Source organism: Mustela putorius, unplaced genomic scaffold (genome assembly GCF_011764305.1).
Source record: "Mustela putorius furo isolate JIRA1106 unplaced genomic scaffold, ASM1176430v1.1 tig00000596_pilon_pilon_pilon, whole genome shotgun sequence".
Lineage (NCBI taxonomy): Eukaryota > Metazoa > Chordata > Mammalia > Carnivora > Mustelidae > Mustela > Mustela putorius.
Genome location: NW_025421428.1, coordinates 15,340,237 through 15,462,132, shown reverse-complemented (window position 1 = coordinate 15,462,132; position 121,896 = coordinate 15,340,237). Strand labels below are relative to the sequence as shown.

The 121,896-nt window shown below is 63.6% G+C and overlaps 3 protein-coding genes across 11 annotated transcripts; all 3 read left to right on the top strand.

Annotated features, from left to right (window-relative positions):
- The first annotated feature begins 677 nt into the window (after nt 1-677).
- On the top strand, nt 678-42,376 carry CCDC187 (coiled-coil domain containing 187). 8 transcript variants are annotated; one of them, XM_045082712.1, is made up of 24 exons: nt 4,333-5,381; nt 6,744-7,273; nt 7,373-7,471; nt 9,393-9,485; nt 13,414-13,602; nt 14,267-15,540; nt 15,785-15,879; nt 17,848-18,407; nt 18,794-18,905; nt 21,712-21,824; nt 25,912-25,976; nt 26,220-26,333; nt 27,299-27,432; nt 27,543-27,634; nt 30,246-30,331; nt 31,123-31,313; nt 32,205-32,292; nt 33,436-33,582; nt 34,472-34,608; nt 36,917-37,080; nt 37,487-37,620; nt 37,878-38,074; nt 38,613-38,689; nt 39,165-42,376. In XM_045082712.1, the coding sequence occupies exons 2-24, from the start codon at nt 6,784-6,786 to the stop codon at nt 40,934-40,936; spliced, it is 6,423 nt and encodes a 2,140-aa protein (XP_044938647.1). In that variant the 5' UTR covers nt 4,333-5,381; nt 6,744-6,783; the 3' UTR covers nt 40,937-42,376. The 8 variants fall into 8 exon arrangements, with proteins under 8 accessions (XP_044938649.1, XP_044938647.1, XP_044938644.1 ...); XM_045082709.1 differs by lacking the exon at nt 4,333-5,381 and adding an exon at nt 5,921-6,365; XM_045082710.1 differs by lacking the exon at nt 4,333-5,381 and adding an exon at nt 6,372-6,614 and having other exon boundaries at nt 13,414-13,548.
- Nucleotides 42,377-46,221: 3,845 nt separating this feature from the next.
- QSOX2 (quiescin sulfhydryl oxidase 2) lies at nt 46,222-81,604 on the top strand. The gene is made up of 14 exons (XM_045082920.1): nt 46,222-46,377; nt 50,718-50,992; nt 51,111-51,391; nt 64,176-64,276; nt 66,385-66,433; nt 67,050-67,155; nt 67,300-67,390; nt 68,680-68,825; nt 70,041-70,175; nt 70,402-70,531; nt 72,316-72,438; nt 73,508-73,658; nt 76,567-76,755; nt 78,829-81,604. Exons 1-14 carry the CDS (start codon nt 46,222-46,224, stop codon nt 79,374-79,376), a joined length of 2,481 nt encoding a protein of 826 aa, XP_044938855.1. The 3' UTR covers nt 79,377-81,604.
- Nucleotides 81,605-83,115: 1,511 nt separating this feature from the next.
- On the top strand, nt 83,116-91,852 carry LHX3 (LIM homeobox 3). 2 transcript variants are annotated; one of them, XM_045082706.1, is made up of 6 exons: nt 83,116-83,398; nt 87,618-87,789; nt 88,354-88,556; nt 89,032-89,183; nt 89,353-89,524; nt 90,351-91,852. In XM_045082706.1, exons 1-6 carry the CDS (start codon nt 83,311-83,313, stop codon nt 90,767-90,769), a joined length of 1,206 nt encoding a protein of 401 aa, XP_044938641.1. In that variant the 5' UTR covers nt 83,116-83,310; the 3' UTR covers nt 90,770-91,852. The 2 variants fall into 2 exon arrangements, with proteins under 2 accessions (XP_044938641.1, XP_044938640.1); XM_045082705.1 differs by lacking the exon at nt 83,116-83,398 and having other exon boundaries at nt 86,392-87,789.
- Nucleotides 91,853-121,896: the final 30,044 nt, after the last annotated feature.

The window sequence follows — 121,896 nt, the reverse complement described above, 5'->3', positions numbered from 1 at the left end:
TGTGGGCAGCACGGTTCCCCCGCGCACCGACCCGCACCCACTGCTGAACACCTCCCATACGGGCCGCACGTACGGGCACAGATCTTAGCCAGATGACCAAACCCCAGGACCCACATGCAGGTCCAGGCACAGAATGCACTGCTGGGGTCCCCCAAGACCCTCCTGTCCCTCCACTGCCAAGGTGAATGCCCTGGGGAGCCCTCCCTGAGCCACAAGACTCCAAGGAGGCAGGCGACACTCAGGTTTTGAGTTTGGTCACTGGGCTTCCCAGCGGCTCTGCCTCCTCCCATTTCCCCGCACTGGGCCCTTCCCTGCTGTCAGGAGTCCCCCCAGCCCCACACGGTGCCTCCAGGACAGGGCTCTTAGATGCTGAGCAGCACTTCCAGAAGTCGGGGTGGGGGCCTGGGGGGAGCTGCTGGAGGTCCCTCGGGGGCAGGGGCGGAGGGCAGAGAGGGAGCAGTCTGGACCGCACTAGAGATGGCCCCCTACCTGCCTCCTGCCCTGCCCCCACAGCCACAGGGCCCCAGGTGTGTGTCCCCTGCCCAGGTGGACTGAATCAGCAGGTGAGGCTGTGCCCCACCCCCCACCCCCAGATTCCGGAAGCCAGCCTGGAGGAGGAGCCTGCATGGATGGACTCCCAGGTTTCTCGGGCAACATCAGGGCGGGTCTTCCAGACTCCTCCCCCACCTCCCGCGCACCTGCAGGTCCAGGTGCCCTGCGTCCTGGTGTCTGTGCTCCACCCGCAGGCGGTGGATGGGCCTTCGAGCCAGGGCCGGCCGCTGCCCTGCGCCCTCCCCGCAGACAGCTGGTGAGTACCCTGGCGGGGGGCCCTGCCTGAGCCATACCTGGCCTGCCCCAGTGTCTTGGGAGACGGTGTGGGGGCCACGGGCAGGTTGGGAAGGGGGTTGTCAGCCTTTCCTTCTTACACGGAGGTGGCTGAGAGCAGTGTAGACCTCCTTCTCTGTCCTGCTTTCCTGAGGAGGGGTCTCCCGGTCTGGGGCTCCGAGGCAAAGCCAGGCTGCCCCTGGGAGTGCGATGCCCGTGAGCCCTACCCAGGGGGCTGCCCGCCTCTGGGCTCAGGTGCTGCTGTAAGGCCAGTACTAGATTCCCCTGATAACCTGTGCCTCAGTTTCCCCATGTGTACAAGGGGGTGAATACACTCCCAGACCCTGGTTGGGGCTGGTGGGTGGTTCTGCATTGGGTCCCCCAGCAAGGCCATCATCTGACGAGGAGGCCAGCCCAGCCTGGGTCCTGTCTAGCTACCTCCCTGGGTACAGGGCCCATCAGGCCATCCTCTCCTGCTGGAAGGTTCCCGTCCAGTAGCATGAGTTGCCGGTTGAGGCAGAGGCAGGAGGAGACCCATGGACCCCGGCTGACTGCTCTGAACCGTCTGAAGATGGTTTGGGCCCCGGGGTGTGTCTGTGTCCACAGGCTCCTTCTCAGAGTCCCCAGGTGCCCGGTCTGCTCCGGTCTGGAGGACGCAGGACCCAGGGCAGGTCTCTGCTCTGTGTTGTGACTGTGGGCAAGGTGACAATGCCTTCCTCGCCAGCTCAGGGAGGAGCCCCGGGTCGCCTGGGGAACGCCCCAGGCGCGGGGCGGTGCCCCAAGCCGTCTCCACAAGTGACCCAGCAGCCTGAGGGGGGCATGTGGGGCATGGGGACGAGGGCAGGGGCAGGGCCTGGGGGCGGGCGGAGTTCCCTGCTGACTCTCGGTGGGGTCCCTCGTGGCAGGAGTGGATGGTGGCCCCAGGGTCCCCCGGGCCGCAGGTTCCATGGGCGGTGGCGTCATGGGTTCTGGTTGTGTGGCCGCGGACGTTTGCTGGAGCCGAGAGGCCGTGGGGGTGCGGGCAGCCTCCGCTCCACCGCACTCACGCGCGTGGCCCCCTCTGCCTGCCGACCCGGCCACTCGAGGCTGGCCAGGGTGTTTATCTGCCCCACCTCGCCCACCAGGGCTTCCATCTGTCGCCCGGGATGGTGCCCTCCTCCCGACGGCCAACCGTCTTCCCCACATCGCTGGCTGTGTCTCCGCCTCCCCGCCCTCGCATCTGCCGCCCTGGGGGCCCAACCAGCTGCGAGGAGTCCCTCGGCCTCTGTGAGCAGCTGGCGGAGACGCTGTGGCCGTTGTGGCAGAGTGAGTGGCAGAGGCGGGGGACACCGCCCTGGCCAGACTCCCGCACGAGGCCTGTGGCAGCCAGGCCAGCCCGCCCTGCCTGCCCCGCCCTGCAGACCCGGGCAGTGGGCATGTGTGTGCATCTGTGTCCGGTGTGCCCGGCAGGGGAATGTGTGCTTTTGTGCAAGAAGGCCTAGTAGGACAGACGATTTGTTGCTGCGTGTCTCCCCAGACACCACCGGAGCTTGGGTCAGCCTCCCACTGCTTCCTTTTGGCCCTCGAAGCCCCCCTGCCCCCCCCACCCACCCACCTGGCTGCTGCTGCTGGCGGGGGACTTGCCGGTGGGGCGTGTGGCCGCTGGAGACTCCAGTCTGGGTACAGGGCCGGCCTGGGCGTGTTCGTTGCAGGGACCGCTGAGTACCGGGGCTGGGTCTGAGCAGGTAGCTGTAGGGGTCACAGCCACGTCCACGCCCGTATCAGCTCCGGTGGCCGGCAAGCTCTCTGTGCTCTCAAACCCTGGGGCCCAGGGGCCGTGGCACGGTGGGCCCTTCTCCTTCACGTCCACTGACCCCGTCCCCAAGCCTGCTTGGTCAGCCTGGGGCTCGCTGCCCTGGGAACCGGCAGGTGAGAAGCCACATCCAGCTCCTGGAGGACGGCCCCCACCCCGCCCCACCCCTCCAGCTTGCCTGGGAGCAGCCCAGCAGGGGCCTGGGCCAGAAGAGCAGCGTGGTCTGAACGGTGAGGGGCTGTGGGTGCCGTGGGTGGCCCCCTGGCCCCGGGACAAAGGGCAGGAACCCTGGTGAGTTGCCCCTTGCAGAGACCCCACGGGACAGGCCACTGGTGGGGATCTGGGCTGGCCATCCAGGTGCCAGCGTGGGCTGGGGAGGGCAGAGGTGTGCGGGCTTTCTTTCCTCAGTCTGCACCCCCAGGCCGCCGCCCCCCAGGTGAGCACTGTGTCTCTGACCCTCCCTCTACTGACAAAGGAACCACCGGTCTGAGGTCAGGGCCCCCAGGACATTGAGGTGCTGGGCAGGGCGTGCGCATGCTCACCTTGCTCTCCACAGTAAGCCTCAGGCCAAGCAGCCCACCGTTGTGGCCCTCCCCACCCCACTACTTCTGACCCTGCCGCGACCCTGGGCTGTGGGACCTCTCAGGGAGATAAAGTCACACGGGACCCTGACATGCCATGGCTCTTACCGGGAGCCGCCCCTGTCCCCCAGTGTCCCCAGTCCCCACGGGGGCCAGAGGAGTGGGCGCCAGGACGCAGTGGGGCTGGCATTGGTGGGTCCTGAACCAGAAAGGAGGTGGGGGGTGAGGATGGGGGTGCCTGCCACAGCCGGGGGACCCCCCAGCCGGGCCTACCTCTCTGCTCAGGGCTGGTGGAGACATGGGGGCCCCACCTGTGTAACGGGTGTCCCTATCCCAGGCTGTGGCTGTTGGTCCCCACACCACGACTGGTGGTCCTGGCCGTGGCCCGGCTCACAGAGCTCCTGTCACCCCAGCAGGAGCCAGAGCACTGGGGCCGGTTGTGCCACCGCAGGCCAGCGGTGCTCGGAGGGTCCTGGGCAGGCAGAGGCCTCGGGGGAACCAACGGGGGACCAGCCCAGAAGGGGGTAGCTGGTGGAGCAGGGGGCAGGGCAGGCGCTCTGGGCTGGTCCCAGCTCACGGGGTCGCTGCGATGCTGGGGTCATGTGCACCGTCACACACTCGTTCCTGGATTCTCCTTTTACTGACTCTGGAGCATGGCCACCGGCGGCCGAGTTCACAACCCCACCGCTTCCCACAGAGGCCACTGCTCTGGACCCATGGTTCTCCTGCTCGTGGGAAGCTGGGACCACCAGCTGATCTCCAGAAACACGTGGACATTGGCTCCGGTCGCCACAGCTCAGGATGACCCTTTCCCACTGCCCTTGAGGGAGCAGGGCTAGGAAATCAGGTGGACACTGGGGAGGATGCCTCCCAGGACATCAGCTGATGTAGGCACCCCAGGGCCAGGCAGGGGCGTGGCCCTCCAGTACAGGCCTCAGGGGCCGCAGTGACCGTGGGGTTCGTTAGTAGAGGCCGCGGGGGCCACAGTGACCACGGGGTCCGTCAGTTGAGGCCGGAGGAGGCCGCAGTGACCGCGGGGTCCATCGGTAGAGGCCGGAGGGGTCTGCGGTTTCTGTCCAGCACGGGGAGACTCTCTGTTAATCAGCAGAGGCTGAGCTGTCTCTGGGACTCCTCGGTTGTCCGGCCTCTACGAGTAGTATAGGGGACACCGTGGTCACCCCCTGGTGATGTCCCCTGAGCTTGCCAGCTCCCATGTAGCAGGAGCTGTCTGCAGGCCCCGTGTAACCCCTGCAGTTCTCAGGAAACTGCGTGGGCCACGTGGCTCTCCTGGATGGGCCTGCTTTCCCAAAGCCCCGGGGCAGCCCTCTGTGACACCAGCCCCTCGCAAACATCGTGAAGAAACATGGGGGTGGGACCCATGGCATTTTGGCCTCACCGGGCGATGTCCCCAGTGGAACAGGCCAGCCAGGGCAGGGTAGACTCTTGGCTAGGCGGACGGGGCAGAGGGGATGGTGGTCTCGGGGCCATCGGCAGGGGGACCATGTCGTTAGTCTAGGCCACCAGGTGTGGTCAAGGGCCTTGGGGCAAAGGCTGGCTCTGCGGTCTGAGGTGCACGCTTTCCGCCCCTTGTCCCGACTGCAGGAGAAGCTGGTTTTGGAGTAGAAGGGCAGAACCTCACATTCTGAGCAGGGCCTGTGCCTGGGGCGTTCCCTTTCTTCTGCTGGTGGCTGAACATGGGACCATGTCCTCTGCGACCAGGGGCCCGCTGGGCTCAGAGCCCTGCCCTTTGTCCTGTCCTGGGGGCAACCATCTCCAGGCATCCCTGCCTCCCGAGGACAGGCTCTTAGGATAAGCGTCAAGGAGGCTCTCCCTTCTGCTGGAATGAGGAGCTCTTCTGCGGCAGACCCCCTTCCTCTGGGCATCCTGGAAGTGGAGCGTTCGTGGCCAGCTCAGCCAGCCCGCTGCTCATGGACGTGGGCCGCCCTGCTTCGTGCTCTCCTGCTGGCGTGAACTCACCAGAAGCTCACAATACCCAGAGGCAGGGCAGGGTGGGGTGTCTGGTCACCCGAGGTTACTCAGCCGGCTGGGGGCAGAGCGGGGATTGGAAGCAGCTCTCCTCCTCGGGGCCATGCCGAGCTCAGAGCCAGCTGACAGCGTCCACGTCTTCCCCAGCACACTGCCCTGCCAGGGTCGGCGAGGAGGTGACTGGACGCCCGCTTCAGGTGGACCCGCCTGGGGTGCTCCCCTAGGAGGGCAGGGCCAAGGATGCAGGCCAGGGGGTCCTGGGGCTCAGACTTCTTCAGCTAGCGTGTCCGTGGGCCAAAGGATGCCCTGCGCGTGTGCCAGGGAGAACTGAGAAGCCAGGGCCTGCTTGCCCTGAGCTGCCCCAAGGAGCCAAAGGCAGTGGCCTGGGCAGTGGTTCCCAGCAGGCTTCGGGCTGGAGGACTGAGACTCTCGTCCAGCCGCTGGGGCCGTGTCCTGGGCTGGCTCCCCGGGGCTCCCAGGTTGACATTGCCCAGAACTGGGCTTGAGCCTGGGGTCAAGCCCCACCTCTGCCCCCAGCCCTGCACTATGGCTGCCCCCCGCCCCCCTCTAGCTGAGCCCGCCCCCCAGTCCTGGCCAGTCCACTTGCCACACACACAGCTATAGACTCCTGTGCCCTGGAGGATAGGGGCGGGCCTGCTCACCGTCCCGGCAGGAGTCAAAGGCCTTGCTGTCGCTGAGTGACATGGGGTAATTGTGCTGTCACAGGCCACCCAGAATTCTCTCCCACCCTGCTGAGGGACAGCTGGTTAGGAAGGCTCCCCCAGGCCATCACCAGCCTGGGGCCCGGCAGATCGCCATGCCCACCCAGTTTCCACGACTATCTGAGGGTTTCCATCGTGGGCCAGGGGACCAGGGCAGGCCAGCCCTCTAGCCCGCAGTGGCCATCCCGTCCTGAGCAGGGATGGACACCAGGCTGCAGGCCAGCGGGCGGCCCTGGGAAAGCACCAGCCGACCCCAGGCAGGCGGCGACTGGAAGCTCACTGGGCTCTGCCCTTGACCTGGCCCGGTGGCCATGTCGACCTTGGTCATGGGGGCGCTGCCTGCTGGCCTAGGAGAAGTGATCCAGCCCCACCCCAAAGATAACCAGAGATGCTGCCCCTGTCCCTCTGGCTCCTCAGGACCCTGGGCCGCCCCCAACTGAAGGGCCGGAGCCAAGCCAGGTAGTGTTTGTGCTGCTGAGGCGAGGGACGGCCTCCTTACCCAGGAGGGTGGCCGGGTCAGCGTGAGGCTGGAGGACTTGGGGGGCCAGCGTGCCCCTGCTGGACGCCTTTACTGGACCCTCAGTCTCCCCTTCTGTGAATTGGGTTGATGTTCGTGCCTGCCTCCAAGGCTCGAGGTGGCAATCGGAGAGAAGGTCATGGCACTGCCCTGCCTGGGGGCGTTTTATCAGCCCCCCAACTTTCTCGGCTGTGAGCACCCTGAGACAGGAGGGCGAGGGAGCAGGGCGGGGGCTGGAGGGCCGCACGCTCTGAGATGCCCCTCTGCTCAGCACGGCCGGGTCTTCACGCCTGACTCGTGGTCTGCTTCTCTGTCCCCAGGGAATCCGGGCTCTGTCCCCCTGAGGCTGAGGATGAGACCATGGCTGCCCTGAGGTGGCCCGGGCCCTCCCAGCAGCCAGGTGACCTGCGGGGAGCTCCCCACACGGCCTGGTCTGACAACATCGAGCAGCCAGGCCCCCGGGGGAAGGCCCGCAACCACCCGGTGTGGTCAGAAGGCGAGGAGGCCAAGGATGGGGACAGCTCGGTGTCATCAGGCCGCCTCTCCGGCTCCTCTGGGGGCCACGAGCCCTGCACATCTCCCCCCGGGCCCTGGAAGGAGAGGCCCCCCCAGGTGCTGGGGCCCCGGCGGCAGCCCAGAGAGAGCAGCCCACGGCTGGAGCTGCTGAGGGACAGGATCCGGGCCCAGGCCCAGTGGCAGGCCAGCTGCGCCTCCCTGGGCACCTCTGCCCCGTCTAGTGCCTCCCACCTCTACAGAGCCTCCAAGCCGGACGCCCGGAAGAAGGCGGGGAGGCCGAAGAAGGCCCCTCCGGCCCCGTGGGAGGCCCTCGGGCCCCGGGCTTCCGCCGCAGGTGCTGCTTGGAGGCGGATGAGTGGCTGCTACGAGGGGCCTTGCCCCGCAGGGTCTGCACGGAACCCGCCCTCACGGTGCTCCTCTCGCTCCTCTCCAGGCTTGGGCACCCTGAGGGCGGCTCCGTGCGGAGTGGAAGACAAGACGATCCGCGGCCCGGGGAGCAGGCCCTCCGGGGTCCCTCAGCGCCAGGCCTCAGGTGAGGGGCTGCACGCCTGGCCGTCCTGGCAGCCCCCCTCCCGGGCCCTCTGGCGGCGGTCAGGGCGGACGCATCCGGACCCTGCAGCTTCCCTCTGTCTACGCCACCGGCTCTAGTGTGACTCCGCTCAGACCACGCTAAAGAGGCCCCCGCCAGAGAAGGGCCAGGCCCAGATTTGGACCGAGCCTGCTGTTTTCTGGAACGTGGCTTCCAACCTCTGCCTCCCCCTCAGGGCAGGAAGGCGGGCAGGCCCTGCGAGGCAGCGCAGGTGCAAAGGGCCAGGGGTTCCCTGTACAGAATGGATGACTTCTTTCCCTCGTAGTCCCACACCAGCCACAGGGCTGGGCTGAGCCCTCCCCTGGGCCTGGGAGGCGCTGAGTGCTTGGTCGTGCGTAGGCAGGCTTCGTGCAGGTGGGAAGGGGCCGGGGCCAAGGGAAGGTTTGGGCTCACTCCTTCACTCAACAGATAGAAGGGGTGAGGTTGGAGACGCAGACAGGAGCCACGCTTGGAGGCCAGAGGGAGGTCCACTTAAAGAGTCTGGAATGCACTTAGATGTCCCAGCTGGACATCTAAGCTGTCAGATGCTCATTGAGCCCAAGGGTCCTGCCGGTCTGAGCCAAGGGGACAGCGTCCAGCTCTGGCCCAGCCATGGGCTGCAGCCACTCCCCATGCCAGGTGCCCAGGCCGGCTGGGGCTCACAGCCCTCACCCCACCTTCTCCTCCCCTGCTCATGGGGACCCCAATAGCCTCAGCTCCCCAAACACCCCCCACCCCCCAGAGGCCACTGGGACTGCTCAGCCCAGGTCAGGACTGGCCACAGGCCACTTGGGGCCTCAGCATCTAGTGTCATTGGTCACCACTCTTGACCGTCACGTCTCTTCCTCTGCGTGTTAGAACCCTCTGGAAGCAGGCAGAGGGCAGAGCCTAGGTCTTTTCTGTTTGAATTATGCTAAGATACACATATCAAGATTTACCCCTTCACCACTTTTCAGTGCGCAGCCCGGGGACAACAGCACGTTCACACTGTTGTGCACCGTCCCCTTGTCCGTCCCCAGGACGTGGTCCTCTGCCCAGACCGAGCTCTGTCCCGTCACACGCAGACCTGTCCCCTGCCCCCGCCACAGCCCCGTCTGTGGGTCTGACTCTAGGGCCCTGTGTCGCTGGACCTACAGAATCAGGGCTTTTCGTGTGGGCTGGGCTGGCTGGAGGCGCCTCCTGCCGGCAGGTTCTGAGCAGTGAGGACGGAGGAGCCGGCCCAGGCCTGGGGAGGCCTTCGGGCAGGCTCTTCCCAAGCCCCGCTGGCCCCACTCGCACAGCACTGGCCAGTTGGCTTCCTCATGCCCCCGCAGAGGCAGCCGTACCCCAGCCACGGACAAAGACGCTGAGGCCGAACGGCACGGGGAAAGGTGGCCACACTAGCCCTCGGGCAGCTGGCGCCCTCCTGCCAGCCTCTGTTTGTCACAGGACTTGGACTGCCTCTACCCCCTTGGGGTCTCCATGTCCCCTCCTATCCAGCCAGGTGGACCCCACCATGCAAAGCCCCTGTGGCCCTCATTCTCACCCCCTGCCCCTGCCGAGCCCCTGTCCGGCCTGGCTGGTCGCCGCTCCGGGACAGCCCACGAGTCAGCATAAGGGCTGTAGGTCAGCCTGAGGTGGGCAGGGGAGACCCAGCTGGGAGGCCACTCTGCCCTCCTCTTGGCCCAGGCATGCTGGAATCTGTGACCAATCTGGTTGGGGGTCTCTCCCAGGGTGACCCCATGCAGACCACGGAGAGGGGCGGGCCGTCAAGCGTATCCCTCTGGTCCTGCTCTCGGCCGCCGGCTCTGGCACAGGTCCAGGGAGCCGGCCGGACAGGCGCAGAAGCAGGGCGGCCTCTGGGAAGGTCCCTGCTCACCTTCCCTCCCTCTCTCCTCCCCCGAAGTTCCCCGGGAGAAAGCCAAAAGGCAAAGTAGTTCTTGCAAGAGGGAGAAGACCCCCAGAGCGCCCGTCCCCCGGGGAGCCACCAGAAACCAAGGTAAGGTTTGCCCGTCGGGGCTGCAGCAGGGCCTGGGGGTGGAAGTCCGTGCCCCCGCTCACCGGGTGGGCACAAGGTTCTGGTACAAGGTTTCTGGCGCTGAGACAACTGGCCGCCAGCAGAGGCCCGGGCTGCTGTGGGATCGGCAGGGGCTGGGCTTGGGGGGGGGGGCGGGGGGTCTTCAGGGCATGGGGGAAGGGCAGTCCTGGTGTCCACATCTCGGGGAACCGCCGACCCTGGCCGTCACCGCAGTGCCAGGGGCCCCCCCACACAAGGGCCACTCCTGGCGATGGCGTGAAAGCGAGCAGCGGGCTGTCCTTGTGACGGCCCCAGACCGAGGAGGTGTCCAGGCACGCAGAGCCGCTCACCCCCCCATGCTTCACACACACGGATAGCCCGCACGCGCCTGTGTGAGTGGGCGGCTGCGAGGTGTCCGGGGGACGAGGTGTCGGCTCTGCCTCCGCAGCATCCCCGGAGCCGCCGTGCCGCGGCCTTCAGCAGCGGGAGCCCTGGTGGAGGGAGTGCGTTCCCTCCCCGCCGGGTCTGGGTTTGACTCCGGGCAGCAAGCCCAGAACACCTGCTTACACCTGAGCCCTTGGTGGCAGGAAAGGCCTGGCATCATGTCCATGGTCTCCGGGCCCTCTGGGGGACTTGAAGCAGGGGTGGCGTTGGCTGACCACGTCCCAGGAGAGTCACAGAAGAGCGGGGACGGTGACGGGCTTGAGGTCGCAAAGGAATTTCTCCTTCAGGCGTCTCTCCCCTGGGGCCGGGCTGGGGTGGTGGGGCGGCGGCATCTGGCAGGGACCCTGCAGTCCAGCCTGGGTAGGCTTGGGGCCGTGCCCTCGGACCGGACCAGGCAGTCCCCAGGAGGGCCCTGTGTGGCGTGTGGGGAACGAGAAAGGCAGTGCCCCTCTGGGCGGTCAGTGCAGAGTGGCCGCCCTCCCCGGACATCAGCTTGGTGACCCTCACAGCCCTCCTCCAAGGCAGGTGGGCTCCCATTCTGTCGACGGGGACACTGAGGCTCCCAGAGGCCCACACGGGTGAGCCAGTTCCAGGCCTGTGCCCCTCACCTGAGAGAGCCGGGCGGTGAGCGCTCTGCCCGTGCCCTGCGCCCGTGTCTCTGCTGCGCGCCCTCAGACCCACACCTCTGCTGGGGGCGGTGCTGGCTCCGGCGGGACGCGTGATCTCCTTCCTCCTCCACGCGGGCTTCTGGGGCCCTCGAGGGAGGCAGGCGGCCGCCTTCCGCTGGAACAAACACATTTATTGAGCAGGGCAGGAGGCGACAGGAGAGGAGGGCAAACCCCATCTCGAACCTGACAGGGAGGGACGTTGGGAGCCATGCAGAAGGTTCTAGAAGGTTCTAGAAGGCCCACTGAAAAGGCACAAGATATCACAGTTTTCTGCATCGTTGTCTCCTCCTGCCCCTCAGCTTTGTGGTTTGCTCTATTTTAACGGTCTGCTTGACAAATGACCTGCTTTCTGCCTGACACGGGGTCAGAGGGCGTGCCACGGCTGCATCTATCATCGTAACCACGTGTCACCCTGACGGACTGGACCATTAGTTGCTGTCAGTGACCAAGTCACAGCTGGGCTAAGGAGAGATGAGCTTGGGGTCAGAGGTCGGAGCCAGAGGACTCGGGAATTGGATGAATTAGGAATTTGCTGTAGTTAACAAAAAATTAAATCGCAATACTTATAAAATATTCATCCATCCGGGCCGAAGGAAAATGAAGCCCAATATTTAATTTCAGATTATAGCCCCTCACTTTGCATTTTTTATCATAGATTAGGTCGGCCCTGGAACTCTGACAGGGCACCTGGGGACTTCATCCATTTCCACAGATTAAAAATCCTCTTGTAAAAAAAATTAATTGCCATTAAACTGCTCGGCAGAAGAAAAAATGTGCCCATCAGGACCCATTTATCGACCTAGACCCTTCTGGCGGGCTAATGGGGGGTGAGCGGCCAGAGATGGAGGGGCCTGGGAGGGGTCTGGCCAGCAGGCAGCCCCCTTGCCAGGGGCGGGGGTCCCTGCGTGGTGTCCCCACAGAGGGAGCCGTGGTGGTGATTTCGCACAGTTCAGCAGTGCCCGGGGCCAGGGCGCAGGAGTCTTGCTGGGGAGCCCCACCCCACTGGTCCCTTCCAAAACCCCGACTCGCCCTCCCCAGCCAGCACCTGCGGTGAGAGTAACCACTTTCCTGCTTGTGGTCCTGCAGACGGGGAAACCAAGTGAAGTCACTCACCCCAAGGCCCATAGCCTATCCCGGGCAGAGCTGGAGTCGGACCTGGCTCTTACCTGTGGGTGTCCCAGGGGTCTGTGTGAGAGTGTGTGGCCTCAAGGGCCCTCCCTGGAGGAATGTGGCCTTGGGGGCAGGTCCTGGAGGGATGTGGCTCTACAAAGGGCAAGACTGCAAGGTGGTGTAGCCTTGGGTCTTGCCCTGGAGGCCTGGGCTTCAGAGTGTGACCGAGGTTGTCCTTCCAGGTGTGGCCTATGAAGGGCATGGCTTGATGTGGCCCCTGCCCCTTTTTGGGGCCTGCTACTCTAGGCCTGTGATTATCTCTGGGTCTAGGAGGTGGGGGAGGGATCCTGTTGGTTGCCTGGCTCCGGGGGTCAGTCTCTGCATGGTCTGGGCTATAAGGCACCCTTCCTTGGCAAAAATACCCCGCTTCGTGGGAGGCAGGACAGCTTCCTGCCTGGGAAGTCCAGCTTCCTGCCCAGGGCTGGCTCAGGGGGAGATGCAGTGTGCGTGTGTGTATGCCTGTGTGTGTGTGCATGTATGTGAGCATGTGTCTATGTGTGTGAACACACGTGTTCCCATCTGTGTGTCTGTGAGTCTGTATGTATATGCGTGCATGTCTGTGTATGTGTGCGTATCTGTGTGACTGTGTGCACGTGTGTGTATGTGGGCGTATGCGTGTGTGTCTGTGTCTATGTGTATCTGTGCCTATGTGTGTGTGAGTGTGTGCTTTCTGTGCGCACACATGTGCAAGTCTGTGTGTGAGTGTGAACACACATGTGCTTGTCTGTGTACGTGTGTGCATGTCTGTGCACGTGCACATGTGCATGTCTCTGTGTGTGAACATGTGCGCACGTCTGCGTGTGTGTGCAAGTCTGTGCACACGCATATGTGCGTGTCTCTGCGTTTGTCTCCGTGAGTGTGAACACACGTGTGCATGCCTGTGTGTGAGTGTAAACACGTGTGTGCACATCTGTGTGTGTGTGCCTATCTGTGCATGTACGCATGCGCATGTCCGTGTGTGAGTGTGAACACGTGTGTGCGTATCAGGGGATAGCTAAGGCTTGGCCACTGCTCTGGCCTCTGCCAGCAGCCTGGTCTGTAATGGGGGTGCTGATGCCGGCAGTGGTGTGTGCTGTGGGATTATGAAGTAGGGCTTTCATAAGTGACGTTTCTTATGTGGCAGCATCTGCTGTGGAAAGCTCATTCATGCTTCAGAGGCAGTGGGCATCTGTGTCCCTGCTCCCTGGGACCCCTCGTCCCATGGCCGGGACATGCTCATAGGTGGAGCCCCACAGCAAAGACCGTGCGTAGTCCGATCAGGGGCGAGGTCCGCCATCGTACAGACTCGCCCTCGCGCCGCCTCCCGACTCTGGCCCTTGCTGGGATGGGCCGGCGTTGACCCAGGATGTGCAGGGCACGTGGGCCCATGGCCTTGGTTTTACTTGGCTTTACAGGCAAAGCCGTGGGGAACGGGTTTTATTATCCCACTGATCGAGTGTCAAAGAAGTCAGGTCACCATCCAGAGTCATCCTGGGACTCGGCCAGGCCGAGTGGCTGAGGCTCCCCCCAGCTCCTCTGAGAGTGTGTGACCTGTCTCCGGGGGCTTCTGGGGGCCGAAGACCTCCTCGTGTCGGCCGCCTTCGGAAGGTCCCAGCCACTCCGCTGTGTGTACGTTTTCTCTGTTTAAGATTCTGAGTTGGTTGGTGTGTACGCCTGGAGGAAAGGACCAGCCCTGGCGAGGGCCCTCCTCGGGCCCGCTCCTGCCCTCCCCAGGCTTCGGAGCAAGGCTCCCTCCAGAGACCAGTCCCCCACCGTGGACTTAGGTAGCTGGTACCTCTCCGCCTGGGCCCTCCCTGCTCTGCTAGGACGTCTGGAGGGTGAGCTCGGAGCAGGGAGGAGGTGGCCTTGGGTGTTGCAGCAGCTTTTCCCCGGCGGCCTGTCGAGCGCCCTGCCAACCCACCATCAGGACTTGGAGAAATCCTTATCTTTAAAAGCCAAGGAGGGGGCGCCTGGGGGGCTCAGTGGGTTAAAGCCTCTGCCTTCGGCTCAGGTCATGATCCTAGGATCCTTGGATCGAGTCCCGCATCGGGCTCTCAGCTCAGCAGGGAGCCTGCTTCCTCCTCTCTCTCTGCCTGACTCTGCCTACTTGTGATCTCTGTCAAATAAATAAATAAAATCTTTAAAAAAATAAAAAAATAAAAAAAAAAATAAAAGCCAAGGAAAGGCTCCCAGGAGGCAGGCCCCAGCCGTCTAGTGTTTCCACCACCATAGGGAGTGCAGGATAAGAGCGTCAGTGGTTCCTCTAGCAAACATACCAACCCCCACTCATGCTGTTTCCGCCAAGTCTAGAGTGGGTGTCTCTGTGCCGGGTGCTGGGCAGAGTCTTGAGTCACCCCCATGCAGCACCTGAGCCCACGATGTGTGTGAGGGCCTAGGGGCGAGCTCCCTGGGAGCAGGGTGGAGAGTGCCTGGGCGGGGAGCTCGCTCTGCTCCTTCTGGAGCCCCACAGCTCCGGACACCTGTGACCACCTGTCTTTGCAGGAGATAGCAGGAAAGTCGGAGCGGCCGAGAGCTCCCCCGTCTGCCCCCGGATGCCCAGCCCAGCCTCTGTCTGCCATGACCCGCCACTGTCCACCAACACACCGCATCTGGCTTCTTGTGATCAGCCTATGACCATCCAAAATGCTTTGACTATCCTTAGAGACCTCCGCCAGCAGATCCAGGCCGGGCTGGAGCTGGCCCGGCATCGCCACCCCACCGGAGGGCTAGAGCTAGGACAGTCAAACCTGTGGCTGCAGGACACAGCAGGGAGGAGGCAGTGGGGCCCCTGGGGCACCCCAGATGTACGGGGCTCCTTCTCGAAGAGTCCTCAAGCAGGGTTGAAAGGGAGGCGCTCCTCCCAAGACCGTGCCAGCAGCTTCCCCACTGGGAATTGCTGGAGCACCCTAGCTGGGCCGGAGTCCTATCCCCAGCGGACTGGAGCGGCCCAAGGGCGGAACCCCTCTTTCCAGAGGCCCGGGGATCCCCCCGAGAAGCTGACCTCTTTGCCTCAACGGCCCTGGAGCGCCTTGGCCGGGCAGGCCTCCAGGACACAGCGGACTGGAGCGGCCCAAGGACGGAACCCCTCCTTCCAGAGGCCCGGGGGTCCCCCCGAGAAGCTGACCTCTTTGCCTCAACGGCCCTGGAGCGCCTTGGCCGGGCAGGCCTCCAGGACACAGCGGACTGGAGCGGCCCAAGGACGGAACCCCTCCTTCCAGAGGCCCGGGGGTCCCCCCGAGAAGCTGACCTCTTTGCCCCAACAGCCCGGGAGCGCCTCACTCGGGCGGGCTTCCAGGTCCCAGCGGACCTGGGCCACTTATGCAGACTGGAAGACCCCTGCCCGAACAGCCTGGAGCCCTTGTGGCCCACGGTCCTGGAGCGCCTCCTTCCCACAGGGCACCAGCACCCTGGGCAAGGCCAGAGGCTCGCACCCGCCGCCCTCGGAGATGGAGCACAGCTGGCTGAGGCCCACCGGAGGTGCACCTGGGAGAGAGGAGGGGCGGGTGCCGCCGCCCTGCCCGAAGCCCCGGGGGGCCCTGGGCCACCCCTATAGTGCCGAGGCGCTGCGGGAGTTCATGCGCCAGAAAACTCAGGCCCGGCGGCGGCAGGCCTTGGAGGAGAAGGCCTCGGCCGTGCGCGCCCTGGAGCTGAGGAACCAGCGGCTGCAGGACGTGTACAGGAAGCAGAGGGAGGCCGTCCTCGGCAAGGCTGTCCCTATGGTCTCCCAGACGACCCCTGGCATAGTGACCTTCTTCCCACACTGTGCACAGTCCACGGTAGGTGCTGGGGGCGGTGGGGGTGTGGGGCTGGCCAGCTCAGCCTCCGGGTTCCCAGCAGACCCAGAGACTGCCTCCCCAGGCCATGGAGGGGAGGGACCCACTGCCTCTGCCCTGGAGGGGGAGCCCCCACGGGGTCCAGCCTGAGTGCCTCCAGAGGTCAGGGCTCGTGTGGGGCTGAGACACAGGGTCTTGGGGTCTTCCGGCCTGGCCAGGGCTCTGACTGTGCTCCCTTCTGCTCTAGGGCCTGGAAGCTCCCGGGAGCCTGGGGTCGCCTGTGCTGGAATGGAGCAAGGTGACCTCCGGCATGGTGCTGGGGGACCAGGAGGCCCCGGGCAGGTGGGTAGATGGGCTGCCATGGCTGGGTGGGGCTCCCTCTGCCCAGAGCCGATGATCATGGGGGATACTGGATCTCATGGCCCATTCACGGTGCACGAGGCAGGGGCATCGAGCCACCCCCCGTGTTGGGGGACCACGCCCTCTCCCTGCTCACAGAACATCTCAGCACCCCACCTGAAAGCAAACCGCATGCCCAGCAGCTGCTGCCCCCACCGCCTGGCTGCATTCTGCCTCTGTGGACGCATCTGTAGGGGGCGCTCCCAGGAACGGGGTCCCGCAGCACCTGGTCGTTGGGGTCTGGCTTCTTCCTTGGAGCATGTCTTCTGGGTTCACCTGCTGTAGTGCGCCGTGGGCCTTCGTTCCTTCTCTACGGCCAAATAAGATTCCGGGCGCGACCTGCTGCACAGGCGTGGCCGTGGGCCAGCTGGTGGGCGTTTGGGCCGCCTCCCCCTTTCGGCGGCAGCGAATGAGTTGTTGGGCTGCCCGTCTTGTGTCAGGCTGCAGACCTGGGAATGACCTCGCCGGGCCTCTCCGGGGGGGGGTCTGCGTTCCATTCCTGGGGGGCCGGCCGGCGGCTTTCCTCACGGGCCGTGCCATTCCGCACCCGCACCCCCAGCAGGGTCCCCGCTTCCTCTGTGCTCCGCGGCCTCCATCTCCGTGTTTTCCCTTCCGTGTGCGTACTTTGTTTTTTAAGACTGTATTTATTCGAGAGAGAGAGAGAGCAAGAGCAGGGGAGGGGCGGGGGGGTGGAGCGCGCTGAGCAGGGAAACCGAGACAAGACTCGATCCCAGAACCTCGGGATCATGATCTGAGCGGACGGCAGACGCCCAAACGAAGGAGCCCCAGGCGCCCCGACTATTGTGTTTGCTAACGGAGCCCGGGCAGCTGTTCCGAAGGCCCCTCCCTGGGCAGCCTCTGGAGGGGTCAGGAGTCCGTCCCCCATGTTGCTCAGGGCACCCCTGCAGGGCCCCGGTCCACAGAGCAGCCCAGGAGGCTGCGTGGTTTTTACCTGTTTAAACTTGATGTCTGGTCGGTGCAGCTCAGTGAGCGCTTACAGGCTCCTGCCCCCGGACCTGAGCGACCCGCACCCACAGGCAGCCCCTTCCTCTGCAGACAGGCCAGCAGGGGGGCTCCTGGCCGCGCTGACCTGATGCCCCCCCGGGTCCTCCCCGGCAGGCAAGGCTGTGGATCCTTCGTCTTCCTCCTTGTGTTCTTTTTTCCGTCCACATTTTAGAGAAATTGTAGGGAAATACACGTAACGTGGATTCACCGTCTTCACTGCTTTTACGTGCACAGTCTGGGGGCATCGGCGCACTCACACTGCTGGGCACTGTCCCCGCCGTCCGTCCCCAGGACGTGGTTGTCTGCCAACACCGGACTCTGTCCCGTGGAACCCTGTTCCCAGCCGCCAGCACCCCACTCCCCCTCCCTGCATCTGTGGTCTGACTCCTCTGGGCCCTCCTGGGAGCGGATCCTTCGGGGTCGGTCCCTCCGTGCCCCGCAGACCTCGCTGGGGACCACGGCCTCCTCGTTCATCTGCGGTGTGGCTGGTGTCGGGATTCCTGCCTTTTTACGGAAAAGTGATGTTTCTGTTATTGTTGAGTTGCAGGCGTTCCTCATACATGTGGGCATTGACCTTATGAGATATGGGGCTTGTGACAACGCTCCCCTCCCGGGCGCCGCGGTCTTGGCTGCCGTTCGTCCGCGCGCACAGCTGCGCGTCCGAGACTCTTTGCTTCATCTGTTTCTTCCCTCGTCGCCCAGGCTTTCAGGGTGAAACCCCAGAACTCGGTCTTTCTCAGCCCTGTGTGGCCGCCTCTTGTCTAGAGACCCCGTAGCCACACCTCCAGCCGCAGAGAGTCACTGTCATCAGACGCGCTCCTTCCCAGAAGCTGTGCCAGGCTCACCCCTGCACGCCTGTGCTCCAGCGCGCCGCGGCCTGACCCTCCGCACCTTCTCTCCCTGCAGCTTCTGCCTGTGTTTGAACAGAGCCTTGAACCGCTCTGAGACTCTAGAGATGGGCGGCCCCCGGGACGGCTGGGACGGTGCCCCCATGCTGACGTCCTCCCGCTCCTCCCCGGGCCCCCTGAAGCTCCAGGACCTGACCACCCGCCCCCCGCGCCCAGGCATGTGCATCTACCTGGACCCTGAGGAGAGCGAGCGCCTGGGCACCCTGGGGCCCCTGCATTTCCGCTATAAGCAGGCCCGGCTGCAGGCACTGGAGACCATGGCCAATGTCCTAAAGCAGCGGATCGACATCCTCACGGCCAAGCTGCACAGGCCGGAGACACCAGATGCTCTCAGGGACCCTGTGTCAGACCCCGGCACTGTGCCCACTGCCCGCGTCTGCTCGGGGGCCCTGGTGCCCGACGGGAGCAGAGGGGGCCCCTGGGACGGGGATGACGAGCCGGCCAGGACGCTGGTCACTCCCACCTGCTTCCTGGACCAAAGGCCGCTGCCGTGGAGCCCCGACTGGGAGAGGCGGCAGAGCGTGAGCCCGAGAGGCCACCACTACAGGGAGCCCCAAGGTAGAGCCGCTGCCCGGGCCACGAGCGGCCCCCCAGCCCCACCAAAGGCCAAGGGGACCCCACTTTCTCCCTGCCCCTCAGCTTCCTCTCCCTAAAAAGGAGTAGCAGATGTCCGGGCCACCTGGGGGGTCGCTGGGGACAGTCCTGGCAGAGCCCAGACATGCGCTGAGCTTTCCATCAGCTACAGACCCTGTCAACACCTTGGCCCTGGTGGGAGAAGGGGTGAGACCTGGCCCCGAGGCTTATGTGCCTGCCACCTCCCTGCCCTGCCTCCGAAGAGGGGCGAGAAAGTGGACCCAGCCCTCCAGGCCCCTCCTGTGCTGGGGGTGGGGGTGACCCTCCCTCCATCCCCACTGCCCCCTCAGCGGCTCCTTCCTGTCTGCCAGTTGCTGGTGTCCATCTCCCCAAAGGTTTCACTGAGGACGGGCGTTTGGAGCTGGATAACAGGCTGGCAAGAAACACGGCTTCCTTCCAGACACTCGGCCCCTTCATCGGGAGGTGAGCCTGCGCGTCCCCCACACACCCCCACACCACGGGCTGCTGGCAGGGCACAGCGGGTGCACAGGGGTGCACGGGGGTCTGGGTGCAGCCGGGCTGCTGGGGGAGGGACCCAGCTCCTGACCCAACTGTGAGAAGCCCCCACACCAAGATCAGGCCCCGCCGGCTCTGGCGCTGGCCACACGGTGGCTCAGGGACGCCACTCTGGCTGGGCTGTGGGCAGTGGGCTCCCGACCCCAGCCGGACACTGCTGGCCTCACCATCCTGGGCCCCGTGTCCCATGTCTAAGTGCTCAGGACCACCCACCCACGGACCCTGCACCTTCCTGTGGCTTTCCTCCCCAGCACAGCCTGAGGCCTTTTGGGGATCCCTTGGTGGAACAGGACACTTGCTGCCAGCAGGGGGCAGCATTGGGCTGGGCGTCAGGTTCTCCGCCACCAGCACCCCAGCCCCAGTGGAGAGGTCAGGGAGGGGAGAATCCCCAGAGGCTGCCCTGGGGCCTGAGCTCCAGGCCGACACCCCACATCTGCACGTCCCCCTGCTGCACGGCGGGCAGAGGGCCCAGCTGCTCACACCGCCGGGGGTTCCCACCCAGGAGCCCTCCCCATCCCCCACCCCGTACCCCTGGCCCCGACCATGCTGTGCAGGGTCGTGCCCTGGATGGTCCAGCAGCCTTCCCGGGCAGGGGTCAGGGCACAGGGACTTGCGGGGCCCTCGGCGTGTCCAGAACAGCTGCCTGGCCTGTCCCTTGCCGTTGGCTGCTCTCAGCTCTGTGCTCTGGTCTCCTCCCTCACTGCCTGGGTCCGAGGATGAAGGTCAAAGTCTCCTTGTTCAGCTTGTGGCCTTCCCTCTGCTGCCCCAGGCTGGTGCCCCCAACGTGTCCAGACCCAGGGCCTGGCCCGTCCTACTGCCTCTCCGGCCAGCTGTTGAGTTGGGGTGAGGCCACGCCCCAGCCTGTCCCTTTCCTGCTGGGACCACGGGGCTCTGTCTGGCCGGGCACCCAGCCTGTCCGCAGCATGGCACGGTGAGGCTGCCGGCCCCCGCTCTCCAAGGGCCCGTCCACCCCAGCGTCTCTGGAAGGAAGTGTGGGGGAGGGCACGCCCCGGCTGTGTGCGGCCCCCCACAGGCCTTCCTGCACCTTGGGACTGTGCTGTCAGACCCCTGTGAGATGTGTCCTCATTCCCACTTTATGGACAGCAACACTGAGGCCCAGAGAGACCCAGTGACATGGCCAGGATCCCACAGCTCATGGGAGGCTGGACCCCAGCATCCACGGTTCTCCCACTGCGCCCATTCCCGAGTCTGGACTCACACTGGGCCCTGAGAGCTCGTCAGACGTGCAGAGTCCCTGGCCCACCCTGCCCCCACCCCCTGGCCCTCCTGAACCTGGTACACGAGTCCTGCAAGGGATCGTCTGAGAACCCCTGTCCTGGGAAGTCTAGGCCCGAGGTCACCGAGGCCCGCGGGCCCCTGGCTGTCTGAGGGTAAAGCCGCATGGGCAGTCAGCCATGGTCAGCACCAGGCTCATCAACACGCAGCGGGGCTGGGTCATGTCCCCAGAGGCAGGGACTATGTGGCCAGCAAAGCCCACGTGTTTGCTGTGTGTCCCTTTATGGGGCGTGTCTGCCGACCCTAGCTGGTCAGCCGATGGCCTCCTGGGCATCCCCTTCAAGGAGAGCCGCTGGGTAGCCCTGCAGGGACGTGTCCCCTCCTGTCCCCTCATGGTCACATGCTCCTGCAGCAGCCCCTGCCCCATCCTGGTCTTCCTGGATTCAGCCCCCTGCTCTTCCCATCGCCTCCCCTGGGCTGCTCCCTCGCCAGGAGCCTCTTCCCAGCCGCCTCCCCTGCAAGGCCATGGTCTGCAGGGGCAGGGGCCATGGGAGGAGGGCCTTGCCCGCCACCCCCACCCATCTCCAGCGGTCCCGAGTCGCTGTGTGCCTGGGAGAAACAGGAAGTGAGGCAGGGCTGTGTGTACGGCAGATGCCAGCACCCTGTTCCCACGGTCATTTCGGGACACAGCGGCTCTCCTGGCCTGCCGCTTTCTCTGGAAAGGCCCCCCTCACGCCTCCCTCCTAATCCTGTTAGTGACATGTGCTGGCCAGGCTCAGGGCAGGGGGTGAGGGTGGCCTACGTGGGGGCCGGTCTCCGAGTCCAGCCGGCCGGGTGTGACCCCTGTGTCCTCAGACACCTGGCTGGCTCAGGCTCCCTCCGTGGGATGCGGCAGCATTTCGGGCCATGAGCAGGGAGTGGTGAGGGTTAGGGCTAGTGTGTCTGTCTGCCCTGCTCTGCTCTGGGCCTGGAGGACAATACCCCTGCAGATGGTAGAAGGGACGAGAGACGAAGAGCGTGCCCTGTGCCCCTCATCCCCCGAGTGGCTGTCTCCCCACGAAGAGCGTGGCATGGGAGGAGACCCAGAGCAGGCCCGGGCTTCCAGGCGGAGGGCACTCCGGTCCCGCACAGTGCCTAGCAGTGACAGTGGAAGCCGGGCCTCAGCTGTCTGAGCTCCCGAGGGCTACTGGTCCCCGGAGTCCCAGTGCCCCCTGCTGCTGCTCACAGATGACGCCCCCCCGGCTGGGGGACACTGCTGGCTCAGCACCTAAGGGTGTCACCTGCTCACTGATGCCCTCCCATTCCTCTGGTCACAGGCCCATTCCCCTTAGGCTTCAGCTCTGGACACAGTGGGTCTATGAGCTGCTTTGTTTAGGCCGAGGGAACCCGGGTCACTGCCCCCCAGGCCCCCAGCTGCCTCGTACCGTGTGGGTGTTCCCTCCCGACTCTACTCATGTGCGTGTCTGTGTGCCCCCAGCTCCCTTGGGGTGCCAGCCGTGCTGGACCCCACCTGTGGCTCCCTGCAGCTGGAGGACGTGTCGGCGGCCAGAGGGGCAGGCTTGCTCACGCCCTGGACCGTGCGAGGCTGCGGTAAGGGCGAGCCCGCGGACAGGCCCTGGGCTGGCTGGTCGGGTGGCCGGGGAGGTCCGCCGGGGACCCCCTCCACTGCCTGATGCTCTGGTGCGTTCCTATGGGTTAGAGAGATCCTTTTCTACGTGGAGGGCGTCCACGCATCAGTATTAAAGTTTTCTGGAGGCTTTCGGGACCCAGCTGCGTGCCGTGTGCTCTTGCCACGCTTCTGTCGTGACCAACACCTGCTTCATCGAGGGTCCACTAAGGGCCCCGCTCCCGGGCCACCTCCTCTGAGCATCCGCGGGCCCAGGTTTCTCTGCCTTTCCTTTTGCTTCTGAAGGGTGTTGTCCTGGGTTTCAGGAGACTGGCAGGGGACCACGGGGCTGGTGCAGAGCCGGGGTGCAGGGGTGCGTGGGGCGGTGCCCTGCCTGGAGTGCTGAGTGGCCTGGATGGGCTGGGGGGTGCTCCTGGCACAGCGGCTGGGGACGCATGTAGAAAGCAGCCTGTTGTGGGAGGAGGGGTCCTGCCATTCCTGTCTCGTGGTCAGTCTCCCCCACCTCCCTTGCCCGGGGGACTCCCAGCCTGTGGGGTTGGCGTTGGGGAGCGTCACGCCTGGCCCTCCGTCTCCCCATCTCCTGAGGCCCCAGGAGCCTTCGCAGCCTTCTAATTCACTTGTTTGTTCCTCCCTCTGCTCTTCCAACTTGTGCCCACTGAGCCCCTGCTGTGCCCGACGCCAGCCGGTGATCTGGCCCTGCCCTGGAGGCACCTGCTTTTAGTGGGGCTGGGCGTCGGGAGACGCTCGAGTGAGGGCACACAGCATGTCAGATTCTGAGCGATAAGTGACAAGGATGAGTGACTGGCTTCCCGGCAGAGATTTCCACCCTGTTTCCAGTCCTAGAAAGTGTGGCCCAGAGAGGGGCAGTGAGGGGCCCAGGGACACCCAGGGAGGAGCCGGGATTAGGGCTTGGACGCAGGCGTCCACACCGCCCGTCCCTGCTGCCCGTCTGGAAGGTTGGCTGAGCGGGGGGTCGGGTAATGGTGGCTGGCTGTTGTGAGAGTCAAGGTGATTCCTAGTGGCCTGGGGGTGACTGCTTCCCGGCCAAGATCCTGCAAGGGGGTGAGGCTCTGGCCTTCCCTCCGGCGGGGGCAGCCTGCTTCCTCGCCCCCAGCCCCGTCCGCCACGCCCGCAGGGCCAAGCAGCAGGAGTGGCTTCTTCCTCTTGGGAGGGGCATCCACGGTGGGGGCCACGGTCCCCAGAGACCCCCTGAGAGGCCCCGGCAGGAGTGAGCTCTCCAGTCCCTGCACCAAGGTTGGGGTGAGGACCCAGGAGGCTCTGGCTTCGGTGGCTTCAGGGGACAGTGGGGACGGCCCCCGGGCCTGACCGCACCTCCACACCTGGGCCCTGGCTGCCAGGAACCTGGCGCAGCTGTGTGTTCCTGAAAGCTAGGGGGGCACAGGTGGCCCTTTCTCTCAACCGTCAAATGGGGTGACGAGAAGCTCAGAGTTGAGCAGAAAGCCCGAGACCCTGAGGACAACCACTGCGGGGCTCTGAGCTTCCACTGCTGCTGGTTAGCAGTGCCCTGTCACTCCGGCCCTTCTGAGGGCACCTGGCGCACGTGCACCCCCCGACTCGCGCTCCCTGCGCCGAATCTGCCTTCGTGGGGGGGTCAACATCAGCGGGGAGCGGGCAGCCCTGCCTCGAGCCATGGGGAGGGGCATGAGAGCGGAGAAGGGGACCGTCTCCGCACCCCAGTGGGAAAACCATCCGGCACCGGCTGCAAGGACACCCACCACCGGGGTGTGAGCCGCCCCGCGGACTCATTCGGGGGCAGTGGTCAGGGGCTCGGTCACTGGCAAGGACGGGCCTTCCTTCAGAGCAGCCCCTCTCCGCAGGTGCCTCTCCACTAGGCGAGGGGCCAGGCTGACTTAGAGGGCCCCATGCCACCTGCCATGGGGCCTCGGGGTCCCCAGGGCTCCCATCCACACCTGCCGTGCTTCCAGAAAAAGGAGACAGGCAGAGCTGTCCCTGCTCTGGGACACGTCCGTGAACAGCCTTCCGGGAGCCTCGCAGTCTGGTCTGGGAGGAGCTGTCGGCCAGGGCCCTGGCAGCTTCCACCAGTGGAACCTGAGGCCAGGTGTCAGGCTGTCCAGAAAAGCCTGCTCCTCTCCCTGGCCCCACCTCCAGACTGCCTCTCCAGGAGGCAGGGAGCAGGATGGAAGACAGGTGGAGGCTCACCCCAGCTTCTCGCTCCCTCCCACGTCGCTCCTTACACTGACCGTGGGGCAGGGCCTGTCTCTCTGTGCACAGACTGAAATTCTCCCGCAGGATCTCTTTACCCTGAGGCTACAGGCTGCCCCCAAGACTCACTTGAAATCTGAGCTGCCTGCATCTGGAGTGGCTGAGAGCAGGATCTCAGGTAGCCAGAGACCAAGCAGCGAGCACACCAGAGCGCATGTGCCCGGCTTGCGTGCGACACCTCCTCCAGGAAGCCTCCCAGACGACACTTGGGCTGCGCCAGGTCCTACCGCTCCCTCAGTCAGAGCTTGTGGGCCGTGAACACTTGACGGTCTGAGACCACGTTATCTGGCGGAACCCTCTGGAAGGAGGAGAGTGTTCTAGATTCTGAGAGATCCAGTATGGTAGCCATCAGCCACATTGGCTGTCTAGCTGGGATACGGGGCCAGTGTGGCCGAAGCATGGCATGTTGGGTTTTAGTTCCTTTTCACTTAAGTGTAAATGGCACGTGTGGTGGCCAGTAGCCCGGGCCGGAGACCAGGAGACGTCAGCTCCTGGGCCAGTGGTGCTCCCTCTCGGGGCATGGTATCCTGTCAGCTCCCTTCCAGCTTCGGGCCTGATTCCCTGAGCCGAGCCTCACAAGTGGGGACACGCTTGTCATGACACACCTGCTGTGGGGACAACCGGCTTTCGCCCAGGTCACGGCTGAGAGCTCAGGGCCACGGAGCCCGTGTCTGCCTGGTGACCAGGGGGTGCTGACGCGGTGTGGCCCTCCCTGGAACTGTGAGCCTGCTGGGTGCCTGCAGGGTGGTCGGGCCTGGGGGTCCCGAGCATCTTCTTCTCTGCCTCCAGCTTCTCCCAGTGGCCACAAAACAAAAGCAAGAGAGGATATTTCCTTCTTGAGGGAACTTGAGCTCAAAAGAGACTTCAAGCCGTTCTCCCCAGTGGGTCTCCGTTCCCCGTGGAGGCCAGCAGGGAGGGAAGGGGGACCCCACGCTCAGCACCCATTAGATGGCCTGAGCCCCTGCTTCTCCCCTGCTTTGTGCTTCAGAGTTTTCTCAGAGCTGTGCAAATGCCCTGGGGCTGGTTTCACTGCAGTCCACAGCCCCTCCATCCATGGAAAGCTGGGCCACTCTGCTCTCTCTGGAGCAGGAGAACAGTCTGGGGGACGACTTTCTCTCTGTACCCTGGCCAGTGATGGCAATGGTCATCCAGGAGGCACCAGTAGAGCCTAAGCCCTGGGAGTGAGCCCGCACGCCTTCCTCTGCCCGCTCCCACCAGGCACAGGCCCAGAAGACAGAAGATGGGCTGAGGAGGGAGCAGCGACCACCCCTCTGACCATGGAGTCGCCCTAGAGTCAGCCAGCCACCCAGGAGCCAGGAGCACCAACGGTGTGCAGAGCCCGAGCCGAAGCCCCCCACTGCCCTTAGGGACTGTCGCCCTGGCCGGGGAGGCGGAGGTTCCCGTGCTCATTCTCCAGAGCAAGCCCAGACATCTCAGGGACGCCTGGGGACCGACAAGCTGAGGCTCGGTCATCTCGCTGCCCGGGAGGCCGGCGTGTTCCCGCCGAGGGGCTGAAGGGCTGGCGATGTGTCCCAGGTTCCCCAGGGCAGGCAGGATGAGCCAAGGTCTGTGTGCGTGGCTCCCGCTGTCTGCGGACTCGGGCACGCCTCCCGGGAGAGTGTGGCCGAGGAGGTTCGGGCGGCAGGAGCCCCAAGCAGAGGCGGAGTCGTCTCAGCAGCCGGCTGCCTCCCCCTGCCCCTGGCTGCAGGGGCAGTCCCCGGGGGTTGTGCTGGGAGTTGGGCGCCTGCCCTCCTGCGGGCAGAGGGCAGAGGCCGCTCAGCTGCCCCTTCTCTGTGGCTTCCGCAGGTCAGCACTCCAGGCACCTTGCCAACATCCCCTGGAAGTCCCTGAGCTCCCTCAGGTCCCTGCAGGTGTGTCCTGCCCCCACCCTGTCGGGCTGATGACAGCTGCGTCCCCCGGGAGGCCCGCCTCGGTGGGGCTGGGAGTTACTCTCGTCCCCCTGAGGCTGAGCAGAGAGGCTGAGTGGGGGGTTTCTGGGAGCGTCCCTCAGGGAAGTGTGGCACCACCTCCCTCTGGGGCTTAGGGCTTGGGGGCAGCCATGGGGGCAGCACTGTGGGGCCCCCCAGGAATCGAGGCTCGGGCCCTCCCTGCAGCTGGACCAGGAGAAGCCAGAGCAGGGGCTGGCGCTTCTGCGGCAGCGGGCGGAGCTGGAGGTCTGGGAGACGCAGAAAGCCCTGGACCAGCTGCTCTTCAAGCACCAGTTGGAGGTCAGTTGGCCCGCGGGCTCGAGGGGTCTCCACGGGCATGGTCCACTCCCTGCCACGGAGCAATGCCACCCCGCCTGCCCCAACTCCAAGCCCGGGGCCCCCCCAGATGGATTCGGCTCTGGGGCTGCATGCAGGCCACCTGCCCTTGTGGGAGGGTGCGGCCACAGTGTCACCTAAACCACGGGCCCACGATGCCCGGAGGATGACAGCATGGCTGCCTGCCAGCAGCCAGCTCCGTGGGCCACACACAGACGCTCAGTTTAAAGCATACACAGGACGTTTCGGCCCACGACTAACCCAGGGGCTCCTGGCTGAGGGCACTGATGACCACCTGAGCCACTGTCCTGGGCGTGTTGGCACCCACCCGAGTCTTGGGCCCTCTGCTGAGGGCCTCGGGAGCTGAAGACGTGTGCAGGACACACAGCCCTGGCAGGTCTTCTGGGAGGGCCAGGGGCCCCACATCTCCAAACCACCTCTGCCCAGCCCCCTGCGCGTGCTGGTCCGGGTGGTACAGATGCCCCCCACCCCCTGCCCTGGGAGTGACATCTGGGATCTCCTTGGATGTGACCAACCTTCTCTGTGGCTTTGGTTGGGGACTATTGGGATGTACTCACAGTGCAGTTGGGGAGGCATTAGCAGGAGGGTACCTGAGCCCGGGGGACTGTGTGTAACCACATACACGCATGTGCCTGTGTGTGCGGGTACCATACACACGCGCCCCCGGGTTCCAGCTCAATCCTTCCCCTGGCTGCAGCTGGGGCACAGGGCTGTGGCTCCCCGGCTGTCTGAGCCCCAGCTCTGGCCTTACTCTGTGTCTGCTCGGCCCCTGCCGCCTTCCCCCAGCCTGCCACGTCCAGCCCTGTCTGGAGGGAAGGGGCTGCCTATCAACCCCACGTGGAGGACGGATGAAGGAGGCCTCTGAGGTCGGGGCCTCCACGACACACTCTGCCTTCCTATTCTTGCAGCGTCTGATGGAGAAACACTCCCCCCAGGCCAGGCCAGACCCGGCTTTGGCTTCTGCTTCGGAGCAGGAACGGCCACAGGTGTGTCGAGTCCTGGAGCCCACCACCTCTCCGAGCACCGAGACCGCCAGTCCCAGGTGGGGCCCCGGGTGGAGCTGGCCACAGCCTCCTGACGTAGCAGAGGCCAGGCCGGCAGGGTGAAACGGGCGCAGGCGGCTGGTACCATCTCCAGCACTTTCCCCCACAGATCACAACCAGCCAGGGGCAGAGACGCTGCCACATCCTCCCAGGGTCCCCAGGAAGGACAGCAGAGACAGGAGGACAAGTCCACTTCTGCAGGTGAGTCCTCGAAACATGCACGCAGCAGGTGCCTGACCCCGTGCCTGGGGCAGGCAGAGCCCCCGCCCGAGGGCTCTCCCGGGGCTTCCCCTTCCCTTTCCCGGGCGACACCTGCCTTACACAGTTCAGGACCTCCACGAGTCTCCTTCATTGTTGGAAACACTCTGTCCCCTCTGAAGGTGTCTGCACACTCCCATTTCCCATGCTGGCTCCGGCTGGTGTAGATGGGATTCTGTCTCTGGCTTCACTCTGCCTGGACGTCCGTTCGCGTGGATGGCGCCGGTGACAGTCTTTTTGTCTTCATAAACCCTAAGGACAAACTCCTTTCATCTTTGCCCAACGTAGACGTCCAGGTGGATGTTATTCCTCGCAGCTGACACGCTGCCCGGTCCTCCAGTTGCCGTGTTGGCAACGAGAAAGCTGGGTCAGGCTTTCTGGGGTCAGGCTCTTCTCCCACGCAGGAGGCGCCTTTCATCTCCGTCTGCCTCTCCTGCTTTCTCTTCGTTACGGGCTATGACGGGTTCGGGTGAAGCTTCTCGGTCTCTTGTGCTCGGGGCGTGTTGTGAACTTGTACCTGCAGGAGTGCTGTACTCGTTTTGTTCCGGACTGTCCAGCCGCACTCCCGTGTCCTCACCTCGCCTCCACTCACCTGGGCGTTTTGCCACCTTCGGTTCTTTCTGTGTGCTTGCTTTTTTCTTTTTTCCTTCTGTGTTTCCTTCCGGAGAGTTCCGACTGCTGTGTCTTCAAGTTCATCCCTCCTTTCCTCTGCGGGGTCCGATCTGTCACTAATCCCACTCCGCGTCTTTTTCTTCTCATGCATTTGGGCTTCGTCTCTAAAAGTTCCATCTGGACACTTTTTTATATCCCTGATTCTACTTGACTCTTTGAACATAGGGAATGCAGTTATAAATGCTTCTAAAGTCCTCCTCCGGCTCATTCTACCCTCGAGTTCTGTCTCAGCCGACGGAGCACTCTCGTCATGGGCCGTGCTTTCTTGCTTCTTCACATGCCTGTTGGACACTTCGCATTTTACCCTGTTGGGAGCTACAGTTGTGTGCTGCCACACACGGTTGTGAGCTTTGTTCTGGAATGCAGTCCCTTGGACGCAGTCAGATCCTTCCAGGTGTCGCCCCGATAATTGCCAGGAGGCTGTGAGGCAGGGTTCCGTCTGCGACCAAGGCAGAAACTTCTGTGAACTCTGCCCTAAGACCCCTGGATCATGAGGTTCTCCAGTCTGGCTAGTGGAGACACGTGCGATCTAGGCCATCTGCTCCTTCCCGTGCTTCTCTCCCCAGCATGGGTAACCTCCTCATATGGTTCCCACCGAAGGCTCGTGGGAAACACTCCAAATCTCCAGGTTCTCCCTCTGTGGCTCTCTCCTCTCTGGTCCTTCTTTCGTGAGTTTTAGCTGCCTGGGTCTCTCCAGATTTCCAGCTCCATCTCCTCTCCTCTCGAGGTCCACAAGGCTCTGCCTCAGTTTCCCCTCCGTACACTGCAGCCTAGAAACATTCTCAAGGCAGTAAGCTGCAACAATCAGAGGTCTCACCCATTGTCTGTCTCTCAGGGATCACTCGTGCTTTTTTTTTTTAATTATTTAATTTGACAGACAGAGATCACAAGTAGGCAGAGAGGCAGGCGGGGGGGGGGGGGAGCAGGCTCCCCACTGAGCAGAGAGCCCTATGTGGGGCTTGATCTCAGGACCCTGAGATCATGACCTGAGCCGAAGGCAGAGGCTCAACACTCTGAGCCACCCAGGCGCCCCTCACTCGTGCTTTATTGCCTGATGTCCGGTGTCTGGAAAATTGTTCTTTCGTATGTGTGTGTGAACATTTATGTATGTGTACTTGCATATACATATGTCACTTTTTTGTTTTATTGTATTTTAAAGTTCTATTTAGTGGGACGATAAATCACAATCCAATCCCTTTTGCTCTCTTGGTGGGAAACACAAGTCCTCAGACGAACATTTTAAAACCATAAAGTCCTGGGGCGCCTGGGTGGCTCAGTGGGTTAAGCCGCTGCCTTCGGCTCAGGTCATGATCTCAGGGTCCTGGGATCGAGTCCCGCATCGGGCTCTCTGCTCAGCAGGGAGCCTGCTTCCTCCTCTCTCTCTCTCTGCCTGCCTCTCCGACTACTTGTGATTTCTCTCTGTCAAATAATAAATAAAATCTTTAAAAAAAAAAATAAAAAAAAAAAATAAAACCATAAAGTCCTTTCTGCACCCAGCCAGCGCCGAGGGACAGCTAGCAGTGCTTGGCGGTAAGAGCCGCTCAGGCTCAGATTTGGGCGCTCTCACCCCACCTGCTTGGTGCTGGACCTCAGACGGGTCACACTCTGTCCTGGGGCCTCAGTCTCTCCCTCTGTGAAACTGAAGCTGCAGAACTAAGTCCTCCCTGAGGCCCCTCTACCTTGGGTCCGGTCTTTTGTACATCAGTGGGTTCACATACAACCTCACGTTGGGACAGAGATGGTTAAATTCTCCTGCTGTGAAGCTGTGTGTGTGTGGGGGGGGGTACTAAACTACCCCAGACATCCTACTTGAGAGGCCCTCCTGGAGAAAAGGGCCCTGGAACCCCTGCATGACCAAACACGGTGTGCTTTCTGTCCTCAGAGCCCAGACAGGCAGTGAGAGCAGACCAAGCTCCCTACCAGCGGCCCCGGGCCAGGCTGGACCCTCGGGTCAGCCCCACCCACCAGGTACAGGGAGCCTTGTGCTGGGGAGGGGTTCAGGGGAGGCACTGGCAGCAGCGGGGGAGGAGCAGAGGGGGAGGGAGAAGCAGGCTCCCTGCTGAGCAAGGAGCCCATGTGGGGCTGGACCCCAGGATGCTGGGATCACCATCCCAGCCAAGGGCAGACACTTCACTGAGCACCCCCAGGAGCCTCTGGCAGCAGCTTTTTGACTCAGATCCTCCGGCTGACTGCCTGGAGCCATTAGGCACTGAGGCCCACCTCGCCTAGAGCCTGCACCCAGGGTGTCTCCTCTGCAGATTCTGGGCTGGGGGAGGCAGTCCCCGGCACCAGCGTCACCCACCCTTCCAACTGACATCCACCCAGGCCCCGTCGTGCCTGAGGCGGTAGGTGAGAGCAGGCATTTCGACAAAGTGCTTCAGGCAGGGCTGGTCCCCACCTTTCAGGCCGCACATTTCAGGGCAGGTGGCCCAGTCTTTCCCTGACCCTCTTGGGCACTAAGAGTGCTCAGCCTGGATCAGGGCTGGGGAGGAGCCCCAGACGATAAGTACCCCGCCCTGCCCTTGGGCGCTCACAGTCGCGAAGGGGGTACTCCGCCTCAGGAAAGGAGGCACGAAAGGGCGCCGAAAGGGCGCCGGGGGTTGTGGGGGTGGGGGGGGTTGAGGGTTGGTGGCAGCTGGGAGGAGTAAGGGGGCAGTCCGGGAGGGCTTCTTGGAGGCGGTGCCCTCCCCTGGGCGGGGCAACGCTCCCACCCAGCGAGGCTGGTCCCGGAGTGGCCTGCTCGGTCTGCCCCACCACAGTGGAGCCTGGCGGGGCCCTGGAAAGCCAACATCGCGGGAAGCCCCGGCCACTTCACGCTCCAGATGCTCGAGCTGAGCCTGCGGGAGGAGGAGCTGCGGGCGCAGCACCAGACCGCGCTGCTGCGCCTGCGCGAGAAAGCGCTGGAGGAAAGGATGCGCGCTGAGCTGGCCTGGTTGGAGCAGCAGCGAGGGTGAGCGCATGCGCAGTCCCTCCCCCACCGCTCGGGCCCGCCTCCCGACGCCGGGCCCCGCACCGCCCCCCGCGGGCCCCGCCCCCGAGCCGCGGGCCTGACCGCGTGGCTGGGGTGCAGACTGCGCCAGTCCCGGTCGTGAGGGTGTTCGCGGGAGGTCAGCGAAGCCCGTGAGGCGCCGGGAACAAACGCCCGAACCCGCCTGCGGTGCCGCCTCCCCCGGGAGCCGCGGCCGGTCCTGCCGTCGAGTCGAGCGGCGCTCCCGGCTGCTGACGGCGTTCGGACACGCGCCCCGGCCCGAGAACCTTCCCGCGCCCCCCTACGCCGCCGGCCGCAGGGCCGCGCCCCGCTCCGCACACCCCTGCAGCGGGCGGCCGGGCCTCGAGCCGCCTCCCGCCGTGCGCCCTCACCCCGAGCTGGCAGGGAGACGCCTGCAGAGCAGATGCCTGCGGGTGGGCCGTGTCCGTGAGGACGGACGCCCTGAATCCGCTGTCCGCTGGCCAGGCCATGTCCCTGACGACGGACGCCCCAATGCCGCCGTCCCTCAGGACGGACGCACCAATACCGACGCATGTTCCCTCTTTGGCTTCCAAAAAGTACACCCCAGTGAAGGGCTTCCCAGGCTGTGGTTCCACGACGTGCCCCTCCCCAAAGGACCCTCTGGGCGGCGGGAGCTCCAGGGTGCAAGGGCATGAAGCGTAGGTGGGAAGAGTGACAGCCTGGGCTGGGCCCCCAGGTCCCCTGGGTTCCCCCAGCCTGTCAGAGCCATGGGCAGGGGCCATCCCGGGTCCACCTGACTGGCCAGGGCTGGCCAGGGCTGGCCATGTCTGCAGTTTTCCACATCCGCTTGCTGGATGCGAGGTGGGCAGCGGGTCCTGCCTCCTCCCCCAGGTGTCTGGGCCACGAGGGGAACACCGCGGTGCTGGCAGTCTTGGCAGAGAGGCAGAAGCAGGCCCTCAGCAGCCTTGAGCAGGAGCAGGTAAGGGCCAGCTCAGCCCCCAGGGGTGGGTGGGCAGCCGGCACCGGCTCTGTCCTGCCACCCTCCAGGCTGACTCGTGAGTTCTCTGCACCACCCTGTGATAGTTCCCTGCCATCAGCGCCCTCCCGGGGAGCTCTGGACCCTGTGGTGTGAGGGCAGCGTCCAGGGCCCAGGGGGGCCAGCATGGCCTTAGTCCTGCCCCCTGGGGCCTCCTGGAGCCTCGCCAATGGGAGAATGACAGCCGTGTCTGCTGCGGGGGCGACAGGGGCCTTAGCACGGCCAGCACTACCCACGGGGTATTGTGCACGACTGCAGAGGGCCTCACTAGCTGCTCCGAGCCCAGTGTCCCGGGGCCACTCTGTGGTGGGACCAGTCTTAGCCCCCTTAGGCAGATGGAGAAACTGAGGCTCAGTGTAGGGGGCTTGCCTTGCTCAGGGACCCACAGGGGCCAGTGAGGGGTGATGTAGGTTGACAGAAACCCTCCCCCCAGATATCTATGCAGGGCATAGATACCATGACTGTGAGCTGTGAAGGCAGCTTAGAAGGGGCTTGAGTTATGTTGTGGCAATGCAGTGGTGAACCAGGCAGTCTGAGCTGCTGACCACTGGGGCTTGAGCAAGGGACCCAGCTCTTGGGAACCTTGAGAAGGGACATAGCTCTTCTAACCTATGAAAGCTGCCACCACCTGGGGAGGGTGCGCGAAGACCAAGCGGGTGCTCTGGGCAAGGTGGCTCTGCCGAACGGCATCCCTCCAGAGGCAAAGCAGGGACCAGAGGACACCTGCGGACAGTTTAATGAAGGGACAGGTCCAGGGGCTGGGGGCAGGGCCCAGAACCTGGAGAGAGGGAGGGCTATGTGGGGGAGGGCAGAAGTGCAGCCAGCCTGTCCCGACCCACGTTGAGGGGGTCCAGGGAACAACACCCTACCTTCCCTCCCGCCTCCTGCCAAGCCTCCTGTTGGCCAAACCCAAGGGTGGCCAACATGCTGAGCAGGATGAGGAACGCACCTGGAGCGGCTCAGGGAAGGCCCCTCTGGAGCCAGGATGCCCCCCAGACTCCCCCTTCCCCGCTCATCACTCTAATCCTGTGGGTCTCTCTCTGCGCATGGCTGGGGTTTTGCTGACTTCTCCTCTGGCTGGTTCAGAGAGCAATCCGATGCCTGCAGAACGCCCACCGCTTCTCGCACGAGGAGAGGAAGCTGCTTCTGCAGCACCAGAGGGACATCCTGTCCCTGCGGACAGCTGTGGCACAGCTGCAGCAGGAGCTCAAGGCCCAGACCGGGCTGCCTCAGGTGGGTGCACTCCCCAGGCTGGAGACCTGTCACCTGCCACCCGGTTGCTCTGTGGGACAGTGCAGGAGCCCCGTCAATATGCCTCAACCCAGAGCGGGGAGGGCCTGGGAGAGGTCTAATGGGAGGGCAGGAGGCAGTCGCCTCCTGCAGGGACCAAGGAGGTTTCCCGGATACCACAGTCCTGGTCGGTCTCTCCAGGGGGATCCAGACCCCCCCCCCACACACCATAGTAGGGGTCAGGGGTGGGGGTGAGAAGCCCAGTGGGAAGGAGGGGGTTAGACTAGAGCTGGGGATGGGGCTGGGGCTGGTGGCGGCTGAGGCAAGAAGGAAGGGTGGCCTGGGCTCCTAGGGGGACAGCCCCTTGGGGAATGCCAAGCAGCGAAGGTGTCCTTGCTCCAACTGCCCGTCCCCACCAGCTGTCGCATGGAGGGGGTCGTGTGGACACTGAGTGGGGCGGCCGTCCCCAGCCTCAGTGTATCCTCGGTTGAGATGGGGATGCTGACACGGCCTCACCTGGCGGGGTGAGGATGGAAAGAACTGGGCTCTGCGGGGTGAGCAGCAGGTGGTGTGTGCCCTGCCCTAGGCTGGCCTGCAGGACAGGTGACCCGGGACTGCCCATTGCCAGAGCGTGGCCTTGAGTGTGGGTACGGTGACCCGGGGCAGCCTCGGAATCCAGCCCCGGGCCTTACGTCTGCATCTGCCAGGGGGCAGTTAGTTCCGATGCAGGCTGCCTGGGAGGTTAGAGCCGCCTGTCTCCGCCGGCGAGAGCGCCAGCTTCCACGCCGCAGCCCGGGCAGCCAGCGGCCTCCGCACATGCAGCCTACCCCCAGCATTGCCTGAGCAGGTGACACAAGTGTGTTTCACACTGCTTTCCGGTGCTGTTTCTCAGAGGTCTGGCCCCAAAGTCAAGACCACTCAGGTGGAGGGGCCGGCACAGGGCGATCTGTGCCCGTCAACACCACGTGGGCCTGGCGACCCCACCAGCCCCAGCCCCCGGAGAAGCTCCGAGAGCCCACGCGCCCAACAGTGAGTTGTCAGCGGCACTCCTGGTCTCCGTGCTCACCATTAAAGCCTTTCCTGTGCCGAGTGGCCCCGGTACTCATGGCTGCTGGGCCCTGCACGTCTCAGTCCTGCTGGTGGGGAGGGGGCGGCCCTGGAGACCCCAAGGGGACCCTGCTCCAGCTGACCGGCCCATGGGGATGTGGGCAGAGGCCAGCGTGGCCCTGGGGTCCAGTGGGAGGAACACAGCAGAGGAGCACAGCGCTGGCTCACGCCTAGCTGGGCTGCTGGCTAGAGTGTGGCCCTGGGGTGCCCTCCCTTCTCTGAGCCCGGCTCCTCATCTGCCACCATGCCTTGGCTACGTGGGGTACAGGGAGACAAAACAACTAGACAGGCTTTGCTGGGAGGCAGCAGGTGGCCCCTGTGTGCCCCCCCCACCCCCAGCAGCCAGGAGCCTCCCTGGAGGCTGGCTCGGGGCTTTGCTACCAGCTGTGACGGCTGGGCCTTTTCTCCCAGGCCTGGCCACGTGGCTGCTGGCCTCGTTTTGCCACAACAGGGCCTCTCCTGGCCGATGAGAGGGGCGCTGCCCTGCGAGGGTCGAGGGGGAGTCCAACGACCAGAGCCCTGACCCAGAGCCCTGTGGGAGAGAGCGAGCTGCTTTTCCCATCACGACTGTCCTACATCCCTTCTCTTCTGCCTTAATCAAATGGCCCCAGGGCTGTCGGCCCACCAGCCAGACTCTAATCCCAGCAAGCTGGGGGAGAGGACACAGGAGGCAGCCCCTACCGTGGGAAGGCCTCGCCGCCCCCACCAGGAGCGGCCTTCACAGGGACCCCCGCCTGCCTGCGGGAGCACCAGCGCCTCCAGCAGCCCTCTGACCACGTGGCAGGACCCTTTGCCTGCCTCCTCCGCACAAGCGGGTCTTGGCCCACTCGGCTGCCCGACCGCAAGCCCCGCGTGCCTTCCCCGTGAGAGGACTTTGCAAGTAAATCTCAGCGTGGACTGATCTACCCTTCACGTTGCCTTCGATGGCCGGGCCCGGGGATCTCGGAAGACGCTTCCAGGCCCGCTATACCCTCTCGGTCCCAGGGAGCCGGGTTGGGAAGGCTGGGTGGGCGGGGCCGTGTGCAAGGCTGTGGGTCGGCCTGGGTACTGCGGGAACCAGCCGTCCTCCGGGGGGGCGAGGCCTCGCTTGATTTCTCCTGACACCAGCGAGGCACGAGTCGCCGTCGGAAAGTTAGGGAACAGAGAAGCTGTGTACACAGAAGGAAAAATCTCAAATTTCTCCTAACCACTCCCTTCCTCACTGAGAGAGACCTTTGATTTTTTGCGGGAGGTCAGGCCGTGCAGAGAACAGGAACTTCTCTCGGCTCCAGCAAGAGGAGCTCAGTGGAGCTGGGGCTGGGTGAGGGCCCAGGTGCACCCTTGAGCTAGGGCCCCCGGGGCCACTCCCTGCGCTGCTAAGCCCCACACCGCCCTCCCTACCCCCTGTCCTGGCTCCTGGCCTGAGGCCCATTCCAGATTATTTAGCCGGTCCTGTCCCCTAGGCAGTGCTGAGGGGTGGGTGATGGGCTCAGGCGCAGCCCCCTTGCTCCTGGGGCCGGGCAGGGCCTGCGTCTGGGACACCCCAGAGGGGACAGCTGCCTCCCAGGCCTTGTCCCAGAGAAGTCAGAGCTCCAGTCCCTGAGCGGTCCCCTCCTTCAAGGCCCAAGATTACAGGCTCTAGGATGGCCCTGGGACCCCAACCCTGTTCACGCCCCCGATGTGGGTGTGACCCCACTGCGGGGAGACGCTGGGCAGGGGAGGGCAGCAAGCTGTGCCTGGTTGTAGTGTGCACCTTGGGGGAGAGGGTGGAGAAACACGGCAGGCAGAGCCTGAGAGAGAGGCAGCTGTGGCCCAGCCGGGCTCCCCACCAGCACTGACCTTCGCACCAGGCCCTTGCCCCCGGCCGCCTCCTTGAGGCTGCGACCATGGGGGAGGGGGCTCTTGATGTCGGTCCATGTGTCCCGAGCACGGGAGCAGGTCTGGATGTGTGGCATCTGGGCCTCCCAGAGCGCAGGGGAGCCCAGTGGCCGGTCCCTCCCATTACGCCGCAGAACCATGCCTATGCCGTTAGCCCCCAGCCACGGCCCCATCTGGGGGCAACGGCCTGGTGGGCAGGGCCCAGGCCCTGTCTTCCCTCACCCGTGTGCTGACCACTCAGCCACTGTCCACAACTGTGCCCTGGACACATGCCGTCCTGCTTGTGGAGTGTCCCAGTCAGGACTTGTCGCCTGGGGTGGGGGGCACAGCCCTGACAGGCAGTCACAGACCCTCTGCACTCACTGCCTTGTAGCCTTCCCACTGGGCAGGAGGACAGGACACACCCCGAGGCCACTTCAGCTGCGGACAGTCACCGACCGCCTCCAAGGCCTGTGTGGGGAGAGGACATGCCTGTGGCCAGTGGCTGGCCTGATGCTGGGGGCCGGCTGGTAGAGAGCCAGATCCCTGTGGACCAAGGTAACCAGATAAGGCAGCAGCGGCCGAGGACGGACAATCACTCTGTCCGGGGGCCCTGGCCACCTGGGGCAGCACCCGGCTTGTGATCAGACAGACCTGCATCCTGGCCAGCCTTGCCCGAGCTGTGCGACAGGGCTGTCCCCCACCGCTCCCTCCATGTCTAGGTGCAGGGGGCCTACCGGCGGGAGGGTCCCCTGCACACACCTCCACCAGCATTTCCAGGCAGGGGGGTGGGTGAGGGGTGCTCCTCCCTGTCCTCAGTCTCCCCCTCTATAGGACAGGAGGCCAGGTCAAGGGTGGGCCCATTTTCTGAGACTGTTCCACATGGCTTCAGAATTCCTAGACATTGTGCCATCCACACCCTGCGTTCCACTCCCATCAGTGCTCACGGTCTCTTTGCTCACAGGAGACCCCCCGCCCAAGCCCCGCCCTTTGTCATCGATGGAGAGGACGCAGCCTCTGAGGGAACGCCGCGGGCAGAAACTCCAGGGCCGGCGCTCCCTGGGCGGAAGGAGTCCGCGCAGCCCCCCGGAAGCCGGCGTGAGTCGAGGCTTGGCCCTGCACCCTCTGTGGGCAGAGTGGGGGCCTGGCCTTGCTTGGTCAGGCTCTACTGTGTGGCTTTGGATGGGACGGGTCACCCTGTCCACCAGATGGGGGTGTGGATGTTTGGGACCTGTTTGGCCCTTCCCAGGTGGATTCGTCCATTGAGGGGGTGTTTGGAGTCTGGGGTGGGGTATCTGGCAAGTGGGGGTCTCCAGGGCCGTCTTTAAGGGGACGGTCTTTGTTCATTACCATAGTCACAGGAACGTGCTGGAGGTTATCCACCGCTGAGGGGCCAGGACCCAGTGCCCTGGGGCGGTCTCTCTCCAACATGCTCCCAGCAGGTGGTTGAAGGCAGCATAAGCCCAGCAGAGTCAGAACCAGAGCTGGATTTTGCCGACAGCCCCAAGGAGGAGCCCCACCAGATGGAAAGCCGGGCGTCAGGGGGACAGAGGTGTGCACTTTGGAGGGCTGCCTGGGGCCGGCGGGACTCTCGGGCAGGAGTCGGGACCTGGGGCATGGAGATGCCTGTCCTCTCCTCCAGAGAACCGCATTCCCTCCGGGTACCCCTCGTCCTGGCCTGGGCCCCCTGGGCACCCCCAGCCCTCCCCATGCTGTCCGGAGCCTGACCCCCTCTGTGGAAACAAAGAAGTCCGCTGGGGAATCAGCCCCAGGTCCGGTGGTAGGGGCGGTAGGAGGGGCCCTTCTGGGGAACACGTGCCTCTGGGCTGCTCAGATGGCAACACCCCCAGAGACCTGATGCTGCAGGCAGGGACAGGCCAGAACCCGCAAACACAGGGCCCCTTGCCCCCACCCGGGGAGTCCTGTGCCCTGGCGGTCCCTTCCTATTGGGGCAGATGCCTGGCAGGCCGGCTGTCAAGCTCACGGGGTAGTTGAAGGTCCCGCAGAGGCCCTGAGCCTTGAGGAGGAGGCTGGGGGGATGGGACCCTCTCCGGGGAGCCCCCGGGACACGCCCAAAAATGTGCCTGCAGGATGGAGACCTGTTGGCAGGAGGACCCCCACGACCCCTTCTCTCGGCCGGAAGCTGCCCCGTGGACTGCTGCTCCAGGTGACCCCCCCCGCAAAAGGCCCCACTCTGCACAAGGGACAAGGAATTCCCACTTAAGGGTCATCCAAGACCAGCTTCTCAGTCAGAGTCAGGTTTCTCCCAGAGCCCCACGGGGGAGCCCTGCCCGCCCCCACCCTCCCGACACGGGCCCTTGCGGGGCAGGTGAGGGAGACCCCTGTCCAGGGTGTCTGGGCCTCAAGGAAGCCGGCCAGTGTGGGTGCAGCCTCCCCGTCTAGCACACAGCAGCTCCCAGGCCAGACCCACCCAGACGTGACTCCCTCCCCTGTGGGCGGGTGGAGAGTGGGGGCTCAGCCACGCGGGCGCTGTGGACATTTCTTCTGCCTGTCAGGGCGTTTCTGGTTTTGGGCCACTGGCTTGGGGCCTGTGGCTTGTGGGCTGCAGCCCGTCCGTGCCCGCAGGGGTGACAGAGCCTAAGGACTGTGGGCCTCACCCCCAAATGCCCCTCTCTCTGCAGCTCCTGCGCCCTCCAGCCCAGATGCGGGCAGCCCCCTGGGGCTGGGCCCCGAGTCCGAGTCTGAGTCAGCTCCCGGGACCTGTGCCGGGTCCCATGCCGCCTCCTCCCTGAGCGGGCTGTCCTGCTCTTCTCTCCAGGAGTTTCAGAAGGCGTCCGCCATGCTGGTGCAGCTTTCCGAGAGCTCTGTCTCCCTCTCGGACTGGGAAGCTGGGGACCCCATTGATGCAGACCCCGGCTGGTCTGGGGAGCTCTCACCCCAAGACTCCTGGGGGGTCCACCGGGGCGGGGAGCGGGTGGCCTGGGAGAGGCTGGAGGGCAGCAGGACCAGTCGCCAGGGCGGCTCCCCCACAGACGCAGGGGGTCCAGAGTCCAGGGGAGGACTCGTGCGCGCGGGCCGGCTGCTGCCTCTCCCGGATGCCCCTTCTGGGAGGTCAGGGTCGGAACTGTCAGAGGCATCCAGCGAGGTCTGGGATGAGGAGAACCTGCTGGGGCCAGGCCCCGGTGCTGACCCAGCCTCAGGGCGCCGCTCCCCTGCGGGAGGCTCATCCCATCTGGAAGGTGGCAGGGTGCCCTGCTCTGTATCTCCTTCCCTGGGCCTTGAGGAGGGGCAGGAAGCTTCCGGAACCAGCGGGAGCCTGATCAGTGGATTAGATACAGAAAGAGCCAAACAGGTGTCCCCGGAGGCTGCCTCCCCACCACTCCCGTCCACGGCCTCTCCCTCCAATGACTCAGACCTGCCCCTTTCCTCTCCCTTCGGGTCCCTGGCATCAGAAGGGGTGGAGTTTGGCGAAGGAGGAGACACTGGGGCTCTTCAGGCCTCGGCTGGCTGCCCCGAGGGGTCTGGGGTCACTGACCTGAGTCTGTCCAACCACAGGAAACCTCAACAGGCCCGGTCTGAGCCTGAGGTCCCCGTGAGCCCGCAGGCTCCTCCTGGGGACCCTGGTGGTCTGGTAGCCCGGACGCCCGAGGGCTGGGCACCTGGATGTGGGGGGAGGGGACACTCCCCTGCCCCGGAGGAAGCCCAGCCCACCCTGGCCAGCGGGGTCTTGCGCGAGATCCTGTCCCCCGTGGACGACGTGCTGTCCTATGGCAGTGCTGACCTTCCGTCCTCCACCCACAGGGACGCCAGCCTCCCTCCTTGGCCACCCACCCTCCCAGCAGAGCGCGAGGGCGCCAGCCTGCCCTCGGGAGACTTCCCTCCCCCACCGGAAGACGCCATGTCTGCTGGGGGCTCGCGGGGCCTCCCCGGGGACGATGCCTCCATCAGAACTGGGGAGTTGCCCTCCTTGTCTGAGGAGGTCCTGCCTGAGCCACTGTCCCCGGGGCCCCAAGAGTCAGGGCTCTGCCTGGGGGCGGGCAGACAGGGTGGAAGCCTTGGGAAAAAATGGGGCGGATCGTGTTCTGATGGGGGAGCTGAGGCTGTGGGCAGCCAGTGGTCTGAGCCAGCTTGCTGCCTAGGGTCCCCCTTGTGTGGGGGGGATGGTGGTGCCGTGGTGGGGCTCCCAAGGCTGCCAGCGCAGTCCCCAACCCCATCCAGAGTGGCCTTCATGGCCGCGGAGGGTCTGCCCATGTTGTTGGCAGCTGGAGGTACGGGGCCGTCTGGCACCGGGCAGGGCGACCTGGATCCTGCTTTGGGCGTGGGCTCCCACGCAGATGTACCTGGTGGGGAGAGAGCCGAGGTGGTGGACTTGGTGTCCAGCCAGCTCACCAGAAGGATCCTGTGCGACACGCTTGCTGTGCTCTCAGAGTTGGCCCAGCCGGCCGCCCACTGATGGAGAAGCAGCTGTGTCCCCACGGCTGACCCGGCACGTCCCCAAGACTGATGAGACTCCTGAGGAGACAGGGCAGGGCCCGCGGTGACACACAGACACCTGTGACATTGCTGTGTCACTGTGCCCACGTGTGCCTGTGTGTGGGGGAGGCTCCGGAAGTCTGGACCACCGAGGCCAGAGCCGCCGCTCAGAATAGCCACCTGCCGCCGGCCGTGCAGGTGGTCCTCTGACGCTAGGTGGGGGACCGGGCACTGCTGTGACATCCCGTGCAGTGGGCTCTGTTCTTCCGGGCTTTGGGTCCACGGCTTCCATCAGGCCCCCAAAAGGGTCCCTGCTGCATAGTTCAAGAGGCGGGAAGCTGAAAGGTTGTGCGGGGCATGTCCGAAGGCTGGCTGGCCCAGGACAGATGCGGAAGTCACGGATTCAAGAGAGAACATTCTGGAGGAGCCAGGAAGGGGAGCAGCTCGAGGCTGAACCAGGCACCAGCCCACAGAGACCGCCCGCCAGCACAGAGAGCCTGCCACAAAGGCCACGGGAGAGAGCACCGTTCTGGGGATGTGGGAAGCCCGGGTGGAGGTGGGCAGGGGGCACATCTGTGCGGGCTCACACCCCCAGCTCTGTGGTCCTGGGAGGCCCAGACCTGCATGGGGGCCAACCCAGCTGTGTGGATTAGAGAAGTAGCCCACTCAAGGGCCAAAGGTCACTGGCCAAGGTTTGGCCTGTCCTCTGGGGGTAGGTGGGCCCAGGGCGCTCAGGACACCTTCTGGAAGACACAAGAGCCCGTTCCCTGGTGGCCGTCCACCATGGAATGAGCCCTCGGGGACACCGGCAGTCTTCAGGATAAGGGCGGGGTGCTGACCCCTCAGGCCTTGGCTCCTTCCATCCAGGGCCTCACACCTCCCAGCTTTCGGAGAGGGATTCATCCCCTCGACAGCACTTATGGACCCCTGGGAAGACCCAGACCTTCGTGACTTGTAGCTTAGGTGGGACACGTCTCCATGCCTGGCAGAGCCCCGAGGTCGGCCTGTGCCCTCCACCTTCTGGCTCTGGCAAGCTGCCTCCTCCAGGCAGCCCTCCACCAGGCCCCAGCTCAGGGGCAGCCGCGTGTCTGGGCCGGCTGCTGGCCAGACCCACCTTTGTCACAGGCTGGCTCGGGGCTCGGGGAGGCACAGCTAAGACACCTCACGCGCTCCTGCTTTCGCTGGGGAGAGGCTTGGACCGGGGGTGGGGGTGTTCGCGCTCTGTAGACACATTTCCAAATAGCTTCTGAGCGACAGCTTTTTTATTGATTTCCTTCTAGTTTTCTGAACAAATCAGTCTGTAATTTTTTTATTTTTCTCTATTTATTGCTGACCCTTTTGGATTTACGAGGCTGAGAGAGGAATTATGTATCTCGCACACAGGTTTGGCCACCATGGTAATAAATCTCCTGCGTCACAACCCTGCAGATTTGCCCCCTTCCTGGCGGCCGTGGGTGGGGTGGCTGCGCTCCCAGCCGGACCCTCCTGAGCGACCTTCCCCGGTGCTGGCGGCCCCGCACCCACGACGGCCCTGCGCTCTGTGGGAACTTTGTCCAGCTCAGCCCCGGGGAAGGTATCTGATGCCCTCAGTCTCCCCCGGCCCAGCGAATGCAGAGCACAGCTCTGGCGCTCGAGTCCATGGAGCCGGCAAAATTCTGCACCGAGACTGTGGCCGCCAGGGCCTCACGCCTTGACTCCAATCCCTGACCATCTCTTGGGCCGATAAATCCTGATACCGGCCTCCAGAGAAGTCATTTTCTTTCATAGAAAACGATGATTTCTCAGTTAAAGCCCACATTTAATTTTCCAGTGATCTGTCTCTTTCAGCTGTCCTGCTTTGCCGTCCCCTTCTGCATAAAATGCCCCCGGAGGCGCCTTCAGCGCTTTAAACCCCAAATCACCAGACCAGCTTTACAGGGCCTTTTGATCCCTTACCCGGAGTGGCCGACACAGCCGTTCCTATAAAACACAGCTGGGAGGGGCGCCTGGGTGGCTCAGTGAGTTGAGGCCTCTGCCTTCGGCTCAGGTCATGCATGATTCCAGGGTCCTGGAATCGAGTCCCACATCGGGCTCTCTGCTCAGCGGGGAGCCTGCTTCCCCCTCTCTCTGCCTACTTGTGATCTCTGTCTGTCAAATAAATAAAATCTTAAAAAAAACAAAAAATACCACCGAAGGCCAGGGGGGCAGGTATGGGGCAGCAGCAGGTATGCGCCCCAGGGGAACACAGCATTGCCCATCTGGATGGTGCCATCCTGTACCCAGGGCACGTAGCCCCCCAGGGTCTGCCTGGGCCATGTTCTCCAACTGTCAGCTGAGTGCCTGAGCAAATCCAGCTGAGATCAGACCTGTCCGTGCCCAGTCCCCAGGCAGCCCCCGGGCCCCAGAAGGTGGTCTGTGAGCCCCCACAGCCCACCCTCTGCCAGGCACGGACGCCAAGCTGCTCCCCACCGTTTGTCCCCCAGCACAGGCCCTCCCGTGTCCCCGTGAGCACAGCTGGGAGCAGGTGGGAGAGTTTGCAAAATGCCGACAGGTTTGGGACACAAGGACAGGATCGTGGGCACACGTGCAGCTCCCCTGCACCCGTGGCCCGCCGGGCCGCATCCACCCAGGCCTTAAGATGACCCAGCAGGGCTGCTGTGACGCTCAGAGCCCATCCCAGATGCTGCTCTCCAACTCTTCCTGGGGGTGTGACAGGAACCCTGTCCCCACACGTCCACGGTCCGGGCCCTCCTCAAGGTGTCCTTATGAGGACACACAGGACTGAAACCACCACCACCACCACCCCCCTCCAGGCTCCGTTCCTGGCATGTGGCAGTGGTCTGGAATAATCGTCCTTCTAGAAGGTTTCTGAGGAATGGACGGTGTTCCCGAGCAGCTCCGTGGGGACACCAAACACCAGCTGGAGGGCAGGGCCCGCTCCAGAGCCCGGGCTGCAGCTGGATCCCTCCCTCGGTCCCATGCAGAGTCTGCCCTGTCTGTGGGGCACAGAAAAGGCTCAGCGGCTCTGCCCTCCGGGGCTCATGCCCAGCCAGCTGCAGAGGCTGGCGTGGCTCAGCTCCGGGAGCAGGGAAGGAGCTGCGCCTTTGCCGGCCCCTCCTGAGCCTCAGGATGCCCAGGTTGGAGACCGCACCATCGAATTTGTACCATGTGCGCTGAACTACAGTACCTGGGCCCCTGAGCCTCAGTTTCCCCCTCTGTATACAGGAACACCATCCCTCACCGTATCCACTCCACAGTGCGGGCATCCCCACCGTCGGATGCCTGTGGTCGCAGCGCATCGTCCTGTCGGAGGGTTGGACAATCACCCTGGGCTGCGCATGTTCCTTCCTTAGCAGCACAGTCACTGGGGCCCGCGCTCCTGCGGAGGGCAGCTCCTCTCTCCGGGCAGGGCGGTGCCAGGGTGGGGGCGTGGGGCTTGGAGCAGGGCCTGGAAAGCCAACAGGAGCAGCAATGCTGCCGGTTTCTCAGATTCTAAGATACACCCCCCACACCTCGTTTCGATGCTTCTGAGCTTGGCTGCACTCCACACTCAACGTGTGCGTTTCCGGGTGCAGCGTCTCCGTGCTGGGCGAAGCCGGGTGCCACAGCTGGCTCGATGTCACCCAGCCCGTTTGGGGTGAAGTGTCACCCGCCCATGCGGACTGGCCACCAGCAGGGTTCATGAGGTCAGTGGCACGAGCCTGCCTTGTCCCCACGTGGCGGGTCAACCCCTGCCCCCTGCCTGATGAGACCTGAGAGAAATGGATCCCCACAGCAGGAAGGGGGGTTTGGCCAGTGCTCTCTGGGACTGGGGCTGGCGGAGTGGGTGCTGGCCGCCTGCCAGCCAAGGAGGAAACAGGAGAACCCCAAGGCTGTTCGGTGGGGCAGCACGTACCCCACCGCCCCAGGGTGCTGCCCTAGAGCACCCCGTTCTGGCTCCCTTGCCACCTGGATGGGGACACGCAGGCCCCAGGGTAGAGTGGTGACAGGGGTATTTGCACCTGCGGAAGAGAGGAGCACCGTCTCTCCAGGCGGCTCTTGGTGTCTCCCCAGAATTCCTATGTTGAACATTAACCCCCAGTGTGCTGGTGCTGGGAAGCAGCTTCGGGAGGTGGTGGGAGTTTGATGGGGCCATGCAGCCGGGGCCCTGTGAGAAGAGGCCCCAGAGAGCGGCTCTCGCTCCGTTCACAGGGGCACCCAGAGCAAAGGCCCCAGGAGGACGCGGCAGGGAAGCAGCTAGCAGTTCGCAAACCCAGCAGTGGGGCTCACGGGAAGCTGACCCGCGGACCCCTATCTGGAACGTCCAGCCTCCTGAACTGTGGGAAATGAATGTCTGTCGTTCAGGAAATGCCCGGTCTGAGCGGGCCAAGACAGCATCCTAGGTCAAATTCCTCCTGGGAGTGGGGTGCAGGCGTGCATGGCGGCCTGCAGGAGCCCGGCCAGCCTGTCTTTGCCAGCCCGGTGACCAGCCTGCTGGTCTGTTTGCGCCTCTGTCGTCTTGTGGCTTCGTGGCCGTGCCTCGCAGGTGGAGGTCTAACTGGTCGTAGGTGGCGGGGGCAGAGGCAGAGGCGGGGGCATGGGGGCCCAGAGGAGGCTGAGCTCCACCTCGAGGGCAGCAGGGGCTCCCATGGGCCCCAACAGAGGAGGAGGGGCCCATGGAAGCACAAGAGGCAGACAGGGGCTCCCTTAGGACGCCGGTGCAGCCCCCTCTGTGGAGAGGGGCTGAGCTGGGGGGATTGAGGGGTGTAGGGACTGGGTGCCTCAGTGGCTGGCTTTCACCTTCTTTCCCTCTCTGGGTTCCACTAAGCCCACCCTGGCTCTCCCCACCCTGTTCCCTGCTGGGCAGGGCTCTCCCTCCTGCCTGCAGCCCTCCTACCCGCTCCCAAATCTCCACTCCCCTTCCCAGAAGGTCTCCTGGGAAGAGCCATCGATCAAGTCCTCATGGATCGCTCCTTCTCTCCTTCGGCCTCTCCATAAACCGTCCCCTCTGTCCTCCTGGCCTGCTGTGGTGACCTGCACCAGCCCTACCTACCCTCGGAGCCCCACACCCCCAGAGCCCGCCAGTGGCCTGGCACCTCCCTCAGATGTGGAACCAAGCTCGGGCTTCCATCTCACCCCGACTCCACCCCCCGTGTTCTTCGCCAGTCCGCGGCTCAGTCCACAGCTGTCTCCTCCCTCCAGGAGGACACGACCTCTCTGTCTACATCTGGGTTTGAGTCACCATGTGTCTTACCTTCAAGATGTTCCCAAAGTCCGACCCCATCACTGGCACTGCCATGCGCCACCATGAGTCCCACCATCCCTTTGGGGGGCTGTGATGGCCTCCTGCTTCCCCTCGCCCCTCCTATATGGCAGCCAGAAGAGCAGACCCTCATCCCTACTCAAAATCCTCTGATGGCCACACGACTTTCAGAGCTGGGGCCCTTGTCTACAGTCCAGCTAGTAAGGGCCCACCCAGAGCTCCTCTCCGCTGGCTCTCTGGTTCCCTCCCTTCCCTGGCTCACTCTGCTCCAGCTGTTCTTCCAACATGCGGTCCTTCTACCTCAGGGCCTTTGCACATGCCCTCCCTCTGCCTGGGCTGCAGAAGAGCCAAGAGGCCTGAAGCATAAGACTCTGACCAGGCCAGTGGCTGCCGCTGACTCACGTCTGCTCTGTGATCCACTTCCTCTTTTCTCTGTTTCAGTCCCACAGTCCAGAGAAAATGTGGATGTGCATAACAGTTACAAATAACAATTAAAAACCAGGTCTCCTGTTGGAGTAAGCAAAAAGGCATAGTGATAGGACTTGAGGAGTCAATAGGTCATCAGGGAGCTGGCGTGAGCGAGGTCGTACCAAGCATCTGCGGGTCAGGCTCTATATGCTGAAAACTGGACAAGCAGCCACTGAGCGAAGAACCCATAAAGTGACCTAAAGCAGACACAGAACGTTGAAAATACAGTGTGGAAGGCTGAGCCGCCGGCCCGGATCCCGGGAAGCGAGGACCAAGCGCCATGCCCGCCAGGTCCTGGACGCCACAGCCTCAGAGAGAAAAGTCTCTAAACGGAAAACGGTCAGCAGTGGTCCCCGCCCAGAGAAGACTCCTAAGGCAGCTGGACCAGACCCTATAAGGCTGCGCTGCCCCCAGCCCCTTCCCTCCCATGTGGGAGTCCTTTCTGCTCCGTGAAGCTGCCGCCCCGTCTGGGTCTCTCCTTCCCCCAGTGCGCTCGGACACGGATGCGGGGGATGCCCACTCGGCGCTGGGGACTCCTCTGGGGGCTCATCAGGGGTGTCGGGGAGGCTGAGCAGTACCGCGACAAATGCACTTTCTCTTTTCTTCTCCTTTCCTTTCTCGGGCCATCTCTGCCCTACAAACGTTGCTGTGGCGCGCAGGAGCACCACGGGAATCCGTCAGCCCGCGCGTGCCCGCCGTTCTGAAGCCTCGGGGGTCGGGCTTGGTGCACCCGGACTGTGCAAATCGTCCTGTTCCCGGAGCAGGAACTGTTGGCTCTGTCCAGGGTCAGGGGCTCGGAGGCTGTTTGATGGGAAGGGGCGCCCCCTCTCGGCGCCTGAGGGTCCCCGGCCAAGGCTGCTCATGGTTGGCTTCCGAAGTAGAAGGGACAGGGACGCGGTGACCCGACGGGCGACCCAACCCAGCGGACCGTGGGCGGCAGTCCCGGGTGAGCAGCGTGCCGAGTGGAGCCATCTCCTCTCCCCGACCCCGCTTTCCCCTGGATCCCTTTGACCCCGAGTTTTCCCCTGAGATCTGCACCAGGTGATAGGCGGGGGCTTCTCTGGGGCCACAGACGACACCTGTGGCTCTTCAGGCCCACGGTCCCGCCTCCGGTCACCAGCGGGCAAAGGCTGGTCACAGCCCTGCTGCAGGAGGCCTTTTGCTCCTGTAATTAGCGTGGGTGAGTCTCTGGGTAGCTGAGAGGAGATGTGAATGGGGCGAAGGGGGGATCCCCGATTTGCCTTCCCTGGGAAAGCCTGGTTGCTGCAGAGGGAGGTCCCAGATCGGAGCACATAGCCCAGGCTCTCATCTGGAGCTCTGAGTCAGGACAGAACCCCATCTGCCTGCCGAGGCCGTGGTTGGCCTCTCCTTCTGGGGAGCCCCGCAGGCCGTGCCCCTGAGGACCTGGTGGGGACAGGCCAACCGCACACAGGCCGGCTCTAGCGCTGAAACAGGAGAAGGAGGGCACGGGGGACCAAGGGCTCAGGGGCACCGAGCGGCCACAACCCCGACAGGCCTCACCCCTGCCCCTAGCCGCAGAGGTAGGAGGAGACATCCTGTTCAGGCCGTACTCAAGACGCAGAGAATCACAGGGACACTCAGAAAGTCCTTATTCTGTAGGTGGGGAACACGCCCTCCACAGTTCACTCTCCCCCGGAGGGCATCGTCACAACCGACCCTCAGAAAGAAGCATCTGACAGCCTTCCGCCCCTGTGCTGGCCCGAGGACCAGCCGGAAGGTGGAGGGAACCGCCCTCCGGGGGAAGTAGGAACCGACAGCATTCTGCACTCACACCTGTTCTGTAAAAACAAACAAACAAGGCAAATGGTCTGGAGGTTCCTATTTATGTGGGGGCTCTCTTCGCTCTTCGGGGTAGCCCTGGCTTGGACAAGTCATGTGTGAAGGACCCAGCCTTTCAGGCCGTGTGCAACAGATCAGAACAAGGCGGGGACAGAAAAAGAAGTCAGATCTTGACCAAAGCAGACGGCAGCTGCTCCACCAAAGCACCCTCCCCCCATACAGACTGGAGCCTGAGCGCCCAGTCATTCCTTTCTCCTCCCACTGCAGGAACAAGCGCCGGACGAGGGAGGGACCCCTGCGCCGGTCCCCCACCCGCTGTTGCTCCAGGACTTGAAGCAAACAAAAAAGGCCACAAGAAAAGGCTCGGCTGATCTTGCTGACTCTCAAGGTCCCTGGAGAAGCCAGTCAGGTCTTCCATCTTCCCGGCAGAGACAGTATGTTCCTCCCGAATTGGACCCTCTCTGCCTCTGAAAAGGATCACCCGTGTGGGCAGACCGGACTTACGGAGATGAGCCATGGACAACGGGAAACCCCGGCCCTCCTCGACACCTCCGGCCTCCGTCTGAGCCCCCCTCAGATGGCCCAAGAGCAGGGGCGCCAGGCTCCACACAAGGAGGGGGAGGAGGATGACACCCTTCTATGTCCCATTGGGAACCAGGCTGTCCCGATCTGGAAGGGAGACGGAGGACCAGACGTGCCCCCGATGCGTCGCTGAGCGTCTCAAACACACTTGCGATAGGCCTCTTTTTAGAAAAGTTCTGAGAGGCCCTGAGAAAAGTATTAAATTTAACAATTCGGATCCTGATAATTACTAGGAACGGCTTATTCTTAAGGACACATTTGTCACGCATCTACATATATGTATTTTTTATTTACTTGAGAGAGATCGAGAGAGAAAGAGACCAAGAGAGAGGTGGAAGCAGGCTCTCCGCTGAGCGGGGAGCCCTACGCAGGGCTTGATCTCAGGACCCCAGGATGGTGACCTGAGCTGAAGGCAGATGTTTAACTACTGAGCCCCCCAGGCATCCCCTGCTCAGGCGACCTCTGACATTAGGAAAAAGTTACCAATATCTCCTCCCGGACTCGAGGACAGCCTCCTGAGGACGGCTACCGCCATCTTCCACACTAGGTGAGGCACCTCGGGGAGCTCCCCCAGGAGACACAACTTGCATGGCCTGCTCTGCTGCCCACGTCCTGTTAAGGGTCAGGAATACTCCCCCTCCATAGGAGATGAACTTCTAACAGATCTGAAGCTCCTTTTCAGGAAAAATGCAGCCCTTTCCTCGGTGCCAGAAAAGTAATGACTATTAGTCTTTCTTGGTCATTCACAGCTTTAGGTGCTGTCTTGCTTCTCTTTTGCCGCGGGATGACACGCAGTGCCTCCCTGGAGTGGGGAACCTGTCAGAGGCCCTGGTTATGCTGCTCCTGCATTTCCTATATGGACTTATTTATTTGAAGCGGGTGGGCACCAGCTGGGGGAAGGGCAGAGGGAGAGAGTATCTCAAGCAGACTCCCGAACTCTGGAGCCCACCACCCTGAGATCACGACCTGAGCCAAACCGAGAGTCGGACCCCGACTGACTGAGCCACACACACACACAACCCCCCTGCGCTCCCGCTCCTTTCTTCTCATAGCATCAGCCCTGTGGGCTACCTTGGCCTTGGGCCCACCGAACCCATCTGTCGGGCACCCCCCAGCACCTGTATTTGGGAGCAGAAGGGCAGCCTTAAGCCCGTTAAGTGTGTGGTGGTGCGCAGCTCACACCCGTCCATGCTCCGCACCGCTGGCCCATGCGTGCCGTCCCCGCCAGGCACCTGCAGGCTGACCGGCCACCTCAACGGAGTGGGCCAGGGCACAGGCCAACCTGTCATTCCACCGGAGGGCCCATGCCCGCCGCTGCAGACTTGAGCGACTATTCCAGGCTCTCCAGGTCTGCGGCGGGATCCCCTCATGCAGGGAACCCTGTCCTTGGGTCAACGTGTGGCTCTTGACAGCAAGGCCCCCGGCTGCCTCCAAGCTCACGGCTCCCCGGAACTAAGGGGGAGCCCTCGGGTCACCACGGAAGCATGGCGCATCGGGGCACAGCGGGGCACATCGGGGCAGACACTCGGGCCCGCGTTCCTCGGGCCGCGGGGACACAGAGCGCTGAGCCGCGGGTCCCGGGAAGCGAGGACCGGGCGCCTTGGCCCTACACAGGGAGGTCCCCAGGCCGGCCGGGGGGAGCGGTCGGCGGGCAGCGTCCTGCCCCGGGCCCGCGGCTCCCCTCCCGCAGCGCGCGCGGACCGGCGTTGGGGACGCGGCCCCCCAGCGCGGCCCAGACCGAGATGCCCCGGAAGCCAAGCTCAGGGCAGCGGACGCCCACGTCCAGGCGGGGCCCGTCGGGAGCGAGTTTCCGGCCAGACGACGGGGCGGCGACGCCCGCACGTCGGACACGGGACCTTCTCGGTCGCTGAACCCGGGGACCCTGCAGGGGGCGGGGCCGGGCGCACGCTCGGGGGCGGGGCCGGGCGCGCGCGGCGCACGTGACGCCGGTTGCCAGGGTGAAAGGTCAGGCGCGCCGCGGCACTCCCAACATGGCGGCGGCCGAGGCGGCGGCGGCGGCGGCGGCGGCGGCGGCGGCGGCGGCGGCGGCGGCGGCGGCGGGAGCGGCGGGAGCGGCCCGCAGCCTGGGAGCCCCGGCCCCGGCCCCGGCGGCGGCGGCCCGAGCCCGGCGGCTGCCCCCGCTGCTCGTGCTGCTGGCGGCGGCGGCGGCGGGGCCGGGGGCGGGCGGCGCGGCGCGGCTGTACCGCGCGGGCGAGGACGCCGTGTGGGTGCTGGACAGCGGCAGCGTGCGCGGGGCCACGGCCAACAGCTCGGCCGCGTGGCTCGTGCAGTTCTACTCCTCGTGGTGCGGCCACTGCATCGGCTACGCGCCCACCTGGCGGGCCCTGGCCGGGGACGTGCGAGGTGAGGCGCGCCCGCGCGCGACCCCGACGGCCCGGGCCGCAGCCGCCGCCCGCGGGGGGAGCCGGGCCGGCCGGCGGGGCGGGCGGCGGCGCCCCCAGGGCTCGAGGTCCCCGCCGCGCTCCCGAGCCCCTGCCCGTGAACCCTCTCGGCCGGCGGCGCGTACGGCGGGAGCTGGGGGTGGGCCGGGGCCGGCGGCTCAGCCCCCCCCGGATGCGCCGGACGCCTGCGGGGGCCCCGGACCGCACGGTGTCGCCGCCCGCCGGGGGCCGGGCCCGGGTCTCCTCGCCGGCCCCGCACGGCCCGGCCGCGGCACCCGCCCCGCGCGGCCCGGCTGGCAGAGCGTGCGGTGGGGCTCCCCGGCCCGGAGTCGGAGCTGCCCCCGCACGGGGCGGGCCGGCCGCGGTCCAGCCGGCGCTCGCGAACCTCGGATTACGCGTTTCCGCGGGCGGGAGCGGAGCAAATCGCTGCGCCTTCTTCTGCGCTTGTGCCTGGGTCTGACCTCGTCCTCTGCCGTGATGTTTTCTCCGGCACGGGACGCGCTCACACACACTTCAACGCCTAACTAAGATTTCTGCGCAAAACCGTACATGATTTGATTTTGTTTGTGCATTTGACAGAGACAGACCACACGCAGGCAGAGAGGGGGAGGGACTCCCTGAGCAGAGCGCCCGATGCGGGGCTGCATCCCAGGACCCGGGAGCAGGACCCAAACCGAAGGCAGAGGCTTAACTCACGGAGCCACCCAGGCGCCCCGGCAAATGATTATCTTTAAAATATGTTCTCTTGCTTTGGAGTGTTGGGAGCCTTTTTTGTTTGGTACAGATTGTATTCCCTCATTTGAGAGAGATCACAAGCAGACAGAGAGGCGGGCAGACGGAGAAGGAGAAGCAGGCTCCCCACTCAGCAGAGAGCCCGACCACGCAGGCTCCATCCCAGGACCCCGAGATCATGACCCAAAGCAAAGGCAGGCGCCCAACCGCCTGGCCCGGGGCGTCCCTGCGTGCTGGGATTCTTGATTCTGAAGGCTTTGTTCTCTGATCTCGTTTTCTTAAGCCGCCAGTGTTTGGACCCGAGGTCAGAGGCTAGGAAGTGGACAGACTGCCCCTTCAAGGCTCTCTTAAAGCCTTTTTTCTGAGAACAAGCAAGCATTTTAATAACAGAACTTTTCAGTTGTCATTTGTTTTTGAGTGGCAGAAGCGACATGTAAATTCAAATGCAAATGTGGGACTCTGTCTGTGGCAAAACATTTGTCACCTATTTGTGCACATTTTGATTCCCTCACTGGGCTGGGCGTCTGAAACAGATGCCGTGAGCCAGATTCGAACATTGCAGACTGTTCTGTGTTGAACCAGCAAGTCAGGGGCCATGGAGCTTGGATGGAAGGTTCCTTCTAGAAATGAGGGCGGTAAAATCCATACCTAATGGGGTGATTAACTCAGCTGTTAGCTGAATACGGTTATCTTAACAGGATTGGACGCTGGCCAAGTCAGGCCTGTGGTGGAAGGGAGATGTGGCTGGAAGGGAAAAGCAGCTGTGGTCTGAGGACAGCTGCAGGGACACCTGGGCAGAGCCCTCGGCACTGGGGAGTGGCCCACTTGGGATCCCCAGAGAGAAGTCACCTGGGGGCTTGTTAGACGTGGGCCCCAACCCAGGCCCAGCCTCCTGTCAGCACAAGCCCCACGTCTGCAGGATCACGGTTCTCAGGGACACTGGGCCTCAGAGACTCCTGCATGGAAAGGCTCGTGGCCAAGAGCGCCAGGAATCACAGCACATGACCTCTTCCTCGTGGATGTCCGCCACACACAAGAATTCCTCAGGAAAGGAGCGTGCTATGTCTAAGCCTTTGCTTCCCGCTTCATCTCCCACAGGGTCCTTTTTGTGCCTAATTTCAGCCAACTCCCCATGGAATCCCAGGGAAGCAGCACCCTCTCCCCACCCCTGGCCGCCCACAGGGGAGCAGATGCCCATTGTTCCCCCTGTGAATGCACGCTTTCCTCCCCCTGTCACCGCTTGGCCCCATCAGTCACTTGTGAATTCGGCTGTCCCCTCCCTGGGGCACACAGGCCTTGCCCTGGGCCACCACAGGTGCCTCTCAGCACCGCTCTTAAAATGGAGAGTACCCAGCCGGCTTTTCCCATCCACCCCTCCTCCAGCCCCATCCCAAGGCTTCTGGAGAGTGAGCTAGGCTTGGCTCCCCCGTGAGACTGCCTGGGGTCGGGGAGCTCTGTCTCCCCAGATGTCCCTCCACCGTCGTCGCTGCCACATGGGGTCAGCTCGGAAGGGACGGGACGGAAGCAGGACGGAAGCAGGAGGGGTGGTCTGCAGGGGGTGGGGCTCCTCCCAGCTCTGGGAACTGCTGAGGGGGCCTTTGTTTTTCTAAAAGACTTAGGTTGAAGTTTAACACTTCACTGACATTTTCAAGGTTTTTGAAATAAGTGCTTTTCCTCCTAAGAAGGCTTAACAAACAAAAGGTCTACTGTTGGGTGTCGCCAAATGCTACGCCAGTGTTTGTGGATCTGGCTTAGGCCTGTCAGTTCTAAATCCTTTGCAAAACAGAACCCTGCTGTGTTCCTGGAAATCGTTTAGCCCCGAGCCGGGCCGTGGCGTTCCCTCAGCCTGTGATGCTGCCACCGATTGGGCCCGTGAGCTGTCTCTGAACTAGCTCGAGGGAAACTTGGCCATCCCAAAGAGTGTCCCGGTCAGGGTCAGGGTCACCTAGGCCTCAGCCTCTGTTCTTGTGGGTCTCGCATGTACTCCCTTGCGGAAGCAGGCAGATTTTCTGCAACAGCGCTGGACCTAGGTAAGGCTCAAAGGGGAGCCGGAGACTTGGCGGGCAGTCACAGTGCACACCTGCTCTTCCTGCTCTGTGAGGGGTTGTGGGTGTCACCCCTGTCCTGGATGGTGACGCCTGGAGGCGGCGCGACGCTGAGTCTTCTCTTAGGATCACACAGCTGAGTGACAGGCTCTGTGGCTCCGAGACCCGCCGCTCCCTCTGCGTGGTGGCCGTGAGGCAGGTGCTCATTCCTGCCCAGAGTCTGCTCTGGCTTGCCCCCCTTGAGCTCACCACGCAGTCTGGTCTTCCCACCCACGCTGGCCTCTTGGAGATGAGCTAGGACTGCTTGGTGTCCCCCATGGGCCCACATTCAAGCAGAGAGTGGAGAGTAGGGGTGGCGGCTGATGGCGGAGGGGTGACAACACCAGCAAGAGCGACTGACTGGTCAGTGCACCTGCAGGGGTGTGCAAGGTGGGGAGCTGCAGGAGGCTTCCGGGAGTCTGCCTGGACCCTGGAGAGGGTGGACAGAAGGTGGGAAGCAGGCAGGGGTCACATCCGCCTGTTATGGCCCCAGGAAGGCCTGTTGTGCCCCCCACCCCTGGCCCAGGTAGCTGTGGTTAGCCCCGAGTGAGACTCTGTGATGACCGTGACCAGAGGAGCACCACTGCGGCACTGCCGAGCTCAGTGATGCCAGGTATGAGAACCGGGTCATCAGGGCGCTGGGAAGACGAGCGCGGGGAACTTTTCCTCTCTCTGGCCAGCATTGTGAGGCTTCAGCCGTTTGCCAGGAGAGAGGCTCGCGGCCAGGACGGCAGTGTCCCATCAGGCTCTGGAACAGCTGCCCAGGACTCTGTGGAGCTCATTTCACCCCTGTGCTGGGGTGGGTGCGCTGCAGAGACCCTCCACTCCTAGAGGACGCTGAGCGGAGTGTGCCCGGACTCCATCCACCTCCAGTAACTCCTGGATGGCTCAGGCTGGACTCTGCTGCGCACTACTTGGGCTCGATTTCTACCCAGACTTACGTATGTTTCTTTCTTTCTTTCTTTTTTTTTTTTTAATGTAAGCTCCTTGCCCAGCGTAGAGCCCAGCACAGGGCTTGAACCCTGAGATAGTGACCCCAGCTGAGATCCCGAGTCGGACACTCAACTAAGCCAGCCAGCTGCCCCTACCCAGGCCTGTGTAGCTTAAACTTGCTCTTGAACTTGGAGCCTGTCCAAGACCACCTTGCTGAAGCAGGAAAGGGCCTGCACAGGGGGAAAGAGTGTCCTCCGGTGGCTGGAACATGCAAACCCCACCACCCTGGCTCCACCTGGAAGAGAACACCCCCCCACCCCACCCCCCCACGCCCCGCCGCCCCCGTGCGGCTCTGCCTTCCAGACAACCCTCCTCTTGCTCCCTCTCCAAGCCCGGGGAGACACACGACGACGACGACTCCGTACTGTGATCGTTTTCTAGGACAGATTGATGCTTGCCTGCAAATCAGACTTACAAAGACGTTTTATTAGAACTTGGCAAGTAGTGGTATGAGGTTCAGTCCTGTAAGTTAAGAATAGAGTTACTTGAAGGGTAAACTTGAAATAAATTTCAGTTTGCTGTTACACAGAAGCTTCCGTCTTTGACAGATCCGTTTTCAGTCTGCGGTACTGGAAGTGGGCCCGTCTGAGAACAGAGCGGAGCGTGGCTCGCAGACTCCTGTGGGTGCCCCTGGAGGCCGCAGGGCTCCCAGCTGGTGCCCTCCCCCCGTCTGACATTTTGTCAGCCAGGCCGTTTGCATTCAGTTTAGAGTGTTTCTGTCCTTTCTATGGTGGGGTCTAGACAGGTGGGAAAGGCAGGAGGTGGGGAGGGTACGAGTTGAATGAGGCAAGTACCCCGAAGCTAGACCTTTGAAATAGTTTGCATTTTACTTGATAAAATAGACTGTCTCTTTTGTGTTTGCATGAATGCCTCCATCTGCCAGCCCGTAAACCGAAATTCTCCCTCTGCTGCTTTCCTCGCAAGCCTTCCCGCCCAGCCCAGCGCGGGCGGGCTTCCTTTCCCAGACGGACAAAGGCCTGGTGAGGTGTCCGCCCGCCCCTCCGCTCAGCCGCCGGTTTCCGGCGGGCCGACCGGCCAGCTGGCTGAGCTCTGCGGACTGCTTGAGGACCGGCGTCCCGACGGCCTCTGTGTGCTGGCCCGTGGCACTGTCCTCGCCCCGTCCGTGCATCCGCGTGCTCCCTATGGAAGTAGAATCTGATGTCCGCCCTGCGTCGGTCCTGCGTGTTGGAACTTGTCCTGAGTAGGTTCTGTGTGGCCCTGGTAGGTGTGAGAAACCGTGAACAAGACAGCGGAGATCCGAGTGGAGCCTTGTGCCTCAGAGGCAGGGACAGTGAACAGAAACACAAAATGAGGCTAACGGAAGGTCATGAGTCCTAGGAGAGTAAACCGGAAGATTGCATGGGCACTGGGTGGCGGGGGAAGGTGTCGGGTGGCATGTGACACTCAGAACATGAGGGGCGCGCCACAGTCCCGAGATGGGCAGGACCACGGGCATCCGAGGACTGCAAGGGGCCACCACGGCTGTCCGGTGGCGAACCGGGGGGGGGGGTTCCGGTGGGTCAGGCAGCTGGTGGGACCTGTGGCTCCAGGCTTGTAGGCTGGACGGACTGCAAGCAGGCAGGAGGAACGGCTTTAAGTAGGCGGTTATATGATCTGGTTTCTCGGTTTAAAAATGTGGCTGGCCCCGGAGAACCGAGGGCCGGGAGTGACCGGAGCAGGGTGAGCCTGCGCTACCAGCACCGGCCGCCTCCAGGGGGCACTGATGGACCTGGGGCGCAGATTCTGGGAGAAGAACCGCGGGGGGTGGGGACACTTATCTTTCTGCTGCAGGCAGGGTCTTGGAGTTGACCCTTCGTAGTTTGTGGACAGGAAGGAGGACTGTTCTAGGCAGTGCTGTGTTTTCGGATCCATGAGTTTTGGTCAAAGCTCACCAAGTGGGACGTCTTCCTCTGGGGAGCACAGCAGGCATGGGCATTTCCCGCGTGTATCTCAGGAGCATACCCCATGTCCCTGCCCTGGGCCGCTGTCATGCTGGGCTAGTTTTCTTCTACATCCTGCCGTTATGAAACATTATCTGAAACCTGGAACTGTGAACAAGAGGGCTGGCGTGTCCTCTCCATGTCCTCGAGCCTCGTGTCATGGGCTCCCCCTGGGGCTAGTTTTCCGAGGGACGTTCCGTGTTGGACATGGCTTGGTTAAGGGCTCTGACTCACCCCCTCATCTGGTGGAGGAACAGAGTCCTGTCCGGTGGAAAGGGGAACCCAGCAGCTGGGAGCTTCCTGCCCTCCTGGGCATTACCCTGCTGTGTCTTGGAGCCGGCAGTTCCTGGCAGGCCGGGTCCTCCGTCAGCGTGCCCCTGACCCGCTCCTGCAGCGCTCAGTCTGAGCACCGTCGGTGCCCGTTTGTCCTGTGTCTGCACGAGTCATGCCTCTGACTGTTTGGAAATTAGACTCTGACACTCGCCGCGAGTGGATGCAGGGTCTGGAGCCCTCACGTGGGCGAAGTTACCAAGTGTCTGGTTTCCCAGAGGCAGCAGAGGGGGGCCTCCTGGGCGCGAAGTTTCCTCGGAGCCCCTGTGGGGCGGTTGGGCAGCAGTCGGCATCCCGAGCGCCTGCACTCCGTGGGTAGCGCTGCACCTCTGGCCCTTTCACCGCGGGATGAGGACAAGCAGTGGTTAAAATCCAGGGAAACCGAGGTTTTCTTTTATCTTTTTCATTTTTAAGCCATCAGCCGTTGTGCCCTATTTCAAAAGGCAGGGTCCACCTCCTGGGTGCCTGGGGAAGTTGGAGGACTTGGCAGGCTGAAAAGCCGAGAGTTGGTGACTGCAGTCTGGGCCACCTCCTCTAGTTTCCCCGTGGGCGTATCTGCAGCCCAGACCCTGCACATGCCCGAGCCCAGCAGCCCCGACTCCTCCTCACCTAGGAAGGCAGCCGGTGCCCCTGAGAGGGGAGCTGGCTCCCCACTTCCAGGGGGCAGGGTGGGGCAGGACCAGGGGACCTCCTTCCATTGTCATTTGGGAGGTTGTGCCTGAGACAGCCTGGTGGGGCGTGTGGGGAGGGCTCGGGCTCCACATCCAATGGGTCAGCCGCTCTGCACCCTGGCCCTAACCCCGCCGACTTTAGAGGGTAATGGCTCCGGTGCCAATGACCTGTGCCCAGCTCTTCCAGAGTCCGTGGGGCCCAACTGGGGTGGCCACATGTGAACACTGGACCTGCCTAGGGGTACAGGTTGGGTCAGGAAGGACACCGTCTACCCAGAATCCCGGTGCTAGGCTGGTCACTGACCCAAAGAGGAACTGTCTCGACCTCGCTCACCGTAGCTGCCGGAGCCCATGGAGGGCCACCTTGCCCCATATTCCTGGGTGCCAAGACGGGAGGTGGCAACCAGTCTGCAGTCTCTGTGCCACCAGGACCCCGCGCTGCTGGTCAGAGTGATGTCACTCCTCCCCCTGCAGTGTGTCAGTCCCTCCCGAGACCCGCACCCTCACAGGACTGGCCCAGCCCCTGACTCTGGAGCCACTCGTGCTGGCCACGCCCCACCCGAGCCCCCCGCTGGCCTCTCCCCTTCCGTCCCTGCCTCTGGGACCCTGGGCAGTCGCCACCGTCTGCGAGGACGGCAGTTCGCAGGGTCACTGGGAGTTTGCCACTGGCCTGCGTGAGTGCGGTGTCCGCTGCCGCGCCACGGCTGTGGGGAGGGCTCGGGACACTTTCTAGCAGCAGACGCCAAGCCGCCGTGCCGTGCGTGGGGCTGCCAGCCCACCTGTCCTCACACCCCCCTTGGAGGGAGGTGTTGTCTGGCCTCTGTGTTGTGCCCACGAGGCTGCGCAGGTTCTCCAGACCCGGTAAGAGGCAGAGCAGGATGTGGGCCGCGCGGGCTGCCTGACGGGTGTCCTGGTGCCATGCGCACCGTCTGCCCTCTGTCTGCTCCAGACGGGCCTGCTGGGACGGGGGTGGGACGGGCCACGCTAGGGGCACCTGGAAGCCTGATGGGACTGAGCTTAGTAAAGGGGGCAGAGGCCGGGACATGTCAGGACGTGACCTCAGAAGAAGGACGTGTCGTGTGGCTGTTGGCGGCGTGACGTTAGACACAGCAGGGCGAGAGGGGGGCCTGTCCTGTCTGTGTGGCTGGTTGAGATGGCTCCTTGGAAGCCATCAGGGTCCTCTTGGGGCTGTACCTGGTCCCAGCTTGCTGCCATGTGCGTGGAGTGTGGCGTAGAGGCAGCCTCCACCCCCGGACGGCTCCCAGGGCCCTGCTGGTGCCCATCGCCAGCACAGCCTGCCTTGGCGACGTCTCCTGCTTCTGCACGCAGGCCTCCCCTTTGTCAGGCAGAGAAGAATCCCCCGTCCCGCCCCCCCCTGCCCCGGGGTGGCATGTCGTCAGCGCTGTGCTGGCAGAGCGAGATCGGCCTGTCGTGTGCGGCTCGCCCTGCGTGGGGATGAGCAGGAACAGCCATGCTCGGGTGAAAACGGTGTCACCAGTGTCACGGGGGGGAAGGGGCAGAGGAGGTGAGGACCGTCAGCCACCTGGCGCTTTTGTGATGCCAAGAGACAGTTTCCTGGTTACTGTCCTCAAAGTCAGGGTGGCCCAGCTCGGGCAGAAGGCTCCTCGCAGCTGGGGCAGCCCCAAGGCCCGGGCAAGGGAGGCGGCACTGGGTGCCCCTCCTTTAGCCTGTGGGGCCAAGGCGCCAGCTCTCTTGCCTGTAAAGTCACGTCACAGTCGTGGGCATGGAGCTGAGCTGGGATGCTGTGGGTCAGAGCGTTTTAGATTGTGGAGTCCTGCACGAGACGCAGGTGGTGATGTGGCCGCCCTTGCAGAGCAACGTGGCTCTGGGGGCACGGGGAGTGGGAAGCAACCCCTCTGCCGTGTTGCTGTGCGGGGCGCCAGCTGCTCGGCTGCACCTGTGGCTCGGAGCAGGGCTCCCCGCGGAGCGACACGGCTCCTGCCAGTGCACGCAGGGCCGTGGTCTGGTGGAGGGATGGTAGAAAAGATGCTGGCAATACAAGGATAAGTGGTTTTTCCAGAGAACTGGTTTTCTCTGTGTTTCTCGAGGAGACAGTGCAGAGGCTCGTTGAGGGAGTGGTTGATTCCGTTCCACATTGACCATGTGCGGTTCAGAGGAGCACGCGTGTGCCGCATGGCGGGGCGGGCTGCACTTGAAGGAGGGAGGGTCTTCATCTGGAGCTGTGGGATAAAGGGAGAGCAGAGCCTTGAGAAGATGCCAGTCGGCACGCTCATGCTGCGTGTGCTCCGCGCGCCTATGACGGCAGGTGACCGTGGTGCCACCAAGCAGATTGTGAACCCCGGACAGATTCCTTAATCTCTCGGACCCTCAGCCCCCTCATCTGTAACATCCCGCCTCTTCCACCCGGCAGACTTCCATAGGTGGTGGCTTGGTAAGAAAGCTTGTCAAGTACAGTGTAGCGAGACTGGTGGGGAGCTTTTCTTGCCATTTTAACTGTGCCTGGGCAGAAAGTCAGGGCAGGCCTTTCTATGGAGGTGACATTTGTGTTGAAATCTATGAATAAGGCAGCAAGTACAAGTTGGAGGAAAGCATGTTCCTCCAGGAAAGAGCAGGTGCAAAGGTCCTGGGGCAGGAGTGCGTTTGGACCTGTCTGGCTTGAGGGGAGGAATGAATGAGGAAGAGATGAGGGTACAAGTCAGCTGATGAAATGGCAGAAATGTGCAGAATCTGGAAGGTTCTGAGGGCACCCAGAAAGTGATCTTGCCTACAGACATGCATGCCTTGCTGAGGGCTAGGCAACCCTCAGGGGTCCTTTCCAACTGAGGTTAGGATTTGAAGAATCACATAGTTCAATCTCGAGCAGAATGTTTTTTCTTAGCACGGAAGTGCAGGATGTGGGAACAGCTGGCAGATGTTGGGGCCCGGGGGAGGTCTGCCTGGAAAAAGAGCAGCCCAGTCAGCGCGGCTGGTTTGGAGGAGGTGCGGGAGCCTGGCTGCTGGCCGCTGCCCGGGGACACAGACTTTATCCTGCTTGTGCTCAGAGCTGGGCACCCGGATGGCACCGCTGAGTCAGGGTAGGGGGCGGCTGCAGAGGGACACAGGAACCAGCGCCTGCTTTCCAGCCCTTCCTCTCATCTGGGGCTGCGGGCTGAGCCTGAGGCCGGACAGCCTATAGTTCTCGGGGCACAGCAGCACACGATCCTGCCTTCGGGGTTACCAGGGTGTTCACGGGGGCTGACAGCCGCTCTTACCTCCGCGTGGGCAGCCAGCATGTTCCCGCTGTCTCTGTGCCCGGTTAGACTCAGGACGGTTATTGCAGTGTGGCTGGTGCCGCTGTGGCCTTGCATCTGGTTCGATTCAGCATCATTGTCACGGGCAGCGTCATGACCCAGGGCTGTTTCATGGGGTGCTGTTTGGGGCCTCTACACCGGGAACTCCGGCGGGTGGGAACTGAGCACAGCACGAGTAGCCCCAGGGCTCAGTGTCCGCCAGCCCCCTGCAGACTGGGGGTGGGGGCGCATTTGCTTGTGTGTGAAACGTGCTTAGTAAGAAGACTCGCAGAACAAGGAAGTCAGACCAAGTCCCACCGCGAAAACCATACGGTGGCGGCCGTCGAGGAGTGCGTTCCTTCCGCTGCTTTCCCGCTTCCGCGTCTGGCGTGATGATTCATCGCAATTCTACCAAACGTCAGGGTTAGCCCTTGGGGCAGGTCTTCATTTTCTCACATACTCTTTCTGGGCAGTGGGTGCTTTTATTTTTTGAAGCATGAAATGACAGTGTGTCATGGAAATTCCCAGTAAACAGTGAAACCGTGCGCTTGTGAGGCAGAGACGAGGAGGCAGGCAGGAGGCGTTTCGGCAAGATGAATGGGAAGAGAAGCGAGGCTGACAGGCTGGGGGAGGCCCCCCCAACAGGGCAGTGGGGGTGCGTGTGGAGGGCGGGGGCAGCTGCCGTGCAGGAGGCAGCATGCGGGATGGAGGCCGCCCAGAGCACCGTGTGGCAGGTGGAGGCCACCGCCTGGAGGGCCCCGTGCGCAGGTGGGGGCCGCCGCGGTGGAGGGGGTGGCGTGCGGGGGGCGGCGCCGCGGTGGAGGGCACTGCTGGCACCGCACCGAGCTGCCCGCTCTGGGCCATCTGCTGCCCTAATTGGATGCGAGTATTAACTGTCCTTCCTTCGTTCCGTGTAATCCGAGACTCCAGAAAGATGCGACCTGTGGTTCCTGAAGGTTTTGTGATTCTTGCTGGGAGCCCTCTGAAGTGGCCTCGGGACAGACTTGGTTTCAGGGAAGCAACATGAGCAGAACAGTGTTTGGTCCTCGGTGGTGAAAGCCAGCGGTGGGTCTTCCCATGGCGTGGACGCTGGTCACTGGCTTCGTGAGGACAGAGGAGGAGGGCGAGTAGTTTTAGACAAGTGGTGCCTTGGTTGGGAAACTGGGAAGCTGCGGACTTGGCCACGCCCAGAAGTGCTCGTGTAGTGCGGGATCTGGTCATGTCTGCTGGCTTCTCTCCTCCCAGGCCCGTGTTCGATGTAGCCTCTGAAGTTCAAGATCGCAGCCAGGCCCCGGGCAAACCCGTGGGACGTGATTGTTAACCAGATGATGGTGCCCTGTCAGCACGCCTGGCGGTATGGGGCCTCGTCGGGCTCTGTGCGGACCCACGGGAGCCCCCACGTGGCACTCCCTTAGCTGCAGGGGACCAGGAGTGGACCCGCCCACCGCCCCTGGTGGCCCCATGGGCAGCATCTGGGGAGCGCCTGGGTCCCGCTGGGAGCGCCCCGCGTGGGGAGCGTCCTGCTGCGGTGTCTGCAGACCGCCATGCTCCGTGTCCTGCTTCCTCCGGCTGCCCCTAAGGAGCCGGGAGGTGTCTGGCAGCGTTAACCGGGACATCCTCGGGGGAGGGATCAGATCTTTTAAAGAGAGAATCTCACTTTTTGGAGGATACTTGGGAAGCCGTGCCTTTGAGACTGGCAGTCACAGGGCCAACCAAGCCCTTGTCTCCCTGTGCACGCCGCGCCTCGGGGCTGCCGTGCGCTAGGCCCCTCTGTGCCCCCTCCTGACGGGAGGGGGGCTGAGATGACATACCGCCCACTTTCGGGGGAGGGGAGGGTGGTCTGTCAGTGAGAAGGGAGGAAGGGAGGGAGCCAGAGGTCACCCACCCACAGGGCCAGCTGGGAAGCCATCTCCCAGGCTGACTCGAGTCTCCACGCAGGTGCACGCAGGCTCTGGGAGATAAGCAGAGATGTGCGGTCAGCCCAGCCCTGATGTTGGGGGGACCTGGGGTCTTCGACAGGAAGTGCGTGGGGCACAGGGCTGTAGTCACAGCCTCCTGACCAGTGAAACTTAAGGAGAGGTTGAATCCTGAGGGGGGGTAGAGAGAGAGAGAGACTCGGTGTGACCGCGGCCACTGCTGGCTGTGACCGGGCGGCGGGGCTGTTGAGTGGAAGCGGGTTTGGAGGGAGGGGGCCGCCCAGCCGGAGACCTTGTGGTAGTCACATGTGGCGACATTCCCATGAGAAAATCTTTGAAGATAAGCAAAATATATGTGTAAAACTGCACTTGTTCTAAGGACCGGTGCCAGCGTTTGAGGGTCTGGGGGAGGTGTCCATGGAAAGTAGAGTCGCTTCCCAGAAAGAATGCGGCTCAGACACCGCGGCTACAGGTTCTCATTTGCAGGAGTGCCCGGGAGTGTCCTCGCTAAGCTCGCGCGGCCGGGCCTCTCCGTCTGCGGCCGCTCTCTGGGGAAGGCCAGCCCCCGCCCGCTTCCGTCCGGCAGAGCCGGGCTCGGGTGGGAGCGGGGCGGCATGCACCCTGGGCAGAAGTCCGCTGGCCGTGTTGTCCGCGATGGGAGCGCCCTGCAGCCTGGGGAGGCTGTGTTCTCCCCTCCAGCCTGACGCAGGAACGCTCTGGGCACGTGAGGGCTAGATCTGGGACCTGAGGGGGGTGTGGGCCGGTGGGCCGGTGGCCCGTGTGGATGCGGGCACACAGCCACACTGAAGGTCACGCTCCTGCTTTTCAGACTGGTCTGCTGCCATCCGCGTTGCGGCTCTGGACTGCGGGGAGGAGGAGAACTATGAGGTGTGCCGAGCCTATGACATCCACTTCTACCCCACCTTCCGGGTGAGCACCCTGCCTGTCTCGTGGCCGGCTCTCCTCCCGTTCCGCCCAAGGGGCACCTGCCCACGAGGTCTACCGCGCGTGTGACTCCTGCACCCGGGCATGTCGGGGGGGGGTCACGGGGGACCCGGCAGGAGCTCGTTTGCACGGGGGTCACCCCTGGCGTTCCACCCTCTTGGGCTGTATGTGTCGTGGGGGGCTGTAGCAGTAGCAGAGGAGGGTGAGTCTGCAGCCACAGGCCCTAGGGCATGGCCGTGCTAGGGAGCCGCCGTGGGCTCCCCAGGCCAGGTCTGTCCTCCTGCTCCCCTGCCTGTGTGGCCCGGGTCTGGCTCGGGGCCCTCTGGCGCACCATGTATATGGTGGGTCAGGTTGTCAGAGCGACACTGGCAGGTGGCCTTTGGGTGACCCTACAGGCAGGTTTTACTGTGTCCTTTTTTTTTTTTTTTTTTAAGATTTTATTTATTTGCGGTGCCTGGGGGGCTCAGTGGGTTAAGCCGCTGCCTTCGGCCCAGGTCATGATCTCAGGGTCCTGGGATCAAGCCCCACATCAGGCTCTCTGCTCAGCAGGGAACCTGCTTCCTCCTCTCTCTCTGCCTGCGTCTCTGCCTACTTGTGATCTCTGTCTGTCAAATAAATAAATAAATAAATAATCTAAAAAAAAAAAAAAGATTTTATTTATTTGACAGAGACAGAGAGGGAACCCAAACGGGGTGAGTCAGAGAGGGGGAAGCAGGCTTCCCGCAGAGCAGAGAGCCCTATGTGGGGCTCAGTCCCAGGACCCGGGATATGACATGAGCCAAAGGCAGATGCTTAATGACTGAGCCACCCAAGCGCCCCGATTTTACCCTTTTCTTCCACGGGGGGCCGAGAGTAAACAGATCTGTTGAGAAGGTTCGAAGGTGCACGTGCAGGGACCGTGTGTACCTGTGTGTGCGCTGCGGTCCCATGTGGGAGCAGGGGTGCATCGGGACAGTATTTACATCCCAGAAAACAGCGGCCTTTGAGGAAGCTTGGAGGCCTCAGTCTTCCAGCCCCAAAACCCTGTGCTCCGTGCAGCCTGGGGCCGGGTGCTGTCCTGCTGCTCCCGTGGCCGGGCTCCGTGGCAGCCGCGCCTCCGCCCCCAGGGATGCTCCTCCAGAGCTTCCCAGCCTCACCCTCACCTTCCCTGTGTGAGTTTTATTGTGTTTTAGCGCCACACGCAGGGTGCTGTGCCGGCTGTGAGCCCCAGGCCTTTGGTCTCCCGCTGAACAGGGTTGCCGAGAGCTCCCGCACCCTCGGCGGTGGCTCCGGAGCCCTGAGAACGCCTGCCTGCATGACCGCAGCTTCGTCTTCTGTTCACGGGTTCCGTGTCCCTCAGCTGCTCCTTCCGTGTGCCCGATCGCTCTTGGGGCTTCGCAGCTTTCGTGACTGATCGGCAGGAGCCCCGGCACGTTCTCGACCCTGACCTTCCTTGCAGTGCGAGAACAGAGAGGCTCTTCCCTGTTTGCTGTTCCCACCCTCTTCCGCATCTCTTCTAGCGAAGAAGGTCTTTAACTTGAAGAGTTTCTTTTCTTCCGCCCCGAGAGGTCCTGTTGCATCTGTCACCCGCCCCACAGGTCGGAGCCGGCCACTAGGGTGCACGTTGGTGCCGGGAGTCAGGGAGAGCAGCAGCCGCGCGGCCCGGCTTCTGGCCCTGCTGGCTCAGAGAGTGTAGATCACAGAACCCCGATGTGCCTGCCCGGAGACATGGATGGCTGCAGACGCGCATGGAAATGTGCGGCTCCTTCTCAGTTAACGGGAACTTGCTGGAGCAGATGAACTCAAGCTCTTTTTATGGTCATTTTCTTGCTTCAAGATTAAACATTTGCACAGGAGGCACCTCAGGGGCTCAGCAGGTTAAGCCTCTGCCTTCGGCTCAGGTCATGATCTCAGGGTCCTGGGATCGAGTCCCGCATCGGGCTCCCTGCTCAGCGGGGAGCCGGCTTCTCCCTCCCCCTCTGCCTGCTTCTCTGCCTACTTGTGATCTCTGTCAAATAAATTTTAAAAAAATCTTTAAAAAAAACAAGAGATGAAACATGTGCACAGACACCAGGTCTGGCTGTTCATTACTTGTTTTGTGTTTTTTCTCTTAGTATTTCAAGGCGTTTACAAAGGACTTTACAACTGGAGAAAATTTTAAAGGTAAAGACAAGTTTTATATTTTGTTGTCAGAGTCGCCTCATAAACCTGTTAAAGCGAAGGTGATGTCAGGAGAGCAGGGAGCCCGGGGGACGGGTCCGTGGGCCTCCACGCCAGCATCAGCGAATCCGCGTCGGCACCTCTGACCACCTGTCCTCGGACAGCTCAAGCAGTGTCATAATTTCGGCAACAATTTTTTATTCCAGGGTTTGCCTTCCTTGTTAAATTTGACAGTGAAATCTTTTTTTTTTTTTTTTTAAAGTAAACTCCTTACTCAAAAAATATTTGGAGAAGTTCATGAACTACATGCTTGCCTAATGAATTGTATGAGGGACCCCACCCCCACCCCGGGAGCCAGTGCCCAGGTCAGGCTCCCAGGGACAGCGGGTCTCCAACAGGGTCAGCCGGGCGTGTTCCGAACACTCCGTCTCCACGCCGTGTGTGTGAGATTGGCCCCTGGTGCCCGTTTGGCCCCACAGCAGTCACCGTGTGCTCTGTCTGTGCACCCACCGTGGTCTGTCGACGACCATCGGTGCATCCTGCCCGTGTCCGTGCGGTGCCGTCTAGGGCCCTGGGGCAGTGGCACTCCGCGCGGTGATAATGGCACGCCTGCCCGCAGGGCCCGACCGAGAGCTGCAGACGGTGAGGCGGACGATGGTTGACTTCCTGCAGAACCACACGGACGGAGACAGGCCGCCTGCTTGCCCGCCGTTGGACCCCATTCCGTGCGTACTTGCGTGAAGAGGGGAGTGTTGGGACTGGAGCCGAATTCCGTCAACACGGATTTGCATTAAATGGTGTGGGTGCTGCATGGGAGTGCCAGCCCGCTGCACTCGGAAGCACTGAAAGCCTCTTTGTTTCTCTCCAAGGCCCAGCGACGTCCTTTCCCTTGTGGACACTCACGGTGGCCGTTACGTGGCCATCCTGTTTGAGAGCCATGGCTCCTATGTCGGCCGTGAGGTACCGTGTCCGTGTCTGTCCCCGTCTCTCCGTGAGCGTGCCGCGATTCGGTTCCCCCTCGGTAATGACCTTCCCGCATCTTGCTCCTGTTAATTCTTGGGGCATTGTGGTGTCCCTCAGCGGATTGGCTGGTTCTCAGAAAACACTGAGAAGGGGCCTCGATGGCGAAGCGGGGGCTCAAGTGGGGCACCCCAGACCCAGCTTTCAGGGTGCCCTACCTCTTCCTTCGAGGCTCTTCATTTCTTACTCATAGACATCGCCATCAGGATTTTTTCTTGGCTGTGTTGGAAACACTCAACTTTGCCGCCAGGTCCAAGATGATATAAAACATCGTTTCTACAGTGGAACTTTCTTCTGTTCTCTTTCCGTACATGGGGTCTGAAGCCTCTGCCCCTGGTGCCAGACTCCGGCGTGGAGGACGGGAGGTCCCTCGAGGGCGGAAGCAGCGGCTGGCGGCTGGGGCTCTCCTGCTTGTGCCCAGCGCCTTCCTCCTCCTTCCGCTCACCGTGCTGCCTGCCTCCTGGCCATGTCGCTGCCTCTGGGAGCTCTGGGAGGGGAGGCAGGACACCATGTGCTCCTGGCGGGTGCGCTGGCCGGTGCGCGCTCACGCGGAGGCTACGAGGGTCAGCCGTCTGAACACCGCGCTGTGCCTGTGCCTCCGAGTCCCAGCGAAATCGTGCCGCCCTCTCTGTGGCTGACCGGAACTCCCGGGGCGGCGGGGAGGCTAGGAGGAGCCACCAGCAGCAGGACCTGGCATTCTCGCCTGGCACCCCCCACGCTGTCCCAGGGCTGCCTCTCCCTGCTGTGCACTTGTGTCCTCGGGCGCCCCTCCCTTCCCACACGCAGGGATGACGGGCAGGGGCTGTCCCCAGGGCGGGTAGCTGCGGCCATTCCCCGGAGGGCACTTTGCAGCGGGGCCGGGTGTGGAGAGCATGGTGCGCACCTCCGGCAGCGCCCCCACTTGGGACACGCGTACCCTTTGGCTGAAAGAAGTGGACAGGTGTGGGCTCCGCACCCGATCGCATTGGTGGCGCGCCAGGCTTGGGGGTCATCTCTCAAGCTGTTCCAGCTCCTATGGATTTGCTGCTGTGGTCCTGCTGCTGCTCCGTCCCTGCCCCTGTGCCCTCAGCCTGAGCAGGGCTGGACGGGGTGGGGGGAGGGAAGGTCGGCTTCGCCCGGGTAACCCCGTTCCTGGTGTCCGTGCTCTCGCTGCTTTGGGACGCGTCAGGGGGACGTTTCCTGAGACGCGGCCCCCACAGGGAGGGTGACATTGCTTTCTCCGCCCACAGGTCATCTTAGACCTGCTTCCGTACGAGAACATCGTGGTGAAGAGAGTGCTGAACGCGGAGAAGGGCTTCCTGGGGAGACTCGGGGTCTCTTCCCTTCCCTCCTGTTACTTGATTTACCCAAACGGGACGCGTGGGCTGATGAACGTGTAAGTGCCATTTGGCTTCAGGAGTCTCGCGACCTCCGGTAGGATCTGGGGACCCCTCAAAGTGTGGGAGCCTCCTCTGGGCGAGATGCCACGCGCCTCGTCACAGTTAGGAGCACAGAACCCGCCTGGGTGCCATCTCCTCGCCCCAAGTGCCACTAGAAAGTGAACAGCCCGCAGCAGGGTGGGAAGGGCCGTAGGTGGGAAGGTGAGATGGGGTCCTGGGGCCTGTGGTGTCTGCCCTAGCCCCAGGAGGCCTGCCTGCCCTGGGGGTGGCCCGCCCCGCCCCTGGCTTGGAGGTGCTCACATAGCCGGCCGTGACTCGGCCGCTCTTGGCGCGTCTCGGCGTGCTGGGACATGGCTCAGCCAGGACGCGCTTCCTCCATCCCTGGGCTCCTGGCTGTCTGGGAAGAGGCCTCCCCAGAGCCTCGGATGTGCCCCGGTTCTTGGGTGGGTTTCCCTTCTTAAGCAGAAGTCAGGGTGGGCGTGGCCACCTCTGCGGATTGGGTCCCTCATGCCGTCCTCTGCGAGCGGGCTTGTCCCGGGCTGGCCCTGCAACAGAGGGTGCCAGCGCCACGTCTGCAGCAGGAGCTATCCCCGACAGAGTGTCCCTGAGCGGAATGCCATTTCGAAGAAAAATGCTTGTTCTACATAAAAGCCCCGTTTGTAGTACTTCTCCACATGAAGTGACGCGGATACTGGAGTCAGAAGGAGCCATGAATGTCATTGATAAGCCCTGAGCTCCTTTGGAGGGCTTGGGAATCGCTTTACACACCCTCTGAGTGTGTGCTCCTCCTCCCCCGGATGCCCCCGTGGCCCCGATTGTCTGACACCCTGCTTGCAGCTGGCAGGGTACTGGCAGAGGCCCTGGGTATGCCAGGCCCTGGGTATGCCAGAAGCCGCAGCTGAGGAAACCTGGTACTGGTCCTCATTGTGGCTACAGCTCGGTGATTTCTGGCTCTGTCTTAACCTCCCAGGTCGGGGGGGCTGGCCCGCTGACGCCCCGCCCCGCTGCCCACAGTCCTTGCAACAAAGGCCCAGAGCGTGGGTGGGCTGGGGCGTCCGGACAGGCTCCGCCCATTGTGGAGGGAGGGCTCTTCTCGCCCGGGGGGGACCCGGGTGCCTGGGTGACCGGCGCGTGCTCCGACACCTGCGGAGGGGGACCAGGCCCCTGGAGGCGCCCTGGCCTGCGCCCACACCTGGCCCCCTTTCTCGCAGCGGGAAGCCCCTCCGATCGTTTTTTTCCTCTTATTTGAAGTCGTTGCCGGATGTGAGGAAAAAATTGCTTTCGTTGCCTGAAAAGCCCAATGAGGACAAGAATCCCGAAGTCGTGGTTTGGAGAGAATTTGACAGGCAGGTACCCTCCAGCCTGAGCCGGCCCGCACGAGGCTGCATGCACAGGCGCCCCTGCAGCCCTGAGCCCCTGAGCCGTTGGCTTTGCTCAGATACGCCCCTGCCGGCTGTGGGGGAGGTGTTGCTGTCATCCTAGGGGGGACAGGGGTCCCTCAGGGCGGGCGCAGGGGGAGGGTGTGTTCAGGCGAGGAAGGGGCTCAGCCAGCCCCGCGGTGTTTGCTCTCAGGTTGAAGCTCTACACGGCGGACCTGGAGTCGGGGCTGCACCACCTCCTGAGGGGAGAACTGGCCGCCCACAAGGCCCTCGCGGGGGCCGAGCTGCGGACACTCAAGGACTTCGTCACCATCCTCGCCAGGGTGCGACACGTCTCACCTGGGCCGCAGGGGGGGTTCAGGAGGGCACCCGGGGGCGTGGCGGCGAGTGCGGCCGGCCTCAGTTGGAGGACTGCTCTGTCTCCAGCGGCGCAGGCCTGCGCTGGCTTCCCTGCTTAGCACACACCAGTTCTGAGCCGTGGTCATGTGGCGGAGGCCAGGTCGCTGCTTGCCGGGTGACCAGATGAGCTGTCAGGGCGGGGCTGGGGACGTGCGGGCAGGGAGGCTGCGGCAGGCAGCGGGCAGGAGGAGGCCGCCCAGCAGCCCTCCCTATGCAGGGTGTGTCCAGTGGGCCGGGTGCGGGGGTGGCAGCACCCCACCTTCACTGGTGGGCGGAGCGGTGAGGGTGCACAGGCCGGTTGTTGTCGTTCAGGAGCTGTGGCTGTCGGGTCCCCTTTCTGCCATGAGCCCTTAATTCCTGGGCCAAGAACCCACGGCCTGCTGCTTTCCCTGGGCCAGCGCAGCGGGGAGCAGGAGGTCATCCCTCTGGCCCAAGGAGTGCCTGGGGCCCCTCCGCGCTCTCACGCCGCGCTCTCACGTCGGGGAAGGCCTCGGTCACAGTGGCCTGAGGACAGAGCCCTTCGCCCCGTGTCTGGCATTGCAGTCATGCCTGTTGTCTCGAAGAGAGGGAAGCTTTGCTCGGAAGGACTTCCCTTGGGGCACCCGGCTGGCTCTGTCGATGGCTCTGCAGCTCTTGATTTCGGGGTTGGGGGTTCAGGCCCCACACTGGGCATAGTGATGACTTAAAATTAGATAAGGGGCTTCTCTCGTGTCAGGCAAGGGGCTTGGTACAGTAATTCCTGTTCAACACTTCTATGGTGTGTCGCACACTTGTGTCCCGTGACTTCGGAAAGAGATGGAAGGCCAGACTCTCAGCCCCGGAGTAGTGAGTCACGTGATGTGTTCCCAGTGAAGAAAGGTGGTGTAGGCCGGCGGTGGCCTGCGGTGCTGGTCCCGGCTCAGAGCCCCGCGGTCCTCCCTCCTCTGCCTCCTCCTCCTCTGCCTCAGGCGTGCAGCTCTGTGGTCAGGGTGACCGTCTGTTGTTCTTTCTGAAGCTTGGCTGGACCCAGAAGCTAGAGGCCGGCGTGTCGCTAGCAGCACGTTGCGACGTGCGGGAAACAGGGTTCTGCAGCTGTGAGCTGTGCTGGCCCTGGGCCGGCGGAGGCAGTCTCTGAGCTCTGGGCGGCGTTGTCAGGTGCTCGGGGAAGGGCCACGCCCGCCGGTCGCGGAGCCGGTGCTGCCTGAGCGCGAGGGGCCGCAGCTGCGCGGCGGGCACAGACGCTTCATTAACCAGCACAGCGCGCCCCTCTGGGGTGAGAACCCCTGTGGGGTGCGCCTCTGCCACATGGTTCCGCAGTCAGACAGCAGAGGGGGAGGCGGAGGGAGCGTGGAGCGCCGCAGGCAGGCCTGCGTGTGTTAGCTCGAGGCCGGATAAGTCCGTCACGGTGCTTCCAGAAAGGGCTGCAGGGCCCTCCACCACATGATGCAAAAAAGTCAGGTCGTGGCCATGTCTGTCACTGTGAAGCAGTTGCCTGCTGGGGCTCTGAGCTGGTGGGTGAGGCACAGGCGGCTGTGAGAGCTGGGGACCCGCCTGCGGCTCCTCCGTCCCCCTACTCTGTGCTCCAGACAGACCCTCCACCCCAGTACTAGGGGAGAGCCCTGGGACCTCTCCCAGCAGACTCCCAGGTGGGTCCGTGTCCGGCAGACCGGGCTGTGCCATGGGCGGCATCTCCCCCGAACTGTCTTAAGTACGGTCCTTCCTTGCACAGCTGTTCCCCGGCCGGGCGCCGGTCAGGAAGCTGCTGGAGACGCTGCAGGAGTGGTTGGCCAGCCTTCCCCTGGACAGGATCCCCTACAATGCCGTCCTTGATCTGGTCAACAACAAGATGCGGGTGAGCCCACGCCCCGGAGCCAACGCCCCGCCTGTCCACGTCCTCCTGCTCCCCCTCCCCGCCCAGGGGCCCGGCCGCGTCCCCCCCGCTACACCCCACAGGTCCCACGGTCCCGGGACGTGCTCTGTGCACACCGCCTCTGTCTGTGGCGCGGCTGGCTGAGGCCACGGGAGGTGTGCTGTGACACAGCGGTTGGTGGGTGCTCGGCCTTGTGTGTTACTTGTATTTGTGGTAAACGCCTCAGTCTTACACACAACAGGCTGATAAAACCATGTGCTCCGGGAGGCCCAGGGAGGCCCCGCCGAGCGCCCCGGGCCAGTTCTCTCCCTGCGACCCGGGGCAGGACGCAAGCCCACGTGAGCCACACGTCAGTGCTCGCGGGCGCCATGCTGTCCGGCAGCACAGAGACGTGCTGGGTGCGGGCCTTGACCTCCCCCTGGACTCCCCCTAACCTGGAGGCCCCCACAGGCTCCTCGGCTACAGGATCTGTCCGCATGCACGTCCCTGTGGGAGCCACATGCTTCAGGCTCCGTGGACAAGCCCTGTGCCAGCCGGCCTGCCGGGAGGCGCCGACCGTGGCTGTGGACTTGGCGTTAGAAGCTCCTACGTGGCTGCGGGCACATGGGCCCTGGGCTCTTAGGGCCTCGGCGCTCCACCGATGCCGCTGTGGGCCACACCTGCTCTGGCTGAGAGCCGCTGGACCGCTGGGTGGTTTCCTCTGACCCTGCCCCAGTGGGTGGGGGGCTGGGTTAAGTGACTCGAGCGCACGAGGCCGGGAGCCCTTGATGCTTTCCTGAAGCTGCGTTGGTCCGATACCATGAACCTTCTCATCCCTGCGTGGGGAGGAAAGGCACAGGCTCCGTCCCCCTAGTTTGAGAACTCCTTTGGTGGAATAGAGGCTGTGTTCTCTCACTTGTTCGGTGTGGAATTTAAATACACGTGTAAGGAGACGTGCGGTGGACACAATTCTGACGCATCAACACCAGGCGTGACCAGCGCCCGCTCAAGCCGGAGGATGCTCACCAGCTACTTTAATACTAAAGTTACCTCTTTCTCTCCCTGCTCGCAGATCTCCGGAATATTCCTTACTAATCACATAACGTGGGTTGGATGTCAAGGAAGCCGGCCGGAGCTCAGGGGCTACACGTGCTCTCTCTGGCAGCTGTTCCACACTCTGACTGTCGAAGCCGGGGCCCGCCCAGAGGCGCTGGATGGCACAGGTACGCGCTGTCCCCACGTGGGCCCAGGGCACGCCGAGCCTACCTGCCACCTTTGCCGTGCTGGGGCCTTTCAGTGTCGTGAGCAGCAGTATGTGAGGGGACACGTCCCCGGGCGGGGGGGGGTGCGGGCTAAGGAGCGTGGAGGGGAGCGTCTTGCCTGCGCGGGTGCCGGGTCCTCCGGAACTCACAAGCCTGTGCGCGGCTGACCTGTGGGGATAGCGTCACAGAATGAGGGCACACGGGCCAGGAACTCCTTTCTCGCAAAAGCGTGACCAAGTGAAGCGCGTTCAGACACGTCTGCTTGGTACGTGTGGTCGTGAAATAAGTCGGCAGCTTAGTTTTCTGTGGGAGTGTCTGTGGGCAAGGGACTCCGACGGTGCTGGGCCTGGGCCCCCGGCTGTTGGTGTCCGGTGAGCCTGCGGGTGCAGAGTCGGCTGGCGCTGCCGGGGTGTCATCTGGAGTCTGCCCTGGGCGGAGCCCCAGAGCCCTGCCCCTGCTTGCTGGTGCGGGGGGGGCAGTGGCGGGACTCGGGGCCTTGCTGGCGATCGGCCAGCGGTGCTCCCAGTTCCTCGCCACGTGGCAGCTGGCTCTGCAGGCCAGTCGGCATGTACTCGGTGTGCAGCCGGTCCCTTCTGCTGTGGGCCTGGGTAGCGGTGCGTGGCCAGCCCGGCCTGCCCCGGGAGGGCCGAGCCCGCCGAGCGTGGGGGAGCTGCGGCCCTAGGCCATCACAGAGGCCGCCCACACAGAGAGGTTAAAGGCCATGAGAGGTTAGGTCAGTGTTAATAGCGTTCATCACCGGGTGGTCACTAAAGCGGAGCTGTCGCAGTTGTGGCCCGCACAGCAGCGAAGACGTGCAGGGGCTTCCCCGCTCCCGGCTCCGCCATGCGCGCTTCCCCTGTGAAGCTGGCCGCTGCGGGCGGATCGCCTTTCGTTATTGTTTATTCTCTTAAAGATTTTACTTACTTACTTGACCCGGGGGGGGGGGGCAGCACACACAAGCCGGGGAGTGGGAGAGGGAGAAGCAGTCTCTCCGCCGAGGAGGGGGCCCAGCCATGGCCATAGGGCTCGATCCCAGGACCCTGGGGTCATGACCTGAGCCAAAGGCAGATGCTTTCCCAAAGGAGACCCCAGGTACTTGCCCACCTGCCTCCAATCTGCGCTTGGACCGGGCAGCTGCGGACGCTGCTGTGCTGAGTGAAGGTGGGGGCTCCCTCCCTCCCCAATTTCTGCCCAGAAAGACTGAAACGTGCAGTTCATCCTGCTCCAGAACGAAGAGAACCAAACACTGGGGCTTGAGAGAACCATAGCTTTATGTGCTTGGGAATCCGTGCGGGTCACCCCAGCTCCCCACAGCCCTGGGCTTAGGAGGGACCTTGGGGCTGGACTGGACAGCACAGGGCGTCTTGTGGCATGGCCTGTTGGTCAAATGGGCCTCGCCCAACCCGGGTCCATGGTGGGGTAGAGCGGCTCCCTGGTGCTGGGGGAGTCAGTGAAGTCGCTGCAGGGGGACGGGGTGTGTGGGAACCATCAGCAGCCTGGCTGTCCTCGGGGTGATGCGGACAGCCACGTCTCAGGGACCTGGCAGGGGGTGTGCTCCGCTCTGCGGGAGCTCACAGCGCTGGGCGGAATGGCAGCCGGGCAGCAGAGCACACCATCGGGAAGCTCTCCGGGCCGCAGGCCGGAGCCACATCAAGGAGCACAGCTCGTGCCCAGAGAACTGGGTCAGATGGACACGGCCGGATTAGGTCTTGGAAGGTTTTTCTCTCCTTAGTGAGTGTTTAAACCCCATCGACTAAACCGCCGCGTCCTCTAATCCCCCACAGGTACGGCTTTATGGCTCTTGTCCTCGCTGAAGATTAGGGCGTCCGGGCCGCAGTGGTTTGCCTGGGCGACAAGAGAAGGATTACCGGGGGACGCGTGGCAGCTGGCGGCGGGGAGAAGAGGGCTGGGAGCCGAGCCTCGCGTGGGCCGGCTGGCAACGTGTCCTCCCCGCGTGCACACGGGCCCGTGCCGCCCTCGGAGACGCGCCGAGCTGAGGAGACAGTGGCCGTCCGCTCGGCCGGTGCTTCTGCTGCGCCTGGGGAGGCCTGCCCGGGTCCAGGATGGGTTTGGGCGCTGGCCCTCCGCGAGCGGAACCACACACAGTGGGGAAGGAGAGCGTCGCAGGCGGGCTTGCTCTCGATTAAGATGGATTCTGTCTCAAAAGCACGTCTTCCCCCCCGCCAATTATTTTGCTGTGTTTCTTTTAATGCTGACATTTAATCTGCTTTAATCTCACGGCGTCTCGCTGCCTGGCTCAGTCCCCCGCATTAGCTGTCTGAAGGGAGCCGCCGGCGCCAGCCCCGTGACCGCCCTTCCTTTTGCTGTTCTCAGGGGTCCCCATTTTAGTGAGACGGTGGCTGCTTCCCTCTGCTGTTGGGGGCCATGTCCTTCGACGGTCACGTTCCGCGTTCACACTGTCTTTACACACCGTGTCCCGGCAGCACCTGCACCCGCACCCGGGGCACACAGTCCATGTGGCATTGCTGCTCGTGGACAGGGTCAGCCTCTCGAGAGGGGACAGGTTCTTGCCTGCTGCTGCCCCCTCATGCCCTGGAGGGAGCCCTGGTGTCTCGTGGCCTCGGGCTGGTTTTCCCGGCTGTTGTACATGCCCGGGAGCGTGTGCTGCGCTGGACGCGGGCCATGGATCTGCTCTCCAGGGGACACGAGCCACCCCTTCTGGATGTGGCAGGCGTCCAGGAGGTGCTGCTTTCTCCCTGTGTCCTTCCCACACAGACAAGCAGGGCCGTCCGGAGGCCCCGGGGCAGGCACTGGGCCCGTTCCTGGCTCCTGACGCCAGCCCGAGGCCTGGGTCCTGCAGACACGCTCCTGTAGTGCCAACACGCTCTGTCCCCCGCCCCCCCCGCAGGTCTGGAGGATGACCCCCAGGCCGTGCTGCAGACCATCCGGAGGTACGTGCGCACCTTCTTCGGCTGTAGGGCATGCAGCGAGCACTTTGAGGCAGTGGCTAAGGAGTCCGTGGGCGCGGTGAAGACCACGGACCGAGCGATTCTCTGGCTGTGGGAGACTCACAACCTAGTCAACAGCCGCCTGGCAGGTGAGCAGAAACCACCCTGGGGCGGCCAGGCCGGGTCCAGAGGGGGCGCCGCAGTGGGGGTGAGGCCGTGTACACAGACGCCTTCAGAGCGAGGCTGTGTAGACGGGTGGCTGCCCGGAGGACGGCCGAGAACGCAGCTGCCCCAGCCGCCGGCGTCCCCGCCTTTCCCCGCTCTTCCCCCTCGGGGAGGCTGCCAGGCCCTGCGGACAGTGGGCGGCAGAGGGTCGAACCGATGTCCGGAAAGCCGTTGGCGGCGCGGCGGTCCGCTCTCAGCAAAGCACACCGCCAAGGCGGCTTTGTGTAAATGCGGCACGTGTGCCGCCTCCCGGTTAATTCAAACTGTGCCCCCAAATCACCGGCAGATTGAAATTAGGCTTAAAAATAATTCTGCTGACAGATAAGTCTTAATAGAGATGAGTAGGAAAAACCACTAAACTATTGGTCTTTATTTAATCCACTGTGTCGGGAGACGCTACGACTGCAGCACTAAAGAGAATTGGTTTTTCTTTGCTCTCAGAGCTGCCACAGCTCAGCTCACAAGGCCACAAAACCATCGCTTGCCGGGGGTCTGTCCACAGCTGTCTGCTTCCACCGCGGCTCTAGTTCTGGGACCCTCCACCTCTGGGTGTGCGGCCCCCTGCCCCCACCGCACCCCAGACCGGGGGAGTTGTCCCGGGCAGCCCCAGGCCAGGAGCCCCACGTGCCCCCCATATGCTTGCACTGCAGCAGAAAGAGGCTTTGCGCAGCCCAAGTCATTGTGCCCTGCTTCAGTTCTGCGTCCCCCCATGTCCCCCCAGGCCCACTCTGGCCTCTGCATGGAGGCCCGGACTCCTTGGAGGCCTCAGAGACCGGCCCTGGGCCTCGCTGTGTGTGTGGCGTGTGACACCAGGCCCCAGCAGCTTCTCCTTGGTCTCCTCGTGGGTGCCTCTGCCTCATGCCCGGCGCAGACCCTGGTGGGTGGCGCCTGGGTCTCGGGCGCCGGCCCCTGCTCCCGGCTGTGTGCTCACAGATGAGGAGAGCGTCTCCATTGGGCCACACCCAGTAGATGTGATTTTGTCCACATCTGTTCACGGAAGCACTTTTGGGGTGGCAGGGCACCCCACGTTGAGTCAGGGGACTCTGGGAGCTGAGGGGCACAGTGTGGCGCACCTCATGGTCCTCAAATCTGCGTGGCAGGGAGCCAGAGCTGCGGGGTCGGGCAGGGTGTTGCTCACCCAGATGGAAGAGAAGGGGGGAGGGAAGCGAGCAGGTCAGGCTGCTGCTCCGCGGGCTCCATCACCCAGAGGAGCGAATGCACTCACCCGGGGACAGGAGGAGTCTCCGCCGTGGCCTCCATGCACGGCTGGCAGGACTATGACTGAACCACCTTGTGAGCAGACGTTGAACAGGAAGTAGTGTGACTTTAAACTGGGGGCGCTCTGCAGAGTGCTGGGGGGTCACAGTTCCTGCAAGGAGCGGTCCTGCCGGCCGAGTTGACCCTGCGCAGTGTGGTCAGCGGGTGCGGGGCAGTGCTGTCTCGCCGTGCCGCCTCTGGGAGCAGGACGGGCGGCCGGCTTTCCGCGGGTTCCCACAGCAGGTCTCGCTCCCAGGATGGGTTTAGAGATCCTGATGGGATTTATGGGATTTGGGGGTCTGGGAGGACCCACACATCCCTGAAGTGCTGTGGAATTGTCTGGGCGGCCTGTGTCCAGGGGCAGGGACTGCGGGGGTTTGTGTGGCCGTGGACCTCAGATGCATCTTAAGGGGAGAAGACAAGCAGAGATGAGGCACGAGCAGGGGCCTCGGGGTCACGGGGAGGCAGAGTAGCTGCAGGCGGGAGCGGGGTCTGGCCAGGTGGATGGCACCGTCCCAGCGAGGACCCTTCCCTTGCTGTGGCCACGAGGCCCTGCCAGAGGTTCTGGGGAAAAAACGACACTTATGTGGGGGGCTTGGGGACGGGTGTCTGTGCAGGAGTGATGGTGTGAGTGCTGGGTGGCCACGGTGCAGGCGGGTGGACAGGGGAGGCGTCTGCGGGACATGGGGCACGCGGGCCACCAGAGAGCCCGTCACCGTTGTTCTCCCTCCCCGTCCCAGGCCATCTCAGTGAGGACCCCAAGTTTCCAAAGGTTCCGTGGCCCACCCCGGACCTCTGCCCCGCCTGCCACGAGGAGGTGAAGGGCGTGCACAGCTGGAACGAGGGCCAGGTGCTTCTGTTCCTGAAGCAGCACTACAGCGGGGACAATCTCGTGGACACGTACGCGGCAGACCTGGGGGACACCAGCGAAGGAGGCGGCCCACACCAGGGCGGGGAGCAGGAGAAAGGCCTCGCCTCCCCAGGGAAGCCTCGGAGAGACCAGCGCGCCGAGAGTCTCCGTCCACCCAGCGGGCTGCCTCCCAGACCCCGCCTGGCGGACGGCTCGCAGCTCGGCCTGGACGGGAGACTGCGGAGCGTGAGCGGAGCTGAGGTCCACAGGGAGGCGGAGGTGGCTGTGCCCTTCCTCGGGATGGGCTTCTCTGGCCTGGACATGAGCCTCTGCGTCGTGCTCTACGTGGCCTCTTCCATGTTCCTGATGGTGATGTACTTCTTCTTCCGAGTGCGGTCCAAGCGGTGGAAAGTCAGACATCACCGGCCGTCCGTGTAGAACCAGGCGGGACCACAGAAGCGCCTTGGGGGAAACAGCCCCACCAGGCCACCTGCAGCTTTCACAGATCAGGGATTTTATAAACAGCGGGACCCGGTTTTACTTCCAGTGGCGGGCAGGCCAGCGTTTGCCGTGGGCCCGCGTGCCCTCCTGGCGTGCTCCCTGGACGCCTGTACAGAGCCGACAGCAAAAATGTGTCTGTGTTTTCACTCTCCTCTGTCCAAGGAAAGGGGGAGTCCAGGCCAAACAGACAGATTTTCCGGGCTGCCTTCGTCCCAAGTTTCTAGATGCGCGTCACCTTCCGCAAGCCTGGCTGGGGATTCCGAGAGCCACCGAGCCCTTGTGGGCTGGGAGGCCAGCGGGCGATTGCACGTGGCCAGCCTGGGCCCCGTGGAGCTGCAGCACGGCCCCTGGCAGTGGGTCCCCAGTGCACCGCACCCTCGGCCGCGCCTCCAGGCCAGTCTGGTTCTCAGAGAGCCGTTTGCGAGTGGGTTTCCCGGCGGCGTGGTGGTTTCTGCTGAAGCAGAAGAGCGTCCCGTCCGTCCAGGGGGGAGGGAGGAGGAGGGTTTGTGACTTCCCTGCCTTGCAAGGAACCCCGCTGCGGGGGAGGTGGCAGAGGTGGCGCCTTCATGAATCTGGTGGCAGGAGAGCACTCAGTGGCCACGGGCTGTCCCCAACTGCCTGTGCCCGGCACGGAGGGCAGAGCCCCACACAGGAGGGGTGTGGGGTGGCTGAGGCCCCAAGGGACCTTTCAGGGAGCCCTTCGTCTGTGCCCTGTGGTCCAGCAGCTGCAGGGCCTGCTGCCAAACAAAGCAGACGCTAGGACCGGAGGGCCACGTCACGCTAGGACCGGTGGCCCTGGGGGGGTGACGTGTGTATGGTCGTCAAAACCGTTAAGGCTGAACCCCAAATCTCATTTCCCAGAAGCTGTTTTACAAAAGGTCCTGGCCCACGACCCTGGTCCCCCAGGCTTTGGTGATTGATTTTTTACCATTTAATGATTTTTCACACACTGTCATAAAACCCAGTCACTTAGAGGTGAATTTGTTCCTGGAGATGTAAACAGACAAAGTAGCATGCTCTGCCTCTTTCATGGAGATGCTTTAGGACGCCGCTTTGTCCACAAGCGCAGCCGCGGCTGGGCACTCCTGTCACTAGGACGGTACGAACCGTCTTCTCCACTTCGCCCGGCGCCCGCTGTGATCACGAACTGACACCTGCTGGCCAGGGGCTGACCAGAGGCGTGTCTTGGGGGCGCAGCAGGCGAGCTGTCAGGAGCTTGAGCCTCTGCGGGGAGTGGCAGGGGACGGGGGTGAGAGACGGGATGGCCATGGGACAGGGGCAGGACAGGATGGAGGACAGAATGAGGGACTAGAGCACAGGGAACGAACGAGGGATGGGCTGAGGCCAGGGTGGGGGACGGGAACCGGATACAGATGTGATAGGAAAGGGGGGTGCGGGCAGGTGACTGGGGACAGCGACATACAGATGAGGGATGGGGGGGATGGGGCTCCGTTGGCAGCTTCCTCAGCTGCTTGGCTTCCATGGCTTCTCCAGAGGTTTCTTCCCGTCGGGCTGTGCCTCGCCCCTGGAAGCCCGTGTGCTCAGCCCATGTGCTCCGGTGGTGACTGTGCCCCCAGTTACTGAAGACCCGGAACCTGGAAACTGGCCAGATCCACCCACAGAATCCAGAGGGGGTGCCCAGCACCACAAGTGAAACTACCTTCTGGTTCGCGTCCAGTGTGTTTCCTCCCCGAAGTACATCTCCGCACGTGGCGTGGTCTGGGATGAAGGCGCAAGACGCCAAGGCCATGACCACCACAAAAGCCAGGGTCGGCCTCTCGGGGTTCATGGTAACGTTGCAGTTGGAGGTCGCTGTTATTCGAGGGACAAGTTTGCGACTCCCTGAGGGGACAGGTTTCCCCTGGACCGTGAGCAGCCAGGGACAGGTGGTGTGCCAAGGCGACCACGGGTGTGTCTGATGTGTGGGTGTGAACGTGGCCACATGCCTCACGTGGCCTGCTAGGAATTGGACGTTAACTTTGGGCAAGATTTAAGGTCTATTTTCTAAAGTTGTAAGCATTTAGATTAATGAATACAATAGTTCGATAATTTAAATGTGTATTTATTTTTAATGGAAGGATTTTGATGAAAAAGAAGCTAATTGATGTGGCAACATCTGAAATTTCTTACCTGTAAGAAAAATAAACATTTTGTATTTAAGTGAACTATAATGTGCACATTTTAAAATAAGTCTGACATTTGGAAGGACTGTAATTCTTTTGAAAACTTGAGCTCGTTCTGGCAGGGGTAGGTCAGGGCGCAGAACGGACCCCTCCTTCCCTTCCCGAGTTCGCGGACCGGGCGTCTGAAACCCTGGGGTTCCTTGTATTGAGCCTCTGGTTTCGGAAAACAGCCCAGGAGGAAAGTGAAAGATGGAAGATCCATTATAGATTATCTTCTCGGGGCTGATGTAGTTGGGGACCAGCCACCGGACCACAGCCTTCACGCGTGTCACATGCTAGATTGGTGGGACACGGCAGGGATGGGTACGTGGGAGTCCCGTGACTTCGTGACGCACGAGGGGCACCCTGGTGACTGGAGCCCCAGCCCAGCCAGTGCTGGACCCGCCCCACTGCCGCCTCATCTGCACACCCCACCCCAGCACGGCCTCTAGCCACGGCTTTACCCCCAACACCTGTGTACTGCCTCGGGTTCTGAACTATTGATTCCGTCTGCTTCTAACTTTTATTTTGCTGGGGCCGGGGCGGGGGAGGGGAATCTGGTCATGGTGGCTTCTGAGGGACTCGCTGGAGGTGGCTCCCCCGGATTCACCTTCCCAGCCAGGCTGTGTGCTAGCTATAGGTAATCCCTTCCCTCAGAGAGGGAGCCCCTGTGTGCCCGCCAGGCAGGGCACGGACCATTCTGCCATTCCGGGTCTGTGTGGTGCTGGTGTTGGCAAGGGTCCGCAGTCTGGTAACCCCTCCCAGCCCTTGAGTCCTGAGTGGTTCCTGCTAGGGGCGCTCCTGTGCCCCTCCTCCTCAGCTGCCCTGTGGGCGTAGCGGTGGGCTGCTACAGACCCGGGGAAGGTTGTGCGGGCAACAGGTCACTTAGGACAGCAACAGCCTTGTGTGCCGGGCCACACCTAGAGCCAGAGAGGCATGGGGGCTGGGGCTGGAGGCCGGCGGGGCTGGAGCAGCAGAGTCCTGGACACTGCCCTGTAGGGCAGGGTGGAGGCCCCCTGACTTGCTTCCAATTCCCAAGCCCAGACCAAGCCTCTGGGCAGAAATGGCTGCTCCTGGCGATGGGAGGAAAGGTGGGGTGAGGCTGGCTGAGGGACTGGGGGTGGGAGGGTTCGGACAAGGGCCTGAGGAGGGGAAGTGGGTCGGGGGAATCTGGCAGGTGCTTGGTGGAGGGACTGGAAACCAAGGGAGGAGGGAGCTGGGAGGAAGGCAGGCAGTGGTGGGTTGCTGGGGGAGGCAGGTGGGGGGATTGCAGACCTAGGGAGGTAGGGTAGTGGGGAAGCGGGATGGGGGAACAGAGTGATTGGCAGGGTTTGGGGGAGGTGGAGAGGGGGTGAGGGACAAGGAGCCTTGGGAGACGGGGAGGTGGGCGGGGCAGGGGGAGGCAGGCGCAGAGACGGCAGACCTAGGGAGGTGGGATGGTGGGGAGGGGAGCTAGGGGAACAGAGTGGTGGGCGTGGTCAGGGAAGGTGGGGGGCAGGGGCCCTGGGGAGATGGGCGGCTGGTCCGCTCATTCAGCACCGCGGACAGCGCCCAGGCCCGAGGCTCCCGCTGCCGGAGCTGTGCGCACCGGATCACGGTCCCGAGACATCCGGGCCTTGGGGAGTTCTGAGCCCTCCCAGGGTCGCAGAGGAGGAAGGAGAAGGGCAGCCCGGACCACCTGGACTCCCTTCTCTGGCCTGGCAGTCGTCATGCTGCTGGAAACCGAGATCAGTGGAGACCGAGATAGGCAACAGGCCTCCATGGCCACTGCCGCCTGCAGCTTCGGTAGGACTCGGGGTAAGGGCCCCCGCGAACCCCTTGGCCTCCACCCCAGGCAAGATGACCCCAGTGGGAGAAACAACTAGGACAGCAGAGTCAGGCAGAGGGATGGTGGGAGAGGGGGACTCAGACACAGCAGAGAAAGGAAGAAATTCTGGAGAAATCACGGTGGGTTGGGGGGAGGCAGCACCCATAAGAGATGGGAACAGTGGCGAGGGGATGCGAGTCTGGCAGACCCCGTGGCAGAGGGCCTGGAGTTCGCTGCGGTGGCTCCAGAGGCCATGGGCTATTGTGGAGGACCCCGAGAACAGAAGGGGCCTTGCAGGAACTGCTGGGGGAAGGGACAGGGCAGAGTGGAGACGTCAGTTTCCTCCAGAGACCCCACACCCCTCAGCTCTCCCACACTGCGCAACAGTGCAAAACTGGGACCCCTGGGCTGGGTCTCCCACCTAAATTGCCCTCCCAAGGACCACTCGATCGCCATGGACGTTGGAAAATAATGGAGGCATTGTTGGCAGGCCAGCCAGAAGCTGAGCATGTGGGGTAGCCGCCTCCTGGACCCGCTGCCCGCCTGCCCCTTCCCCCCTCAAACCACACATGGTCCTTCTAGGCAGGGCTCTGCAGCAGCTGACACTCCACGGCCAACATCTCAGTGTGCCCAGCACCCGGCTCACCGGCTTGTGCGCCCTGGCCCTGTCCTCTGGGAACAGTGTCTTGCACAGGGAAGCGTGCAGCGCTGGTGGTATGAGCCTTTGCTCAGATCCGTGGGGCTGGCTCTGCTGGGGTCTGGGAGGGCACTGTGCTTTTCCTGCCCCGTCCTTCCAGGCTTGCCTCCTTAGTAGAACGCAGCACAGACGAGGTGACCAGAGGCCAGGATACGGAGCAGGACGAGGACTGTCCTGTACCATGGGACTCTCCCAGGTGGAGAGATGGGGAGGCCGGCAGAACTCTGCTCACCCCCGTCACTGTCTGAGGCTCCTGCCCTCACCATGCCCGGGGCTGCAACGGCCCCACACTGCTGTCTCCTAATCACTGGGGACGGGGTGTCCTCTCCACAGGAGCAGCTGCCCTCGGTGGGGGGTGCGTCCCATGGGTGGGTTCCTACAGGCTTACCCTTTGGATTGGGGACAAAATGCTGGAAGATCAGGTGTGGGACTGCCTTCTGTGCAAGCTGGTATGTGTAAGGAAGTGAGGACGGACCTCCAACTCCCCCAGCTCTGCCCTTCCTGCCCTGAGTCCTGGCCGATGACTGGGCGGAGGACACCGGGTGTACCTGCTGAGAATCGCCCCTCTCTGTACCTATTCTGGTGGCAGTTCCCAGGGTGGGGCCCAGAAGCTGGTCACAGCTGGGAGGTCTAAGGTCTGTCTGGCTCCTGGTGGCTTTGCTTTGAGCCTTTGGGCACCACACTCACCCTCTCTGGGTCCCGGGTCGCGTTCCTGCGGACCAGACGTCGTCACCAAGCCTCCCAAACCCGGCTCTCAAGCGGCGATGGGACGCGGCTCCCTCCCGGACCGTCCTCCCGGGACCCCCAGCCTTCGGGCACGCGATCACGCCTGGAGCCCAGGCCTCAGCCCGCGGCCCGCAGCGCGGGGCAGGAAGCTGCGGGGCCCGGGTGAGCTCCCGCGGGCAGCCCTGGCCGGGCTCCTCCCCTGACTGTCCCCGCCCTCCTCGGGCCGGCTACTCGGGTGGCGTCTGGGCACCCCGGGTCCCCTAGCAAAGACGCGCGTAGCCAGCGGACGCCCGCGGCGCGTCTCAGCGACCCCCGGCCCCGCCCCGCGCCGCGGCCCCGCCTCCCGCCGCTCCGCCCTCCGCGCGGCCTGAGGCTCCGGGCCCCAGGGCGGCCCGCGGGCGCAGCGCCCAGCAGCGCGGGGAATAGCTCGGACACCGGCCTGGGGCCCCGGAAGCCGTGGCCTCCCCGGGCCGCGGGAAAGTTCGGGGCCGGAGAGCCGCGGCGCCAGGCGACGGGACCCATGGAGGCGCGCGGGGAGCTGGGCCCGGGCCGCGAGTCGGCGGGCGGCGACCTGCTGCTGGCGCTTCTGGCGCGGAGGGAGGACCTGCGCCGAGGTGGGTGCCCAGGCTTGAGCGGCTGCACGGGGAGACCCGGAGGTCCTCGCTCCTTTCCGGGCTTGGCCACACAGGGGGCGGGAGAGGGGGGACCCGGGCGGGCGTGGAGGCAAGGGCCCCAGCACGTCCCCACCCGGGCGCCTCAGTAGCGAGTTAGCGTCGGGGCCCCGGAGCCGTGCTGTCGGTTGGGCGGTCGCAGCGCCCAACAACCCAGGCCAGAGAGTACTTGGGGTCCCGGGACTGATTTAGGAAAGCCTCTCCCTTATCCCGAGAGCATGTGGAGAGTAACCGTGCCGGCCGGTGCGTGCCCGTGCCGGTGACCACCGGACAAGAAGACGCCCGACAGAGCAGACGGCACCCAGATAGTCCACACTTTCCGGGGCAGAGAGTCAGAGGCAGGGCCAGTGAGCGTAGCTGGAGCCCGCTGGCAGATGTCCCGAGTTGAGGTCTCCTTGTCTGCCCTACACGTACCTGCTCATCCGCGGCTCCCAGGCGGGTCCTCAGGACCCTTCTGGAGGAAAGACCCCAGCTCCTGCCGCACCCGTCCTGCCCCCGCGGCTCCCTCCCACGCTTGGGCTCCGGAGAAGGGCAATCGCCAGTCCTTCGTCGCCCGCGGGACCACAGGATGGAGACGGAGGCGGGCCTGGCCGTGTGGGGAGTGTCAGGGACCCAGCAGGTGGGAAAGAGGTTACATCCAGGCTGTGGGGTCTCTTTCGTCCCCTACTTATTTATTTATTTATTTTTCCAACGGTTCCTGGGAGGGGTTGGCCGCAGGGGCTGGGAGGAAGGGGTGGGAGGCGGAGGGAGAGGGAGAGAGGGGAGGCGCACTCCCAACGCCATCGCTCCGGAGAGCTGGCCCCGAGCGGGCGGCAGGCGGGAGGCTCCACTGTGCCCCACCAGCGCTGAGGGTAGGAGTCGCCGCCGAGGCTGGAGTCGCCATGCAGCGTAAGGCCCGGGTCGCAGGGCGCGTCGGGGAGCAACAGGGGCCCAGTGGGAGCAGCTTTTGCCGGACGCGGGGCGGAGGGCAGCTCGGCCGGGCGCTGTCCCGGCCACGGTGCTGAATCCGCGCTGGCTGGCCTGTGTAGCCACCAGATGTAGGCCGGCTGCGCTCGCCCTTCTGCCGGCACCGCCAGCGAGGGGGTCCCCACCCCAACCCCCGGAGCAGGCGCCTCCCCACGCTCCACTGGCACTGGGGCCGCGGTTTGGTCCGATGCGGGACCGCATCCTCGGCGAGTTTCCTGCTGCTGGGCCGGGGGGCTCAGTCGATCAGGGGTGCTTTCAGCCTGGGACGCAGGGAGGCCCTTCTCCGGTCGTCCCACCCACTGCCGGCTGGCCTGGAGCCGGAGGGGTCTCTGGCCGGGGAGGGGAGCATGGCCAGGTGGGTGCAACGTTTGCGCAGGCTCCAGCTCCTGCTGCTGGTTCTTTCCTCTCCAGAAGACTTTTCTAAACCAACAAGGAGATCCACCCTGTGAGCACCCTGCAGAGCCCCACACTGGCCGCTGACTCCCGCAGACCACCCCGAGTTCCCCCAGCCTTGCTCCCCCAGAGGCCTGCAGTCACGCGGTGGCAGAGCCGAGTGTCGGAGTAACTCATGTCAGGCACCGACACTTGAGTATGGTGACAGCGATCCAATTGTCCAGTCCGTGTACAAGGACTTGCGAGGGCTCCCGGAGATGGGTTGGACACCAGTTTTCACCTTGGTGCCTGAGCGGGGTTGAGTGGCCAGGCTTCAACAAGGGACCTCCAGCTGCAGGGATACTTAATTGCGCAAAATAGCGATGGGGATCGGGCGGTACGCACCCGGGGACCACGAGCATCTTACCTCCGGGTCCTGCTAGACAGCTCCTGTGGTGGGGTTTTCATTTGAGCTCAATGTGCACCCTTTGTGGTCGCTGGGAACATTTTGCAGTTGACGGTATCTGGCCCAATGGAATGGCCGGGGCCCCTTCCTGCTCACGGAGACACTTCTGAACCTTTTTCAGTTTTCCCAAATTTTAACTGTAGGCCAGGTCGCAGACTTCGGTGTCATGCACTCCCTACAGCCGGGAAGGGGTGTGCGGGGAAGGGGGTCTCCTGTGGCCTCCCCGGGCCCCGCGGGCTGGACTAGGAAGGGGACTCCAGGGCTCCCACTCCGTGCGGTTTCTCTGACCTCGGTGGCTCCTTGGCCTGCAGAGATCCCGCTGTGCGCAGGCTGCGACCAGCACATCCTGGACCGCTTCATCCTCAAGGCACTGGACCGCCACTGGCACAGCAAGTGTTTGAAGTGTACTGACTGCCACGCGCCCCTGGCCGAGCGCTGCTTCAGCCGCGGGGAGAACGTCTACTGCAAGGACGACTTCTTCAAGTGAGCGTGGCCCCGGGCTTGTGCGGGAGGGCAGGGGTGCAGTCTGCTCCTGCAAGGCGGGCCCCTTCTCTTACCCAGGCCGGGGTGCGGGTGGGGAATCTTCACGGGCCCGCCAGGCCTGGCTGGCAGGGCAGCTCAGTTCTCTCCAAGTAATTAATTTTGCAAATCATGGAAACACAGTCATTCAAAAAGACAACCCCAAGTTTACAGAACTTGATTGGATTTACTCCGTCTTAATTGCGGTCTTGTGTTTGTCTTCAATGCCGGGGAGGGGGTGCTTTTCGAGCACAGGCCTCTGGGATCTAAGGGAACTGTCCTATGGATCCCGCTTCCCCCCTGTGACACGGAGGTCAGGGCAGCGAGGTTCTTCCCCGGGGCTTCTGGTTCCCTTCACCGTATTCTGTGCCGCTCTGTGGGGACTGCCGAGCCGGTGACTAGGGGCAGGGCCCGGGTAAACCTCCCTCCTCAACCTCACTGCACCGCTTCCGGCTCCTCGTTCTCCAACCCGCTCCCTGCGAAGGAGCCGCGGACGCTGCGCTGAGCCGCGCCCTGTGCGTCCCGCAGGCGGTTCGGGACCAAGTGCGCCGCGTGCCAGCTGGGCATCCCGCCCACGCAGGTGGTGCGCCGCGCCCAGGACTTCGTGTACCACCTGCACTGTTTCGCCTGCGTCGTGTGCAAGCGGCAGCTGGCCACGGGGGACGAGTTCTACCTCATGGAAGACAGCCGGCTGGTGTGCAAGGCGGATTATGAGACGGCCAAGCAGCGCGGTCAGTGGGAGGGTCCACTCACCTCCTTTCCCCGTCGGCAAAATGGGGCTGGGGTCCGTCTGTTAGGGGCGCAGGGAGGGATCCACGCCCAGAGCCCGCTGCAGGGCGCTCCCTCAGGGGCGCCAACTTAAGCGCCTCCCCACCCACGGCCAGGACGGGTGGGGGCCGCCCCGGTAGGGACGATCCACCGGCTCCGCCGGAAGCCTGGCTCCAGGGCCTTAGCGGCCTGCTTCCATCCTCGGGGCGCAGGGAGGTTGGTCTGAAATGTGCGGATTATCGCCCCAAACCCTTGACCGAGAAGATCCGTCCCTACCCACAGCTTTGGAACAAAGGGGAACCGGGGTGGAGGCGGGAGGGGCAGAAGGCAGCCGCCCCTCCGCCTTTACCGCGGTGTCCCCGCGCGCCGGCGGGTGCGGGGTGGGGGGGCCATCGGGCAGCGGAGGGGCCCAGCCTCACTCCACCCCTCGCGGCGCAGAGGCCGAGGCCACGGCCAAGCGGCCGCGCACGACCATCACGGCCAAGCAGCTGGAGACGCTGAAGAGCGCCTACAACACGTCGCCCAAGCCCGCGCGCCACGTGCGGGAGCAGCTCTCGTCGGAGACCGGCCTAGACATGCGCGTCGTGCAGGTCAGCGTCCGCCCGCGCCCCGCGCCCCGCGCCCCGCGCCCCGCGCCCCGCTCACCCGTCCTCCGCCGCGCGCGCCCCGCGCCCCGCGCCCCGCGCCCCGCTCACCCGCCCTCCGCCGCGCGCGCCCCGCGCCCCGCTCACCCGCCCTCCGCCGCACGCGCCGCCGCAGGTGTGGTTCCAGAACCGCCGCGCCAAGGAGAAGCGGCTCAAGAAGGATGCGGGCCGGCAGCGCTGGGGCCAGTACTTCCGCAGCATGAAGCGTGCCCGCGGCGGCCCCAAGTCGGACAAGGACAGCGCGCAGGAGGAGGGGCAGGACAGCGACGCCGACGTCTCCTTCACCGGTACAGCGGCGGCCTCGCCCCAGGGCACCACTCGGGAGGCCCGCAGCTCGCTCGCCCTGCGTCCCCGGGAGCCTGCAAACGGGCATTTCCCAGTCAGGGGCTGCCCTGGCTTTCTTTTAAAAGCGGTCACAGATTCTGGTCCCCTGTCCCCAAGCCCTGCGGTTTGGCCCCTGGGGCGCTCAGCTGTCCGGTGGGGGACAGCCCCCAAGACCCACGTGACCCTCAGCAGGCTTTCTCTGGGGAAGGGGTCCGGCCATTTCTGTGGCTCCTGGTCCTTGCAATGATTTTCAGGAGAGTGGGCAGTGGTTTCGGGGTGAGTGACAAAAACTCACTGCTGTTTGGAGTTGGGGGTTGGGAGTCGGGAGGCGGCCCCCCGTCTCTGTGGCATCTCATCATCTTATCCCGTCTGTGAGTGACCCCATACTTATCCCTTAATGCCTATCCTCAGACCGTCTGTGCAAGAGACCCTCTCTGGCTGCAGCGTGACCTTAGGCCACTCGCTCTGCCGCTCAGAGCCTCAATTAAGTTGTCTGCAAAATGGGCATGGGGCCACCCTTCCCCAGGCAGCCCTGCAGATTATCCCGTGACCCTGGGCCCTGGCTGGCCTGTTCCTCGCCTGGTCCCGCAAGGGGATTCCCCCAAGACACCAGGTGGGACTGAGCTGAACAAAGGCGACAAGCATGGAGGCAGAGGGAGGCCTAAGTTCTGAGAGCCACAGAGGCTTGGGCGAGCCGGTGCAGGCTGGCCACGAGTCCCCCAGAGGAGGGGCGCTGGGGCCGAAGGGGGAGGGGCGGGCCCTGAGCAGCGCCGTCTGTTTCCATTGCAGATGAGCCAGCCGTGGCCGAAATGGGCCCTGCCAATGGCCTCTACAGCAGCCTGGGGGAGTCCACCCCGGCCTTGGGCAGGCCCTCGGGAGCCCCAGGCAGCTTCCCGCTGGAGCACGGAGGCCTGGCCGGCCCGGAGCAGTACCGCGAGCTGCGCCCCGGCAGCCCCTATGGTGTCCCCCCATCGCCAGCTGCCCTGCAGAGCCTCCCTGGCCCCCAGCCCCTTCTCTCTGGCTTAGTATACCCGGATGCCGGGTTGGGCCTGGTGCCTGCGGGGGCCCCAGGTGGGCCCCCGCCCATGAGGGTGCTGGCGGGAAACGGACCCAGCTCCGACCTGTCCACAGGGAGCAGCGGGGGCTACCCCGACTTTCCTGCCAGCCCCGCCTCCTGGCTGGACGAGGTGGACCACGGCCAGTTCTGACCGAGGCCCCCCGCTCCACCGAGCTCTGGACGCAAGGGATGTGGGAAGCAGTGCTGGCCCTGGCTGGGGGGCCCGGAGCGGCCCTCCCCTCCTCTCCCAGAGCCCAGGACCTCGGCGGGAAAGCAGGTGCCACAGGCGGCCGCAGAGGACAGGATGAGACCCTCAAAGGAGGGCTCCTTTCTGCGGAGCGCTCAACCCCGCGCCCTTCCCTGGGGGGCAGAGGGACTCCAGAGGCTCCTGTCCGTGCCCGCTCCGTCGTGGACACAGGGCCGCCGGCCTCGTGGCCGCCAGCGAGCCGTGTTTTGTAAGCAGATTTCTCCCTTGATCGACCAATGAACTGGACGCTGGCTGTTTCTAGACATGAAGCGTCCCCCCACCCAGGCCGGGCCTTCCCCCCTCCCCCCGCCGCGCTCCAGCCCAGGGCCACGCTGTCTTTGGGCTGGAGGAGGCTTTACTGTCCGAAATGAAAACACAGAGCACGAACCATGCTTCTCTTTCCGGGCTCCATCTCCCTGATGGAGGACCCACTCTTCTGTCGGGGCAAGAGGCGGCCGAGCAGGGACCACGCCCGTGTCCCTCGGGTCCCAACCCCCACCTCCCCCCCGGAGCCTCCTCTCTCGTCTTCCCTGGGGACCTGGCTCTAGAGCTTTCGGTTCTTGACTCTACCACCTGTTGGGAGGAGACGCCCCTGCCGGGCTGCCCTTCTTCTCCAGGAGCAGCGCGTTAAGGTTAAGGCCCTGGGGACCTCCCTCCCCGCCTACACCAAATTTCCACCCCTCCCCAGTCACAGCTGCCCCCGGCCCTCCGCGTCCAGGCCCCGCCCCGCCCGCCGATTTCCGTTGCCAAACAGCCCGCGGCCCTCCCTCTTGGACTGGGCTCTAGCTGCCGGAGGACTGGGCGGCCTCCTCCACCCGGCGCCTGCGGCCGCCTGCCCCAGACCCCGAGGCCGGTGGCGGGTGAGACCCCGCCATCCCCGCAAACCTGCATCCCCAGCTCCCTGTCAGTTCTGTGGACATCCCGTGTTTTTTATTTACTCTCTGACTATCAGCTCTTTCCAAGACTTCAATAAATTTGTCAGTGACAGTCGAGAAGGTCCGGGTCTCTAGTGTGGCGGGGGGGGGGGGGTGCGCGGGGGCAGGGGCGTCGGAGGTGGAGCGGCTCTCCGAAAGCGGGAAGCCGTCCGCAGCAGGGACCGCACCTGCTGTGAGTCGGGCCCCTCTGTCCCCGGATTTTGTCCAAACTTCTGAGCACTGGAAGGTGAGGTGGGTAAACCTTGTGCCCGGCCACTGAGGGGTGGGGATGGTGCCCGGGTACCCGGGCCCGGGGAGAGGCGGGGACTGGGGTGACAGGCGCGTGCTCCCAGCGGGGAGCGGCAGCAACAGGGGTGGGGGCAGGGCGGCCAGACCCAGCGCGTCCGGAGGTTCCCGGCGGAAGGTCCCGGGTGTCTCCCGACTTGGATTCCAGTCCCAGGCATCTGCTAACTTGCTGGGTGACTCTGGGCAAAATGAGCTGCCCTCTCTGAGCGCTGTCGTCCTGCCAAGTGGAGACACTGCTCGAAGCTCCTCCAAGGGGAGGCGTGAGAAGAGGGTCGGTGCTCACCAAGCAGGTGAGTGCTCCCCGGAGGGCAGGACTGGGGCCTCCCACCAGACAGCTGGACTTGGAGGCGGGTGGAAGCCTGAGCCCCCAGGGCCGGGGAGGAGTGGTGGGAGGGGGGAGGGGTGTTCGTGGGAGCTGTCCTCGCCCTCACGACGTCGAAGAGGCACTCACGGGAGCCCCGGAGACTGGGAATTGGGAGGCGCCAGGAGAGGAGTCGGGGCTGGGAGAAGGGGCCCCGAGGCCGTCCCATCTGGGGCTGCGAACAGGGAGTGCAGCTGGGGTGTCCAGACCGCACAGGGGCAGGAGGACGAGACCGTGTGGGCCTGGGTTGGCCTGGCAGGGGGTGCTCAGAGGTCAGGCCTCCCCGGGGTGGGGCAGGGGAAGGCCCCGGGGCTGGTGGGGCGGGGTCCTGCAGCGGTCGACCTCGCACTTCCTCCGGGGGGGAACGGAGAGCCCCTGGAAAGGAAAGCAGCCCGGGCTGGGTTGTGATCCGGGCGGGGCGGCACCGGGGTGGGCTCTGTCCGACCCGGCCGCTGTGGGGGGCGGGGGTGTGCGTGTGTAAATTCTCAAGTCGACACCCCTCCTCCCTCCTCGAGCCCCTCCCCCAGGCCACCTGGGGCCTTTTAGGCGCTGACAGGTTAATAAAGTGCTAAGTGTCCCCACGGGGCCCTCCGCCTGTTGGCAGTTGCCCACCGAGCTCGCTCCAGCTGGCGGCGCGTCAATAATCCCGGAGCCGAGTCGGGGCGGTGGCCCCGGGGTTGGCGGCCTCCGAGACCCCTGGGGGCTGGGCCCAGCCCGCGTGTGGGAAGCCCGAGACTCCGGCTGGTGTGCTGGAGGGACAGGCGCGACGGGCCCAGGCACCGGGCGGAGGCCTTTGGCTGTCAGACCCGCAGCCCGCCTGGGGTGCTCACTCGCGCCCCATCTCTGGCCTTGGCGTCCCCATCTGAGATGGAGCATCCCCCGGGCGGAAACACAGCTCCATATCCGGGGGCCACCACGAAACTGGGCGCCCGGGGCCCTCGCCGGGACTGGCATGGCAGCGGGCCACGGTGCGGAGGGCCCCAGCACTGCCTGGACCCAGACCGGGGTAGCCAGCGGCATCAGGTGCCCCCGGGCTGCGGGGCCACCTGGGTGGGGACAGCGCTTGAGCTTGCTAACCTTTTGGGGTGGGGGCGCGGGTAAGGCTTATTAACCTTTGAACCCATTGATGTCTGACATTCTCAAATGTAAATACGTGAATGATATAAATAACAATATTGACCAATACGTAAAGGGTTTTCTCTCCTTTTAAATACAAAATTCACCCAGGAGGCAAAAGTTCAAAGGACACTCCCAAACCCAGGACCTGCCTCTCCCTGAGAGGAGGGGCCGCACCTGCTCCCAGGCCTGCCCGTCTCCCTCCTCACTCCCCCCACCAGCTGGCTTGTCTTGAGGGACTGGTCCCCCAGATGTGCACAGGAAGGGGATCCAAGCCCTGGGGAATCTCCTGGTTGAGCACCGAGACTATAAATCAATGGGTTTTCGCAGGAATCAGTCTGGAGCGCTCAATTCCAGGGGCTGTAATGATCAATTCTTTAAGCCCATAATTGTTCAAATTACTCTGAGCAACATAAAACATTAATTTTAAGAAATTTAATAGAAAAAAGCTCTTTAAATCCACAGCGAGATAAATGACACCCAGCGTTGCGACCTTTTTCCATACCTTGGTGACATTGAATAATCTGAAAGTTATTTACATTTTCATTCTTCGTGGAAAATGTTGACAAGCTTTTGGCCACGGGCGAGGTGCGCGGGCGGCGCGGAAGGCCCCCTCCCCCTAATTAATGGGGGAGCCGCGGCTTCATAAAGCAGGGTTTCCATCAGTCTGCGGGGGCGACCTGCGCTGGCGGCTCCCACCCCTCCTGGAGCTGATGCCACAAGCCTCATTTTTTACCATAAAAAGATTCCCTCCCGGCCAGCAGAGCCCCCTCTTGGCACGCCCACCTGATGCGGGACTAAGGAGCGGCTGTTGCGGGGGGTGGGGGCGGCATGGGGATGGGGTCCATGGCCGGACCTGGGGGGAAGCGACAGGTGCTGCGGACCCCAAAGTCAGGGCGCGCGCGCGGCACGGCTTCGCGTTTGCAGGAGTGTGTGTGGATGCAGGCGTGGAGGTCATGCCTGGGGCCAGGGGGAGAGGGAGCAGGTGGGCTAAGCCCTCCGAGCCCTGACCTCCACCTGTTCCCAGAGACCGTCCGGGTGGCCTCCTGGGCCAGGCTGTGGGATGTGACGTGTGGGGTGGCCCGGCGGCGGGCTGATGTCCGCGAGAGGGAAGCTGGGTGACCCTGGGAGGGGCTCAACCTTTCTGAGCCGGGCACAGGGCAGCATCCTGCCCTCCCTTCCAGGGTTGCCCTGAGGGGACCGGCTCCGATGAAGGGTTGGGCAACACTGGGGACCGCGACGAAAGAACCCCTCTCGGGGGCTGAGGGCAAATCCACGGACGCAGAGGAAACAGCCCCCTGACCTCGCCACCCCCAGACGCTCCGCATCTGTGCTTTCTCCCTGAACTCGGAGGCCTCAGTCGCCGTGAGCGAAGGGGGGCTTGTGTGCACCGGCTCTGGGGGCTCCGGTGCCCTCCCTGTGTCTGAACAGAGCGCCCAGGTCTGGGTGTCCTCTGAGCCAGGTGGAGGACCCAGACTGGGCAGCAGCAGGGTCTCACGTCCACCCGCCCCCTCCTCCGGCCAGTGTGCATCCCCCCCGCCGCCCCCTTCCCCCACTCCGGGGTGGGTGGCTGGAGGCGCTGCGGGGACCTGCTGGGGCAAGGCATTACTCAATATGATTGGTCTGGGAAGACCCGTGCGGGAGGAGTCCCCATCCCCGAGGGTCCCTGTCATTGAGTTTCCCCTATCACAGAAGGGCTCCCATCCCTGAGGGATCTCCCACCCCAAAAGGTTCCCCCAAACCTTAAAGGTGCCTTGTTCAGAGGAGTCCCCCATCCTTGAGGGGTGTCCCCCAAACCTGTGGGCAGCCATCATTCTGTCCCCCATGTGCGTGGCCATCAGCTGTGGGCCAAGAGATGACTCTGTGTCTCTCTGCAAGCCGCCCCACTCATCTGCGAGGGGTGATCTGGTCATCGAACCCAGGAAGAGACACCCCCCTGGTCCCCGGGGAAATTGAGTCAGAACGACAACACGAGGCAAACCAGATACAAGTGCCGGCGCGGCTGCTGGGGCCCTAAGAAGCCGCCACCATGGGCACCGTGGTACCGTGCACCCCGGCGACTCCACTCGTGGGTGCGCACCCAAGAGACGGAACGCAGGGACCCAACTGGACACCCGAACACGCACGTTCCCAGAGGCAGGGGAACAGCGCAGGTGGATGCTGGCTGGGAGCTCGCGGCCCTCTCCCGGGGAATGGGTTCCCGTCCAGAGAGATTGACTTGGGGGCTGAGCAGAGAAATGCAGCCCTGCTGCCCCCACCCAGGCCTGTGGTCGTCTACAAAGTGGCTCTGTCCTGTTCCCCAGCCTAGAGCTCCACAAGAGACCCCGGACCATTGTCCCCGGGCCAGCCCGCCCAGACCTCCAGCTCTGCAGGCGCTCCAGAAAGGGCAGAGGTCGAGACCTGAGATGTCTCAGGGCAACAGGCCCCCCCACCCTCATTTTCTCTCCGTGTTGGGAGGACAATGCTCGCTGCCGACGGGGCGGCCCGCCTGCACTCTGGAGAGGCTCCCTGGGCCTCCCTGGAGGACAGGAGGCGGGCCCGGTCAGCTGCCACCAGCCCTGAGCTGCACGGGGAGGGGAGCACCTCCAGGGACGGCCGGCAGGGCTCGAAGGGACCGGGACCCCCCGAGGCCCATGGGGCGCTGGTATCTCACGTGGCCTGACTGCCTGGGACAGGGCAGACACCCGCCCCAGGGCCCTGGCACCCAGCGCAGGGTTTGGTGAGGACGCCCCCTGACCGTTCCCTGTAACCAGGCCCGCCCTGGGGGCTGCCTTGGGTCCTGGGCCTGCGCGTGCACCCAGTCTTCCAGAAGACCCCCCTTCACCCAGAAACCCCTCTGTAGTGTACAGCTGAGGCCCCCAGCAGGCCTTTCCCGGGGGAGGGGGCGGCCATCCTCTCTCCCTGACGAATGTTTCCGACCGAGCTCCCGCTAATCTTCAGAATGACAAGGTTTAAAATTTAATTAGCAAGTTCCTCTTATGCAAATTCTCCTCATTAAACTAAGTGTCCTATTAGTTAAAATGAAGCCTGGCGGGGGCTGGGGGTGGGTCTCGGGCTGATGCGCTCAGAACCTCCTCCTCCTCCTCCACGGCTCCCGCCAGCAGGGGCTGCCGGGCTGCTCCGTCCTTCAGGGGACACCTGCGGCCGGACCCAGAGGGAGGGGCCGCGGCCTTGGGGGGTTGGCCAGGGCGCCACCCGCCACCCGCCACCCGCCACCCGCCACCCGCCACCCGCCACCCGCCGCCTGAAGAGGTGCCTGGGAGGGTCTCCACTGCCCCATCCCTGCGGGGCCCGTGGGAACCCCCACCCGTCTCGTAGGCCTGGGGTGGCCTGGCCAAGCTCCCAGGAGGGGCGGCCACTCTCAGCGTTGAGAACACAACGTGCGCGGCTTCTCAGCGGCTCCTTGTAGAAAATGTGGAGAACGCGCAGGACCCCCCCCTGCTGTTCATTCCAACCAAGAAGCCGCCCGCTGCTGCCCCTCACACCTGCACTGGGGCATGCGCGTGTGCCCAGTGGCTCCGTAAGCTGCGTCGTCCTCACTTTGGGTCACTCCAGGGCCATCTCCTGGGGCCCTGAATGTCCCCCGAGATGCGTTCAGCTGGTGGCCTTACCTGAGGTCTGACTGGCTATTGGCCCCTTGCATGGTTTCTGCTCGGTTCCTGGGGACGTCAGCTCCGGCCCCCTGGGGACCCTGTCCAGCCTGGTCAGGAGGGCCGCTCACCTACCCCTTCCCCCATGCCCCAGAGTCTGGAGCTGTCGGACTGGACCCACCTGGTCCTGGGAAAGGGTCAGCATCTTTCCTCTCCAGGGGCATCTCCCCGACCAAAGGGAACAAGCCCCATGTTGTCTTCCTCTTCTTTTCTAGAATGTTCCATACCGAGGCCACTCCCATACCCTATCCGTAACACCTGCACCCCCCCCCCCGTGTCTCTGATGGGGCCCTAGCACAGTCTGGGGAGTCTGTGGTCACTTCGTGGCTCCCACCACAGCCCCAGCTCTCTCCCCCTCCCGCTAGGGCTCCTGGCTTGAGAACTGGAAGTTTCTCAAACTGTACCTAAGGGTCGGCTGTTCTCAGAGGCTCCCCACAAGTCTTTAAAAGTGTGAGTTCAGGGCGGCCAGCCTGGGGGTGGGGGAGGCTCTGGGGTCCAGCGAGTGGAGGCACTCGTCCCATCGGGGAGGGTCTGCATCAGGGTCAGGGGCTGACCTCTCTGGGGCGTGGGCACGGACAAGCCCAGCAGACCCTGGGGGGCAGCTGGCTGAGGGGTGGAAACCAAGAGGCACTTCTCAGCCCCCAAGGAAGCTGGACCAACAGTCCACAGTCCTCATTCAGAGCCCTGCCTGCATTTCCTCTGCCCTAGCCTCATGCCTCCTTGGGGGCTTCTCATGCTGCACCCCGTCCCCCGTCCCCGACACGCAGGCCTATCCCAGCCCCTCGGGCCCATGAGCTGGAGGACACCCGATGGGCCTGGAGGCCAACTCCGAGCGTAGCCCTGGGAAGAGGCCCATCCAAGCTCTCACGCGTCCTGGTGGCTCACCCCACCCAGCCCCTACATCTGGCCTCCCTTCTCGTCCGTCTGGTCCTTTGCGCGTGGGCAACAGGTGGGTGGGGAGGCCCTCCACGAGGGTCCAGGAGGGCTGCAGCCCACCTCCCCCAGGGCCTGGCCGGCCGCCTCCAGCCCCTGTCCTTTAGCAAACCCTCGGAGGAATTTCTCAATGGAGCTGACTTCCTGACTGCTCCTGGCTTGAGAGGGCTTCATGGGCCTGGGGCAGAGGGGTGGGGGGGACCCTGCTGCCCCAGCCCCCCACAGGTTGGTCCAAATCCTAGCCGCCCCTCAGTGACAGAGCTCCGTGTTTTCCAAGCCCCTCCTGCCCCGGTATCTTGCAAAAGGAGCCCCGAACAACTTGTTAACTCAGGGGACAGAAAACCCCCTGTGGGACTTAGGGGGGCTGCGCATTTGTGGCTTCCTGTTTTCGTCTGGGTTGAAATAATTCGGCCCATTCGTTTGTGATTCCCACTAAAATGTTTAATTAAGTAACAGGTTTCAGCTTTTAGGCCGATCTCTTATTAACTCTGCGAGCTCTCGGAAACACGAGAAGCCGGGCTCCACGTCTCTGTGCAGCGCGTGTTTTCCGGGCCCAGGAGCCCTCCCTTTGGGTCCGGCGGGAGTGGGGGCGGGGTTGAAGGCTGGAGGCTGCGTTCTGGGTTTAAAGTCATTTAATTGAGTCGTGGCCCTCCGGACATCCTTCTTAAGGTTTTTGCTTAGCTTCATCAGCGAAGCGCGGCCCAGCGAATCGTATTTGCAAACTAAACTTTGGAACTTAGGAAACAACGCAAGTCTCGAGTTAATTGAATTTCTGTAAAAACCAAAGTAATTACACTGAATGCCCTTTTTTTAATGCTAAAAAAAATAGGAACATTCAAGAACACAGAATATGGCTTTTGAACAAATTAAATCTTTGCTGCCCAACCTCAGGCCAGGCCGTTGCGTCCTCTGGGTGATCAGAGCCCCATCCTCGCCCACCCCTGCTCTCCTGCGTCCCCTGAAGAGACGTGTTCGAGTCCCAGCCCCCGGGAGGCAGGAGTGGAACCTGCTGTGGGAAAGGGTCTTTGCAGGTGTAACTGAATAAAGATACCAGGTTGGGGCAGGTCCTAACCCAGTGACTGGTGTCCTTCGAGAAGGAGACACGTGGGAATACGGCCGTGTGGGGACCCGAGGCAGGGATGGGGGGCGCCCTCAGGGGTGCGGGTCCTTCGGGGGTCTGCCCCTTCCTTCCCCAGCCTGTGCACGCCAGCCGGGCCTGTCCTTCCCTCCTGTGGGTATCTGCAGGTTCAGCCCGTGGCCCAGCGGCGCCCCGAGTCTTCCAGGGCCTTTGTATAAGCCGAGGGGGTGGGCAGTAAGCACGTCGGCTGACCCTTCCCCCGACAAAGGTCCCCGCGACCCTGCCTGGCCCTCCCCGAGCCGCCAATATTAGAAAGGATTTGTGTCCCCGATAAATAATGCGAAGTTAAATTACATCCGCTCCGGCTTAAATTTTCATATCTCTATTTCTCATCTCCATAAAGAAATTCTGCTTGCGGGCCTCCCAGGGTGGCCTCTGCCAGCTGCCAGGAAGGTCCTAATGAAATTACTCCTCTGGGTGGTGGCCGCCGGCGGGGCAGGGGGTGGGAGTGGCCCGCCTGCCTGGGGGGAAAAGGTAAAAGGCCAGAGTTCAGATTATTTATCTCCCTAATAACGTACCGGATCGCAGGCATCGAGCGGCCTGGAGCCAGGCCGGCCGGTGATGCATGAGGAGGCGGGCCCCGGCGGCGTGGGAGCTTCCCGGGAGTGACCCCACCACAAGGGCAGGGCAAGGACAGGGGATCCCCCACATCCAGGGAGAGGTGGGGACTCCAGGGCTCAGGGAGGGAGCCCGAAAATGCAGGACGGACGGGGGACGGACGGGGCACTGACGTTTCCTTGGGGTTTCTGCCCGTCTGCCATAGCTGAAGTCGGGGGCTGGCTTTGGCCCCCTTTCTCGTGTTTTTCCTAGACCTGGGACAAACCGGGTACTTGGACAATGCCGGGTGCGCGGTGTTGCCCCCTGAGGGGCCTCCCAGGGGTGCGGGTAGGGAGGGGAGAAGCTGGGCTTGCCCTGGGGGTGACGAGGGGCCAGATGGAATGAACCAGAATCCCAGGCAGGGTGGGGAGAGGCCCCTGCAGGCTGACGTCCTTGGGAGTGCTGAGCAGGTGGCTGCAGGTGGCCTTGAAGGGCCAGGGGGAGGAGGAGGTCCCCTGCCCTTCCCCCCCGCCCCGCCCCGCCCCGGGGAGCAGCCAGGCAGACCACAGCACAGTCCTGGGAGACCCTACACCAAGGCAAGGATCCGCAGCCAGAATTTAAATCCCCAGTTACCACTGCAAGGATCGGGGCCCCCCACCCGTGCGCCCTTCCAGACCGCGGGGTCCTCTAGCATTGGAGTCCCATGAGCCCCTCTGCTCCGCGGATGGAGTCCCTGGGCCATAACCGGGGTCCGTGGTGGTTCCCCCAGGCCCCAGTGGCTTGGTTCCTTGGACCCCCCACCTCCGGAAGAGTCAGGGGGAGCCCTTCACCCGGCTGAGAGCAGCAGCCTCTCCGGCCCGCATCGTGGTCCCGCGCCCCACTTGCCTTCGCCCCAGGTTCAGCACCCCAGGCTGGGGTGCTCCAGACCCTGGCTGGGCGGGGAGCATGGCCCCAGTTTCCTGCCCCTCTCCCCGACTGCCGCACCCCCGCCCCTGTATTTATGGCCACTTAATCTGTGCGAGCGGCCGGCCCTGATAGATCTCTGAGTATCGATCAGCTTTAGGCTGATAGAAGTTCAAGCTCACAGGGCCTCGCTCTTTGACCCCCAAATAGGGCATGAATCTCAATCAAATAGACTGGTATTTGCACACGACTCCTACCCCGGGCGCGGGGCTGCGGGGAAAATCCATGGAGAGTACTAATGACTCACGATTTATAGAACACGTGCCATTTTAATATTAGAATAAATGTCATATTGCAAAGGGAGGGGACACGGGGGTCTCAGGGAAGATATTTCTTAGAGAGCCTTTTCTGCTGGAAAATGATGTGCGTGGAGTTTTATGAACTCAAATTTATAGACCTCATTTGGGCTTATAATTTAAAAGTGCTTATGAGAAAGACATTAAGTAGAGCGCTGGGTGGGGGGCAGGGGCTGGACGAGTGGGTGGTCCCAGAGCCGCAGGTTGGGGGAAGCCACAGGGAGGGGGTCTGGGGCGCCAGGGTGGGGCTCTGCCAGGGCCTGAACAGCATCTGGGGGAGGCGGCGGGCAGGGCAGGGGGACACCCCAGGGCGTCCTCGCTGCTGGGCGAGGGTGGGTCTCCCCGTGGGTACCCACATGCACCCCAGGCGAAGCCAGACACACGTGTGCATGTGTGTTTTGCACGTTCATGCCCTATCTGCCCCGCGCAGCGCACACGCCGCCCGGGGCGCGTTCACGCCGTGGCGTGCCCACATGCACACACACTCCACCTCCCACTCCAAAACCACTTCTCTGAGCTTCCGGCCAAAGAGAGGTCTTCGTCCCAAGCTCCCCACCCCGACAGAGGCTCCAAGTCACCTGTGTCCTGGACTGGGTGGAGGTCAAAGGGTTCCCCTAAACTTTGTCACCTAGATAAACTCTGCTGGGTGACCGGGAGGGGTGGGCACCACTGTCTGGTAGGAACGGGCTTGGGCTCAGGAGGGCTTCGCCATCCAGTCTGATAGCAGGGCACGAGGCAGTGCCGCCCCGCCCCCACCCCCGGGGGCAGCCGGACCCCAGGCAGAGGCAGGCCCTGTGTGTGGAGGAGCGCACCAGGAGGCCCACCCCAGCCTGCACGGCCCCCTTGAATGTCTGGCCCTCAGTGACCTTTGATGGAGACCACTGGGGCCACCTGCGGCTTCGCAGATCCTGCCCCTCTGGGGCTCGGTTTTCCCAGCTGTGTCTGGAGAGCGTCCTCACTGGACCGCCCGAGGGCCTTCAAGCCTAGTCTCTGGCGCCTGATTCTGGAGCCCTGCCGGAGGGTCAGGTCCCCACCACAGTCCCTGCCAGGAGCACGCCCGCGGGGCCGGCCTCGGGGAGCCGGCATTTCCAGAGGAGGGTCAGAGGGGACAGGGATTAGCCTTTGCTAGTATCCTGTCCCCCAGGACTCCCGCAGGCCTCCGCTCCGGGCTCCTCGCTGAGAGCTGGGGAGACGTCTTTCAGGACGCAAACCTTCCCCCATCCCCTTACAGAATTGCCACCTCCCCTGCCAGGGTCCTGGGCTGTCCCCGAAGGCCCGGAGGCCCAGCAGGGGAGGTCCCCACGGTGCTCTCTCCCCTGCACGCGGTGACGGCTCAGCCTCCTCCATCAGGCCTGCGCGCACTGCCGCGGTGCCTGGTGTGGGCCGGGCTCGTTGCATTTCCGACTTTATTAGAGGAGAGTGTGGAGCTTGGGAATGCCGCCTCCTCTCGGTGGTCAATTCCGCTCCTGGAGGCCATAAATCTCCAGGCCTATGATTTGTGACTCCGCACTCCCGATAAATTAAATCTTTCTTGATGAAAAGGTTGGCGCTCCCGACTCTGCTTCAGGTCACTGTGCTCGTCCCGAGTGAGCGGTGAGGGGCCTTGGGCGGGGCTCCCCGTTGCCCCCCACCAGCTGCCTGCCCTCAGCAGGACATTTGGGACATTTGGGCTCTTGGTAGAAAATGTCTGCAGATTTCCGTAGGAAGAACAAAGCCGTTCTCAGGGCACGGTGGCACGGGACAGGGCCGAGGCCCGATCCTGCGGGCTAGCCTTGGGCAGTTCCAGAACTGGCTTCTGGGACCTTCCCTGCTGGCGTTGGGGGCAGGGGTCAGACCACTGGGCTCCTGTGGCCAGCTTCTCCAGCCACACCTCCCCGCATCCTCAGAGCCTAGGTCCCTAACCTGGGAGCTAAGCCAGGGCCACCGCAGGGACGTGCGTTGGAGGTCCGCGCCAAGGACAGCCTGACCCTGGGCGGAAGGTGGCCAGCATCCCCTGGGAACAAGCCTCTGGCCCCAGGAGCGTCTGAAAGCGGTTCGCAGAACCACCCAGGACTTTAGCCCCGCCGGCTCTTGAAATACAGCAGACCTGTCTCAGAAACCAAAAGGAACCGAGGTCCGCATTCTGGAACAGAAACATCTATGGCCCTACTTGAGTTGACCCCAGGGCAAGTGCCGGGGAGATTGCTCTGCCACAGAACGGAATCTCCCAGAGCGCCCAGCAAGCTAGGCGGAAGCCCACACAGAACGGGGAGCTCGGGTTTCAGGGTGGTTCTCGGGGCACCCACATTCCAGCCCAGCCAGGGGCTTAGGCTCTGGCACCGGAGACAAAAGCCCTAACCCCAGGCTTCCTGGGACTCCATTATGCTGATGAAGCAAGTCATTTCGGAGGCACTCAGGCCTTTTTGGCTGATTGCTTTCGGGAGAGAGCCGCCCCTCCGGAGCCGCTGGGGAGTCCCATCTGGGAGGGGTGGGGGGCCACCCAGGGTCAGCGGCCCGCTGGTGAGGGGAGGCCCCTGTGAACACCAGTAACTCGCCCGACTATACACAGGGGTGCCTCTGACCCCCTGCAAACTCTGGCAGAGTTCAGGGAGGAAAGGGGGCAGGAAGGGGCCCGCAGGGCTCTGGGGACCCTTTGGGTCCAATGTCCTAGGAGCTCAGGGTTTCTTGCCCAGTGAGGAGGGTCTATGCCTGGGCTTCTGGGCCCCAGGCCCTGGGGACGGCTGCCTCGCTGGACAGACTGTGGGTGAAGCTGAGACGGGCAGCGAGTTGGGACCCCGCTGCCCAGGTTAGCCCACGACACTTTGGGCAGAGGCTCCCGGCTATCGGGGGCATGTTCAGAAAGGTGACCCCAGAAAGGCCGCTCCCCTGCTTGCCCCGGTGCCTGTGCACACCTGCCGCATCACTGTCCCGGACCCTCAGGTCTGCCCCTCCCTCGGGGAACTCACGGTCAGGGTGGGCAGCCCGATGCCCAGTCCCACAGCCCAACTCACCTACCCCCCCCCCGGCCCCCAGTGCCTTGGATCCTCAGGGCCTTTGTACCTGCTGTGTCCTCCGCCTGGCACACTCTTCTGCGCTGCCTCCCTGGACGCCTCGTGTGTGGCCTGCACCACTTGGGGTCACTGGAGTGGGTGTCGGCCCGCATGCTGGGTGGGTGGGTCCGGCCAGAGAGGGAGAGCCAGGGGCCAACGGGTGGGGGTGGGCGTGGAGGGGGCTGCCAGCGGGGTTTGGGGCCCGCTGCTCCAAAACGCCATCCCCGAGCATATCGAAGCCGTGTCGCTGGTGGAGGCTCTCCCTGAATCCGTCCTGAGACCTCCTGTGAGGGCCGGTCTCCCCACACTCGGGACGGGAGCACCCTTATCTCCAAAGGCGAGGGGACTCCGGGAAGAACCCCATGAGCAGGCCTTGTTCAGCGGACCCCAGGTCACCATGCGGGCTCCCCGCTCCGGGCCTGTCCGTCGTGCTCCTCCGGGCCTGTCTGCTCTCTGTCCAACAAACACGCGGGTCGCCGGCCGCTTTGGGCCTTCCTGCCCCGTCGAAGAAAACTCAGGCTAAGCTGAAGACGCACGCGCGTGCTTTCCCTCTGCTCGTCGGTCTTTGTCCGTCCACCTCTCAGACCCAGGGATGCTAAGAAGGTCGCCGAAACTTCTTGCTCCCGGGAGCGGGCGTGGGTCAGGTGTGGAGCCGGATTCCAGGGCGGCAAGGGCACAGGCACTCGGCGTTGGGGTCCCACGCCCCTGGGGCTGTGTCACTGACCTGGCCCCCGTAACAGTGACCACAGACCGGGGAGCCTCACGCCATGGGAGCTTACTCTTCCCAGCTCTGGAGCTGCAGCCCCGAACCAAGAGGTCCGCAGGGCCGCCCTCCCTCCAGGCGCTGTAAGGAGGGGTCCCACTCGCCTGTCCTAGCTCCTGGGGGCCCCAGGAGTCCCTTGGTCTGTAGCCACATCGCCCCAAACCTCTGCCTCCTTCTTCAAACAGCTTCTGCTCTGCGCCTGCCCCCTCCCCTCTTATAAGGACCCCAGTCTTTGGGTATAGAGCCCACCCTAACCCAGTAGGGTCTTGTCTCTGAGATCCTTAACGGATTACACCTGCAGAGACCCTACATCTGCCCCCAATTGGCTGACCATGAGCCCCGGCCAGCCTCCGTGCCCCCACGCGCCCCTCTCTAAGGTGGACACGACCACCCTCACTCAGAGAATCCGCACCCTCTGAGAGGCTCCGTCATCTCCTGCTTGAACTCTGGACTGAGAGCAACGCCCCTGACAGCCCCGTGGGCCCAGGATTCGAAGGCCTCGGGGCCAAGCTGACAGCTTTCCTGCTCCCCAGAGTGAAGCCCCTGGGCCTCAGAGAGCCGTCTCCAAACGTGTGACCCCATGCCTGGTTGGGGGGAGCCACTGTTTCGGCTGTGTTTCTAGAAATTTCTTTTTTTTTCTTTTTTTAAGATTTTATTTATTTATTTGATAGAGATCACAAGTAGCCAGAGAGGCAGGCAGAGAGAGAGAGGAGGAAGCAGGCTCCCGGCTGAGCAGAGAGCCCGATGCGGGGCTCGATCCCAGGACCCTGAGATCATGACCTGAGCCGAAGGCAGAGGCTTTAACCCACTGAGCCACCCAGGCACCCTCTGTTTCTAGCAATTTCTGCACCGTCAAGGCGTCAGTCCGCGGGGAATGGATGGCTCTGGTTCAGCAATGATAAGCCGAGTGGGGTGTGCTGGTCACCTCTCTGGGTCGCTACTGGGGCCCCAGGCAGCCTCTGTCCACTGAAGCCCGTGCGTCTGCTGTCCGGGGTCCCTGCTCTGCCCACCTGCCCTGCTCCCGCATGCTGGGTTTGGACAGAGGACCGAAGGCTTCCTCGGCCCCCGCTGCTCACCAACCACCTCTTCCGACAGTGCGGGGAGGGGGGGTGAGGGCGCCCCATCCCCCACCCCACACCCCCTCACACCTGCACACCGGGGCTTCCCAGCCCGGAGGCTGTCACCATCAGCAGCAGTCATGGCCACGAGCTGCGTGGTGGGACTCCGCCAGGTACTAGGGAAGCCTGCGACCCCAACGTCTTCGGGGATCCTCGTAGCAATTTATGCCGTGGGGCCCCAAGCCCACTTACAGATGAGTAAACTGAGCCTCCCAGAAATGACATCACTCACTCAAACTCACAGCAGCTTCAGGGGCTAGGGGCAGGGGAGCCAGGTCCAAGGCCACGTCCAGCTGATGTCAAAGGCTTACTGCCCCCTTCCCCCGTCTCCCACATCTACAGCAGAACGGGAGCCCCCAGAGTGGCCAGCACCTCCCCAGAGGCCCCCATCAGCCTCCCCTGAACAGCCTCGGAGGCCGGGGGCGGAGGGAGACAGGCTCCAGGGACCCATGAATACTGTGTGGGGAAGGTGAGGACCCTCCGCAGCCCAGAGCTCACCACTTGGTGCCCCAGTTCCCCCAGGCACCTTGCCCCGTTCCTGTCCACGCAGCCCCTGGGGGGCAGGTGTGGGTTCTGGGCCAGTGGAGAGGGCAGGGGTAGGAGCAGGGCAGGGGCTGAAGGGCTGGTTTCAGCCGCTGGGCAGCTCTGCCAAGGACCTTGGGTGCCTGGGCTGTCTTGTTGGGGGAGGGGAGGACCGTCCTCTGACTCCGGGTGGCATCGATTTCGCAGGAGGGAAATCAGACCCTGGGCAACCTACATCTGAGAAGGGGACATTCTTCGATTGCTCCTGGGGGTCAGTTCCAGCCTCCCAGTCCCCCCTGCAATCCTGTTGACTTCCTTGGGCTTTTGTCTGGGTGGCCCCAGGGGGATTACCCAGGGTTCCTGTTACATCGGCTTCGGGGGCCCGGCAGAGGTGAGCTTGAGGCCTGCTTTCCTGTTGTCCTGGGAACAACCTGGGTGCTCTGGGCTCCGCGGTCAGCGTCAGCCCAGCGAGGCCTGCCCCGGCGTGCAGGGAGGGCGGATGGGCCCCGTGTGCAGGCCAGGGGTTGGAGGGCGTTCCAGCTGGAGGGCACCCACGGCAGAAGTCCTGAGGTGGGAGGACCGAGGCGTGTCCCAGCACCTGGAAGGAGGCTGAGGCAGGGAGAGAGAGGGCGCCACGGCTGGCGGGGACGGCCGGACGCAGCGGTGAGGAGACGGCACTGTGGCGGGGTGGACAGGCTCCAGTGGCTCTACTTGACCGAAGAGAAGCTGAGGGTCAGAGTGGCCCGGAGGCAGCACCCTGGTGATGCAGCTAATGGGCTGAGCTGGGAGCAAATCCCAGCCTGGAGATTTCAATCCTCCTCTGTGATCAGTGCTGCCCGCAACCCCTCTTCTGGGGCTTCCCGACCAGACTAAAGACGCCATTCCAACTGGACAAGAGGCCTTGAACACACACTCCCGAATGTGAGTCCCCAGGCAGGGGAGGGGCTGCTGGGGGACCGTCGGGGGGGCAGGGGCAGGGTGAGCCCTGGAGCGGCCGCCCCCTTCCCATGGCTGGCCGGCCTCTGCTGCCCCCTGGCGGTCACCCCCGCCCAGAGAGCCTCGACCCCACCGTGGACTGCCTCGAGGCTCCCTCTCGGGCCCAACCTGGGATTCTGCAAACAGGTTTACCAAATTGTCAATTAAGTGAAAATCAATCCGGAGCCATTCATCACGGGCCGCCATCGATCGGGGCCCCTGGGGAGCGATTGAGGCCAAGTGCAGCCCCACATCTGCTACATCAGGGCAGCCTCTGCGATCCATCATCGGGAACGGCCACAGCGCCCATGGGGCTTGGGGCCGGCCCAGCAGGCGGGAGGCGATGGGCACAGGGCCCTGTGCCCATGGAGGCTCCTCTGCTCCCCCAGCCCCACATGCCTGCCCCTTCCCTGCCCGAGCCCACCTTCACCTTCCCTAAGGACTAGGACCCTCCATACCTCTCCTTGCTGGCTCCCATGGCTCTGCTGGCTCCCTCTCACAGTGCCCACGAGGACCCTGGGGTCCAGAGCCAGGGAGCTCAGGAAGTCTGCGGGAGGAGACGGACCCCTCCCATCCTCAGCCTCCCCTCTCGGTCTGGCCTCCCCACAGTGTTCCCCCATCGACCCCGCCCTCAGCACGGCTATAACCCATGTGGAACCTTAAAGCACTGAGCTGAGTTCCAGACACCCCCTCCAGGGAGGCCCCCAACCAGGGACCGGTCTTGGGACCGCAGGCCAGGGATGCGTCACTAGGAGACCAGAGCCCCCAGGACTCGCCGCACACACCTGGGGAGTCTGCAAGACCCCGAGACACCCACTTTTCTCTTAGAATTCCTTTGCAATACAGCACTCGGGTCACTATTTCTCTGTCAGGAGGAAACAGACCGTCACCACCCTGCCTGCAGTCAGCCTGTTTCCAGGCCCCTTGAGGGAGCTGCCCCAGCCCAGACCTCCAGAGCCTCCCAGCAGGCCATGGGGGGGACCCTGTGCATGTGGTCAGTGCTTGGGAACTGGACGCCCTGCTCTATAAGCCAATGGTGTTTCTAGGGGAGGGGCCTCACTGGGCACCCTCGTTGTCTACAGGGGACAGATGAGAGCATGATAGGGAGACCCCCAGCCCTTCCTCCTGGGCTTCAAGGTGGGAACGACCACCTGCCCGAGCTCAGGATTTGGGCTGAACACGGAGATCGTTCCGAGAGCCCCGGGAGCAGCCAGGCGCTGGAGTCACTCCACATGCTGACACTGTGGCTCTGCTGTTTGCGCTTCTGGGGGCAGCTCCTAGCTGGCCAGCCCTGCCCACCTCCTGTGGGCCATGCCCTGGGACACGGAGGAGGTGTCTGACAGGAGACAGGCGGCTCCGGACAGGGATCCAGGGAGATGGTGAGCGAACGAGGTGCTGCTGGGGCTGGTGTGGGCAGAGAAACCCAAAGAGCACCAGCAGTCTTCCGAGAGAAGGCTGAGCGGGCAGAGGGGGCTCCTGGGAGCCACGGGACATCACCCCGAGTGTCCTGCCTGCCCAGCCAGGTGTGTGCAGCGGGCGCCCAGGCCGGAGAACCGCGGGAAAACAAGAGCAATCCTCGGAACTTACACAGGGCCTGGAGTGCAGAGGTGTCCGTGACCCGAGTGAGAGGCCTCGTAATTCCCAGGACGTCAGCTGAAATGCTCCGAAGGGCCTCCGCTCAGCTCTGGGGCCAAATTAACCCCGACGCGCTAACAGACCAGCGGAGCTCAGCAGGTAGCGTCCAAAGGGGCAAACTGCTCCCAGTAATTGAACTACGTCCCAGAACCAAGCTCATGAACTACGTCCCAGAACCAAGCTCATGAACTATGACCCAGAACCAAGCTCATGAACTACGTCCCAGAACCAAGCTCATGAGGATCTCCGGGGACACAAAGTATCCTTCGCCTGACTAGCGGGAATCTAACTGTCTAGCACTCAAGCAGAAATTACCAGGTAGGCAAAGGAGCAGGACGAAATGGCCCAAGACACTGCAAAAGCAACAAAATGAGTCAGAAAGCACAGAGGTGAGAGCACGAGGCCGGAAGGCTGTCGGGATGGGCGCCGGCGCCGTGTTCCCTACGCCCCAGGAGGAGGAGGGGAGGCTGGGCGTACAAGGGAGGGCTTGGAAGACACAAAGACCGGAGTCACATCTCTGGAGAGGAAAATTCACTGCCAGGGATAGACGAACACTAGAGAAAGGAAGGTGCACGTGAACGCAGAGACACGGCAGCAGAGACACGGAGAGAAAAGCCCACAAAAGCTGGCCTCATGCACCTGCCGCTGGCGTCCTTGAGGCTGAAGACAGAGAAGGGGATGTACGTGAAGAATTAACAGCCAAAACCTTCCCCGCATTGATGGAACCTGTAAACCCACAGGTCCGAGAAGCTCTACAAACCCCAAACACAGGAAATAGGAAGAAAAGGACGCTGAAGCTCATTTTCTTTCTTAAAACCAGCGACGAGGAAAGAGCACGCCAGGCAAGCAGCCAGCGGGGAAGGGCGCGTCCGTGCAGAGGCGGGAAGCACGGCTCCTCCACGGAAGCAGGGCGGGCATCTCGGAGGCTCGGAAAGAAAACGTTCGTCGCCACTGAATTCCACAAAGGCAGACGTCTCCGTCGCAAACGGCGTGAGAGAAAGGCTCTCCAGGCAGGACAGAGCTGAGAGAGTTCTTCCCCTGCAAACCCGCAGCGCAGGAAGCGTCAAAGAAATCCTTCCGACGAAGGGCAAGTTGTTCCCGGTGGGAAGATCCACCCACACAAAGAAATGGAGAGCACAGGGAATGGAAACCCTATGGGTGATAGAAAACGCTTTCTTTCTAATTAAAATCATTACGTAATTGGCGGTTTTAGGCAAACATTGTGATAATGTGTCATGGGGCGGATGGCGTATGTCGGAGTGTGGGACGAACGCACCCGGGCTGGGGCGGGCCCCGAGCTCCACCGCGACGAGGTGCTTGGGTGGACGGAGGCTAGGAGAGCGCTTGAAGGTGGACCGCGGTGAGTTAAGGGTGTTCGATCCCTTAAACGGCCTCTAAAAACACCACATAGGACGTCGTCACTAGTAAGTCAAGGGAGGAGATATGGTGGGACAGTGAACGCATCCTGTCAAGCGAAGGAGGCAGGAGGCGTGGGGAGAGGGCGGGCACCGACGGAGGGAGCGACAGCAGACGGCCGGGGACACCCAGCCCCGTAAGTGCGACCGGTCTGAGCGCCCCACTAAAACCCGGCGGCGCCGTGTTCTTCTGCGCGTGCTGCGGGTGCACTGGCCTGAGGACGACCGGCCTGCGGGAGAAGCCAACGCAGAAGGCCCCGCGCCGTCCAGTTCCGTTTCTAAGACCCACCGAGAATAGTCAAATTCCCGGACACAGAAAGGACACCAGCCGCGGGGGCTCAGGGCCGGGAGGGCGTCAGCGTTTAACAGGGACGGACGTTCGGTTGGGGCAGAGGAGAAGGTTTCGGGGACGGATGGAGCGGACGGACACACACCAGCGTGAACGTGCTTCATGCCACGGAGTCGTACCTGTAAAGTGGCTGAAATGAAGGGGCGCCTGGGCGGCTCACTCAGTGGGTGACTGAGTCTCGGTGTCCGCTCAGGTCATGACCTCAGGGCTCCGTGTGGGCTCTGTGCTCAGAGGAGAGTCGGCCCCCACCACCCCGCTCATAAGCTCTCTCTTGAATAAAAACATCTTTAAAAAAATAAAGAGGGGCGCCCGGGTGGCTCAGTGGGTCAAGCCGCTGCTTTCGGCTCAGGTCATGATCTCAGGGTCCTGGGATCGAGCCTCGCATCGGGCTCTCTGCTCCGCGGGGAGCCTGCTTCCTCCTCTCTCTCTCTGCCTGCCTCTCTGCCTACTTGTGATCTCTGTGTGTCAAATTAAAAAAAAAAAAAAATTAAAATTAAAAAAAAATAAAGAAAAGAAACAGACAATGATTGTTGGAATCGATGGGAAAATCACCGTGGGCCAGGTACCGCTCTGGACGCGCGGTCAGCAAACCGCCTTGCCCGTCCCCAGCCCCGCTCACGGACCAGCAACACGGACACCTGGGACAGCCCTCGGCTCTTGGGAAGAAGGAAGGAGCGACAGGCACAAGGCTTCGCTTCGGGGGCCGTGAGGCCCGTGGGTGCCAGGAGGAGGCTCGGGGCCAAGGGAGCTTGGGGGCTGGGTCCCGCGTGGCCCATTTTAGCAACATTGTTTATCAGAGCGAGGAGACAGCGTCCTCCCAAACGTCTCCGTGCGGGGGACACCATTAAGGGTTTTATGCTACGACCAGTCCACGGAGGATTGTGCAGCCAGTGAAGAGTAGTGACGAACTTGGGAACATGTTGCCATGAGTGGAAAACGGGAAATGGGCCATGGGACACACTGCACCACGGCACACACGGTGCGTGTGCACACAGCTACGCACACACACATGCACAGACACACGTGTGCACAGACACGGAGACGCACATAATTGTGCGTGTGCATAGACACATGTGCACATGCACGGACACTTGTGTGCACAGGCACACATGCACGCACACATGAACCCACGTGCACTCACACATGTACGCACCTCCGCGACTCTGGGATTGCTCCCTCCGGCCCCAGCCTGGCCCCAGGGTTAACACGCGGTCTCGGGCATCTCGTGGCTCTGCCGCGCCGCCCCATCCGGCAGGCCTTGCCCACGGTCGTGGAAGGGCACCTAAACAACCAGGCCGCTGCCGGACCCTCGATGCGCAGGCCTGCATCCCAGGGACAAATGAGACTCTCAGGGGACCCGCGGCGGCGTCCTGATCCCAGCGCACCCAAGGAAGACCGCGGCCAGCGGGAAAGGGGGTGGAGAGAGCCGGATCCGCTGCTAATTCTTTCAAACTGCTGTTTATTGAAATGAGGCACCAGGGGTAAACCAGAGGTGGGTCGATAATGGTCTGTCTAACACAATCAGCCCGGCCTCGGCCGCCGCCCCCCACCGCCCCACGCCGCCGTGGGAAGCCCAGAAGGACAGAGGCCAGCGCGGCCCAGGCCTGGGTCCCCGCCACCCCACCCAGGGAAGCGGCGCAGCCCCCGACCCTGGGCCCTCCTCCCCTCCCCCCTCCCCACAGGCAGGCGTCTTCTTCCAGGATCACCCAGACACAGGAGCGGCTCGTGGGGAGCAGGGCTCCCACCCAGCCTGGGACTGGGTTGCCCCGCGCGCTGCTCCCGGATGCTCCAGCCGCCCACGGTCCTCGCTCCTCGCCGCCCCAGAGCCCAGTGCTGGGAGTCCTTGGGCACAACCAGCCCTGGGTAGCCTGCACCCGGCCTGGGCCTCTGTGCCTCATGTCTGCGAGTGCCCGGGTCCCACGGAGCAGCGGGATGGGGCACAGGTGAGACTCCCGCTGGAGGCTGTGTCTCCCCAAAAGGGGCTTGACTCTGCTGGCAGCCTGGGCACGGACCGTCCTGCCCCTCTCGCTCAGGCCCAGGCTCCGCGGGGCCTCAGGAGTCCCGGGGTCGGGGGTGCCGGTCGCCCAAACCCAGCCCTGTGGGGTGGAGCCCCCGGCCTGTCCCAGCTCCCTGCTCCCCAGAGCCGGTCCTGCTCTCTGTGCACAGGGCCCACCCCTGCCCTCCAGGCTGACATCTGTGCGCACTGCCAGTGAGGATGGTGGAGGCCCGGGGGGATGGAGGCAGGCCGGGCTGCGAGCGGGCGAGGTAGGGCCCAGACAGGGGCTCACAGTTCATCCGTCCTTTGGAGAATGCGCCCGTGGGCCACCTGTGCACTGGCTTCCCAGGATAGACTGCCGGTCCATCATCAGAGCAGGACAGACACAGGTCACAGCGTGGCAATCACGTCTCCTCCCCACCGTGAGGGAGGAGTGCCCAGAAATACGGCGGTCTCGAAGTGGCGTGCCCTTCCCACGGGTCTCCCAGGGCCGGCTGGGGGGACATCTACTCCTTCCCAGGTGATGAGGCGGGATATTTGACCCCCCCACCCCGTCCTGTCGGGTCCTCTGGGGTGAGGGGTGGGGGCTTTCTAGCGTGCTGGGCCTCAGGCAGGTCCACCGACTCAGCAGGTCCCATGCCCGGCTTTGCCTGAGCTCGGGGGTCAAACTCAGCTTGTACTCGACCTTGTATTCCACCTTGTTGGGGGAAGGCTTTGGAAGGTTCAGAGTAGGGTGACTCCAGAAGGCTCCGAGCACGTCCCGCGTTCAGCTCCTGCTGGGGAGGGGCGACCGCGCAGACCACAGAGGAGGCAGGTGTGTTAGCCCCAGAGCTAACGGGGGAGCAGGCACGGGGCTCTGCACAGCGGAAGGGGAAATGGGCTGACCACCCCCCCAGGTTTCACTTCTCCAATAGGACGCGGACACCTTCCCCTGAGGGCAGCCTTTCCCAGAGCCGAGTGGCCCGAGCAGGGTTTGCCGTGTCCCCCTGCAGGGATGGGGGAGTGGGGCGCTCAGCCACAAGGCAAGCCACCTGGCTTCTACAGGACCACGGGGGAGCTGCCTGCCCTCTGGCCCTTTCTTCCCCCGGGAATGTCTTCCCTGGGACCACGTGCTTCCCCTCAAGGAAGAGCACAGGACAGGGGCATCGGAGGGACACCACTACCTGAAGCAGGGGAAGGCCACCTGTCCACCGGGACCCGTGACCAGCCACCTCTAGGCGTCTGCTCCTAGAGGCCCAGGCTCCAGCGCCCTCGGTCAGAGCTCCACAGGCAAGTGCCCCTCCGAGGGCCTGGAAACAAGGCTGCCTGCAGCTCCGGCCCCCAGGGGAGGTCCACAGAATCGGGGAAGATGTTGTCAAACAGGATGTGCCGGGCGTGGCTCACCAGGAGAGCAACGGACCGCCCCCCCAGCCTGGAGACCCCCACTCGGTGGGCCTGGGCACAAGCAGGGGTCCACAGCCTCACGAGCTCCAGGCAGGCTGGTGCTCTGGCTGAGTCCCCTGGCTTGGCGGACCCCAGGACACAGCTCAGCCCAGCAGACAGCCAACCCTCCAGGGCCGTCCCCATGCAGGCTGGATTCCGGGGCTCCCGTCCGTGCACAAAGCCTAGTTCTCCCTGGGTGTAGATCTGACTCTTCCTGACCACCGTCCCCTCAGGCCTCAGTTTCCCCATCTGTAGGGGAGGGGTCCGGGGTGGCCCCGTTGGTTCTGGGTGCTGATCGAAGCGGCTCACTGGGCCCCCGGGAGGGGAGGGTCCTGCGCGCTCTCCCAGGAGATGATGAGGTGACGCTGGGCTCCTTGGCGCCCTTCTGAGTGCCCCGGCCTGGGGGGCAGCTCCCGGAAATATGGGGCGCCTCCCGTCGCAGGGCGGGCGCCACCGGCAGCGTGTCCGCCGCCTGAGCCCCCAGTGCGGGGAGGGGTGCGGCGGAGACTGAGAGGAAATCAAAAGCAAATTATTTTCGGGATTATGGCTCTGGAGCCTTGGCTGGATACGGCCCATTTTTCAGAGCAGACAAAGCCATTTTCCGAGGGATCAATTTTGCCCGAGCAAGTCGCCTCCTCTCAGCCCACAATCCATCATATTTCCCCATTTGCAATTTCTCGTGTCTGAGTGTTTTAAGTTTCCGATGAATTATTTCATAAAGCTTTCCTTCCTGCCGCCGAAGCAGGGCGCCCGGGCGGCCGGAGCTGCGGGCCGCACCCGCGGTCAGCCCGGTCGGGGCGCGCAGGCCGGGCCGCAGGGGCGGGAGCCGGTGGGGCGGCGGCGGGGGGCCGGGCCCCAGCCCGCGGGGGTGGCGAGGCGGGTGCGGGGAAAGTTTTGAAGAGATTTATTCTGATGTGCTGCTGAGGGAGGGCCATCCTTCAAGAGGCGGCGTGTGTAAAAGTCCCCCGGCCTGTTGATTGGTCTGTCATAGTGATTTGTGGCTCTTCCCCCGAGGTAATGGGGAGCAACTGGGCCCTTGAAAGGCAGCCGGACAGATTGCTGAGCGGAGCGGGCGGGAGGCCGTGGCGGCCGGCAAGATTTATTGACCTCGACCCGCCGAGGTCCCCTCAGTGCTTTTAATCTGGCCTTTAAGCTTGTCACCAGCCCTGATTGCAGCCGGGCAGGCTCCCCGGGGCCCCACAGGGTAGAGGCACGGGGCCACCCAAGGGCCTTGCCATCTGGTCCGCTACCCCCGTGGCGGCCCTGCCCTGCGGAGGAGGCGCGGTGACCCCCTGCCGCCCCGATCTGCCGCCAACCAGGGCTGCCACTTCCTGTGCAAACGACTTCGCTGAGCTCTGCGTCTAGTCCCGTGCGGCTGGCCCAGTCACAGCGAGCGTCCGGAGGTCTCGGTGGTGCTCACAGGGCCGCACAGCCCCCACCGTGGTCCACGGCAGACACGCCCCCGGCCCCGGAGAGCACCCGGGGGCATCTCGGCGGCTCCTGCCCAGCTTAGCAGACCCTCAGCGCACCGTCCAGCTACCGGCTCCTCGGCTTTTTTACCCAAAGGAGTGGAAAGCTTAGATCCGCACAAAGACCTGCATGTGGCTCTAGAGCACGTGTGCTCATGATGGCCGTAGCTGGAAGCAGCCAGCGTGCCCTTCAGCAGGGGCTCGGAATGGCCACATTGAGCCGTGGTCCCTGTGGGCCACGGAATACTATTCGGCACTAAACAGAAACGTGCTGTGAGTCCGGGAAACGGCAGTGAGCCGGCTTACAAGCTCCCAGCGACTGAGAGAGGCCAGCTGAGAAGCCGCTGCGTGTGGCTCGAAGCCACCCTGAGCTGCCGGTTATCACGGCCATCAGGGCCATCACGACACGTACAAGGGGACAGGTGTCGGCCAGGGCATGGAGACAGGGCCCTGGAGCACGGCTGGGGAACACACGCAGGGGCAGCCACTGTGGGAGCTGGCACGGAGCTTCCCCGAGAAGTGAGAACTGGAACCTCCGTCCGGTCCGGGGCCCCACCTTGCAGGATGCTCATCCGAAGGACGTGAAACCCCATCATCGAGCAGCGTCTGCAGCCCGTTCTCACAGGGGTCGGGGCCCAGAAACAAGCCACGTGTCCACGGACGGATGGACGGACGGATGGACGGACGGATGGAGAGGACGTGGCTCTGCGCAGGACAGTGGAATGCGCCACAAGAAAGAAGAAAATCTTGCCGCTTGTGACACCAGGGATGCTCCCGGAGTGCGTGACCCTGGCGACAGGCGTCTAACAAAGACGGACGCCAGGGGTCCCCACTGCTATGTGGGTCCTAAGACCCCTGAGCCCGTAGAGGCAGAGCACAGGCCAGTGTGAGCAGAGCAGGTGCCGGGAGGCTGGAGGCGGTGGAGGACGCGCTTCCACGCGCAGCAGGACGGGGGCTGGGGTGAGACGCGCGGCCCCAGGACCGCGGTTCACAATGTCACGGATTTGGAAGTTGCTAAGGGAGTAGGTCTTTGAAGTTCTCATCACAGGAAGGAAGGGCCATGACCCTGAAAGGTGAGGGGGTCCGCGGCACACGCATATGCCCGCCGTGTGCCGCGTGGCCCAGTGACCCAATGCGGCGTGTGGCCCTTCACGGGACTGTGATGCCTCTGAGGGCTGCCGGGCTGCGCTGAGCGGTCAGGGTCATTCCCTGCCCGGCTGACTGACGTGCCCTCCCTGGGCTGTGCCGAGCGGTCAGGGTCATGCCCTTCACTCCCCAGGACAGGCTCCTCTGGTTCGTCTGTCATCTGTGGAGGGCACGTGGGCTGTTCCCCTTTGGTGACTGAGGGGTGCTGCCGTGGACACTTGTGGATATGTTTTCCTGCGGAGGGTCCTTGCCGTGTCTCTCGGGGGCACATCCAGGGCTGGAGGTGCCGTGTGTTGGGTGGCCCACGTGTGGCCATTCGGGGAGCTGCCAGGATGTGGCTGCCACACATCCGTTTCCCACGTGTCCCCTGACGGTGGAAGCGAGCGGGCTCGTCGTCCCGGCTCGGCAAGATACGGAAACGTGTGAAGGAGCAAAGCAAACAGCACTGTGCGCCGTAGGCCCCGCGGGCCAGTGCGTCTTCCCGTCGGACCTTGACCTTGTTCCTTCTCGTCGCCAGCTGTGCCCCTCGCCTGTCCTGGTGGCGTCCCGTGAGCCTTGGTGCTTAGCGGAGGCTTTCCTGCACGCGCTTTAAACCACTGTCGGATGTTCCGGGTGCCGGAGGCCCCGCTGTGCTTAACGGCATTCGGGGGCCCCGCGGCCGTGTGTTCACACCTTCTGGGGGCCCGGGTCGTGGCGTGGCCATCAGCCGGCTCAAGGGCCAAAGATGGAGACCAGGGCAGACCCTCGGGGCCCAGCCTGCCCCTCAGACTTACCGCTCTCCGTGAGCACCCCATTTTCCCAGGGCAGCCTAGAGGGTGGGTTCCACACCTCCCTGACCTCTGGGGGACCAGAGCCGTCATGGGCCCCATAGGAGGTGGTGCACTGCCAGGGGACGGGGGCCTTGTACCCCAGGTTCATGGGAGAAGGGGGAAGTCGTGGGGCCGCCCATCTGTCACCTTCACAGCGACCAAGTCCCTTTCCTTTCCTCCAGAAGACTGGGAAGCCTCTGGCGTTTGAAAATCAATAATAATTCCAGCGACACCAGGGGGGGCAGGGACACCGAAGGGAGGTGACACGGAGCCAACACGCTTCGCCTCTTTAAAGACACCTTTTCTGAGGCCCCTCCGCGGACAGGACGCGGCTCAATCTATTCCGAGCTCGCACTTAGAAATTAAATTCCCTTTAGCCGAATAGGAGCCTGGCTTCAATCAGCCGCGGGCTTGCCCCCTCCCCCCCCAGCCGCCCTCCCCTCGCCTCCCGTAAGTATGCAAATGAGGGCACCTTGCGAGCGGCCATCGATCCTGGTGCTCGGCAAGGAAATGAAATTAAAAAGGAGCTGCGGCCCCCGGCTGCTTGGGTATTCTCGGACATGGCTCTCCTGGGCCCGCCTGGCCCCTGACCCTGCTACCCCGTGGGGGGGCCTGTCCTGGCAGCGGATGGCCCTGACCTTGAGAACTTCCTGCAGCAGGAACCACCTCTACCCGGAACACACCCCCCCCTTCCCAGCCGGGTCAGGTTCCAGGAGCACCTCGGGCCCTGGTGTGGGAATGCGCGTCCCGAAAGTGAGTGTCCCTCCCGGCAGGGCCTGTGATGGAGTTCAGGTCCTGGACCCCATGGAGGACCCCAGAATGAGTGGCCTGTGGTCCCCACCCCCGGGGGCCTTGGCACACACCCCTGAACACCATCGTTTTCATGCTGGCGCCTGCTCTCATCCCACAGACGGCCCGCACGTCCATGGGGGCAGGGCCTGGTGCTGGACCCCGGAGACACGGGAAAGACGGATGTCTGCCCTGCACCCGCCACCCCTGAGATGATCAGAATGTGTCTGCTGGTGAGGGGCCTCCAAGATGGGAAGGGTCTTCAGGACCGGCAGGAGGCTCTGTGATGGGGTGGGGTTTCAGGCTGGGAGCCTCTGCCTGGGACCACTGACACCAGCCCCTTGGCAGACGGAAGCAGGTCTTGAGTCTTGGTCTCGAATGAGGATCCCTGCTATTCGTCCCAAGCCAGAACAGGACGCAGAGCCACTTGTGGGCTCATGGCTCCCTCCCGCCCCGCGGGGTCCCCACGCCAGGAGGCAGATGCTTCCAGGGGCAGGAACGAGTGAGGAAGTTGGGACATACTTGGAGTGAGGGGCCCGACTTTCCGAGCCGCTCTTGGGCCCCGTTCCCACTCAGGCAGCCCTGGGGGGCTATAGGTGGGGGCCAGATGCACCCCAGGCCACGTGGAGGGTCTCGTGGAGACAAGGGCCAGAGTGAGCAGACACCGTGAGCTCGTGCTCCCTGGGAAGGAGGCAGGATGAGCGGCTGGCCAGGGCGGAAGGCCCAGGGTGGCCCCACTCTCTTCACCCCAGTCCACCAGCCTCCTCAAGTGTCTCCTGTCCCTACCTCTGGGCCTTCGCACCTGCCGCTCCCCGCCCCCAGGGCTCGTGTGATGGGCTCCTTCTTGTCACTGAGGAATCAGCTCTCAGGTCACAGCCTCCCACTGGTCTGGATCAGCACCTGACCTGCACTGTCCTAGAGCTCTGTCTGTGCCTCTCCCCACTGGCTCTCTCGGCTTGTTTCTGTTGTGACCCCGTCTTACAGGGTGGGACCCCCCTAGTAAGGGGCAGAACCAACCCGGAGCCCCGCCGCTGCCCCTGCAGGCTGCCCAAGGCCTGTCTGTCCGAAACGAGGCCTGTGGGTAGAGCTTCAGAGGGCTACGTGAGGCTGGGAGTCGGGGGGCCCCCGTGCCCCCGTGCCAGGGAGGGGAGCACAGCCCATCTTCGATGTAGAGCTGTGACGTTAATTGTGATGTGTGGCGCTCACCGTAATTAAACTGATTCATTCCCAACAATCAAGGCTACACTGCATAATATATTTAATTAGCCAGATTTCCTGTGCACGTTGGCAGGACGGAACTGGCAAGTTCTCGGTGTAATACACTTAATTCTGAAATAAATCATTGTTTGCAGAGGCCCACGCAAGGCCCGCCCCCCAAGGGGCCAAGGGCACTGGGCGGGGGTGGGAGCGGGATCTGCCATTGCTGGTCACCCCGTGGGCATAGACGGGTAGGGAAGCCCTTCCTGGTGTGGGGCGAGTGAGTGAGGAGGGCCGGCTGCCTGGGCCGGGGGTAGGTGGCTGCCGAGAGCGTGCCCTGCCCAGTGACACCTGCCGGGGTCCTGGGGAAAGTGCGCAGAGTCATCAGGCTGCCCCGTAGGAAAACTGTCTCGTGGGTGTCAGCGCTGGCTCGGAGAGCTGAGTAGGGGTCCCCCCGTCCCAGGCTCATCTGGACGCCATGTGCCCAGGTACAGCCCAGCCCCGCCCGCCCAGCTAGTGCCAGCACAGCTTAGAGGACCCCGGGCCTGGGCCGGCTCACTTCCCCAGGCTGGGGCCGGGCGTCCACCCTTTGGAGCACCCTCGTCCCCATCCGAGCTCTGTGAGGACCCACATGGCTTCCACCACTGAAAGCCTGAACAAGGGGTGAGAGACATTTCCAGGACCGAAGCCAGCAGGCTCTGTCCCTCCCAGCAGAGTCCCCGGGACAGGAGGGGTCCTCGTGCGTGTCCTCCACCCCCCGGGAGGGGGGCGGGAGGGGCTTCGGCGTGCCTCCCTCTTGGGCAGTCCTCCTGCCCCGGGCTCTGGTTACCGTGTGCACTGCCATCTGCCACCGGTGGGGCGGGCCTCGTGCATAATTCAGGCATCTCGGAGCGGTCCCAGCGAATGCGCATTGACAAGGCCTGACTAGCCTGATCGGGTGTCGAGACATTGGACCCACCAGCAACAGGACCTGTGTCCCATGCCCTGTCTGGGCTTCGGTGACAGGCCGGGCAGGGAGCAGGCATGGGTGCTGTCCTCCTGCTGTGGGGGGTCAGACACTGCCTTCTCCACGTCCCCCTGCTGCTTGGGCAGGGGGCGGGGCGCGTGCTCGTGTCCAGCCCGTCCCTCCCCTGCCCTGCGGCCTCCATCAGGGGGTCGCACCCCAGCCCTTGAGCCTCAGTTCCCGTCTGTGAAAGAGACCCAGGGCAGCACCTGCTGCTCAGGGTTGGAGGGGAGTGAGATGACCTCCAGGTGGGGACTGCCCCGAGGTGCCCGCCAGCCGCCGGGAGACCTGGCCTTGAACCTGAGCCTGGTGCTCTTCTCCCCAGGCCACGCCCCCTCGCTCTGTGCAACTGGAGAGGAAATTCTGGCCTCTCAGGACTGACCCTAAAACAAGATCTCAGACCATGGTCTCCCACACCCAGCATCCATGACCACCCCGACGTGGGCCACTCCACGGGACCCACCGCTGTGGCCACGGTGCCTGGGAGCTTCCGGGCATCATGGCTCAGCCGGGACGCTGGGAGGCTGCAGGGCAGGCAGACCCCTAAAGGCCCTTCCTGGCCTGAATCTCGGGTGTGACCACAGGACCGCGTGTGTGTGCGGGCCTGCGCCGCGTGCCCACCACCTGCTGTGGGCCGGTCCTGCAGGCCCCGAGCCCGGGCTCAGAGGACCAGCCTCCAGGACCACAAAGCCACCCTCACCGCGACCCCAGATATGCCGGTCCAGGCAGCAGAGGGGGGACACTGCGACTACAGAGAAGGCTGGGTGGACGGCTTCCCAGGACTCTGTCTGCCACCCCCCGGCCTGTCTGCGGGGCCTGTTCGAAGGCTGCTGAGAGGACATGGGCGAGAGAGCCAAGGGCAGAGAGGGGCTCACCAGGAACACTGAGGGCCCTGCCAGGCCTGCGCGGGGCCCAGCAGTGGCTGCCGGGATGGGCACCCCGTCCTTTGGGGGACGCACATCTCACGTGGGCACCTGCAGACCAGGTAACCCGAGCCCTCTGCTCCGGCTGTCGTTGCTGTTGAGAAAAGAGGGATCCCTGCCCTTGAATAATTGATGACAGGCAGAAACAATGGACCGCGGGGAACATCTGGCAGGCAGGGGTCCCCCCCCACCAAGCTGGCATCAGACGAAACTGCCTTTTGGGAGGGGTCACTGGCCGGTGGGGGCAGAGCCTGGCG

Bases quoted from the DNA above. Each gene is read 5' to 3' on its own strand.
- LHX3 (XM_045082705.1), top strand. From the start codon at position 87,473: ATGCACTCCCTACAGCCGGGAAGGGGTGTGCGGGGAAGGGGGTCTCCT. The intron at 87,790-88,353 runs GTGAGCGTGGCC...TGCGTCCCGCAG, and splicing joins TGCAAGGACGACTTCTTCAA to GCGGTTCGGGACCAAGTGCG. The intron at 89,525-90,350 runs GTACAGCGGCGG...TTTCCATTGCAG, and splicing joins CGCCGACGTCTCCTTCACCG to ATGAGCCAGCCGTGGCCGAA.
- CCDC187 (XM_045082707.1), top strand. From the start codon at position 6,514: ATGTTCGTGCCTGCCTCCAAGGCTCGAGGTGGCAATCGGAGAGAAGGT. The intron at 15,880-17,847 runs GTGGGTAGATGG...CTCTCCCTGCAG, and splicing joins GACCAGGAGGCCCCGGGCAG to CTTCTGCCTGTGTTTGAACA. The intron at 38,075-38,612 runs GTGTGCACTTTG...ATGTGCCTGCAG, and splicing joins CGGGCGTCAGGGGGACAGAG to GATGGAGACCTGTTGGCAGG.
- QSOX2 (XM_045082920.1), top strand. From the start codon at position 46,222: ATGAGTCCCACCATCCCTTTGGGGGGCTGTGATGGCCTCCTGCTTCCC. The intron at 51,392-64,175 runs GTGAGGCGCGCC...CCTGCTTTTCAG, and splicing joins CCTGGCCGGGGACGTGCGAG to ACTGGTCTGCTGCCATCCGC. The intron at 64,277-66,384 runs GTGAGCACCCTG...TTTTTCTCTTAG, and splicing joins ACTTCTACCCCACCTTCCGG to TATTTCAAGGCGTTTACAAA.